Source organism: Pristiophorus japonicus, chromosome 12 (genome assembly GCF_044704955.1).
Source record: "Pristiophorus japonicus isolate sPriJap1 chromosome 12, sPriJap1.hap1, whole genome shotgun sequence".
NCBI lineage: Eukaryota > Metazoa > Chordata > Chondrichthyes > Pristiophoridae > Pristiophorus > Pristiophorus japonicus.
The window spans coordinates 18,288,976-18,431,224 of NC_091988.1; the positions used below are offsets into that span (position 1 = coordinate 18,288,976).

General features: G+C 46.0%; 1 pseudogene; it reads right to left on the reverse strand.

Moving 5' to 3' along the window:
* Positions 1-5,458: 5,458 nt before the first annotated feature.
* On the reverse strand, positions 5,459-110,854 carry LOC139276744 (monocarboxylate transporter 2-like; annotated as a pseudogene).
* Between the last annotated feature and the right edge of the window lie 31,395 nt (positions 110,855-142,249).

Genomic DNA, 142,249 nt, shown 5'->3' on the forward strand with positions numbered 1-142,249 from the left:
ATACTACATTATACATAAATAATAATAAATAATTAATAATTGTATATATAGATCAATTAATAAATATAAATATAAATCATTCATACAGTTCAATATGCAAAAAGAAGATATGGAGGTGGAGAGGGAGGTGGAGTGCCTTGCGTTTCTCTGAGGAGGCACAGGAATTGTTGGTGCACGAGGTGGAGGCTCGCTGGGAGCAATTGACCCGGGGTGGGCGAGGAAAACCTGCACCAAGCGTGTACCAAAGGCTATGGCGGGAGATCGCAGAGGTGGTGTGGTCTGTCGCGCCCGTGATGCGGGGGGCAAACCGGTGCCACAAACATTGGAATGACATTGTTGGGTCGGCAAGAGTAAGTAATAACTTTTATCATGCACTGATTAATTACTCCTAATGTAGTGCCACGTTTTATAATGTTGTAAAGCTTGGTGTCATTTTTTATTTTCCATCATCGATCGCATTGTGTCAGTCTTCTGTATTTTGATGTGTTCATCATGCAATACTTGCGTCCGAACGGTATTTAAATGGTGCATCATATCATCATCATAGCCAGTCTCTCGGAATCGAGGAAGACTTGCTTCCACTCTTAAAATGAGTCCTTAGGTGGCTGAACAGTCCAATATGAGAACCACAGTCCCTGTCACAGGTGGGACAGACAGTCGTTGAGGGTAAAGGTGGGTGGGACAGATTTGCCGCACTCTTTTCGCTGCCTGCGCTTGGTTTCTGCACGCTCTCAGCGATGAGACTCGAGGTGCTCAGCGCCCTCCCGGATGCACTTCCTCCACTTAGGGCGGTCTTTGGCCAGGGACTCCCAGGTGTCAGTGGGGATTCGCACTTTATCAGGGAGGCTTTGAGGGTGTCCTTGTAACGTTTCCTCTGCCCACCTTTGGCTCGTTTGCCGCGAAGGAGTTCCGAGTAGAGTGCTTGCTTTGGGAGTCTCGTGTCTGGCATGCGAACAATGTGGCCTGCCCAGCGGAGCTGATCAAGTGTGGTCAGTGCTTCAATGCATTAAATGGTGCACTCATTGACGAAAGGACCGGAGATGGTTAATTGGGGATTGTCTACCTATCTATCTATGTGTGTGTTCTGTAATAGTAGCTGTGAAATTAGTTTGCACATATTTTTTGTCACCTTTGCAGAAAAAAATTAGCCAGCAATCGGGCGAAGCTCCGTAAAATGGGCAGAGGTCCACCGAAGAGGGTAGAGCTGTCCGACCTGGAAAAGCGCTGCAGCCCTGACGAGCACCACGCGTGTTGGTGCTGGACCGGTTCTCGTGGAGGGTAAGTCTGCATAATCCCTGAGCTGTACTGTGGTCATGTTTTTCAATGGTATGTCAATATAATGTAGAATGCAATGTCATGCTGGGAGCACTAAATGTTGTTAGTTCTGACAAGAATTTTTGGTTGATCACACTCTGCCACTTGGAAAGCAACATACTGTTTTGGACTCAAGTTTTGTTATGTTATGCAGTTTCTGTCTACTCTGCTTATGATAGTTTCATGTAATGATTCTCGGTAATAAATGATGCAGCGGTTTGATCCTTGACATAAGCATGCGCAAAATTATTTGCACTCATGTCATCTCTGACCCCTCCCCTCCCCTGTCGCTAACTATTAATGTTTTTACAGTTGCACAGGAGGAGCCACTTGCCCCCCCTTCCCCCCCCCACTGAGGAGTTATTAGAGGAAGTGACGGTGGAAGAGACAGTGGTGGAAGAGACGGTGGAAGAGATGGTTGAGGAAGAGGAGAATGCTCCTTAAAACTTTGTGACAGTGGTGATGGGGGAGGAGGAGGGAGGGGTGGCGGGATTTGAAGGGTCCTTTCTACCTGCGGCAACCGGTTCCTCATCGGAATTCAACTTTCATGGATTCCGGTCCGAGGAGGCAGGACCAAGTAGAATGCAGTGGCACACACCGACCCCCATGCTGAATCCGCGCTAGCTGATCCGGCAAGGTGGGAGCGTTTCGCGACAGGCAGAGGCGAACCTGGACATGGTGGGACTGTCCAGGATGAGCATTGACGTGGGTCGAGAGCTCCTCCAGGCCGTTGGTGGGCTGTCTGACAACGTCGCCGCTTTAGCAGCCCGTCAATCGGAGGACATGGCGGAGCTGATTGCGGTGGTGAGGGAGAATACCCAGACCGTCAATGCCAATGCTATGCGGCAATCAATGGTCCTGGGATAGGGCACTGCATCCCAAGATGCCATACCGCCAATGGCGACAGCACCTGATCGTCGGAAGTACTTTCTTCCGACTTTGAAGACGGGTCATCAACACGCCTCTCTTCTCCAGACCCCACACATATCGCACTGCCCCCCTCCCCTCCCCTCCCAGCAGTCACGCTCGAGGTGCTCTGCTGCATAACATTCTGGTCCCGATGTGGGCAGGGCCAGGGGTATTGATAGCGGGAGGAGGAGGGCAGGGTCAAGGGTCAGGGGGGATAGGAAGGAAAGGCGCTGGGAAATACGGCCGCAGGTAGAATCCTAGGCGGATGGCGGTTAGTGTTTTTACTGTTGTTGTTGGTGGTTGTTGATAATGTTTTGTTTTGTAAAATTTTCATTGAAAACAATTAGTTATTATTTTATTTATTTTATTAAAACTTGTTAAAAGTTAATTTCAAATTACAACATTTATAAAAAGATTTTATTCAACTGAACCATTCTTGTGCAGAATCTCACTCATTTCTGGAAAATGAGGGGTAACAATCATTGTAAGGGTTACATACATGGCCGTACAAGAGTGAAACATAACTCTCAACGTTCAAGCAAAGCGTTCATTTATGAGCTGCTGACGTAACAGTTTTGCCGTTGCTAAAGCACCACAAGGCTTCCGCTGTGGTGTCACGGTGGGTGGTGGCATGGGTTCATCGCCAGGCTCCTCGCCCTCGTCCTCCTGTGTGACCCTGTCCTCCTCCTCGTCCTCTTCCTCTACCCCTCTCTCCTGAGGTGGTTCGGTAGTCCCATCTGGCAATTCCTGTCTCAATATTTTAAAAGAATTAGAGCCAGTATTCTCATATTTCTAGAATGATAACCAAAAGAGACTCACATGAGTAGCAGAACAAAATTAAATAAATGTTGATAACAATGAGAAGGAACAATATTTAAAACAATTAAAAGATGCATAAATCTCTCCACTCACCAACCCCCCGCCTCCACCCCATGGCTTGCCGTAGTCTGCACGGTATGGACATAGCAAGCATCAAACAATTCTTTATTTGTGCTGTCTGCAGCAACACAAGAGCATTTTATCACAGGGCACCTTGTAAACTTCCAGCAAGTCCCACACAACACACTCTTCAACAAATAGACATGCCAAGGACACTGTTTTAGCTTCAAAATAAATATCAATCCTACACGGAACTAAAAATAATCTAAAAATAATTAGAAAAAAAAAGTCATCTTTATTCATGGTAGCTTGCTCTCAAGCCTGCCTCCCCTTCCCTGATGTTGTTGTATTTTACCTTATGCATTCCCTCATCCCTTCTACACACCAATCGTGTTTCATTCTGACCTGATTCATGTTGTGCTCTTTGTTTCTTTGGATGACCATCTGTGATGCGTTCATAATAAAGGATTAAACTGAGTACTGTGTACGATGAGCAAGTGTGACCTTAGCTCCTTTAATAAGACTCCAGAGTGCAGGTACCTCGTGGGTAGCCTGCTTATATACCATGATCCCAAGGGATGCTTCGATCCCTTGGGACTCCAACAGGTAGGTCCTCTGGTGGTGGTCTGATACAGGTTACAAGGGGTTAAATACATAACAATCTGTATGTCAGATGGCGAGCCTATTGTGTCACATGGTCTTGGCAACAGACCCATTTACAAGTGGTGCTCATCGGAGACAAAAATACTTTCCTAAAACATTTTAAAATGCATTTCACAAAAAATGCATTTTTAAATAGAACACTAACAGATCTCCCATTGTGAAATGACATTTATACAACTCATGGACATAAGTAGTCATTTTTAAACTATAGATAAATACAAGAATACCAGTAGACCTCCAACACACCACACTGTTCAACAGATACCTTTCACATTCATGACTCAGTGTGTGTATGTTATGAGGTTAGTTCCACTTCTACCAAAGTTACATTACATTAGGACCCATGTGGTGAGCAAATCTAAACCCTACGGCTAATACAGAAACTTGTTAGCCAGCAATGGAATACATGTTCATGCAAGTTTTATTTATTATTCCTAAACTATAATCTTTCGCATTTATATTCTGTGAATGTAACTTAATCATTATCAACGGCAGTAAATTGTAACATCTCTGGAAAATATGGAAAATTACTTGACAAATCCTACAAATCTCCCCCCCCCCCACTGCCCCCCAGGATATTACACACTCACCAGTATCAAAGGGTAAGAGAATTATTCCGTTTTGATTTTTTGAAAATCAATTTTCACAGGTCGGGCCTGTAAACATCACATTTAGGACTTGGAAAGACTTTGAAATATTTTAACAACAGTATAGGGAGTAGTTTTAACCTAACTCTCTGGGCGGGAAAACCCCGAGATCGGGTGGCATCCCGCTTTTACAATACTATAAAATTGAACGGGGGTGGAAAACCAGCGTTCCACCCGAATCCTCGATTGGCAGATTAGAATGTTGCCCCCAAGGAGTGTAAATGTGGATCAATGGCAGAAGTATAAAGATAGAATTTACTATCAGATACAAATTCTTAAAACACTCATGCTACATCCTTACCACTGTAATTTATTTTGCCGCGCGTGGACCCTTTAAGTAGCTGCACAGGCCATTCAAAATATCGTGCATTCGCGGTTTTCACATTGAAAAACTGGCAAGTTGGCTGTGCGGGATCCCTGGAGCGCTGTGCGGCCATGCAGCTTAAAGGGAACATCGATCCTTATGCATCTATTTTGATGCAGACATTAACCCATTTATTTTAAAAGAGTTAATAACTATATAAAATCACATATTGTAGAATAACGCTTTAAGTATTCTGAAGCAAACTTCATCAGCTGGAATTTCTACACGATCGTGTCTATTTCAATCTGGGCCTGGAGGTACACTGTCGTATGTTAGAGCACATCGTATGGAGCAAAATAGCTAGATACTACCAACAGTGATCTTCAAAATATGTTCATTATGGGGCTCTAATATTCCTCCATACAAGATATAGTGAATGTTGATGAAATGGATAATAGTGGAATACATTGATTGGACAACAGCCTTGTATTGCTGCAAATTTAGTTAGGAAAAGGAAAGTGGTATTTAAAAACTCTGGCAAACTAGTTTCAAATTAATTTCCTTCTGGACTGCTAAAAGATAGTTTGTCACTATCCTCTGGTTGGCCTGTTGTTCTTCCTGCTCAGTCTCCGCTATCTCTGTTGCTTTTGCTGTCAACTGAAGAGGTTCAAGTTTCTCTTCATCTCTTTCTTCATCACTTGTTATTTTGTTGTTTTCACATTCTTCAAAGAAGTTGCATCCTTCATTTCAACTCCTTTCTCTTGCTGTTGCTTTGCCTCTCCTTGAGGAGCCAATAGTTAATATAGTTCAAGATGAAAAGGTAAATGCCAGAAAACATCATGAGGTCTCCACAGGCATAGTACATGTGCTTGTACTCTCCAAAGCTATCCACAATAGCTCCTGGCAACAAAGAGACAGGAAATGTGAATACTGAAGTTGCAGTGAATTGGTCGACAGCAACTAGCATAGATCTTAAACAGGAGTACTTTTATGGAAGGCAGTTAGCAGTATCAGCAAATTGCTCATTCAAGATATCAGATGCAAATTTATAGGAAAAAAAGCTTGCAATCTAAAATAATGTACTTTAGAGCGAGACAAGACATGGCTCATCAAAGCTAATGTTTCACTTACACATTCATTGGGAACCTTAGTCCTTAGGTCTTTGCCTACATCCTGATTTGTGAATTTAGAGCTCTGGGAGACTACAGGTTACACTGTACATTAAAGATTTATTTGAAGACCGTCTGATGATATATGAGGATTCATTTTTGGAGGGGGGGGGGAATGAGAAAACAGGAAAGAATTTGACATAAAGTTACATCATATTTGGGTAGTAAATATGGAATATTTAGCATTCATCTGAAGCATTTAATAACAGTAACTGAAGTCCGTAGCACCAACTAGGCAGCAAGAAGTGCAGCAGGAGGGAGTGGAGGGGCAGCATCGACTATCAGCCCTTGTTGCCTGAGCTCAGACAGAAGTTCATTGAAGAGCACGTAAACCATCCCTCGCATCTCCAATACATCAAGAGTCCTACAATCCTTATTACCACCCTCCTTACTACCACCATTTGATTGCCTTCCTTCAGTCCAGCCTCATGGGTCTTACCTTCACGTCGCTACAAATATAAACACCAAATCCAGAACAAACAAAAACAATTATCCAACATCTCAAATCCATCTGTGTGAATAGTTATCAGAAACAATGAAGAATCACCATTATGCAAGTCCTTGATGTTGTGTTCCTAACACAGATGAGGCTGCACACAGGGAGGTCAAAGTAACAGTGATCTCAGTCTTTATTAAGACACTGCAGGGTGAGGAACAGGCCTTAGGGGCCGGCTTATATACGGTGCTCCCAAAGGATGCTGGGATCCCTTGGGACTTCAGGGGATGCGCTCCCTGGTGGTGGAACATGGGAGTGCATGCTTTACAGATACACAACATCACGCCCCCCCAAAGTCAAAGTGAAAACTATTTACAAGGTGAGGCGGTTGGGCGCCTTTCTTTCCCTGGTGGACCGCCTCGGTACAAATGTTTGTTCTGGTGTGTTGGCTGTGCCCTCGCTGGGCTGGTGTGTTGTTGGCCCTGCAGGGCTGCTGGGTGAGCCTGGCCTTGCTGGGCTGTTGGGCATGATGGGTTCGATTTCCTGGTCCGGGGTGGTGTCGTTGATCCTTTGAGTGTGTGTTGTGGGCTCAAAAAAGGTGGTGTCTGCTGTGGGTTGTTCAGGGCAATCTGTGAACCGCAGCCTCGTTTGGTCCAGGTGCTTTCTGCAAATTTGTCCATTGTCTAGTTTGACTACAAACATCCTACTCCCTTCTTTAGCTATCACCGTGTCTGCAATCCACTTGGGACCATGTCCATAGTTTAGCACATTCACAGGGTCAGTCAGATCAATTACACAGTGGCCCGACCATCGTTTACATTTTGTTGCTGCCGCTTGCTCTCTACCTGATCATGCAGGGTTGGGTGAACCAGCGAGAGTCTGGTTTTAAGTGTCCTTTTCATGAGTAGCTCAGCCGGAGGCACCCCTGTGAGCGAGTGGGGTCTCGTGCGGTAGCTGAGCAGTACTCGGGACAGGCGGGTTTGGAGTGAGCCTTCTGTGACTCGTTTAAGGCTCTGTTTGATTGTTTGTACTGCCCGCTCTGCCTGCCCATTGGAGGCTGGTTTAAACAGGGCCGAGGTGACATGTTTGATCCCATTGTGGGTCATGAATTCTTTAAATTCGGCACTGGTGAAACATGGCCCGTTGTCACTGACCAATATGTCAGGTAGGCTGTGGGTGGCAAACATGGCCCTCAGGCTTTCAATGGTGGTGGTGGCGGTGTTTCCCGACATTATTTCACATTCAATCCATTTTGAAAAAGCATCCACCATTTTACCGAGAAACGGGCCCACATAGTCGACATGGATCCTCGACCATGGTCTGGAGGGCCAGGACCACAAACTTAGTGGTGCCTCTCTGGGTGCATTGCTCAACTGAGCACACACGCTGCATTGCTGTACCCAGGACTATAATTCAGAGTCGATACCGGGCCACCACACATGGGATCTGGCTATCGCTTTCATCATTACTATACCCGGGTGTGTGCTGTGGAGATCTGAGATGAACGTCTGCCTGCCCTTTTTGGGTAGCACTATGTGGTTACCCCACAACAGGCAGTCTTCCTGAATGGACAGCTCGTCCTTTCGCCGCTGGAATGGCTTGATTAGTTCTTGCATTTCAACGGGGATGCTGGCCCAGCTCCAATGCAGTACACAGTTTTTTACTAGGGACAGCAGAGGATCTTGGCTGGTCCAAGTTCTAATCTGGCGGGCTGTGACAGGTGATTTATCATTTTCAAATGCTTCCATGACCATCAACAAGTCCGCAGGCTGCGCCACCATCAACAAGTTTGCAGGCTGCACTATTTCCATCCCCGTGGTGGACATTGGTAGCCGACTGAGAGCATCCACACAGTTCTCGGTGCCTGGCCTGTGGCGGATGGTATAGTTATATGTTGATAGCACGAGTGCCCACCTTTGTATGCAGGCTGAGGCATTAGTATTTATCCCCTTGTTTTCAGTGAACAGGGATATGAGGGGCTTATGATTGGTTTCCAGCTCAAATTTGAGGTCAAACAGGTACTGATACATTTTCTTTACCCCGAACACACACGCCAATGCCTCTTTCTCAATCATGCTGTCGGCCGTCTCGGCCTTAGACAAGCTCCTGGAGGCATAGGCAACAGGTTGCAACCTCCCCCGCATCGTTAGCTTGCTGTAATACACACCCGACTCCGTACGACGACGCATCACATGCTAGCACGAGTCTTTTACATGGGTTATACAATACAAGCAGCTTGTTGGAGCATAAAATTTTTCTGGCTTCCTGAAAAGCAATTACTTGTTTTTTTTCCCCATACCCAGTTCTCACCTTTACGCAATAACACATGTAGGGGCTCTAAGAGAGTGCTTAACCCCAGTAAGAAATTACCAAAATATTTGAGGAGTCCCAGGAACGACCGCAGCTCCGTGACGTTCTGTGGCCTGGGCGCGTTCCTGATAGCCTCTGTCTTGGCGTCTGTGGGCTGAATGCATTCCGCCGCGATCTTTCTCCCCAAAACCTCCACTTCTGTTGCCATGAAGACACATTTCGACCTCTTCAGCTGCAGCCCTACGTGATCCAGTCGCTGGAGGACCTCCTCCAGGTTTTGTAGGTGCTCGACGGTGTCCCAACCTGTCACCAATATGTCGTCCTGAAAAACCACCGTACGTGGTAGCGACTTGAGTAGGCTCTCTATGTTTCTCTGGAAGATCGCTGCAGCCGACCGAATTCGAAACGGGCATCTGTTGTAGATGAATAGTCCCTTGTGCGTGTTGATGCAGGTAAGGCCCTTCGATGACTCCTCCAGCTCCTGCGTCATGTAGGCCGAAGTCAGTTCAAGCTTGGTGAACGTCTTGCCTCCTGCCGGCGTCGCAAATAGGTCATCTGCTTTAGGTAGTGGGTATTGGTCCTGTAGCGAGAAATGATTAACAGTTACTTTATAATCACCGCAAATCCTGACCGTGCCATCATTTTTGAGTATTGGAACAATCGGGCTGGCCCACTCGCTGAATTCCACTGGGGAGATGATGCCCTCGTGTTGCAGCCTGTCCAGCTCGATTTCCACTCTCTCCTTCATCATGTGAGGTACTGCTCGCGCCTTGTGATGAATGGGTCATGCCTCTGGGACCAAGTGGATCTGTACCTTCGCCCCGGAAAAGTTTCCAATGCCTGGCTCAAAAGGGAAGGAAATTTGTTAAGAACCTGGGTACATGAGGCCTCATCGACATGTGATAGCGCTTGGATGTCATCCCAGTTCCAGCAGATTTTGCCCAGCCAGCTCCTTCCAAACAGTGTGGGGCCATCGCCCGGGATAATCCAGAGTGGCAGTTCATGCACCGTGCCCTCGTAAGTGACCTTGACCATGGTGCTGCCCAGGACAGTGATAAGCTCTTTGGTGTATGTTCTCAGTTTCATGTGGATGGGGCTCAGGGCTGGTCTGAGTGCCTTGTTGCACCACAGTCTCTCAAACATCTTTTTACTCATGATGGATTGGCTAGCGCCAGTGTCCAGTTCCATGGCTACGGGTAAGCCATTCAATTTTACGTTTAGCATTATAGGTGGACATTTTGTTGAAAATGTGTGCACCCTGTGTACTTCAGCATCTGCCTCCTCTCTCTCAGGCTCGAAATTGCTTTGATTCACCATGGACCAATCTTCCTCTGCCACATGGTGGTTAGCAGGTTTTGCAGAGCTTTCAGCTCGTCTGCAAGCTCGTTGGAGGTGCCCCATTGTTCCACAGCTCTTGCAAACATACCTTTTGAAGTGGCATGAATAGGCTGAATGGAAGCCTCCACAATGTCAACAAGGTGTGAATTGCCTTGCATTCATCCTTTGTTGCAGACTCTGAGTCATCTGGGTCACCTGAGGCCTGCTGGCAGTTGCAGACTCGTGGTTTCTGCCCTGTACATTGCTGCTCACAAACACAGTTCCAGTTAATTTATGAACATTGCTAGCACTTGTGTGCTGAGAGATTTGTTTGGTTGTATCACTGGTGGACATAAACACCTGTGCTATCGCAATGGCCTTAATGAGGGTCGGTCTCTCTACAGTCAAAAGTTTTTGTAGGATGGTCTCGTGGCCAATGCCCAATACAACAGAATCTCTGAGCATTTGCTCCAGGTAGACATCAAACACACATTGTCCTTCAAGTCGCCTTAGCTCGCTGATGTAGCTCGCCACTTCCTGACCTTCAGATCGCTGGTACATATAGAACCGATACCTCGCCATCAGCACGCTCTCCCTCAGGTTAAGATACTCCCGAACCACTGTACACAGCTCCTCATACGACTTATCTGTGGGTTTCACCGGAGCCAGAAGATTCTTCATGAGGCTGTCGGTCGGTGCCCCGCAGACCGTGAGGAGGACCGCTCTCCTTTTTGCAGCGCTTCCTTCTCCGTCCAGCTCGTTGGCTACAAAGCACTAGTCTGGCCGTTCGACATAGGCTTCCCAGTCCTCACCCTCCGAGAACTTCTCCAAGATGCCCGCAGTTTGCTGCATCTTTGCGGTGGATTTGTGTACTCGTCGCCAGTTGTTGTGTTCCTAACACAGATGAGACTGCACACAGGGAGATTAGAGTAACAGTGACCTCAGTCTTTATTAAGACACTCCAGAGTGACTAACAGGCCTTTGGGGCCAGCTTATATACAGTGCTCCCAAGGGATGCTGGGGTCCCTTGGGACTGCAGGGGATGCGCCCTGGTGGCGGAACATGGGAGTGCATGCTTTACAGATACACAACACTTGGTACCTGTTGTCTGCATTTGGTTACCTATCCTAGTGCTCCTGTGAAGTGTTTTCAAAGTAGATGCATCCCCAGATTTGAAGCACTGACCACACTCGACCAGCTCTGTTGGGCGGGCCATATAGTCTGTATACCCAACACAAGACTCCAAAAGCAAGCGCTCTACTCGGAACTCCTACATGGCAAGCGAGCCCCAGGTGGGTAGAGGAAATGTTTCAAGGATAGCTTCAAAGCCTCCTTGATAAAATGCAACATCCCCACCGACACCAAGAACGCCCTAAGTGGAGGAAGTGAATCCAAGAGGGCGCTGAGCACCTCAAGTCTCATCGTCGAGAGCATGCAGACACCAAGCGCAGAGAGCGGAAAGAGCATGCGGCAAACCAGACTCCCCACCCACCCTTTCCTCCAACCACTGTCTGTCCTACCTGTGACAGAGACTGCAATTCCCGCATTGGACTGTTCAGTCACCTAAGAACTCACTTTTCGAGGGACTGCCTATGATGATGACGGTTTGGGAAGTGAAACGTTGCTGATCTTCGATTGAGGATACCAGACGGTCGTAGTGGGCAACCTCGAGCAGCTATGGGTCGTGAAACTGAAGACCCTTCTCGCCCCCATTTACCTGCCCGGTTTCCCCAGGTATGTGAGACCCTGCCGGAATGGGTTAAAGTTAAAAATCTTTTTAAAATGGAGGCACGCAGCATCCTTAAAAGATGTTACCGCCTCCTGAGAACGGACTGGTCACCCGCCCCCTCACCCTCCATTAAAACCGGACGTGGGTGGATTTGAAGCGGGATTAAAAATGTTTAAGTTTTAACTTCTCACTCGACCCAAACACACCTGTTCTTGAGGTTAAAATTATTACCAGGAAACTCAGATGTAGCAGCATGGAGCAAATAGATTTAAGGTCTGACAACGCGAGCATTTAGTTTGAATATTAGAATCATAGAATGGTTACAACACAGAAGGAGGCCATTCGGCTCATCGAACCCCTGTTGGCTCTCTGCAAGAGCACTTCAGCTAGTCCCACCCCCCCTCCCTTTCCCTGTAGCCCTGCAACATTTTTTCCTTCAGTTACTTATCCAATTCCCTTTTGAAAGCCACAATTGAATCTGCCTCCACCACCCTTTCATCCGATGTATTCCAGATCATAACTACTCGCTGCACCAAAAAGTCTTCCCTCGTGTCGCCTTTGGTTCTTCTGCCAATCACCTTCAGTCTGCGTCCTCTGGTTCTCAACCCTTCCGCCAACGGGAACAGTTTCTCTCTATCTACTCTGTCTAGACCCCTCATGATTTTGAACACCCCTATCAAATCTGCTCTCAACCTTCTCTGCTCCAAGGCGAACAACCCCAGCTTCTTCAGACTAGCCACGAAACTGAAGTCCCTCATCCCTGGAGCCATTCTTGTAAATCTTTTCTGCCTCCTCTCTAAGGCCTTCACATCCTTTCTAATGTGTGGTGCCCAGAACTGGACACAATACTCCAGTTGAAGCTGAACCAGTGGTTTATAAAGGTTCATCATAACTTCCTTGCTTTTGTACTCTATGTGGACTGGCTTTTCAGCTTTCGGTGTTTTTCGGCGAAAACGGTCGCGATATGTGAAAATTAACGTTTACGTTGTGCTACCGTTTTTAGGCTGAACTTTTGGCCTTTACATCTGCATCGGTAAAGGAGATGTTGCACGATTATTCGCGATGCAAAACGCGAGTTTCGGCAACTTTAGTCCGTGGTCGTTTGCGCTGTGATAGAGGCCTTGGGAGGGGAAGAAAAAAAATTGCAAAAAACTTTCCAAAAACATTCACAAAACCCTTATCTAACAACTCACTGAAAAAGAATTAAAAAATAATAACTTTAACTTACCTTTTTTGCAGGTTTTCATACTTACCGTTGCTGGCAGGGCTGCACTGACAGATTTGACCTGCCGATATTCTGGGCACGGCGATCAGGTCGGGAGAGTGCTGAAAGTCCCATGGTAACGCAATCCGCGGCATTACATGTTGGCGCACCGCCGCAAACAGCTACCGAGCATCCCGCCCGGGCTTTGCAACAGGGTTTTCGCCACGGAGGGTCAAATCACAGCGAAAGCTCGGTCACAAACCTGCCGAAAATCTGGAAATGTAGTCTCTATTTATTAAGTACCTGGATCCTGAATGCTTTTTTAACCGCTTTCTCAACCTGCCCTGCCACCTTCAACGATTTGTGCACAAAACCTCCCAGGTCTCTCTGTTCCTGCAATCCCTTTAGTTTATATGTCCTCTCCGCTTTCATCCTACCAAAATGTATCACTTTGCACTTTTCTGCGTTAAATTTCATCTGCCGGATGTCCAGATTCTACCAGCCTGCCTATGTCATCTTGAAGTCTATCATTATCATCTGCACTCTACAATATACTTACAAGTTTTGTGTCATCTGCAAATTTTGAAATTGTACTCTATACACCCAAGTCTAAATCATTAATATATATCAAGAAAAGCAGTGGTCCTAGTACCGACCCTGGGGAATACCACTGTATACCTTCCTCCAGTTCGAAAAACAACTGTTCAGCACTACTCTCCTTTAGCCAATTTTGTATCCATGCTGCCACTGGCCCTTGTATTCAACTTTGCTGGCAAGCCTATTATGTGGCTCTTTATCAAATGCCTTCTGGAAATCCATGCACACTACATCAATTGCATTGCCCTCATCAACCCTCTCTGTTACCTCATCAAAAAAAAACTCAATCAAATTAGTATTAGCACTATTCAAGTATTTCATTCCTGAGACTCTTTGAAAGTCTAGTGGAGATGGTAGCGGAGAACTTTAGCAAGTGATCTGTCTGATCAGAAAACGCAATACAGTGTAGTGAGGCTCTTCCTTGATTCAATAGAAACTCCTTTAAAAGGCCTTAAGAGTGTTTAAATCCATACTAACAGCAAGGCTGTGAACTGTCACCATTGTAACACCCAGTGTTGCTGTTACAATATTTAATTCAAATTTTGGAACTTTAAAACAGAACTCAAGCTCAAAGTCTGAAGAAACCCAAATTCAGTGGAGAACGGACTGGAATGAGCATTTGGATTAATTTAGACATTGGATTGCGGCCATTCAAAATTCAGATAGTTGTGAGTCTAAAGTTTAAGGGGGAAAATTTAACGCCAAGCACAAAAGATTCTAAAGTTCTTCTAATTTAGGCTTTACCGCCCCAGGAAGGAGGACGGGTGGAAAAACAAGCACTAATAACCTCGGTGGGGCACTATAAGGGTGCTACCACCAGAGCATTACCAGATTTCAGGTGACTTGAATTCAGCAATCATCCTTCAATCCTTCCCACTGGCTCATTCCAGCTCTTAAAGGGGAGGTTATATCAATCTGCAGCTGCTTATTTTCACCATTCCTGCAACTGGTCGACCTGAGACAACCTGAAAGACCTCATGGCTCTGGCTGCTCCCAATTCAAATCCAAGGGAGAGAGCTCGTTGGTTCAATGAAGCCACATTGGAGGCATTGGTGGCAGCATTGGAGCAAAGGAGGGAAGTGCTGTTCCCAGCAAGTGGAATGAGGCTATTACCCCAGGTCTTCAGCGCAATGTGGAGGGAAGTGGCCGAGGAGGTTTCGGCCAATTGTGTCGTGGAATGCAGCCTGACACAATGCCGTGAAAAGTTCAATGACCTCAGTCGGGTGGTCAAGGTGAGTACATGCTTCAAGAGGTCCTGCATACCAGCATCTAAACCTCTGTCTGTGCACACTGTGCAAAGCACCAGTCACACACCAAACATCTGCACCTAATCAAACTCACATCCTCATCTCACACCTTGCCTACATTCACAGCTATTCAACGACGATAGGTATATCACCCAGACACATAGCTGGACTCTGGCTCACACACATTCCTTTGTTTTGCAGGCCAAGATGGCCCACAATCGGAGGGAGCAGCAGAGGACAGGCAGGGCTCATGCTCAGCTCCAGCAGCTCTCAGACCTCGAGGAGCGAGTGCTGCGACTCACTGGGCAGCAGGTGGTGGGCGCCTTGGCCATCAGCGACGTCGAGCCCTTTGTGGGCAACAACGGTATCTTCATCCCCTCTCCTTTTCTCATCCCACTTCCCCCTCACATCGGAAAGCTTTATCACTTTCCAGCTCCTGATACTGTCTGCGTTCCTTGCTCCATTCCTGCCCCACTGCCCTCACTTTAGGGTGAGTCTTGTGCCTTTACGCTTTCAGATAATCAGCCAGCAGATTACCAGCCTGTCCCTGATCCACCCCCAATGAGAGTGACGAAGGAGAAGGAGGAGGAGAACCAAAACGTCACTGTATCTCTCATCCGCAGGCACCACCTCAGAGACTGGCACTATGTGTTTGTTCGAGGTTTAGCTTAGTAGAGGGTCTGCACTGGGTGATGCACCGGGGACGAGTGGGCTGCAGCAAGGTCAAGGAGAAAGGGTACCTTGGGGGCAAGCTCCCCGGAAGGAGGATTCACGCATGAGTTCTGCCACACAAGACTCAGATGAGGACCTCTATGGGGAAGCGTTCACAACAAGGGTGATGCACTCTGACATGATGGGTGCAATGGCAAGGGTCCCCAGAGCCTGTCGGCAGTGGTAAGGAAAATGGAGGAGTCCGCCTCCACCATGGAGCCCATCACTTCCAGTCTACAGATGGTGGAGGACTCCCAGAGAGATCGTGGGGACCTAGAGCGCATGACGCGTGTCATGGGTGATGTGGCAGCTTCCATTGCAGAGCAGGTGGAAGCCACACAATGTTTTAGTGCTGTAATGCAGAGAATGAGTGTTGGCATTGAAACTCAGACTGCTCTCATGCAGTCTCAGCTGGATACCTCACAAGCTCTGACTGCTGCCATCGCACTGGGTCCACCACAATCGATCGGGGATCTCATGGTGTCGCAGCAGACCACCAATCTGTGCTCCAGCAGATTGGTAGGGATGTTGAGGTGCTGCCCCGGGGGACTGGCAGTGGGTCAGTGGAGCAGGACCCTGCTGTCCTCTCTCAGGACGACAGCATTCCTGATCCCACCACTGACACTCCGCCATTGCACGAGTCGCTGCTGGTCACCCAGCCAGCCCACACTGCCGCCGCCCACCCTGAGGTGATGCAGTCTGCAGCCGGGCCTTCCAGGCCCAGAGTTGGTCAAGGCCATCTGTAGTCTCTGGCCCTGATACACAGCAGCCTTCCACCAGCTATGCCGCAACCACAGGGGACACAGTGCGGAGGAGCAGTAGAATAGGAAAAGGCAGTGTTGCGAGGGGAGGTAAGGGTTTGCACAAGGGTGATTAGTCAATATTGTTGTATATACAGGCAACTCTCGATTATTCGGGTCCCTCGAGGATTGGGCTATTCCAGGTAAACAATTTTGCCGCTAAGGCGAGTGCACGTCTCAGAGCTGAAACTTGACGTTGAAAGAACCAACTACGAAAACTTAGTTTGTGTTATCATGGCATGAACATAATAAAATACATGACAATGGATTCATATCGTCTCGAAATTATAAATTATTTTATTATGTTAAAAGAGTTAAAAGTGTTAAAACTGAGCTTGATTTTTAATATAGCGATCTTATATCTGCTTGTTTAAATGAATTCATTTTGTTCTTCATTAAAATGTTGTGGATGATATGAGTTTGCAGGACCTCGTGAGAAGTGAAATGAGAATTCTCCTCAAAGAAACCTACAACATATTTCATTGCCTCTTCAGCATGTGCCCAAGTTTTCCTTTCTTTTACTTCAATCTCTATGTTCTAACTTCTGCTGAATGCACAATACCTTTCGTTTCCTTTTAGTGCCTCCACAAGACATTTTAAATTGTGCACCCAACTGCTTGAACTGCTCTCAACGCGTGTGGCAGTTGCAAAGTTAGAATGAAGTCCTCGCCTGTTTTAATAATGTGTGCTTGCTGGTTGAAGTGATGGAGATTTTCACGTGTGCGACAATTATTTAATGCCTGTGCGAAGTGAGAAAGGAGTGCACGCCTGAGTCAATTTATGTGTAATTGACACTTGAGCTGATCGAGATATTCACGTGTACGACAATTTTTAAAAGTGCCGTTGCAGCGGGTTCTCCGTTAGATCCGTGTACGGATAATCGAGAGTTGCCTGTACATATGGTTCATTGTTTTCTGATAAAAATGTGCATATTTGCACACCTGGGAATCCCTGGCCAAAGACCACCCTAAATGGAGGAAGAGCATCCGGGAGGGCGTTGAGCAGCTCGAGTCTCGTCGCCGATAACATGCAGAAAACAAGCGCAGGCAGCGGAAGGAGCGTGCGGCAAACCAGGCTCCCCACCCACCCTTTCCTCCAACGACTGTCTGTCCCACCTGTGACAGAGGCAATGGCCCCAAGTTTCCACACGCGGCAAAACAGGCGCCCCTCCGAGCTGGGCGCCCGTTTTTCGCGCCGAAAACAGCGCCTGAAAAAAAACGCGCTGTTCTCGAGCGCTTTGCAGCTCGATTATCTGCTTGGCGCGGCGCCCAGGGGGCGGAACCTACCAATCGCGGCAATTTTGTAAGTAGGAGGGGGCGGGTACAATTTAAATGAGTTTTTTCGTGCCGGCAAGCCTGCGCGTGCGCGTTGGAGCGTTCGCGCACGCGCAGTCTGAAGGAAACATTGGTACTCGGCCATTTTAAAAAGTGCTGCAGAAAAAGTGAAAATTTGTTTATTGAACCCTTGCAAAGGCTTGTATTTTAATTTTCTTGATATTTCTGTGTGTGAGGGTGAGGGAGTGCATTCTGTAATTAAAGATAGACTGTGATAGACTGTGAGACTATTCAAATTCTTTGTAGCTGTTCAATTTTCAACATTTTTTAATAAAACCACATTGCCCTTCCATGATCAGCACTGAGGCTCCTTGCAGCTTTCTCCCCCTGCCGTCCGTCGGGCCCGACGGCAAACGGCTGCCTCAAGTACTGAGGCTTCCTGCAGCCTTCTCCCTCCCTCCCCCTGACGTCGGTCGGTCCCGACGGCAAACCACTGCCTGAAAGGCCTGCCTGAAGCACTTTCACACAGGTAGGAACATGGTTTATTTAATCTTTTCTTTGCTTATAAATTTTTATTCAGGTTGGATTTATTTGTATAATATTTGTATAAGTATAACTAAGGATTTATTGTAGAATGTAATGACTTCCCTTCCCCCCCCCTCCTCCCCCTCCCCACCTCGTTCCGGACGCCTAATTTGTAACCTGCGCCAGATTTTTTAATGTGTAGACAAGGTTTTTTCAAGCCTACAAAAATCTTCACTTACTCCATTCTAAGTTAGTTTGGAGTACGTTTTCACTGTGGAAACTTTCAAATCAGGCGTCAGTGGCCGGACACGCCCCCTTTTGAAAAAAAAAATATGTTCAAAAGTGAAACTGTTCTACCTGACTAGAACTGCAGAAAACTTAAATGTGGAGAATTCCGATTTCTAAGATACTCCGTTCTCCACCAGTTGCTCCTAAAAATCAGGAGCAAATCATGTGGAAACTTGGGGCCTATAATTCCAGAATTGGACTGTACAGTCACTTGAGAACTCACTTTTCGATTGGAAGCAAGTCTTCCTCGATTTCAAGGGACTGCCTACAATGATGGTGTATGTATAAACAGAAATGAAATGAATGGCACAGGATGGACTTGGTTTTCAAAGCTACATGTGATCTAATGTTGCTTATGTTTCTCCTGGACTTTTCATCTCCTGGTTTCATAAAAGGTGCTTTTGATATATGCTGCAATATCAAATTATTTTGAAAATATGCAAACACAGATCCATTCTGACTTTCATGTACAGTCTGCTTTTGGTTGAGATATAAATTTGTTTGTTTGCTTTTTGTGGCATTTTGTGTATAGAAAACTTTACCGACTTTTCTAGGTTGCAGGATTTTCCAGTGGGGGTAGTTACTAATACATTACTTAAAATATTCTCTTTCCATTTTTCATGGTCGTATGTTAATTACTTGCCGATCTTTTGAACTGTTTCTATTTCTTTGCTCTTATATACCATAGCTGTGAGAGTTTCATGAAGTGAGTTCATTTTGTTGCAGTTGCTCAGTCTAAGCTATTTAGAATGAGCACCATAGTAAATTGGTCTGACCGGGGATAATAGTACAATATTGGAATGATAGTCATATTCAGACCTCTTAGGTTCACTAGTGCCATTGTGTACTTTTCCTTCCCAAGTGTTTATGTTTTTGGGAAACAAGGAATTGCCCACAGTGCCCTCTGTATGCAGTGACCGTGTTGATTATGTTATTTTTATGGCGGTGCTAGTTACACGGTTGTTTTCAGTGTTGATCTAGAGGAGAACCTTCTGTCCAATTTCGTGACAGTCCACAGACTGATAATGCCTGATAATCTAATTCCCTGATTGTCCAGTTGAAATCTGCATTCACTTCTTTGTTGGTCTACTGGAAGCTCAGCATGGATTTATGAAAGGGAAATCATGCTTGACAAATCTTCTAGAATTTTTTGAAGATGTAACTGGTAGAGTGGACAAGGTAGAACCAGTGGATGTGGTGTATTTGGACTTTCAAAAGGCTTTTGACAAGGTCCCACATAAGAGATTGGTGTGCAAAATTAAAGCACATGGTATTGGGGTAATGTACTGATGTGGATAGAGAACTGGTTGGCAGACAGGAAGCAGAGAGTCAGGATAAACGGATCCTTTTCAGAATGGCAGGCAGTGACTAGTGGGGTGCCGCAGGGCTCAGTGCTGGGACCCCAGCTATTTACAATATACATTGACGATTTAGATGAAGGAATTGAATGTAATATCTCCAAGTTTGCAAATGACACTAAGCTGGGTGGCGGTGTGAGCTGTGAGGAGGCCGCTAAGAGGCTGCAGGGTGACTTGAACAGGTTAGGTGAGTGGACAAATGCATGGCAGATGCAGTATAATGTGGATAAATGTGAGGTTATCCACTTTGGTGGCAAAAACATGAAGGCAGAATATTATCTGAATGGCGGCAGATTAGGAAAAGGGAAGGTGCAATGGGACCTGGTGTCATGGTACATCAGTCATTGAAAGTTACCATGCAGGTACAGCAGGCGGTGAAGAAGGCAAATGGCATGTTGGCCTTCATAGCTAGGGGATTTGAGCATAGGAGCAGGGAGGTCTTAATACAGTTGTACAGGGCCTTGGTGAGGCCTCACCTGGAATATTGTGTTCAGTTTTGGTCTCCTAATCTGATGAAGGACGTTCTTGCTATTGAAGAAGTGCAGCGAAGGTTCACCAGGCTGATTCCTGGGATGGCAGGACTGACATTTGAGGAGAGACTGGATCGACTGGGCCTGTATTCACTGGAGTTTAGAAGGATGAGAGGGGATCTCATAGAAACATATTAAATTCTGACGGGACTGGACAGGTTAGATGCAGGAAAAATGTTTCTGATGTTGGGGAAGTTCAGAACCAGGGGATATAGTCTAAGGATAAGGGGTAAGCCTTTTAGGACTGAGATGAGGAGAAACTTCACTCAGAGAGTTGTTAACCTGTGGAATTCCCTACCGCAGAGAGTTATTGATGCCAGTTCATTGGATATATTCAAGAGGGAGTTAGATATGGCCCTTACGGCTAAAGGGATCAAGGGGTATGGAGAGAAAGCAGGAAAGGGGTACTGAGGTGAATGATCAGCCATGATCTTATTGAATGGTGGTGCAGACTCAAAGGGCCGAATGGCCTACTCCTGCACCTATTTTCTATGTTTCTGTTTCTATCCTACTTTCCTAGCGATTTTGTTTTGGAGGTGGTGAAAAAAAGTTATAGCTGATTGCCATGAGATTCTGTTGGATGTGCGTTCAATTATATAGTGATCTAGTATTGGTTATTTATTTATTTAGGGAGCGAAATTTGGCTCCGTTGTGCCTCCCATTAGCGCCCCGGGGCACAAGTGAGTTTACGACTGGGCGCTGCGGGAACAGCTCCTCCCGCTAAATTCGGCAGGGGGTTTTGCAGCGGCGGTAATACGTAGCGATCCGCGCTATTTCACAGGCGATGCTGAAGTCATCATCGTGCGCAGTGACCCGGTAGCGCCCTGGAACAAAAATTGGCCCTCGCTCCCTGGTTTAGCGCCTGGTGCTGGCAACAACAGCGTCAGCAGTCGGGTTTTAGTCGGATGTCAGCTGGAGGAACGCTATTCAAAGGCGCCAGCATCCGGTGAAGTGCTAATCGGTGAATAATGCTTCCTTCTTGATCTTAAATAGGCAGACAGGCGTTTCGACCGATTTTGAGCAATTTGCATTTGAAGGAGTGTTGTGGCTCTGAAAGATTCCTGACTTTCATTGAGGGCAGATTTGAAACTCCAACATTTATATAGTTTCATGGGGGCTGTGCTGGAAGTGGACCTCCCGCTCCAGTGTCACCGTGGGAGGCAACTGAGGCAAGAGAAAGACTGCAACATGTGACCAGAGGGAGGAGGCCCAACAGGGCTCTCAACAGAAGACCTTACCCTCCCAGGGTATTCCAGCAGCAATTCTCCTACATCAATTTCACTGAGGAACAGTGTGTTTGAAGGCTGTGATTCAGCAAGGACGTGCTCACAGAGCTCTGCCATCTGCTGCAACCAGACCTCGAGCCTCAGACCAGGGTGAGGACGGCTCTCAGAGGCAGTCAAGGTCAGCATCGCGCTCAACTTCTACGCCAGTGGATCCGTCCAGTGTGCAACAGGAGACATCTCCAACTTCTCCCAGTTTGCCGTGCATTGCTGCATCCGCGAGGTCACAGATGCTCTATACAGAAGGAGAAGAGAATACATTTCATTCCGTAACACCAGACAGAAGCAGCATGGGCATGTAAGGTTAGCGGGCTTCCCCTATGGTGCTTCATCATCATAGGCAGTCCCTCGGAATCGAGGAAGACTTGCTTCCACTCTTAAAATGAGTCCTTAGGTGGCTGAGCAGTCCAATACGGGAACCACAGTCCCCGTCACAGATGGGACAGATAGTGGTTGAGGGTAAGGGTGCAACAGGTTTGCCGCACGCTCTTTCCGCTGCCTGCACTTGATTTCTGCATGCTCTCGGCGATGAGACTCGAAGTGCGCGGTGCCCTCCCGGATGCACTTCCTCCACTTAGGGCGGTCTTTGGCCAGGGACTCCCAGGTGTCAGTGGGGATGTTGCACTATTTCAGGGAGGCTTTGAGGGTGTCCCAGTAATGTTTCCTCTGGCCACCTTTGGCTCGTTTGCCTTGAAGGAGTTCCGAGTAGAGCGCTTGCTTTGGGAGTCTCGTGTCTGGCATGTGAACTTTGTGGCCTGCCCAGCAGAGCTGATCAAGTGTGGTCAGTGCTTCAATGCTGGGGATGTTGACCTGGACGAGGACGCTAATGTTGGTGCGTCTGTCCTCCTAGGGGATTTGTAGGATCTTGCGGAGACATTGTTGGTGGTATTTCTCCAGCGACTTGAGGTGTCTACTGTACATGGTCCATGTCTCTGAGCCATACAGAAGGGCGGTTATTACTACAGCCCTGTAGACCATGAGTTTAGTGGCAGAAGCAGCACAAGCAAGGTTAGCGGGCTTCCCTATGGTGCAGGGTGCCATTGACTGCACCCACATCATTTTGCAGTACTGCATAACAATCCTGAGGTGTTCCGTAACAGCAAAGGCTACCACTCACTTAATGTGATCACACACGCGAATCCTCACTGTCAATGCCCGCTACCCTGGCAGCAGCCACGATGCATTCATCCTGTGCCAGCTCTCTTCCAGCCACCACGTCAAGCTCGCAGCTGACCACTCAGAGACAAGTGCTATCCACTCTCCACCTGGCTCATAATTAATTCCCCTTCGCAACACCAACACTCCTGCCCAGTACTCATATAATGAGAGCCATGCTGCCACCAGGAATTTCATTGAGCAGAACATTGGAGTGCTCAAGCAATGGTTCCGCTGCGTTGACTGCTCGGGAGGTATTCGGCACAGCGGGTGTCCCTTTTCATCGTTGGCTGGTACTATCGGCACAACTTGACAATCGTGAGGGTGTAGCCATTGCCACCAGGCATAGCTCCACCACCTCCGGAGGAAGAGGAGGAAGAGGCTGAGGAGGGGCAGGAGGAGGAGGAGGATGAGGAGGAGGACGAGGACGAGGATGAGGATGAGGAGGAGGATGGGGATGAGGAGGAGCAGTAGGAGGAGGAGGAGGAGGACGAGGAGGAGGAGGATGAGGAGGAGGAGGACGAGGAGGAGGAGGACGAGGACGAGGAGGAGGAGGATGAGGAGGAGGACGAGGACGAGGACGAGGATGAGGATGAGGAGGAGGAGGAGGATAAGGAGGAGGAGGACGAGGAGGAGGATGAGGAGGAGGAGGACGAGGAGGAGGATGAGGATGAGGATGAGGAGGAGGAGGATAAGGAGGAGGAGGACAAGGACGAGGAGGAGGAGGAGGATGAGGATGAGGATGAGGAGGAGGACGAGGATGGGGATGAGGATGAGGAGGAGCAGTAGGAGGAGGAGGAGGAGGAGGACGAGGAGGAGGATGAGGAGGAGGAGGACGAGGAGGAGGATGAGGAGGAGGATAAGGAGGAGGAGGAGGAGGATGAGGAGGAGGATAAGGAGGAGGAGGACGAGGAGGAGGAGGATGAGGAGGAGGATGAGGAGGTGGAGGACGAGGAGGAGGAGGATGAGGAGGAGGAGGAGGAGGACGAGGAGGAGGACGAGGAGGAGGATGATGAGGAGGAGGAGGACGAGGAGGAGGAGGACGACGAGGAGGACGAGGAGGTGGAGGAGGATAAGGAGGAGGAGGAGGAGGACGAGGAGGAGGACGAGGATGAGGATGAGGATGAGGAGGAGGAGGAGGAGGATAAGGAGGAGGAGGACGAGGACAAGGAGGAGGAGGATGAGGATGAGGATGAGGATGAGGAGGAGGATAAGGAGGAGGAGGACGAGGACGAGGACGAGGATGAGGATGAGGATGAGGATGAGGAGGAGGAGGAGGATGAGGATGAGGAGGAGGACGAGGAGGAGGATGAGGATGAGGAAGAGCAGTAGGAGAAGGAGGAGGAGGAGGACGAGGAGGAGGAGGAGGAGGAGGAGGACGAGGAGGAGGATGAGGAGGAGGACGAGGAGGAGGAGGATGAGGAGGAGGATGAGGAGGAGGAGGATGAGGAGGAGGAGGATGAGGAGAAGGAGGACGAGGAGGAGGATGAGGAGAAGGATAAGGAGGAGGAGGATGAGGAGGAGGAGGATGAGGAGGAGGATGAGGAGGTGGAGGACGAGGAGGAGGATGAGGAGGAGGAGGACGAGGAGGAGGAGGACGAGGAGGAGGAGGACGAGGAGGAGGATGAGGAGGAACAGGAGCAGCAGCAGTGACAGACGAGGCAGGCACTTAATCAGCATTCTGCAAGGGCGGTCCACAACCGCCTCATCAGAATTCGCTTCCATAAATTCCACGCCAATTCCTGGTTGGTCTGCACGTCCCCTTCATTACATCCGTGTACTGTAGCCCGACGACAGAGAATGGAACGGTCTTGGATCTAGCCTGGAGGCGCCGATGGTTGAACAGGTTCCCATTGGTTCTATAGTTTAGTTCCACTTCAGCGAGGAGCTTGTTGAGTGTGAGATGGAGCATTGCAGCGAGGAAGATCGAGAAGAGGGTTGGCGTGATGATGCAGCCCTGCTTGACCCCGGTCAGGACGTGGATTGGGTCTGTGGTGGATCCGTCGGTCAGGATCACGCCTTGCATGTCACCGTGGAGCAGGCGGAGGATGGTGACAAACTTTTGGGGGAAGCCGAAACGGAGGAGGACGCTCCATCGTCCCTCGCGGTTAACAGTGTCAAAGGCCTTTGTGAGGTCAAAGAAGGCCATGTACAAGGGTTGGTGCTGTTCCCTGCATTTCTCTTGCAGTTGTCGTGCCGTGAAGACCATGTCCGTTGTACCCCGTAGCGGACGGTATCCGCACTGTGAATCCGGGAGGAGCTCCTCAGCCACAGGGAGAAGACGGTTGAGGAGGATTTTAGCGATGACTTTCCCAGTGACCGACAACAGGGAGATTCCTCTGTGGTTACCGCGTTCAGACTTGTACCCTTTTTTAAAGATAGTCATGATTACAGCATCTCTGAGATCTCCAGGCATGCTCTCCACCTTCCAGATAAGAGAGCCAATAATGCTTCTCCGCCATACTTTAGTGCCTCAGAGGGAATTCCATCTGCTCCTGATGCCTTGTTGTTCTTGAGCTGACAGATGGCCTTTTCTACCTCGTGCAGGGCTGGGGTTTTGCTGAGATGGTGGCGGGTAGCATGCTGTGGGATGGAGTTGAGGACACTTGTGTCAAAGGCAGCGTCTCGATTAAGGAGATCTTTGAAATGCTCCTTCCAGCAAGCCCTGACTGCCTCGGTGTCCTTCATGAGTGTCTGCCCATTCTTGACCAGCAATGGGGTGGGACATTGGGTGCTTGAACTGTAAGTAGACTTGACTGCGGTGAAGAATCATCGCACATCATGGCTGTCGGCCAGCTGCTGAATCTCCTGTGCTTTCTCCACCCACCATCTATTCTTTAGGTCGCGGGTTTTTTGTTGCACCTCAGCCTTCAGCCGTCTGTAGAGCTGCTTTGCTGCTCCCGAGTTGGGTTGTTGCTTTAGGTTCAGAAGTGCCCTGCGCTTGCGGTTTATTAGCTCCTGGATCTCCTGGTCATTCTCATCAAACTAGTCCTGGTGTTTCCTGGTTGAGTGACCGAGCATCTCTTCGCAGGCACTGGTTATAGTGGCCTGGAGGGTAGACCAAGCACTGTGGGCACTCTGCATCTCAGGGTCATCGAGGGTCGCCAGGTTGGCAGTGAGGCGCTGGCTGTATCGGGCTCTCTTAGCTGGGTCTTTGAGTGCCCCGGTGTTGTTTTTTCTGTGGCATTGCTTCTGTTGCCGTTGTTGCTTTGGGGCTATATTAATGTTGATGATAGAAAGGATTAGGCGGTGGTCTGTCCAGCAGTCGTCGGCTCCTGTCATGGCATGGGTGATGCGCACGTCCTTGCAATCCCTGGCTCAAACAATGACTTAGTCGGGCAGGTGACAGTATTTGGAGCGATGGTGTTGCCACGATGCCTTGTACTTGTCCCTCTGGCGGAACAAGTGTTAGTGATGACAAGGTCATGTTCTAGGCATTTTGTCAGGAGCAGAGTACCGTTGGAGTTGGTTTTCCCTACACCCTCTCTGCCGATCACACCTCCCCAGAGGTCTGGTTCCTTACTGCCCCTGGCGTTGAAGTTGCCGAGGAGGATCAGTTTGTTGTCCGTAGGGACTCGGGACAGGGATTGTTTGAGGCTGGAGTAGAATGCCTCTTTGGCCTCATCTGTTGCGTCGAGTGTTGGTACGCACTGATAACTGTGGCGCACTGGTTCCGGGATAGGGTGAACCGGAGTGTCACGAGACATTCGCTAATCCCGCAGGGGGAGTCTCTGAGGCGGTCGACCACCTCGTTCGTGATGGTGAAACCAACTCCATGGAGGCGGCGTTCTTCTGGTTTGTCTTTCCAGAAGAAGGTTTAACCACCGCCTTGTTTTTTGAGCTGGCCTTCCCCTGCCCGCTGGGTCTACGCTTAGGGCGGTGATGTCGCCGGGTAATGATGGCGGTGCGGCGTTCCGGTCTGGCGCTGTTGGGGATGTCCGTGAGGGTCCTGAAGTTCCAGGTCCCGAACTTCATTTTGAGGGGGTGGCAGATGCTTGTGCGCGAGTTCTTTTAACGTGCACACCAGCTACCACACGGGCTTAGCAGAGCAAGGTCTTGGTCCAGTGGCTAGGGGCTCCAAGATGACTGGAGACCAGGCACTGCTGTATGGGCCTAGTGGCCTACAGCGAGATGTGAGCCGTAAGCTTGGCCTCGGCGGCGGCCCCGGAATCCCTTTGGCCGGCCGCCCAAGCTGTGGAGGCGAAAGCAGCTGGAGTAGCTGCGGCAGGGCCCCTGTCGGGCACGTGGTGCGGGTAATGGCGGCGGCCACTCTGACCTCTCTCACGACCCCTCGATAAGCTAAAAGGGCCCCACTGTCCCTCATTCCCACCCCTGATCACACCTCAAATCTCCCACCACCTCTCCCGACATACACAAATACACCTTGACTCTGACAATCAGCTTCCTTTCAAATTCATAAAATGTTAATGGGAACATACTTTTGCAAATGGGAATTGCATTTGAAAGTACTCAAAGCCATTTGCCTGAAGGAGAGCACGTATTATACTAATGAATAACTGGCATGCAAAGTCAGGACACCAGGTATGCTTTAGGCAGATTGAAGTGCAGAAATTGAACTCTTATTAAATTTAATCTTTAATGTAAACTCAGCAGAGGTTTAATAACTACTTTTTGTCATGACTGCACCACAGTTTCATTTGCAACCTCATCAATGTAGCAATAATTGACCAATTTAAATGCAGGCCTTACCGCTGCAGTAAAGGGAAAGAGCATGCACGCACAAGTGGAAATTATGAACAGATGCTTGTTCGATAAAGTTGTGTTTTTTAAAAAGCTGAAAGGCAAGTGTTGCTGTTACTGGCAACAAATGACAAGATGTCAACTGTAACGAGAAAGTTTTTGAATGTTTTTGTAGCGCTTTCCCAGGGACTAGTGTAGGTGAGAAATATCGACAACATAAAGTACACAAGTACTTGTTTACATTTCTACAAGTGATTCATTCTAGTTAAAAATACCGCAGTGTATTGTGGGAATCAGGGCTGGATTTTATGTTTTCGGGGCGAGGAGGGAAAGTTAGCGGCTGGGAATAGTTTGCATCTTAGTTGTTAAGTTTGGGCATCTGGGCCTTGCGTCAGGGGGTGCAACGCTAAGGCGTTGTACACCTCTCTTGGCACAAGGATAGGAAACTCTGGACCTAAAGAGCCGGGCTGGGAGCGCTCCGAGAGAGGCCTGAGGACGGGGGGGAGGGGGTGTGGGGGGAGGGGCGTGGTGGGGGGAGGGGGAGGTGGGAAGGGGGAATGGGGGAGGGGGAGGGGAGGAGGGGGGGAAAGGGGGAAGAAGGGGACGAGGGGGTGGGGGGGAGGGGCGCGGGGGGTGGGGGGGAGGGGCGCGGGGGGGTGGAGGGGGAGGGGGGAGGGGGGGAAAGGGGGAAGAAGGGGACGAGGGGGTGGGGGAGGGGGGAGGGGCACGGGGGGTGGGGGGGAGGGGCGCGGGGGGGTGGGGGGGAGGGGCGCGGGGGGGTGGAGGGGGAGGGGGGAGGGGGGGAGGAGAGGGGGACGGTGGGGTGGGGGAGGGGCGTGGGGAAACACTAAAACATTCCCAAAACATTGCCCATGCCGCCGCAATACAAATTGCACAAAAAATGTTAAGAAAAAACCATGGCACTTACTTTTGAAGTACATTCCCTTCCTTTCCGCCGCCGGCATCGATGGACCGCTCTGATTGCTCAGGGGGCCATTGTGGGTGCACTTCCGGCCGGACGGATTGGGCAAATCTCAAAACTCACACCGGTGTCGCAAGCAGGAGTGTTGCATACCCAGCGCAGCTCTTCCAGGCAAAGCACCGGAAAATCCAGCCCTAATCTTTTAGACCAGTCTATCTGTGTATGTATATAAAAAGATAACACATCAGACAAGGATAGATTATGGAAAATAAATATCGAATAGTACAGCAAATTATCTCAACTGAATCATTTTTGATAACCTACTGTTAACAGATGTATAACTTTGTTTATACCTCATGGTCTGGTTTCTATTCCATTCTACATGGCACACTTATATTTGTAAATGCTGTCAAATACACTCTGACCGCTGCACAATTCCTCTCTATAGTTTCCATACTTTAAAAATCTGAAGCAAAACTTCCCCTTTAAACAGAAAATAACAATGTGCATTTATTTAGATTATCATAATTTGAATATTACTTCAGAGAATCTAATCAATCAGCTACTTTCCAATAAACGAAGGATTCTGCAACCTGAACATTGAAGGGCGGAAATTCAGTCTGTTGCTGCCTCTGTTCGCGCCCCGGAGGGACAGTAATAGTGGCGCAAATCATTTCTGGGCGGATGGCCAGCTTCCAACACCCCGCTGGGACATTTGGTGCGGGTTTTGCGAGGGTGCGGAGCAGGACTGCCCGGGACGGGAGAGCCGGTGTGCAACGCCCCTGGTTACGACACCGTTTCAAAATCTGTTTTCTGGGGGACCCATCACGTCTCGTAGCGCACCCTAGTGGAAGCGCCTGGGAAAGCGGGTGGTCTGAGCTGTACTGGCGGCAGTGAGGGAAGGAATGTCGACCTGAGGTAAGTGTGATTGTTTTTTATTTTGACGATTTATGTTTATGTGGTGTCGGTAAGAAACTGGGAATGTTTTCGCTGTTTTTTTTGATGATTTTTTTTCCCCCAGGAAGCCTCTCTTAGGGCGCCCTGGGGCCGGCTCTTGAGCTCAGGATTTTCAGTTGCTCAGCCGGCCTAGCGCCCTGAGAGAGGTGTGGAACGCCTCCCTTAGCGCTCCGCTCCACACTCAGGGCCCAGCTGGTAAATTTTGCAGCTGCAGATGCAAACCATTTCCGGCGCAAAAATTTACCGCCCTGCCGCCATTAGCACCTCAAAATGGGTGGCACCGAATTTCCATCCCTAAAATTTGACAAACATATCTGTACTTAATTAAGAATTAATGACATTTGTGTTACCCTTAAACTGTCTCAAAGCCTTCAGTATTTCCATTCATTATCAGGAAAAGAAAGAAGTTGCACTGATATAGTTCCATTTGTATCATTGGGATGCCCCAAACTACTTCACAGTTATTGAATTACCTTTGAATTGTGTTCACTGTTGTTTTGTTGGCAAATGTCTGGCAACCAATTGTGCACAGTGAGGTCTCTCAAACAGCAAATGAGATAAAATGACCAGATAACCTGTTTTGGTGGAGTTAGTTGAAGGATGAATGTTAGCCAAAACATCAGGAGAACTCCTTTGCTCTTCCTCCAATACTGCCATAATATCTTTTACATCACCTGAGCTTTGTTTAACATTTCATTTGAAAGACAGCACCTCTAACAATGTAGTATTCGCTCAGTACCACATTAAAACACCAGCTGAAACTATGTGCTCAAGCACTGGTGTAGTGGTTCGAACCCATGGGCTTCCAACTCAGAGATGAGAGTGCTACCACTGAGTCAAGCAGACACATACAACAGAACATTCCTTATTGGATGAATCATTTGCTTAAAAGTATTCCTCTGGGATCAGCAAGTCAATGGTAAGGTTAAAGCAGTACACCATCAGTTTCTGATTTGTGCCAATGATTCACATTTGTAATAATTATAAATAATAAGCTTATTATTGATCAACTATCTCAAGTTCCAATATTACTGACTATGATTAAAAAAAACTCTTCTTCATATGATTTCATTTCACGCAAGGTTCAAATTTGTTCAAGTACCAGCTTGCCCAAAATCATGTAAATAAGTAACTGTATAGAGTTACAATAGCCATAGCTACTTCGACATGTTGGTACTATGGTGTATCAGTGGTCAATAGTACTGGGAGCTCAGATGGTGACAATTTTGAATGTTGTTAATCATATACTACAGATGCAAAATATTTTCCACGTTTGTTTTGTTAGCAGATTTCTGATGGTGTTGTTCTCAGATAGTCTGAGGTCTGGAGCATGATTGTGATGTTCATCTTTAAGGGCATTAGTTCAAATGTGCCGTATCCAAGTAACTGTGTCTACTTATGAACTGCCGATGTCGATGAAAGGGCAGTTTTACTGCTTGTAATTTTCAGGCTTTGTTTTTTTTAAAGATTGTTTGATATCTGCTCTTGAGACGATGATGGTGAGCCGCCTTCTTGAACTGTTGCAGTCCATGTGGATAGTTTCTCGTAGTGGTTTCAATGCAACTGAGTGGCTTGCAAGGCCATTTCAGAGGGCAATTAAGAGTCACCCACATGGCTGTGGATCTGGAGTCACATATAGGGCAGACTGAGTAAGGATGGCAGATTTCTTTCTGGATTGCTAGTTTTGTAACATAACCACTATGCTACTGTACACAGTCCCATACCTGGCCGGTTGTGAGTCTCGATTGAAAAACGAAGAAGTGCACAGGCCATGTTTACAGCAACCTCTCTTACTCACAGTGTGAATGAGGTTATTAAGAATAATATTGACAGGAAATGTTACATTCCTGTTTAATGTGAATGTTATAAAGAGTGCTAAAGGAGATGGTGCAATCAGTGTTAGTAAGGATGGTGTGAACAGCATCAGAAAAAGATGGTGCACACAGGGTTAATGAGGATATAAGAAGCAATTTCAGAGGGGATGTTACAATCCTCTGTGTGACGATGCTACAAACAGTATCCGAGAGGATGTAATAACCAATATCAAAGATATTGATTTCATGCAAAGCGTTAATGAGAATTTCATGTACTTGATGAGGGGGGATGTTATGAACAGTGACAGAGAGGATGTTATAAATATTATAAGTGTGGATATTATATTCAGGGTTAGTGGGGATGCAATAAAGATGTTATACATAGGATCAATGAGGATTTTATAAACAATATCGAGGATTGTTACACTCAAGGTTGGTGAAAATGCTTTCAACACTGTCAAAGAGAATGTACAACCTGTGTGAAAAAGCAATTTATACACAACAACAACAACTTGTATTTATATAACGCCTTTAACGTCCCGAGATAAAACAATTTGGCACCGAGCCGCATAAGTAGAAATTAGCGCAGGTGACCAAAAGCTTGGTTAAAGAGCTAGGTTTTAAGGAGCGTCTTGAAGGAGGACAGAGAGGTAGAGAGGTGGAGAGGTTTAGGCAGGGAGTTCCAGAGCTTGGGGCCTAGGCAACAGAAGGTACGGCCACCAATGTTTAAGCGATTATAATCAGGGATGCTCAAGAGGGCAGAATTAGAGGAGTGCAGACATCTCGGGGGGTTGTGAGGCTGGAGGAGAAAGATGTGACATCAAGGCTAGGGCAGGAGGGATCATTAGAGGAAGTTTGGCCCGGAGGGCTAGGCGAAGGAAGGGAAGAGGCAGAGAGGGCTGAACGGATGATCTCAATCATAGAGGCAAAGAAGTCCATGAGCTCCTCACACTTATTGACAGAGATGAGGGTGAAGACTGGGGTGAGGGGTTTAAAATCTCAGTTAGCAGTGGAAAAAAGAAGCCGGGGTTTATCTTTACATTCCAGAATGATTCTGGAATAATGAGCGATTTTGGTACATCCCTGTCTGGCGTAAAAATAAAAAAGGGAAGGTGGCTCAACCGTGGCGATCAAGGGAAATCAGGGATAGTATTAAAGCCATGAAGTGGCATACAAATTGGCCAGAAATAGCAGTGAACCCGGGGACTGGGAGAAATTTATAACTCAGCAGAGGAGGACAAAGGGTTTGATTAGAGCAGGGAAAATGGAGTACGAGAAGAAGCTTGCAGGGAACATTAAGGCGGATTGCAAAAGTTTCTATAGATATGTAAAGAGAAAAAGGTTAGTAAAGACAAACGTAGGTCCCCTGCAGTCAGAATCAGGGGAAGTCATAACGGGGAACAAAGAAATGGCGGACCAATTGAACAAGTACTTTGGTTCGGTATTCACTAAGGAGGACACAAACAACCTTCCAGATATAAAAGGAGTCAGAGGGTCTAGTAAGGAGGAGGAACTGAGGGAAATCCTTATTAGTCAGGAAATTGTGTTGGGGAAATTGATGGGATTGAAGACCAATAAATCCCCAAGGCCTGATGGACTGCATCCCAGAGTCCTTAAGGAGGTGGCCTTGGAAGTAGCGGATGCATTGACAGTCATTTTCCAACATTCCATTGACTCTGGATCAGTTCCTATGGAGTGGAGGGTAGCCAATGTAACCCCACTTTTTTAAAAAGGAGGGAGAGAGAAAACAGGGAATTATAGACCAGTCAGCCTGACCTCAGTAGTGGGTAAAATGATGGAATCAATTATTAAGGATGTCATAGCAGCGCATTTGGAAAGAGGTGACATGATAGGTCCAAGTCAGCATGGATTTGTGAAAGGGAAATCATGCTTGACAAATCTTCTGGAATTTTTTGAGGATGTTTCCAGTAGAGTGGACAAGGGAGAACCAGTTGATGTGGTATATTTGGACTTTCAGAAGGCTTTCGACAAGGTCCCACACAAGAGATTAATGTGCAAAGTTAAAGCACATGGGATTGGGGGTAGTGTGCTGACAGAGATTGAGAACTGGTTGTCAAACAGGAAGCAAAAAGTAGGAGTAAATGGGTACTTTTCAGAATGGCAGGCAGTGACTAGTGGGGTACCGCAAGGTTCTGTGCTGGGGCCCCAGCTGTTTACACTGTACGTTAATGATTTAGACCAGGGGATTAAATGTAGTATCTCCAAATTTGCGGATGACACTAAGTTGGGTGGCAGTGTGAGCTGAGAGAAGGATGCTATGAGGCTGCAGAGTGACTTGGATAGGTTAGGTGAGTGGGCGAATGCATGGCAGATGAAGTATAATGTGGATAAATGTGAGGTTATCCACTTTGGTGGTAAAAACAGAGAGACAGACTATTATCTGAATGGTGACAGATTAGGAAAAGGGGAGGTGCAACGAGACCTGGATGTCATGGTACATCAGTCATTGAAGGTTGGTATGCAGGGACAGCAGGCGGTTAAGAAAGCAAATGGCATGTTGGCCTTCATAGTGAGGGGATTTGAGTACAGGGGCAGGAAGGTGTTGCTACAGTTGTACAGGGCCTTGGTGAGGCCACACCTGGAGTATTGTGTACAGTTTTGGTCTCCTAACTTGAGGAAGGACATTCCTGCTATTGAGGGAGTGCAACCAGACTGATTCCCGGGATGGCGGGACTGACCTTTCAAGAAAGACTGGATCAACTGGGCTTGTATTCACTGGAGTTCAGAAGAATGAGAGGGGACCTCATAGAAACGTTTAAAATTCTGATGGGTTCAGACAGGTTAGATGCAGGAAGAATGTTCCCAATGTTGGGGAAGTCCAGAACCAGGGGTCACAGTCTAAGGATAAGGGGTAAGCCATTTAGGACCGAGATGAGGAGAAACTTCTTCAACCAGAGAGTGGTGAACCTGTGGAATTCTCTACCACAGAAAGTTGTTGAGGCCAATTCACTAAATATATTCAAAAAGGAGTTCGATGAAGTCCTTATTACTCGGGGGATCAAGGGGTATGGCGAGAAGGCAGGAATGGGGTACTGAAGTTGTATGTTCAGCCATGAACTCATTGAATGGCGGTGCAGGCTAGAAGGGCCGAATGGCCTACTCCTGCACCTATTTTCTATGTTTCTATGTTTCTATGAGGGAGGATGTTATGAACAGTGACAGAGAGGATGTTATAAATATTATAAGTGGGGATATTACATTCAGGGTTAGTGGGGATGCTATAAAGATGTTATACATAGGATCGATGAGGATTTTATCAACATTATCCATTATCGAGGTTTGTTACACTCGAGGTTAGTGAAAATGATTTGAACACTGTCAAAGAGAATGTACAACCTGTGTGAAAGAGCAATTTATGTCTCCGCAAGATCTTACAAATCCCCTGGGAAGACAGACGCACCAACATTAGCGTCCTCGACCAGGCCAACATCCCCAGCATTGAAGCACTGACCACACTCGATCAGCTCCACTAGGCAGGCCGCATAGTCCACCTGCCAGGCATGAGACTCCCAAAGCAAGTGCTTGACTCGGAACTCCTTCACGGCAAATGAGCCAAAGGTGGGCAGAGGAAACGTTACAAGGACACCCTCAAAGCCTCCCTGATAAAGTGCAACATCCCCACTGACAGTCCCTGGGAGTCCCTGGTCAAAGACCGCCCTAAGTGGAGGAAACGCATCCGAGAGGACGCTGAGCACCTCGAGTCTCATCGCCAAGAGCATGCAGAAACCAAGCGCAGGCAGCAGAAAGAGCGTGCGGCAAACCTGTTCCACCCACCCTTTCCCTCAACGACTATCTGTCCCAGCTGTAACAGGAACTGTGGTTCTCGTATTGGAATGCTTAGCCACCTAAGGACTCATTTTTAGAGTGGAAGCAAGTCTTCCTCGATTCCGTGGGACTGTCTATAATGATGATGACTAAGGTGTATCAGTGGTCAATAGTACTGGAAGCTCAGATGTTGACTGTGGAGTTCATAGTTCATATTGAGGAGCTTTGTATAATAAACTAGGAGTGGAGAGCAGCACTGATGAATGGCAGTCAAGAGAGATAAGGAGAGATCGTAAGAATAAGAGCAGGACAGAGCAGAAGGTGTATCGTTTCATCTTGACTGAACAGGGGGGTTGATAACCAATTCACGTGAACAAAAGGTTGTAAATTCATATTATAAATTACACATGTACTATAAGGGTATGTTATATTCGTATATATGTGTTTGGAACTGATATATTGGTGTAATTAATGAGAAAGTAATGAAGCCAGGTAATTTCAAACCATCAATTTCAAACAGAATCATTATCAGTCTACCTTTAGCAATGTCACAAAGTCGGCAGGTATTCTGCCCTTGTATTGTGGATCGCCTAGCCCACCAGAAGTGCAAAACAGATGCAACGTCCCGATTCTGGAACTCTCGGGACCGAGACCATTCCGGATTTTGTGTTTTGCCGGACTTTAGAACGTCTTTCTGATGTCACAAATCCGGAAACACCTGAGCCCAGGTTCGGGTATTTCCGGATTTCGGAACGTCAGAAAGCGGGGGGCAGGGCGGGGCGGGGGGGGTCCGTGCTCACTGAAGAGCTGTTCGGGTCGCCGGGCAATGAGGTCATCGGGCGGGGCCCCGCCAAAGGGGAGCTGGTCAGATGGCCCCGTCAGAGAGGAGATGTTCGGGCGGGCCGGCAAAGAGACCCCGAGGTTGGCAGGTTCCGGATTCACGAACATTCCTGATTCTGGAACTCCGGATTTTGGATGCTGCACCTGTATCATATTTTGGAACTTTTGACTATATAGTCTTGGAGAAATTTCAGGTAAATTTATATTAAGATGTGTACTATCAAATGAAATTCAGTTCACAAGGGAATACAGCCACATGACATATCAACTAATACAAAAGCAAAATACAGTGGATGCTGGAAATCTGAAATAACAACAGAAAATTCTGGAAATGCTCAGCAGGTGATCTTATTGAAATGTACATGATTGTGAGGGGGATTGACACGGTAGATGCTGTTTCCCCTAGCTGGAGAGTCTAGAACTCAGTGGCATAGCCCCAGGATAAGGGGTAGGCTATTTACGACTAAGATGAGGAGGAATTTCTTCACTCAGAGTAATATGTCCTTACTGTACAAGATAAATGCACATGAGGCCCATACTTGAGAAAAGATCACTCTGTGACCAGTTACCTTTATTACCAAGACCTCAAGAGACAGACGGTGGGTGGAGCTTCCCCTTTTATACCGGAAAGTCCAGGTTAGGAGTGTCTCCCACAAGTTCGCCCCCTGTGGTCAGTGTTCTCAAGGTATACAACTTACGTCGGCTTATACATGGGTTACAATGCTGGTTGAATACATGACATCACCACCCCCCCCAAAGTCTCATTGGGGTCACAGGTTAAGTCTCTCTGGTGGTTTACGCTCCCTTGTAGAGCGCCTGAGTTGGGGCTCCGGTTGTTGGGCGCTGGCCTGAGTATCTGCTGTTTGCGGTGCCTCAGGCCTGTCCGGACTGCCCACTGTGACTGGGCTCTCCTCCATTTGGTTCCGGTGTTCGGTCACCTGTGGTGGAGTAAACTCTACGTCTGTTCTTCCTCTGCTTCTTGTATGGGGTTGCTGAACCTCCTTTTAGTTTGATCCACGTGTTTGCGGCAGATTTGTCCATTGGTAAGTTTAACTACCAAAACCCTATTCCCCTCTTTGGCAATCGCAGTGCCTGCAAGCCATTTGGGCCCTGCAGCATAATTAAGGACAAAAACAGGGTCATTGACATCAATACATCGCGCCCTCGCATTCCTGTCATGGTAGTCACATTGTGACTGACGCATGCTCTCAACAATCTCTTTCATGGTGGGGTGTATAAGGGATAACCTGGTTTTGAGCATCCTTTTCATTAGCAACTCTGCGGGTGGAACCCCTGTGAGTGAGTGTGGTCGGGATCTATTGGCCAACAGGAGGCGTGATAAGTAGCTTTGTCGGGAACCCCCTTGGATTCTGAGCATCCCCTGTTTGATTATCTGCACTGCTCGTTCCGAATGGCCATTTGAGGCCGGCTTGAACGGTGCCGTTCTGACATGGTTGATTCCATTGCCTGCCATGAAGTCCTGGAATTCAGTGCTTGTGAAGCACGGGCCATTGTCGCTGACCAAGACATCCGGTAGACCATGGGCGGCGAACATTGCCCATAGACTTTCTACTGTGGCAGAGGATGTGCTTGAATTTAAAATGGAACACTCAATCCATTTGGAGTAGGCGTCTACGACAACCACAAACATTTTTCCCAAGAAAGGACCTGCGTAGTCCACATGGATGCGTGACCATGCCTTGGCGGGCCAGGACCAGGGGCTAAGGGGGGCTTCCCTGGGTGCATTGCCCAGCTGAGCACACGTGTTGCACCTGCGAACACAAAGTTCCAGGTCTGCATCTATCCCTGGCCACCAAATGTGTGACCTGGCAATTGTCTTCATCATGACAATGCCTGGGTGCTCATTGTGGAGTTCTCTGATAAACACCTCTCTGCCCTTCTGGGGCATGACTACTCGGTTTCCCCACAGTAGGCAATCAGCCTGAATCGAGAGTTCATCCTTGCGCCGATGAAATGGTTTAAACTCCTCAGGGCATGCCCCGTACGTGGCTGCCCAGTCCCCATTCAAGACACATTTCTTAACTAAAGACAGTAGCGGGTCTTTATTTGTCCAGACTTTAATCTGACGGGCTGTCACAGGTGAGCCTTCGCTTTCGAAAGCTTCAACAGCCATGACCATCTCAGCATCATGCTCAGCTGTCCCCTCAGTGGTGGCTAGTGGTAGCCTGCTGAGTGCATCGGCACAGTTTTCAGTGCCCTGTCTGTGCCGAATTGTGTAGTCATAGGCACTTCTGTATGCGGGCCGATGCATTTGCATTTATGGACTTGTTGTCAGCCAAAAGGGACGTTAGGGGTTTGTGATCTGTCTCCAGCTCAAATTTCCTGCCAAACAGGTACTGGTGCATTTTTTTTACTGCATATAAACATGCTAGCGCTTCCTTTTCTACCATCCTGTAGCCCCTTTCTGCCCGAGACAGACTTCTGGAGGTTTAAGCTACCGGCTGTAACTGACCATTGGCATTAACATGCTACAACACACACCCGACCCCATAGGACGACGTATCACACGTTAAAACTAGTTTCTTACACGGGTCATATAACGTTAACAGTTTGTTGGAGCATAACAAATATCAAAAGCGCTTTCCTGGCTGTCCCCTCAGACCCAATCATGACCTTTGCTTAGAAGCACGTGTAACGGCTCTAACAGCGTGCTCAATTTGGGAAGAAAGTTGCCAAAATAGTTCAGGAGCCCCAGGAACGATCGCAGCTCCGTCGTGTTACGGGGTCTGGGTGCTCTCTGGATCACTTTCGTTTTGGACGCAGTAGGTCTGATCCCGTCTGTTGCTACCCTCCTCTGCAGGAATTCTACCACTGGAGCTAAGAAGGCACACTTCGCCTTTTTCAATCGCAGCCCTACCCAGTCCAGTCTGCGTAGCACCTCCTCCAGGTTGTGGAGGTGTTCTTCAGTATCGCGATGAGGATGTCGTCTTGAAAAACCACCGTCCTTGGAATCGACTTGAGGAGGCTTTCCAAATTTCGCTGAAAGATTGTGGCAGCCGAACGAATCCCGAACGGACATCTGTTGTACTCAAACAACCCCTTGTGTGTCGTGATGGTGGTCAGCTTCTTCGACTCACTCGCCAGCTCCTGGGTCACGTAAGCTGAGGTCAGGTCCAATTTTGAAAAAAGTTTGCCACCGGATAGTGTCGCAAAGAGGTCCTCCGCTCTCGGTAGCGGGTACTGGTCTTGGAGTGACACCCGATTGATGGTCACCTTGTAATCACCACATATCCTGACCGACCCATCCGCCTTGAGCACCGGCACGATCGGGCTCGCCCAGTCACTGAATTCGACTGGCGAGATGATGCCTTCCCTCAGCAGGCGGTCCAATTTGCATTCTATCTTTTCCCGCATCACGTACGGCACCGCTCTGGCCTTGTGGTGTACTGGCCTGGAGTCTGGGTTTATGTGAATCATTACCTTGGCCCCCATGGAAGTACAGATGCCGGGTTGAAATAATGAGACAAATTTTTCCAGGACCTGTGAGCATGATACTCGCTCCACTGAAAAAATTGCATTGACATCGCCCCATTTCCAGTTCATGAAAGCAAGCCAACTCCTCCCCAGTAGTGTGGGACCGTCCCCCGGGACAATCCAGAATGGCAACCTGTTCTCCGAATCTTTGTGGGTCACGACTACCGTTGCGCTGCCTAGCACCGGAATGATCTCCTTTGTACATGTCCGCAGCAGTGTGTCAATCGGCAATAATTTTGTCCTCCTGGCCTTGGACATCCACAACCTTTCGAACTGTTTGATACTCATCAGGGACTGGCTGGTCCCCGTGTCCAGCTCCATTAATACTGGGATGCCATTGAGGAGCATTTTCATCATTATCGGTGGCATCCTGCTATATGAACTGTATATGTGCTCCACATGAACTCGCTGAACTTCCAGCTTCCAGTGATTTCCCCCAGTATTCATTTGGCCTCGTAGGGCTTACATCGGGCCCGTCCTCCTCATACATCAACCTGGCTGCAGGCTTCCTGCACATACGCGCCAAGTGACCGCTGACGTTGCAGTTTCTGCAGGTATATAGCGGATACCTGCAAGCTCTGGCTGGGTGTTTGCCTCCACACCTCCAGCATGAGCTGGAGGCCCCGTTGTTGGAAACAAAAGGTCCATTACCGGTCGATCGTCTCTGACTGTCTCTGTAACTGTCCTTAAGCACACCATTAACAGTGTTGATGGCCCCATTACTGGCCGCATTGTCCATTGCGATGGCATGAATCGCTGTTCAGCTAGCCTTTGTCTCTGTTGAATTCCCCCATTGGGTTCGGACTGCATGCTGGGGCATGTCCAATTGCCCTTGTCTGCCGAGAGAACTGTGTGCTGTGTTAACAATGTTGACTCCCTGGTCGTTTGCCGCATTTGAGCTAAGATTTTTGCCATAAATCATTCTGGTCTCTTCCTCCCCTGAGATAATTGTCTGGGCTATCAGAGCCGCCGCTTCCAAGGTCAGGTCTTTGGTCTCAATCAGTTTCCTGAAAACCCCAGCGTGCCCGATGCCCTCAATAAAAATGTCTCGCAGCATCTCCGCTGTGCATGCATCTGGGAACTTACATAGGCTCGCCAGTCGCCGGAGGTCTGCCACGAAGTCTGGAATGCTTTGCCCTTCTCGCCGCCGGTGCGTGTAAAACCGGTGTCTCGCCATGTGCATGCTGCTTGCCGGTTTAAGGTGTTCCCCGATCAACTTACTGAGCTCTTCGAACGTCTTGTCCGCCGGCTTCTCTGGCGCTAGAAGATCCTTCATCAGGGAGTACATCCTGGATCCACAAACCGTCAGGAGATGAGCTCTGCGTTTGTCGGCCGAATCCTGTCCCAACCATTCCTTAATGACAAAACTTTGCTGTAGTCTCTCAATAAAGTGGTCCCAATCATCACCAACACAGTACCTCTCTTCTGTGCTGCTAGTGGCCATGCTCGCGTTGTTTAAATCCCAGTTTCTCATCGCCAATAATATGTCCTTACTATACAGTATAAATGCACACAGGCCCGTACTCTGTGACCAGTTACCTTTATTACCAAGACCTCAAGAGTTAGACGGTGGGTGGAGCTTCCCCTTTTATACCGGAAAGTCCAGGTTAGGAGTGTCTCCCACAAGTTCGCCCCCTGTGGTCAGTGTTCTCAAGGTATACAACTTAGGTCAGCTTATACATGGGTTACAATGACAGTTGAATACATGACACAGAGGGTTGTGAATATTTGGAATTCTCTACCACAAGGAGCTGCGGATACTGAATCATTGATTATATTCAAAGCTGAGATCGATAGATATTTGGACACTAGGGGAATCAAGGAGATGGAGTTCGGGCGATAAAGTGGAGTTAAGTTTGAAGATCAACTGTGATCTTATTGAATGGTGGAGCAGACTCAAGGGGCTGTCTGAAAGATTTAGAAAGAAAGACTTAGGATTTATATAACGCCTTTCACGACCACCGGATGATTCAAAGCGCTTTACAACCAATGAAGTGCTTTTGGAGTGTAGTCACTTTTGTAATGTAGGAAACTCAGCAGCCAATTTATGCACAGCAAGCTCCCGCAAACAGCAATGTGATAATGACCAGATAATTAATTCTTTTGTTATGTTGATTAAGAGATAAATATTGGCCAGGACATCAGCATAACTTCCCTGCTCTTCTTCAAAATAGTGCCATGGGATCTTTTACATCCACCCGAGAGAGCAAACGTTGCCTCGGTTTAATCTCTCATCCGAAAGCTGGCACCTCCGACAGTGCAGTGCTCCCTCAGCTCTGCACTGGAGTGTCAGCCTAGATTTCTTTGTGCTCAAATCCCTGGAGTAGGACTTGAACACACAACCTTCTGACCCAGAGGCTGCTCACTGAGCCACAGCTGACACAGCTGAGTATGGCCTACTCCTGCTCCTAATTCTTATGTTCCTGTGCTCTTAGGTCAGGCAGCATCTGTGGAGAGAGAAATAGAATTAATGTTTCAGGTTGATGACCTTACGTCAAAACATTCTGATGAAAGGTCATCGACCTGAAATGTTAACTCTGTTTCTCTCTCCACAGATGCTGCCTGACCTGCTGAGTAGTTCTAGCATTTTCTGTTTTTATAACATACTAGCTGAATGGAAATCCATATTTGACCCAATCAGCAGATCCAGAGAAGGCGTCCGAACAGAATTAAGCTTTTGCATATCATATCATTTTGAGACAGTGAAGTTTATTAACACATTCCAGAGAGGAAATTGGTGTAATATTAGAATGACCTCTGCTCACAGAGCACAGAGTGCGATTTGATCTAAATAGGCCATACAGATGCCATCAGGGAGATTTTGGATTCCAAATAGCCGAACTAACCAATCCCGGCCACAGGGCTGAGGAGGTGCAGACGTCAAGCCTTTGGCTTCCTATCCAGCTACAAAAAAGATATTCTACTGAAACTTGGAAACAGTCACAGAGGAAGATATCTTTACTACTCAGTTTAGAGCCTGTTACGTTCAGAATAAATTCACAGGACTATTTCGCAAGCTCAAACTGTTGTGACCTTGGTCTCTTTATTCAGACTCCAGAGTGAAGAAGCAGCACGGTGAATCACCTTTGTATCTGCTTGCCCCAGAGTGCACAGGTGACCCTTAGGTCTCCCACAGGTGTGCCCCCTCGTGGCAAGTCTTACATTTGGGTAAGGTATACATACATACATAACATCACTCCCCCCCCCCAAAAAAATCTTATTGTGCAAGTTATTTGCAAGTTGAGGCAATCTGGCGCCCCACGCCCCCGTGTCGATCGCTGGGTTGAAGTCCTGACATGGTGGGTTCATCCTCGTGGTTAACAGCGAAGTTGATTGTGTTAGTGGGTTGCTGGCGGCCAGGTCCTTTCACAGTGGTTCCTGGTTATCTGTCGTTCGCAGTTTGGTCTGGTCCAACTGCTTTACTCGTTAGCCCGGTACATGGTTTCACAATCAAATGCTCTGTTTTCATCACATGCACTCCATTCCCCCCCTTGGCTAATGCAGTGCCAAACGGCCCAATTGGGGCCCTGAACATGGTCTACATCACTTATTCTGATGTCGCGTGGAGGAGCCGTGCGATTATGGTGCATTCTCTGCTGATGGCATGCGGAAGGCTCGGTTCTGAGTGGTTCTGTCTGGTGACTGCGTAGCACTCGGGATAGCTGGGTCTGTGGGGAGTCTACCGTGACACGTGTGGTGCTAGGTTTAGTAATTTGGACGCTGACCCTGAGGTCTGGCAAGTCCAGGATGGCCGCAATGGCCTTGAGACTTTCGGTAATGGCGAGAGGCCTAGTGGTTGCCGTGGACCACTTATAAGAACATAAGAACATAAGAATTAGGAACAGGAGTAGGCCATCTAGCCCCTCGAGCCTGCTCCGCCATTCAACAAGATCACGGCTGATCTGGTCGTGGACTCAGCTCCACTTACCCGCCCTCTCCCCGTAACCCTTAATTCCCTTATTGCTTAAAAACCTATCTATCTTTGACTTGAAAACATTCAATGAGCCAGCCTCAACTGCTTCCTTGGGCAGAGAATTCCACAGATTCACAACCCTCTGGGAGAAGAAATTCTTTCTCAACTCGGTTTTAAATTGGCTCCTCTGTATTTTGAGGCTGTGTCCCCTAGTTCTAGTCTCCCCCACCAATGGAAACAAGCTCTCTGCCTCTATCTTGTCTATCCCTTTCATGATTTTAAATGTTTCTATAAGATCACCCCTCATCCTTCTGAACTCCAAGGAGTAAAGACCCAGTCTACTCAATCTATCATCATAAGTTAACCCCCTCATTTCTCGAATCAGCCTAGTGAATCGTCTCTGTACCCCTTCCAAAGCTAGTATATCCTTCCTTAAGTAAGGTGACCAAAACTGCACGCAGTACTCCAGGTGCGGCCTTACCAATACCTTATACAGTTGCAGCAACACCTCCCTGCTTTTGTACTCCATCCCTTTCGCAATGAAGGCCAACATTCCATTTGCTTTCCTGATTACCTGCTGCACCTGCAAACTAACCTTTTGGGATTCATGCACAAGGACCCCCAGGTCCCTCTGCACCACAGCATGTTGTAATTTCTCCCCATTCAAATAATATTCCCTTTTACTGTTTTTTTTCCCAAGGTAGATGACCTCACACTTTCCGACATTGTATTCCATCTGCCAAACCTTAGCCCATTCGCTTAACCTATCCAAAGCTCCTTGTAGCCTCTCTGAGTCCTCTACACAACCCGCTTTCCCACTAATCTTAGTGTCATCTGCAAATTTTGTTGCACTACACTCTGTCCCCTCCTCTTGGTCATCTATGTATATTGTAAACAGTTGTGGTCCCAGCACTGATCCCTGTGGCACACCACTAACCACTGATTTCCAACCGGAAAAGGACCCATTTATCCCGACTCTCTGCTTTCTGTTCGCCAGCCAATTCTCTATCCATGCTAATACATTTCCTCTGACTCCGTGTACCTTTATCTTCTGCAGTAACCTTTTGTGTGGCACCTCATCGAATGCCTTTTGGAAATCTAAATACACCACATCCATCGGTACACCTCTATCCACCATGCTCGTTATATCCTCAAAGAATTCCAGTAAGTTAGTTAAACATGATTTCCCTTTCATGAATCCATGCTGCGTCTGCTTGATTGCACTATTCCTATCCAGATGTCCCGCTATTTCTTCCTTAATGATAGTTTCAAGCATTTTCCCCACTTCAGATGTTAAACTAACCAGCCTATAGTTACCTGCCTTTTGCCTGCCCCCTTTTTTAAACAGAGGCGTTACATTAGCTGCTCTCCAATCCGCTGGTACCTCCCCAGAGTCCAGAGAATTTTGGTAGATTAGAACAAATGCATCTGCGATAACTTCCGCCATCTCTTTTAATACCCTGGGATGCAATTCATCAGGACCAGGGGACTTGTCTACCTTCAATCCCATTAGTCTGTCCAGCACTACCTCCCTAGTGATAGTGATCATCTCAAGGTCCTCCCTTCCCACATTCCTATGACCAGCAATTTTTGGCATGGTTTTTGTGTCTTCCACTGTGAAGACGGAAGCAAAATAATTGTTTAAGGTCTCAGCCATTTCCACATTTCCCATTATTAAATCCCCCTTTTCATCTTCTAAGGGACCAACATTTACTTTAGTCACTCTTTTCCGTTTTATATATCTGTAAAAGCTTTTACTATCTGCTTTTATGTTTTGCGCAAGTTTACCTTCGTAATCTATCTTCCCTTTCTTTATTTCTTTTTTAGTCATTCTTTGCTGTTGCTTAAAATCTTCCCAATCCTCTAGTTTCCCACTGACCTTGCCCACCTTATACGCATTGGTCTTTGATTTGATACTTTCCTTTATTTCCTTGGTTATCCACGGCTGGTTATCCCTTCTCTTGCCGCCCTTCTTTTTCACTGGAATATATTTTTGTTGCTTGGGCCATAGTATGGGGGCCCTGGACCACTGACTGTGTGTAGCCGCTCTGCCTTGCTTTGCAATGTTAGGATGGGTCTATCGTCTCTGCGACGGATATGTTGCCACATCCCCTCTATCAGTTCACCTTTGGCCGGAGGTAACATGGGATCCTGGCTGGTCCAGGTCCTAAGCTGGGGGGCCGTTACGGTTGACCCCTCGCTTTCTAGCACTTCCACGACCGCGAGTGGGTCTGCAGGCTGCGCCGTTTCCACCCCGGCGGTGGGCAATGGTAGTCAACTGAGGGCAGTAGTGCCATTCTCAGTGCCAGGCCCGTGGCGGATCATATTACAGTGCACAGACAGTGTTGGACATTCTCAAAACAACGCATTGATAATGGTGCCTCTGCTCTCCCAAGTTTGTGGGATGAGCAGCTTGTCTGACTCGAGCACATATTGGGACACTCTTTGGTACGTCTCCTTAGTCCCATGAACACAGGCTGCTGCTTTGTTTAACTTATTGAATACATGTGCAACCGGTTGGGGCTTACCCGCTACTTTTGCTTGCTGCGCAACACTTCCGACCCCGTGCGGTAACATCTCACTTGCTACGAATACTTTGTTAGATACATATACAACCGGTTGGTATTCACCCGCTACTTTGGCTTGTTGTAAGGTATCCCCGACCCCATACAATGGTACATCATTGGCCGCGAAAGACCGCTCACAAGGGTTACATGGCGCACACAATATATTTGAGCGTAGTGGGTTCCTGGCCTTCACCGCGGCCGCCCCTTTACCTTTGCCCCTTTACCTTCACCTTGCTCGGCGACACATCCTTCCATTCCATTGTGGTGACCTTCCGTGGTCTGGACGCTCTCTCGTCCTGTGGCCTGGACACACTCTCGTCCCGTGGTCTTGACGCCTTCTCGTCCCGTGGTCTGGGCGCCCTCTCATCCGTGTCCGTGATGCCGACTGCCGTGATCTTCCTCCCCAGGTACTTTGCCTCTGGCATCGGAAAGGCGCATTTGGATCATTTCGGCCGGACTCCCAGTCTGCATGGACAACCTGAAGCCTCTTCCTTCGTTGCGAAAAGGTCGTCGGCTTCGGGTGGTGGTTACCGCTCCTGTACCACTGCTCGGTTGAGCTTTACCTCCTTGTGGTTATGATGAGCGGCCTGTGCCTCAGGGATCTGCAAATGGATCTGCACTTCGATACCTGGTTCAGCTGAAGGTGGGGGTTTGCTCGGCCTTTGAGAAAGGGAAACCTCGATCGCTGGAGAAGGTACACAGAGGTCTTCCCAGTTCCATCGAATCTTCTCCATCCACATCCTGCCAAGCAGCGTTGGCCCATCACCTGAAACAATCCACAGTGGTAAATGGTGCACTGCTCCCTCATGGAATACTCTTATGTCTGCACTACCAATAACTGGTAACAGTCCCTTGGTGTAGGTGCGCAGCTTTGCCTGAATCGGAATCAGCTCGGGTCGCTGTGTTTCGTCGCCCCACAGCCTCTCGAAAGCCTTCTGGCTCATAACTGATTGACTCGCCCCCGTGTCTTGTTGCATTGAGACTGGAGTGCCGTTAAGTTCAACTTTTAACATTATCGGAGGGCTTTTGGTGGTGAAGGTGTGTATCCCATATACTTCCTCTTCATCCTCAAGTTGAGTTGCCTCTCCTGCTCATTCAGCGTAATCCTCGCTGGATCGGTCGTCCTCTCCTGACTCTGCCACTGAGTCACAGGTCGTTTGCACATTCGCTGGAGGTGCCCCATTGTTCCACAGCCTTGCACACATAGGGCTTGAATCTATGGCTGCCCCTTGCAGCGCCAGCATGGTGCTAATGGACGCATTCACGCCCGACGGTGGACTCTGAGTCACTCTAGGCCTAGGTTTGGCCTCTGTAATCGGGTGGGCCTTGCCCTGTGCCATTCTGCCTGCTGCAAACATTATTTTGTGCACGGTGCTTGCTGGTGAGCTTCGATTCTGTGAAGATATCTGTTTTGTGTTATCGCTCGTGGATATGAAGGCCTGGGCTATCGTGATGGCCTTGCTCAGATCTAGGGATTTGGCAGACAGCAGTTTGCGAAGTATGACCTCGTGGCCAATTCCAAGCACAAAAAAGTCCTGCAACATTTCCCTGAAGGATCCTGCAAAGTCGCACTGCCCCGCAAGGCGTCTTTGGTTGGCGACAAAACTTGCTACGTTCTGGCCCTTGGAGCAACAGTGTGTGTAAAAGCGGTTGCTCTCCTTTGGCTTGAGATGTTCCTTAGCCAGCGTACACAGCTCTGCATAAGATTTGTTCGTTATTTTGACCGGTGCCAGCAAATTATTTTGGAGGCCATATACCGATGACCCAGATACTGTGAGGAGAATCGCCCTGCACTTGGTTGCCATCTCGGCCTTGTCCAATTCGTTGGCCACAAAGTACTGGTCGAGGTGTTCAACGAAGGTTTCCCAATCATCACCCTCAACAAATCTCTCAAGAATACGAATGGCAGCCATTACCATGTGAAAGTTCGTGATCTGTTACTCGTCGCCAATTTGTTACGTTCAGAATAAATTCACAGGACTATATCGCAAGCTCAAACTATTGTGACCTTGGTCTCTTTATTCAGACCCCAGAGTGACGAAGCAGCATGGTGAGTCACCTTTTATACCTGTTTGCCCCAGGGTGCACAGGTGACCCTTAGGTCTCCCACAGGTGTGCCCCCTAGTGGCAAGGCTTACATTTGGGTAAGGTCTACATACATACATAACAGAGCCAATAGTGTCTACTTTGACTTTTTGGCAGCTGGCCGGTGAAGCAAAGAGGTCCCCCCCCAATGTTAGCTCCCCGCCCCGTGAGTTTAAATCTCTGGACTCATTTAACTGCACCAGGTGAGCTGCCGGGCACCAAGCATGCGTCCCAACACAGCTCACTGGATTGAACACTGGAAATTGGGCCGTGATCGCGGTCATGTGCAGTCCTGCTCCCCTGGGCCTCAAAAAAATAATTCAAGACTTATCTTTCGAGGGCCTCTTCTCTTCCATCGCCCATGCGCTGTGCAGGCTCTAACCAGTTCCTACCTAAAATGGCAATCGGAATGCTATTTACATCATAGGACCCCAACTTCCACATTGAAAGGGGCCTATCGCCTGAAACATCATCATCATCAAACGAGGAAGACTTGCTTCCACTCTAAAAGCGAGTTCTCAGGTGACTGTACAGTCCAATACAGGAATTACAGTCTCTGTCACAGATGGGACAGACAGTGGTTGAAGGAAAGGGTGGGTGGGAGTCGTTCACCCCACGCTCCTTCCGCTGCTTGCGCTTGTTTTCTGCATGCTTTCGGCGACGAGACTCGAGCTGCTCAGCGCCCTCCTGGATGCTCTTCCTCCACTTAGGGTGGTCTTGGGCCAGGGACTCCCAGGTGCCAGTGGGGATGTTGCACTTTATCAAGGAGGCTTTGAGGGTGTCCTTGAAACTTTTCCTCGGCCCATCTGGGCATTGCTTGCTGCATAGGAGCTCCAAGTAGAGCGCTTGCTTTGGGAGTCTTGTGTCGGGCATTCAGACAATGTGACCCGCCCAACAGAGCTAGTCGAGCTGTCGACGACGAGGCCAGTGTGCCAAGCACAACCTTCAGTCACCTGAGGAAGAGAGTGTTTGAAGACAAGGACCTCAAATCTGGCACCAAGTTTATGATTTACAGGGTAGTAGTGATACCCGCCCTCCTGTATGGTTCAGAGATGTGGACCATATACAGTAGATACCTCATAGCACTGGAGAAGTACCACCAGCACTTCCTCCGCAAGATCCTGCAAATCCATTGGGAGGATAGACGCACCAACGTCAGTGTTCTCGATCAGGCCAACATCTCCGGCATTGAAGTATTGACCACGCTCGCCTGAAACAGGCAGGAGCTTTGTACACCCAGCAGGAGGCCTCTTTTAAAATGGAACCGATCGCGTTGTTGATGTCAACAAGGCGGTAAGGCCACCAACCCCAGTTTGAAGCCGTTACTGCCCCGTTAACATCAGACGAGGGCAGTTAAAATCGATTCCAATCAGTTCAACAAATACTGACTTGGAATAGCCTCATACCAACACCGAATTTGGGGTAGTTTGTTATTTTTGGTGTTATGGGGATCAGTAAGGATTAGCTTGAATCTCAAAGAAACTGTGTTCTGTTTCTTGATATGTTATGTGTAAAATAAACCAGTTTGTTAGTTTACAATTGGCCTCATCACACGATAGCATTTATCAGTCAGGCTTCCAGGAGGTTGGGGTACGTGTGAGATTACAGTATCCAGTGCGTACAATAAGAGAGTTTCATTGTTACGCTATTGGAATCCAAGATATTTTGCATGTAAGCTAACCTCTTGGTTATAGACAATATGAGGTCCGCTTACGGGAGAGACCCTGATGTAGAGTCTGAGAGTATATCGAGTGCGGACCCAAGATTTACATAGAAACATAGAAAATAGGTGCAGGAGTAGGCCATTCAGCCCTTCTAGCCTGCACCGCCATTCAATGAGTTCATGGCTGAACATGCACTTCAGTACCCCCTTCCTGCTTTCTCGCCATACCCCTTGATCCCCCGAGTAGTAAGGACTTCATCTAACTCCCTTTTGAATATATTTAGTGAATTGGCCTCAACTACTTTCTGTGGTAGAGAGTTCCACAGGTTCACCACTCTCTGGGTGAAGAAGTTTCTCCTCATCTCGGTCCTAAATGGCTTACCCCTTATCCTTAGACTGTGACCCCTGGTTCTGGACTTCCCCAACATTGGGAACATTCTTCCTGCATCTAACCTGTCTAAACCCGTCAGAATTTTAAACGTTTCTATGAGGTCCCCTCTCATTCTTCTGAACTCCAGTGAATACAAGCCCAGTTGATCCAGTCTTTCTTGATAGGTCAGTCCCGCCATCCCGGGAATCAGTCTGGTGAATCTTCGCTGCACTCCCTCAATAGCAAGAATGTCCTTCCTCAAGTGAGGAGACCAAAACTGTACACAATACTCCAGGTGTGGCCTCACCAAGGCCCTGTACAACTGTAGCAACACCTCCCTGCCCCTGTACTCAAATCCCCTCGCTATGAAGGCCAACATGCCATTTGCTTTCTTAACCGCCTGCTGTACCTGCATGCCAACCTTCAACGACTGATGTACCATGACACCCAGGTCTCGTTGCACCTCCCCTTTTCCTAATCTGTCACCATTCAGATAATAGTCTGTCTCTCTGTTTTTACCACCAAAGTGGATAACCTCACATTTATCCACATTATACTTCATCTGCCATGCATTTGCCCACTCACCTAACCTATTCAAGTCGCTCTGCAGCCTCATAGCATCCTCCTCACAGCTCACACTGCCACCCAACTCAGTGTCATCCACAAATTTGGAGATACTACATTTAATCCACTCGTCTAAATCATTAATGTACAATGTAAACAGCTGGGGCCCCAGCACAGAACCTTGCGGTACCCCACTAGTCACCGCCTGCAATTCTGAAAAGTACCCATTTACTCCTACTCTTTGCTTCCTGTCTGACAACCAGTTCTCAATCCACGTCAGCACACTACCCCCAATCCCATGTGCTTTAACTTTGCACATTAATCTCGTGTGTGGGACCTTGTCGAAAGCTTTCTGAAAGTCCAAATATACCACATCAACTGGTTCTCCTTTGTCCACTTTACTGGAAACATCCTCAAAAAATTCCAGAAGGTTTGTCAAGCATGATTTCCCTTTCACAAATCCATGCTGACTTGGACCTATCATGTCACCATTTTCCAAATGCACTGCTATGACATCCTTAATAATTGATTCCATCATTTTACCCACTACTGAGGTCAGGCTGACTGGTCTATAATTCCCTGTTTTCTCTCTCCCTCCTTTTTTAAAAAGTGGGGTTACATTGGCTACCCTCCACTTTGTAACACACATTGGCAAATTTTCATCAAAGTGCACGCCTGGTTTTCTGATTATGCATTGCCAGTGGGTAATATCTCCAGTTAGTAGCATGAAGTTGGAAAATTACCTATTTATTCCTGGAGAGTCCCTAGGAAAGAAAATGGCAAGAAAATGCTGCATTTGAGCTGTACTACATGCAATGCGTCCTTTGATTTATTGGAATAAGTTTTTCCAAAAGTGAAATTTGTTAGCGGGAAACAAACAGCCAATTGTACCATCGGATTGTCTACCTTCCAAATGTCAATCACTTACCAAGTAGTTCCATCATCTTGCAGCAATTTTTCTGACATCTGCAAGCCTATCATACTGTAAAAGCTATTAATGTACTTCAGTGGCATACATATGTACTCAGAATACTAAAATAGGCCAGAGCCTAATTAATATTGATGAAGAGGTTTCTGCCTCACAAGATAACAGATTAGTCTGTTTTCTCATTTGAACCTAGCAGTTGAATTAGTGCGCAGTTTCTCATGTAGTACACAATGCTTCTATTTTTATGCTATTGTGCATCCTTAAATTTTTAAATTATTAAAAAGAATCTAATTCACAATAAAAAAAAGTTTAATTGTAACACAAGTGGATGATTTTGAATGAGTATTGTTTGTTCAGGAGCACAGAAAGAGACACTGCAGCTTGAATCTTGCACTGATTCCCCATCCCAGCTAAATGTCAGCTTGGCCCAGCCAGCAGCACTCTTGCCTCTGAATCCGAAGGTTGTGGGTTTAAACACACTCCAGGACTGCACACCTCAGTGTGATACTGAGCAAATGCTGCATATTTCAATGAAATGTTAGACTGAGGCTCCATCCGTTTGTGTTGTTGTGGTTCAAGGGGATGCTAAAATTAACTAGCGCTGTTTGAAGAAAAGCAAGGAATTGTTGTGACCAGTATTGTTACCTCAACTAACATTACTGAAAAGAGATTAACTTATCATTCATCACAGGACCTTGCCTGTGTCATCTGGTGGCTACATTTGCATGCACAACAACAGTGACTGCACTTCAAAAGACAATCTATTGTATGTGAAATGCTTTGGGACATTTGGTAAAGATGTGATAAAGTGCTGTGTAAATGAAATGTCTTACTTTGTATCAAAATATGCTTCTTTTTCCTGGCATATTAGATATGATTTTCCAATAATTTATGTCGCCCATGGTGACGGGGGCACGGGAATCATGACGGCGATAGCACTCACCAGATCTCCACCCACGATGCAGTTTGATCAGGCATGACTTGGGACCAGAAGCTCTTGCCAGAAAGGAACAGAAATTTGTGCAAATGAATGCAGAAGCAACGTCCTGTGATTCCCACTTGGAATACATTGTGCATTTATCTGTGGCAAGTGTTGAAGATTTTGTACTTAAGGCAGAGCTGGCTAATTTGATTTGGATTTGTGGAGCCTGTCGGACAACAATACTGTACTGCCCCACTGGCGCCTGGGAGTCCCTGGCCAAAGACTGCCCTAAGTGGAGGAAGTGCATCCGGGAGTGCACTGAGCACCTCGAGTCTCGTCGCCGAGAGCGTGCAGAAATCAAGCGCAGGCAGCGAAAGGAGCGCGTGGCACTGTCCCACCCTCCCTTTCCGTCAACGACTATCTATCCCACCTGTATTGGACTGTTCAGCCACCTAACGACTCATTTTTAGAGTGGAAGCAAGTCTTCCTCGATTCTGAGGGACTGCCTATGATGAGGTACATGTTTTTTATTGTCTTATTTGCCCCCACTATATTTTCATATATTTGTGCCATTTTGCACTGACATTTTCAGCTGGTGCAAACGAAAGTTGTACCATGAGGATTCTTATGCAAATACCTTTCCAGGTATTTCTATTTATTTACAAAAAAGTAGGAACAAAGTGGGATACAGAGGTTGCAACCTATTACCCTAGAATCCAAATATGCAAGCATAGGCGCACCTATAGATTTGTCTGAGGAATTCTGTCTTCATTTGCGAGGAAGGCTTTAACAAGTTGGTGTATACAAAGCAATAACTTGCATTTATATAGTGCCTTTCACGACCTGTCCAAAAGCATTTTACAGCCAATGAAATGCTTTTGAAGAGTAGTTGCTTTTGCAATGTAGGGAAATGTAGCAGGCAATCTGTGCACAGCAAGATCCTACAAAAAACAATGAAATAAGTGACCAGATAATGGCCTAGAAATTGGAAGTGTTAGCGTTGCCGTTAAGGCCTGTTTCTCACTTCCACCCGCTGCTGAAGAGTCCCGCGGCAGCCACCATTTGCGGCCGGTTGGCAGTACTGCCATCACCAGCACTTGCGGAAGGCATTTAAATTAGTAGGCGCATGATGTGAATCGGCGTGCAACACCAAATTGACGCCTGCTCATCCATATCGGGGCTCGCTGCACTTTTTACTGCCCTCACCAAACATCATACACATGCTATACCCACTCTCGGGTACACATGGCTGTGGGTGTTTAATTTGATGCAAAGGATCTCGTTCTGAGGACGAAGTCTAGCAGAGGCACCTCTGGTTATAGTGGTGCATGGATGATTGCAGGTGGGGGAAGACGAGAGCAGACTTATCCGTAACAGTTTGGGAATGAAACTAAAACGGTCATTGTTATATGAAGCAAACTGCCAACACCGACAGGTCATTATAAATGATCATCTCCATCAAGTAATTCATCACCTCCGACAAAGGTCGATCAAAACTCAGACTTTCCTGGTGCAGTCGGCAGACTCCCCACAAAAGAATAAACAAGTTGCCGAACCCTTTTTCGATCTGTAGAAATTTTGTGAGCCCGAGACTGAGCTGTTTTAAAAGATACCAGACTTCCACAGGTAGGTTTCTGGAGCCTTGCTTCTGTCACTTTGATGTGCTTTAAACAACATTAGCTTTCTCCGCAAGAGCTGAAAGCAATACTGTAACATTGATGGATTGGTGAGCGGGTGGCAGGTAAATTGCTGTAATAAATATGGCAACTGTTCCGTAGATGGGCTACAAGTTGACTTGTTTGTTTCTCGTTCTCCTTTAGTCCAAGCGTTAACAGACGTGACCTTCGGCGTCCTGCTGAGCTTAGTGCCAGAAAGAATGCGTTGCACCACAGATTCTCCACTTTGCTGATGTAAGTTAGAAGGCAGCAGCAAAATACTGATGCTGCCTAAGTTCATTCTGTAGGCGGCCGCTAGCCTTGGCTGGTCCTGTTACCAGCAGGTTTTCGCCTACTCGAATTTCTAGGCCAATATGTTTGAGTGATGTTGTTTGAAGGATAAATATGGGCCAGGATACTGGGAGAACTCCCCTGCTCTTCTTCAAATAGTGCCATGGAAGCTTTTATGTCCACCTGAGAGAGCAGATGGGGCCTCAGATTAACATCTCGTCCGAAAGACAGCATCCCCAACTGTGTAGCACTTCCTATGTACTGCACTGATGTATCATCTTAGATTATGTGCTCATGTGCCTCGAGTGGAATTTGAACCCATAGTTTTCTGTCTCACAAGTGACAGTCCTACCACTGAGCCAAGGCTGACACCTAGGGCCCCAATTTTCCCCAATCAAAAATTATGGCGTCCACTTAACTGTACGCACGTCAGCGCCCGAAAAAAAAATTGCTAGTTTCTGATAAAGGAAATCTGACTGTCGTGCCAGCGCTACCCGTGTCCATCTCGGGGTGGGGGGGGCGGGGGTGGTGCTAACAGTGTGCGCCTAAAATGCACTGCGCATGCGTTAAAAAAAAAACTCATTGTGCATGTGTGTTGCGCATGCGCAGAAAAAAAAGGAGGACCTTCGGCAGGGGAGAGCAGCAGGTTGAGTCAGCTGTGTAGAAGAATTGGAAAAGGCTGCCCAGGGTGTTTTTTGAAGGATGCCTCCTGTTGATGTGCTGATTTTGTCTGCTGTTTGCAACAAGAAGGCTTCTTATTAGAGTATTACACTTTTGGATTATCTTTGGAAATTTTTAGCCACTTGGAACTTCGATGGAAAAGGCGAATGGTGAAGATTTCTGCTAAAGTTCTCTTAACGAAGGAGGAGCATTAAATGTAAGTTTTCTTTTAGCTGAATTATTTTCAAAGTGCATTAAGTTGATAGAAAATAGGTGGGGAGGCCCTTTGGCCAGGGATAGGAGCAGGCCAGTGCCGATTTCTATAAGTGTAGGTAAGGCTTTTTCTGATGGTGATGTATGTGTCTGTGCGTGGTTTCAATAAAAAACGTTATTGGGGAAAGTGTACTGAAGGCCAGAAAGAGCGCGTAAACTGCTTTTTAACGTACACCAGAGCCAGAATGCATGGCGCCAAACATTCTGGTGTTGGTAGTCGGTGCCGGCGCCCCAACACCGGAGAAACTTTTAACTGACCTTCAACACCAGAAAAATCACTGGGCAAAATAGGGGCCATGGAAACTTAAGCCACTCTCCACTAGCAACACTAGCAGCACTAGCAGTAGATGTGAAAGTCACTATAGTACTCAAATCATATGCCTCAGGCTCATTCCCATGTTGCCACAGAGAGCATCAGGCAATGTGTAATGAAGAGTTGGATCAAACAGGTGACTGATGCCTCGCTTCTCAGAGCAAGTAGCTACATCATATTACCCATGGACAATGGAATTCGAGCATACTACACTTTTTTCCAAATGACAGGATTTCTTTAAATGCTGGACATCATTAAAGTCACCTATGTACCGCTATGGGCTCTTGCATACAATAGCTGCACATTCATGAACTCATCACCATTATAGACAGTCCCTCGTATCGAGGATAACTTGCTTCCAAAAAGTTCACAGGTATTTCAATGATGGACCTAATATTCCAGGTCCGAACTAAATCCTGAAAGGTGGAAGATGCCTGTGCTTGGATTTTTTAAACGTGTGGTGACCGTTGCACACCAGCCACCACACGTGCTTGATAGAGCTAGGTCTTGGTCCAGTAGCAAGGATTAACCAAGATGACTGGAGACCTGCTACGCTGCATGGACCTAGTGCACACACATATCGCAGTGTGGGCTGGCCCCTGCTGCCCCTGGGCCCTCGGCTCTGCTGGGCCCCGATCACGTCCCTCTACAATCTCTCGCCGCTCCTTCACCCCGACTTCGCCGCTCCTGCTGTACCTGCCCATGCTCCGATCACCGACCTGGATCTTGATGATGTCCCTTTTCACTGCCGTTGCTCTCCTGCTCCAGCACGTGCTGCTCCCTGGAGTGACATGCTGCCACGCTGCTCCATCCGCTCCCCGGCCTGCTCCGATGGTGCTCGCAGGCCGGGGGCCGCACAGAACTGCAAGGACTACTGCTCTATCAACATTAACCTCATCTGTAATCATCAGCACAGGTCAATGCCTGCTTTCCAGACACCAGGCTTCATGCTTTAATTTTAAGGCAATCTACCATTCCCCATTATTTGACCCATAAATAACAATACAGGGTACTAGGTCAACTTCTAGAAGACCAAGAGGACCCTTTGAACTGGTTCATGACACCTCCATGATAGTTGGAAACAGCCGAACATAGATAGAACGATGTACATGAATCTACTAGAATGGCAGTCAAACACATCTTATGTATCTCGAAGCAGCATTTTAAATACCTCCTCTTTAATATGTTTATCTTACTTCATTTCTCTATCCCCTCATCCGTAAACTGTGATATTGGCAGCATCCTTTTCTTTTTTTCCAAGACAAATGCAAAGTATTGATTCACTACCTTGGCCATGCCCTCTGCCTCCACAAGAAGATTTTTGGCCCCTAATTGACGCCACCTTTCCTTTGACTATCCTTTTACTCGTTATAGGTTTAGAAAAGACTTTAGTGTTCTTCCTTATGCTACCCATTAATCTTTTCTCATACTCTCTCTGTCACTTTTATTTGCTTTTTCACTTCTCCTCTCTGCGTTCTGCTTGATTCTCTACTGTATTATGAAAGTAACATTTTTCATAAGCCTCATTTTTCTGTTCCATTTTAAACTCAGTTCTTTAATTTAAACACAAGGATAAGAATTTTAGATTTGAGGCATTGGGAACCAGGAGTCAATATGGGTCAGCATTGTTAGCGAGATTGGTTTGGGATAGGATACAGGGAGCAGAGTTTTCAATTATTCTGTTTTAATGCCAGTGATATCCTATTAAAATAAATGGGTTACTACTGGCATTAAATAACACCAGTGAGAAAATCTAAACTTACCCTTTCCACCGCTGCACTGTATAACACGTAGAATAATACTAACCACAGTGCACGCACCAACTGAGGAGCTACACTGTTTTTTTTCCTATTATTCATCATTCATACAGCAATAAATTGTCTCTTACTGCTGTGACTACAACATAGCATTAGATATACAGGTCCTCTTTATCCCAGTGGATGAACTGCATTAAAGAGCATCATTACACAACTGGGCCGGAATTTTGCCAGTGCTGAATGGGCGGGTCGGGGGTAGGTTCAGAGGAGGAAACAGAAAAGATTGACAGCGGATCGACAGCCCGCTGTCAGCCTGCCTCGACGCTAGTCTCCCAAGTGTGAGGGTCTGTCGGCACTTTACAGACCCGACTCCAGGCGGCGGGGGAGGCAATTGACATCATTAATAGCATGTGAAAAGGTACTTAAACAGCATTTTAGCATGTACTTACCATTTTTCCAGCTGTTTGGTGAGGTTCACGGTGCTCGGGAATCACATCATGTAAATAGGTTGGGGTTTCAATGTGTATACATTCTTCTGAATAGTTGACAGCTGCAAATGTGGTATAAAAGCTCCCATTTCAGAGATGTGCTCTGTCCAATCTTAGAAGCTGGAGCCTTCAGGATTTGGAATACACTTTTGAGCATTATGCAGGTTGGAAGTGTTTGGAGTAAACTCCCTATCCACTGTCACCTCCTTGGAGCAACCTTTCTCACCATTGACAGATCGCTTCTGTCATATCAACTTCAGCTGCAATTATTCCATCAGCATCGGTACCGTTGGAAGCGTCTCAACCTGGTCCTCAGAATCCCACCACGATCAGCCCCAACACTAACATTAGCAACATTATCAGCCACACCAGCAGCACCAACAACAACACCAACCTTCTCCGCAATCACCTGATGCTGCACAGGACACAGGGCATCAACACCGGACCACATTACTGCCCGGGTGGCCAGGGATGGCCTCACCATGGCCACATTTACTTCACTTGACACTGTACACCCTGGCTGCCACATGATGCACCAGGTTGGCACCACCCCACACCAGCATCATAAAGCATCCCTGCAATGCCCAAGCCATTCATTTCACACTCATCACCATTGCAGAGGGTACCGTTATGTCTCACCATTCACTACAACTCACTAAGCCACTTCCAATGGTGCACACAAATCTGTCCAAGAAGGTAAAGTGTTTAAAATAAGGATTTCAATGTTTGACACCACATTAATAGAAACTTTATATGAACATTGACTAAAAGACCCAAGTCCCTACCCTTGTGTGTTGTTAGTGATTTAGTTAAATCCGAAACTTGGATCTTAAATCTAAACAAAGCAAACTACGTAGGTATGAGGGACAAGTTGGCTAAGGTGGATTGGGAAACTACATTAAAAGGTATGATGTTAGACAAGCAATGGCTAGCATTTAAAGAATTAATACATAATTTATAACAAATATACATTCCTTTAAGGCACAAAAACGCCACAGGAAAAGTAGTCCAACCGTGGCTAACAAGGGAAGTTAAGTATAGTATTAGATCAAAGGAAGAGCCTTATAATGTTACCAAAATGAGCAGTAAGCCTGAGGATTTAGAGGATTTTAGAATTCAGCAAAAGAGGACCAAGAAATTGATAAAGAAAAGGAAAATAGAATATGAGAGTAAAGTAGCAAGGGACATAAAAACAGACTGTAAAAGCTTCTTTCGGTAAGTAAAAATGAAAAGATTAGTGAAAGTAAATTTGGGACCCTTACAGGATTAGACAGGAGAAATTATAATAGGGAATAAGGAAATGGCAAAAAAATTAACCAAATACATCATATCTGTCTTCATGGAAGAAGATGCAAAAAACGCGCAGAAATAGTGCAGAACCACCTAGCGAGAATGAGGAACTGAAAGAAGTTAGTATTAGTAAAAAAAATAGTACTGGCGAAATTAATGGGACTGAAAGCCAATAAGTCCCTTGGACCTGATGACCTACATCCTAGGGTTTTGAAAGAGGTGGCTATAGAGATAGTGGATGCTTTGGTTGTCATCAAATTCCATAGATTCTTGAAAAGTTCCCACGGATTGGAAGATAGCAAATGTAACCCCACTATTTAAGAAAGGAGGGAGAGAGAAAACGGGGAACTATAGACCAGTTAGCCTGACATCAGTAGTAGGGATATGCTAGAATCTATTTTTAAGGACGTTGGTAACAGGGCATTTAGAAAATAATAATTGGATTGGCAGAGTCAACATGGATTTATGAAAGGGAATACATGTTTGACAAATCTGTTAGAGTTTTTTGAGGTTGTAACTAGCAGAATAGATAAGGGGAAACAGTGGCTGTGGTGTATTTGGGTTTGAAGAAGGCATTCAATAATGTGCCACACAAGAGGTTATTAAACAAAATTAGGGCTCATGGGATTGGGGGTTAATCTACTAGGATTGAGGATTGGTTAATGGACAGAAAACAGAGAGTAGGAATAAATGGGTCATTTTCGGGTTGGCAGACTGTAACTAGTGGGATACCGCAAGGTTCAGTGCTTGGGCCTCAACTATTCACAATCTATATCAATGATTTGGATGAGGGGACCAAATGTAATATATCCAAGTTTGCTGATGATACAAAGCTAGGTGGGAATGTAAGTTGTGAGGAGGATGCAAAGAGACTTCATGGGGATATAGACAGGCTAAGTGAGTTGACAAGAACATGGCAAATGGAATATAATGTGGAGAAATGTGAAGTTATCCACTTTGGTGGGAAAAATAGAAAAACAGGGTAATTTTAAATGGTGAGAAATTGGGAAATGTTGGTGTTCAGAGGGACCTGGGTGTCCTTGTACACGAATCACTGAAAGTTAACATGCAGGTACAGCAAGCAATTAAGAAAGCAAATGGTATGTTGGTCGTTATTACAAGAGGATTTGAGTAGAAGAGTAAAGACGTCTTCCTGCAATTATATAAGGCCCTGGTGAGACTACACCTGGAGTATTGTGTACAGTTTTGTCTCCTTACCTAAGGAAGGGTATACTTGCAATAGAGGGTGTGCAACAAAGATTCACCAGACTGATTCCTGGGATGGGGGGATTGTCCTATGAGGAGAGATTGAGTAAACTAGGCCTATATTCTCTCGAGTTTAGAAGAATGAGAGGTGATCTCATTGAAACATACAAAATTCTTACAGGGCTTGACAGCGTAGATGCAGGGAGGATGTTTTCCGGCTGGGGAGTCTGGAACCTGGGGTCACAGTCTCAGAGTAAGGGGTCGGCCATGTAGGACTATGAGGAAATGAAATTTCTTCTCTCAGAGGATGGGGAATCTTTGGAACGCTCTACCCCAGAGGGCTGTGGATGCTCAGTTGTTGAGTATATTCAGGACAGAGATTGATAGATTTTTGCATATTAAAGGTAGTTCAGGAAAGTGGAGTTGAGGTAGAAGATCAGCCATGATCTTATTGAATGGCATAAGGGGCTCGAGGGGCCAAATGGCCTACTACTGCTCCTAATTCTTATGTTATGTTAGTTGGTATGATTGAACAAGGATGAGGGTGAGTGTGAAAGGTGGCTGGTGAGATGGGGATGTGATAATATAAATAGAGAGAGAGGGATGGGTGGAGGTGCAATATAAGATGGTGTGAGTAAGGATGTGCAGGAGTAGGGTAGAGAAGGCAAAGTGATGGGGATCTGATGAATGGCACAGCAGGATGAGGTTGAGTGTGGCTTTGCAGCCAGGTCCTCCTGATGCCATCCCTTCTTGTGCCCTCCTGTGCAATGTGAAACCAGGCTGCGTTGGTGCCCTGAGGAGGTCTCTTCTGCCCATTTCAAAGGGAAAAGGACCTCCCTAGCGTAGTGTGACTCCCTCCATAATATAAGCCAATGGAGGGAGTCATGGGAGAGCCTGGGTGCAGCTGTGCACCTCTGTGCCGTGTTTGTCAGTGTTTGCAGCATCTCAATGCTGTAGAACACTGACAGCACAACTGTCAAAATCAACGTGGACATGGTCTCTTTAAGGAAACCAGCTAATGACGCATCATCTATTACGTCATTAAGACCCGCTTCCTTTTAATTGGCCGGGAGCCTCGCTGAACAGGCTGAACAAGGCCCATTAACATAAAATCACTTCAACAAAGCGGGATGGAACCGGCAGCGGGCCGGGACTCCGCTGCGGACATCGCCCGTCTCGCTCCTGATCCGGTAGGCAAAATTGCAGCCCACGAATAGTTTATTTCTGGAGAAATCATTAACAACAATTTCTTGAAATAAAGTCATTAAAAATGATAATTTGAAGGGAAAATAATTAAAATGTTAAGATTGACAGCAATGATCAATAGGGCAAAACTGCAATCACATTTTATTATCTCAAAATCCTTTGTTGCCTGAACAAAAATGACTTTTGTAATGATGTTTTCAAGAGCTCACTAGTTCAGTGATTAACACAGATTAACCGGTTAAAACTGTGGGTCATGGAGCTTTGAAAGGCCACGGTCACCTTGTAAAGCATCTTACAGGACACCTTATATGGATTGTACAGGTTCCATAGACTTAATTGATGATATCATAAAATCACAAAGCCAATTGTATTTAAAAAGAAAAACATGGTAAAACTGAACTTAGAAGGTTTGTCCTGCAGTTAGTAAAGCTTTAGCATTTTGTGATGGTGTTATCGAACAGAGAAGGTTCACCCGGTTGATTCTGGAGATGAGTGGGTTGACTTATGAGGAAAGGTTGAGTAGTTTGGGCCTCTACTCATTGGAGTTCAGAAGAATGAGAGATGATCTTATCGAAACGTATAAGATTATGAGGGGGCTTGACAGGATGGATGCAGAGAGGATGTTTCCACTGATGGGGGAGACTAGAACTAGAAGGCATGGTCTTAGAATAAAGGGCCGCCCATTTAAAACTGAGATGAGGAGAAATTTCTTCTCTCAGAGGGTTGTAAATCTGGAATTCGCTGCCTCAGAGAGTTGTGGAAGCCGGGACATTGAATAAATTTAAGACAGAGATAAACAGCTTCTTAACTGATAAGGGATTAAGGGGTTATGGGAAGCGGGCAGGGAATCGGACCTGAGTCCATGATTGGATCAACCATGATCGTATTAAATGGCGGAGCAGGCTCGAGGGGCCATATGGCGTACTCTTGCTCCTATTTCTTATGTTCTTATGTTCTTAATTGGTGCTCACTGTTTTAAAACTATTTAAAGCTGAGCAGGTTAACTATATGGAGAAGACATAACTGGCTGTTATATTTACACAGTGAGTGAAATCAACGGAATAACACAAGAGTAACAAAGTCATGGATTTGAATTTTGTTTGTTCCGCAAATCACATAAATACATTTAATGGAGACACAGTTGCTGTTTATTCTCTGATATGCTGCATGTTACTTAAATACTGAGGACAGATGGTGTTGGTAACTTGGTGTGACACGATCAGTTCACATGGTTGGGCAAATTCTGCCTTAATTAAAGTCTGCGATGCTCTTTGTACAATGAAAGTTGTGCCATGGTAATGATAGAAGCAGTTCTGGGTATGTGAGCAAAGCTTTATTGTATGGACTGGCAAGATGTCTATGGGCAGAGCAAAAAGATCGATAATAAAATGCCAGATAAATTTAGTGGCCTACAGTGCAGGGCAGATGAAATTGTCTGAGAGCATGTGGCAATAAAGAAATGCATTGTGCAGAAAGTGTCTCAGATGTTTGTTTAGAATCATGTGACTGCTTTCTATTTTTTGGTTTGCTAGTAATCCCACAAAACAAATCCTTATGGGCACAGGGAGCAAAGCTATGGCAAAATGTGCTGCTTTCAACAGTAACATTGAAAAAGGTAACAGTATTTCCAACGATTCCCTCAGACCAATGTTTGATTTGCTCTTCAATCACCAATCTTAACTGAGTATTTTATTGCCACAAAAATGGCTGGTTGGGGCAGTAATTAGGGTAAACCAGTGGCAATAGTTACTTGTAAATCACTCTCGGGCATCGAGAGTCACATAGCAAATAACCTCAATGAATTTCATTTACAGATTTCACTTATTAAGACCCAAGTAATAATTACCACATGTTTTTGTCCTTGCACTAATTAGATAGACAGCATGCCTCATCAAAGGTCATCATGGGACTGATTTTCAGGTACAATTAATAGCAAAATATTTGGCCCCTTAAACACTAAGAATCTGGAAAGGTAAAGTTTTAGACATAAAAGATGCAATTCATTTTTGATGTATTAACAGAACCCCTTGAACAGGTTAGTAAATGGCAAAAATTCACTCACTTGCACCATTAGGCAAAGGTATGGATCTAATATTGAGGTTTCAGCATTGAAAGACAACTCAAGTAGCTCTGGAGAATATTTCAGGATTATTTAAAAGATACATAAATAAAAATAAAGGAATAGACCACTGCAAACACCATAGTCACCATGCCTACATGTACAAGAGCAGAGGGAAGGGGGTGGAGCCTAATGAAACAACAAAGGGAGTCACATGGGGCCAAATCTGAATACAGTAAAATATTTTTCAAAACAGCTACTATTAAAGATCAGACATTTTAAGAGAGGTACAATGACATCTAACGCTGGTTATCTGTTCATTATTGTTGGTATATTTGATAGGTTTACTTTCATTTAGGACCGAGATGCGGAGGAACTTCTTCACCCAGAGAGTGGTGAACCTGTGGAATTCTCTACCACAGAAAGTTGTTGAGGCCAATTCACTAAATATATTCAAAAAGGAGTTAGATGAGGTCCTTACTACTCGGGGGGTCAAGGGGTATGGCGAGAAAGCAGGAATGGGGTACTGAAGTTGCATGTTCAGCCATGAACTCATTGAATGGCGGTGCAGGCTCGAAGGGCCGAATGGCCTGCTCCTGCACCTATTTTCTATGTTTCTATGTTTAATATTGAGCTGATTCAACCAGACATTTCAAGCATCTTCAAATGCTTTGCATTGGCCGACTCAATTGAAAATACAAGACTCAATTTTCCCCAATGCTGTTTTTACAAGTGTTACGCCCATTTTTTGGCATATTGCAAGAGTTACGCCCATTTTTTTGGCCCCGACTACTCCAAAAAAATAATTTGCAAGTTTCCCCGTTCTATTTTTTGAAATTGGTGCCGCACAGCCTGTCCTTTAGCTTCGGCGGGGGGGGGGGGGGCGGGCGGGGGGGCGGGGGGGGGGGGATGGAGCCTGTAAGAAAAAAATTTGGCATTAGGGGTACCAGCGGGACAAGGGCTAAAGTGCTGGTTCCTGCACCGACCCATAAGGAGGTAAAAGACTTCTCGTCGGCCTTGCACATTCCAGTATTAAAGCTCCAGAAGTTATTAATTCAATATGTACCAGGACATTAGATAATATTCCGACAGGATACGATGTGAGGACCTAAACAGACATTGATAAGACCTTGCAAAGAGGCTCGATGCAGACTCATGGGCATCAAGGAGAATCAACAAATTCTGACCTAATGAAGTCACTCTAGTCACGGCCTAAGGTGGTCACGAGGGTCTTGGCCTGTCAATCCAAAGTAACACTAATAAGGTAGTCCAATTAGAGAAGTAGCACTGATAAGGTAGTTCAATTAGAGATCTAGGGAGGTCTTACCAGGGAACGGAGGGGTTTTTGAAATGTATAAAAGTTGTATGATTGTGCTGTTCGGGGAGCATTTCCACGCACAGGCGGCTGTGATGCGAGGTGTTCCCGGACGTTTGTAATTAAAGATCGTTGTACCTTGCCATCCGTCTCTGTCTGCTAACTTCGAGAACTGCTACGCGGGTTGGGGCGAGCGTCAACCTTCTATATCAGGGGGCCCGCTCGTGGGAGGAGAAGCTTTCCCATTTTCCCCTTACTGAGCCTAATGTGTGCGCCAAAAAAACGATGCCCACCCCCCCTCCCCCCCCAGCTTCTGCGCATGCGCGAAAATAAAAATGACATTTTTTTAGGCGACTGTTATGGGCGTGCATGCCCAGTACACCTCCCAGTCTGCAGTCGGCCATTTTTAAAGAGCCAGTTGTGTGTGAGAACTTTCAGTGCTGTGTGAGAACTTTAAATCTCATTGGAAAAATCAGAACTGCAATACAAGATGCAACGCGGCTCAAGGATCAAGAATTTCTCAAAGGATGAAGTAGAGGCACTGGTTACTGTAATTGAGGGCAGATGGCATGAGCTGGACACCAGCAGAGGTCACATAAAAGTTTCACCAAAAGAAATGAAGAAACGCTGGAACCAACTTGCAGAAGATTACTGTGCAATGGTGACCACCCCGAGGTCTGGAGGCCAGTGCAAAAAGAAGTGGCAGGACCTTGGTCAAGTAGTTAGTGTAAGTAATATTTTCATTTATTCACTGGAATTGCAATTGTAAATGTGACCACCTGTATGTCCTACCCAGCAGAAAGACATCCTCTCTAAAAAGTTATATTTTCATCTTTGCAGAGGAAGGCGGCACACAACAAAAGGGAAAGAACCCGAACAGGAGGAGGCCCGGCAAATCTGCACCCACTGACACACTTGGAAGAGAGAGTTGCTGCTTTGATGGGTCCTGCCTGGAGAAAAGCAACAACCACTGCACAAGCTGGGCCCACACTGCGTCGCTGAGGCGTGAGTCCGGGGTCGGCGAGAGGCCTATAAAGGCCGTGAGTTCAGCAGTCGGGAGGTGCGTCGCTGAGGCGTGAGTCCGGGGTCGGCGAGAGGCCTATAAAGGCCCAGCCTGTGCAGTTACAGGGAGAAGGCAAAAAAGAAGTAGAAAGAAACAGAAAGGTGGCATCAAAGCCAAGGAGGTAAGTGATTGGCTGGTGATTGGTGAGTAGTTTTTCTTTTTTCTCTTCTATAACAGTGAGTAACATTTAGCATTGTTGTTGCTGATTTAAGTGTGTCTAAGGGTTAAGTCATGGCAGGAGAGCTCGGTCACGTGATATGCTCCTCCTGTACCATGTGGGAACTCAGGGACACTTCCAACGACTACGTGTGCGGGAAGTGTTTCTGCCTCCAGCTCCTGACGGTCCGCGTTGCGGAATTGGAGCTGAGGGTGGATTTACTCTGGAGCACCCACGATGCTGAGAATGACGTGAGTAGCACGTGTAGCGAGTTGGTCTTACCGCAGGTGAAGGGTCCACAGCCAGATAGGGAATGGAAGACCAGCAGGAAGAGTAGTGCAAGGAAGGTAGTGCAGGGGTCCCCTGTGGTCATCCCCCTGCAAAACAGATACACCGCTTTGAGTACTGTTGAGGGGGATGACTCATTAGGGGAGGGCAGCAGCAGCCAAGTTCATGGCACCATGGCTGGCTCTGCTGCACAGGAGGGCATGAAAAAGAGTGGGAGAGCGATAGTGATATGGGATTCAATGGTAAGGGGAATAGATGGGCGTTTCTGAGACTCCAGGTTGGTATGTTGCCTCCCTGGTGCAAGGGTCAAGGATGTCTCGGAGCGGGTGCAGGACATTCTGAAAAGAGAGGGTGAACAGCCAGTTGTCGTGGTGCACATTGGTACCAACGATATAGGTAAAAAAATGGATGAGGTCCTACGAGACGAATTTAAGGAGCTAGGAGCTAAATGAAAACGTAGGACCTCAAAAGTAGTAATCTCGGAATTGCTACCAGTGCCACGAGCTAGTCAGAGTAGGAATCGCAGGATAGCTCAGATGAATATGTGGCTTAAGCACTGGTGCAGCAGGGAGGGATTCAAATTCCTGGGGCATTGGAACCGGTTGTGGGGGAGGTGGGACCAGTAAAACCGGACGGTCTGCACCTAGGCAGGACCGGAACTAATATCCTAGGGGGAGTGTTTGCTAGTGCTGTTAGGGAGGAGTTAAACTAATATGGCAGGGGGATGGGAACCAATGCAGGGAGACAGAGGGAAACAAAATGGAGACAAAAGCAAAAGACAGAAAAGAGATGAGTAAAAGTGGAGGGCAGAGAAACCCAAGGCAAAAAACAAAAAGGGCCACTGTCCGGCAAAATTCTAAAGGGTCAAAGTGTAATAAAAAGGCAAGCCTGAAAGCTCGGTGCCTCAATGCAAGGAATATTCGGAACCCAGGAGAGGGCTCTGAGCTCGTTAGAGTGGGTGAGAGCTCAGATGAACAGGACCCCAAGAAAGAATGCAAAAGGCAGGAGGCAACAGAGCAAAGTAGCACTGGGGTAAGTGTAAACCACAAGGTGATAGGAAGGGACAATATGTATGAATATAAAGGGGCTGCAGGAGGGGTCTAAACTAAAAATCATGGTTTAAAAACTAGTATAAAAACACTCTACCTAAACGCACGCAGCATTCGAAATAAAGTAAATGAGTTGACGGCACAAATCATTACAAATGGGTATGATTTGGTGGCCATTACAGAAACGTGGTTGCAGGGTGGCCAATACTGGGAATTAAACATACAGGGGTATCTGACAATTCGGAAGGATAGACAAGAAGTGAAAGGAGGTGGGGTAGCTCTGTTAATAAAGGATGATATCAGGGCAGTTGTGAGAGATGATATTGGCTCTAATGAACAAAATGTTGAATCATTGTGGGTGGAGATTAGAGATAGTAAGGGGAAAAAGTCACTGGTGGGCATAGTTTATAGGCCCCCAAATAATAACTTCACGGTGGAGCGGGCAATAATCAAGGGAATAATGGAGGCATGTGAAAAAGGAACGGCAGTAATCATGGGGGATTTTAACCGACATATCGATTGGTCAAATCAAATCGCACGGGATAGCCTTGAGGAGGAATTCATAGAATGCATACGGGATTGTTTCTTGGAACAGTATGTTACAGAACCTACAAGGGAGCAAGCTATGTTAGATCTGGTCCTGTGTAAGGAGACAGGAATGATAAACGATCTCCTAGTAAAAGATCCTCTCGGAATGAGTGATCACAGTATGGTTGAATTTGTAATACAGATTGACGGTGAGGAAGTAGTGTCTCAAACGAGCATACTATGCTTAAACAGAGGGGACTACAGTGGGATGAGGGCAGAGTTGGCTAGAGTGGACTGGAAACACAGACTAAACGGTGGCACAATTGAGGAACAGTGGAGGACTTTTAAGGAGCTCTTTCATAGTACTCAACAAAAATATATTCCAGTGAAAAAGAAGGGTGGTAAGAGAAGGGATAACCAGCTGTGGATAACCAAGGAAATAAAGGAGAGTATCAAATTAAAAACCAATGCGTATAAGGTGGCCAAGGTTATTGGGAAACTAGAAGATTGGGAAAATTTTAAACGACAGCAAAGAATGACTAAGAAAGCAATAAAGAAAGGAAAGATAGATTACGAAAGTAAACTTGCACAAAACATAAAAACAGATAGTAAAAGCTTTTACTGATATATAAAATGGAAAAGAGTGACTAAAGTAAATGTTGGTCCCTTAGAAGATGAGAAGGGGGATTTAATAATGGGAAATGTGGAAATGGCTGAGACCTTAAACAATTATTTTGCTTCGGTCTTCACAGTGGAAGACACAAAAACCATGCCAAAAATTGCTGGTCACGGGAATGTGGGAAGGGAGGACCTTGAGATAATCACTATCACTAGGGGTGTAGTGCTGGACAGGTTAATGGGACTCAAGGTAGACAAGTCCCCTGGTCCTGATGAATTGCATCCCAGGGTATTAAAAGAGATGGCGGAAGTTATAGCTGATGCATTCGTTATAATAAACCAAAATTCTCTGGACTCTGGGGAGGTACCAGCGGATTGGAAAGCAGCTAATGTAACGCCTGTGTTTAGAAAAGGGGGCAGACAAAAGGCAGGTAACTATAGCCGGTTAGTTTAACATCTGTAGTGGGGAAAATGCTTGAAGTTATCATTAAGGAAGAAATAGCGGGACATCTAGATAGGAATCATGCAATCAAGCAGACGCAACATGGATTCATGAAGGGGAAATCATGTTTAACTAATTTACTGGAATTCTTTGAGGGTATAATGAGCATGGTGGATAGAGGTGTACCAATGGATGTGGTGTATTTAGATTTCCAAAAGGCATTCGATAAGGTGCCACACAAAAGGTTACTGCAGAAGATAAAGGTACGCGGAGTCAGAGGAAATGTTTTAGCATGGATCGAGAATTGGCTGGCTAACAGAAAGCAGAGAGTCGGGATAAATGGGTCCTTTTCGGGTTGGAAATCGGTGGTTAGTGGTGGGCCACAGGGATCGGTGCTGGAACCACAACTGTTTACAATATACATAGATGACCTGGAAGAGGGGACAGAGTGTAGTGTAACAAAATTTGCAGATGACACAAAGATTAGTGGGAAAGCGGGTTGTGTAGAGGACACAGAGAGGCTGCAAAGAGATTTAGATAGGTTAAGCGAATGTGCTAAGGTTTGGCAGATGGAATACAATGTCTGAAAATGTGAAGTCATCCACCTTGGAAAAAAACCCAGTAAAAGTGAATATTATTTGAATGGGGAGAAATTACAACATGCTGTGGTGCAGAGGGACCTGGGGGTCCTTGTGCATGAATCCCAAAAAGTTAGTTTGCAGGTGCAGCAGGTAATCAGGAAGGCGAATGGAATGTTGGCCTTCATTGCGAGAGGGATGGAGTGCAAAAGCAGGGAGGTCCTGCTGCAACTGTATAGGGTATTGGTGAGGCCGCACCTGGAGTACTGCGTGCAGTTTTGGTCACCTTACTTAAGGAAGGATATACTAGCTTTGGAGGGGGTACAGAGACGATTCACTAGGCTGATTCCGGAGATGAGAGGGTTACCTTATGATGATACATTGAGTAGACTTGGTCTTTACTCATTGGAGTTCAGAAGGATGAGCGAAACATTTAAAATAATGAAAGGGATAGACAAGATAGAGGCAGAGAGGTTGTTTCCACTGGTCAGGGAGACTAGAACCAGCCTCAAAATACGGGGGAGCCAATTTAAAAGAAGGAATTTCTTCTCCCAGAGTGTTGTGAATCTGTGGAATTCTCTGCCCATGGAAGCAGTTGAGGCTAGCTCATTGAATGTATTCAAATCACAGATGGATAGATTTTTAACCAATAAGGGAATTAAGGGTTATGGGGAACGGGTGGGTAAGTGGAGCTGAGTCCACGGCCAGATCAGCCATGATCTTGTTGAATGGCGGAGCAGGCTCGAAGGGCTAGATGGCCTACTCCTGTTTCTAATTTTTATGTTCTTATGTTCTCCAGGGAGAGGATAAGTCCTGCAAATTCCACAATCTGGCTTTGCTAAATGTTAAGTACTGCGCGGGCTAGCCATGCTTCAGTTCATGGGGATGTTTCTGTCAGCTACGCTTCGGTTGATGCAATGTGCTACCATTCATCGTGGTCCTTCCAATGAGCCTGCTGCCTGCGCTGTGTGAGCCTACTCATGCCACCCACCCTGCCCCCTCCTCTGCTGCTAACCATTTGTCTGTTCTATTATATTTTGCAGAACTTGAGGCCAACCCTGACGAGGCTAAAGCTGATGCAGAAGAAGATTTAGACGCGGACAAGCCTGAAGAAGAGAATATCTTCCAATCCAAACTTACAGACCAAGAGCATGGGGGTGAGGGGGAGGGGGAGGGGGAGGATGTAGCCCTCACTGTTGTACTCACTCTGGAAGAGGTGCAGGTGCCGCCCATTGAGGTGCCAGCCCCTTTCCTGAGTGGAACGAGTGTTGGGACATTCCATCGTTTCTCAGTCCGAGGCTGGGGATTCTAGTGGGGTGCAGCGAGGCACACCCAGGGTCCCACCGTCCAAGGCTGCGGGTCCCAGTGGGATGCAGCGAGCCACACCCAGGGTAAGGAGGGGAAGGAGAGCTCGATAGCGCTCTCCTGAAGTGCAGGATGTAACAGATGTGGTTCAGATGATGGCAATGAGTACGGAGAGCATTGACCTTACGCGATCACTCCTGGACATCATCAGTGGGGTGTGTGATGAGGTATCGGGACTGTCGGGAGAAGTAACAACACTCTCATGAGAAATGGGAACACTGTCCGGGAACATAAGGGAGGGAATGTCTCAGGCAGCGAATACAATGTTGGTGAACATGAGGGAGGGAATGTTGCAGGTAGTTGAGACACTGCCAGGGCACATGAGGGAGGGAATGTCAGAGTTAGCTGCTGCAATAAGGGAGCACGCCCAGACCCCACGCCCATTGACCGGATCAGCTGCCACTTCCACTCCAATCCCCAGACCAGCCTCTGAAGAGGCCCAAGCCGGGCCCTCCACATTACCGACTGCCCACGCCCCCCCCCCCCATCAAGAAGTGCGCATTACACGAGATGCTCGAAAGAATAAGCTTGGTACCAGCCCGACAAACGCTGTGCCACTGCCTGTGGGCAGGGATGAAGTCACCAAGGCCAAGCGCAGCGGGCGGTCTGAGAATAAGGTGGAGGAGGGATGGGTGCAGCCTTTCGTTGCTGCTGCTGTTGCAGCCAGCACAATCGCTCCCTCGCCCGGACTCAGGGACTCGCCATCCACGCCCGCCCCCCACGGGCTTCTTTTGAAGCTGCTGTATAGTTTAAGGGTTCTCATCCCTTCAGTTCGGCTTCCACCTCACCCTACCCCACCTCTGGGCTTCTTTTGAAGCCGAACCCCGAGCCCCTGTGTCCGGGCGAGGGAGTGATTCTGCCAGCCGACGCTCCGACCCTCGAGCCCGGTGAGGAGACGTTCACTGGTGGGGTGGTACTTTGAAAAAAATCAAAAATTAAAGAATTGCATTAGACTTCCATTTTCTCCTTTTTGACTTTGAAAAAAATTAAGCTTCATGATTCATATTCTTTGCCTTCTTGACTCCCTCCAAAACTTTGCCTAAAAACAATGGCGTCTTTCTGCGACGATTTTTTATTGTGCGTTAGTTTTTCTTAAGTGCCTAGAAGGTTTTTTTGCAAGTGGTCACATACGCCGTCCTAGGAAAACATTAATTTGGTCAAACAATGTCCACAACTGTTTACAATATACATAGATGACCTGGAAGAGGGGACAGAGTGTAGTGTAACAAAATTTGCAGATGACACAAAGGTTAGTGGGAAAGCGGGTTCCCACTAATCAGGTTATGACGCAAAAAAATACTAACCTAAAAAAATTGTAAACTAACTGAGTTACGCTGGCTCACAAACTTTGGGGGAACTGGGAGATTTTAATTGACACCAAAAATAGCATCACGCACCAAAAAAACGGCGCAGTTAACTGGGGAAAATTGGGCCCTGTATCTCGATTCAATAAATAATAAATAATATATCTGATTATCTCCTTTTCAGTTGACAATATAATTTGGAAATTTTTACAATGTACATTTTGGAAAGTAATCATAGTGTGAAAAAACACAATTGCTAAATTATGCATGAAACAGTACTCAATCTGATAAAAAGGCTCTATAATCATTGTAAATGTGGACAGGCAGTAATTACACGCATGCAGTAATTATCTACTCCTAGAATTGCTTCCAGTTGCTGAAATTAAGTACAAGTTGATTAATATTAGATGAAATTTACACCAATTTACATGGAAAGTCTTCTAAATGAGTACATAAGAATGGCCAGAAAATCCCTTGTTAATTCAATTCAAATAAATAAGAAAATACATGTAAAACAAATTTACAAAGAATAAGGTGTTCACAGAATTCAAATGTAAAGTGGTCCAAAATGCAATGGTTCCTGATGTAGCAAACACATTTGTTCAATATTTTATTTACTTACTTATAATATTCTAAGTTATATGGGCTCAAAATATGTTTCTAATTGCACGTTAATTTTAATACTGACTTGTGCACCTCCTTTCAACATTAAACAAGCTTAAGCAGTTTATGCGGCACTTGTCAGCATGATTTTTCGAAGCGAGAGAGAGCTTGATTCCATGAGCTATGATCTGCAAACTCTGAAACGGCCAGACTGCCCCAGAAGTTGCAAGGATGCTGCAGTCTGCAGTGGGGCCCGCTCAGGCCTCAGCTCTTCGAGGTCACTGACCACAAGCATCTCAAGAGCCCTCATATAAGCCCCAGCAGCCTTCCACCTCCCATGCTGAAGCCACTTGAGCACTTTGTAAAAGTAGTAGAGTAGGTAAGCGATCACTTTGGAAATGGGCTCACACTTGAGTGAGAATTTAGTGTGCGGTCAACTTGAGAGAGGGCAATGTATTCCAATCCCCACACAAGATTGCCCCTACTATGGGGCTGCGAAACAGGACTCCCGCTGATCTACACGAGTGCTGGCTGTACGCATTTATAAGCCAGTGAAATTATAATCTGTTTTTGAAACTTTTGCATGCAGTGTTCCTACAGTAGCTGGTAATCCTGCAATGTTAGGCGACAAGTATATATTCAAGAGGGAGTTAGATATGGCCCTTACGGCTAAAGGGATCAAGGGGTATGGAGAGAAAGCAGGAACGGGGTCCTGAGGGAGTGATCAGCCATGATCTTATTGAATGGTGGTGCAGGCTCGAAGGGCTGGATGGCCTACTCCTGCACCTATTTTCTATGTTTCTATGTTTCTATATCAATAATTGGTCTTTGGATGGAAGTAATTTATTGGAGGGTGAAAGTACTGAGACAGATGTTGGGACATGACTGTTAACGCGGAGGGGGGAACAGACATTATTTAGCTGAAGCACTGTTCAAAAAGCTGCTGCCAAAGAGCTGAGCACTCGAGTAGTGTGTTTGATGAGATCCATAGTTGACCTAGTTGATTGGTTGTAGTGCCGTTTGACCACTAAGCCTGGGTTTCTGAGAGGAGTCATGAGTCAAGTATGCAAGGGATATCTCTTGCCCTCTTGTCCCGAAGTAGCCAGTCCCTTACTTGCTGTGCAGGGGCAAATAATTATTGAGGCAGAGGATTGTTGTAAGATTAAGGCCTTGTGGCAGTGCCACAGACCTGCATGATACGTGACTGGTGATCACACACCAGTTGTGCATTAATGGAATGGAAGCCCTTGCCATTAATGATTCTGATTTTAATACCTCTGGTTTTGACGGCAGATGAGGTGCCAGTGAGACTCAGGTGGGAGCCTCATACAAAAATGCAGATTGGGGTCCTATGAAGTGAATATGATGGCAGGGTGAGGCAGCCCAGCACCTGGTGGGGGGGATAAAGAGGGCCTCCAGTCCTTTCTGGGGCCAGGAGGAACAGGAGTGCTCGTTCCGTCCCTACAAGAAAGTCGCACCTACCCAATCCTGGACGCTACCCGTTCCCTCCCAGGAGGGACATTTTTGGTGTCAAATTAATTTTTTTGTCTTATAACACTCCTGTGAAGCTCCTTGGGATGTTTTACTATGTTAATGGCGCTATATAAATGCAAGTTGTTGTTGTTGTTGTTGAGATCTCCCCAAGCCCCCCACCCTACCACTTACCTGAAAGCCAGTGGGAGGTTAAAGGCCATCTGACCTCCCCCTGCACACAGCCGTTCTGTGCTCACGTCCTGACCATTCTGCTCGAAACCCGATCGGGATTAAAATCAACCTCTAATTCTAAGAAAATTAAATTTCAGCTTAGATTATAATGGACAGGTATTATAGTGCTTTTAGTAACATAAATGAAACACAATTCATGCAATTACCAATATTCTAGTTCTAGACAAGGATAGTATGAATTACAAGTATTGTTCAAATTCTAGTATGAAGATCACTGAGATCCTAACACTACTAAAACTAGAGTGAAGATAACCAAAAAATATTACAAAAAATATATATTTGTGCATTGTGCAGAAAAGCTGCAGCTTTTGACCAAAATTGAGATGAATCTGTTACTTTCAGCACTGAGCAGATTAATTATGCAAGAAATGGAAAAAAGATGAAGCCACATGGTAATTATTAATTGTAATCAGGATAATACAATCCTCCTCATGAACATGGCTATTTTTATCCTGGGTGCTGTTTTCTTGCCTCTTGCACTAATACAGCTTTCCGCCCACAGATTGCTTCCACAGCTGGGTCTGATACCTGCCTCCATTCTCCAAAATGCTGTACTCCTGCCAGTAATCAGTGTGTGTAGGTGGAGTGATGTGAAAAGCAGAAAGTCTTTCAGAACCATTTATGATGTTTACCATTTGCAAGTATTTCATTGGCAGCTGTTTAATGGAAATCATTAGTAGTGTGAAGCAAGTTTAAATTGGCAAATCAATGTATAGCCCCCCGCTATGCTGTGGTGCTCTCTCGCAATGACAGTGTTGCAAATTGTCATATTTTTCACTTTGCACTGAGAAGCAAACCAATAAATATGCACTTAATAACATGGACACGGTTAAGTCTCGATAAATGCGTAACTTGATCACCACAAATTTTGGGTTTAAAGCAGGATTTCTATGACCAGAAGATAAAAATTTCTTGTAATGTAAATTGGACACAGTTCAAAGTGCCATGACAATGTCCCTCAACCTTGAGAAATGTTTCCTAACTCTCTTTTTTAGCTATTCAAACAACTCTTGTTAAAGATGATCTGGTTTTTCTTTATAGTTCCTTGCTCACTGGGAACTTCATTGGGGTTATCTATGAAAATATGTTCTACATGAATTTTCTCATGTTTATCTATTCGGGATTGATTAAAGTGAGCTCTTTAACTTAGTCATCAAGGAAAGCAAACCCTCAACTTCTCTTTCTGGACTGACATGTTGTGATAGATCTTTAGACTAGGTATTAGTTGGGGCAGTGCATTATCAGCATGCACTCAACTGTCAGTGTGCTGACCACACCAGATTTTCGAGACAGATTCATTTACATACTGTTGGTAAGCCTTTGGTCCATAATGGGACTGGTGTTTGGTGCTGGACTTGAGTGGGAAACATTTAGCATACAAGAGGCGATGGGTACATTTTAAGTAGTGTGACCATTTAAAAGTAAGTGATGATTGCATATGGGGATAAAAAAGTGGATAGTAATTACAAAGCCTACCGATGTTTTTAGTGTATATTTCAGCCTTTGTAAGCGTTGTTTGCTGTAACAAAAATGTATGCTAAATCCAGTGGCTGGTATAATGAATGTGCATGGAAGATGCTGAATCTGTAGTCTGAGTGATACAGCAGCGGGACATCCTGATTCCCTCCCCATCTTTTGGTGACTGGTGGAGTAGGAATGGTACAGAATGAGGTGGTAGCAAGGTATGTGACAATGCTTTCTATTTTAGGGCATCTTCCCTATAGGACAATATTGCAGCTAAAAGGAGTTGGAGTAAGCAAAATTGAGGACACAACCTGCCATTACTGCTACTGGCAACGCCTGCCTTATTATGCATGTTAGCTGTAGGTGTACCTGCAGCAGATAGCACAGCTATATGTGCCTCTTGGAACCTGTGTAGCTAGTTCGCCAAAATAATTGCCCAAGTAGGCACACCGCTGCTTTTAAATGTGGTGGCAGGCACCGGATTTTCCGACTGCGTGGGGCAGGCAGGCACTGGAGATGTGCCCACAGTCTTTCCCCTGCAAATTAGATGCTCTCCCACTGATTCTGCAAACTATGGTAGGATCAAGTGCTCGTGGGCACAGTGGGTGCAATCTCAATGTTAAGTGACACAATCAACCTTACAGAAAGAGTAGCTAAGGGCATTGCAGATGATGTGGTAACATGGATTTTCAGAGGGCTTCCGTAAGATGACACGTAAGAGACTCATGTCAGAAGTCATGATGTGTGGAGCCAGTGGCCAGTTTAGCAGAAAGGATTGATAGATGGTTATGAATCAGAACGCAGAGGGTCGGAGTTGCGGGAAGTTTCTCAGACTGGCAGAAAGTGGGAAGTGGTGTTTGCAGGGATCTGTGCTGGGATCACTGTTGTTCGCCATATTAAAAAAAATAATTTGGACCCAGGAATTGGAGAAATGGTGTTGAAATTTGCAGATGGTGTCAAATTGGTTGGGTATAGCTAATGATGCGGAGGACTGCACCAAAATACAAGAAGACATAAACACACTTGCAGAGTGGGCAGAAAAAAGGCAAAGGAAATTCAATGTAGCAAAGTTTGAGGTGGTTCATTTTAGTAGGAGGAATAATGAGACCATTTATTCTTTGGAAGGTAAATAACTAAATAGGGTAGAGAAGCAAAGAGATCTGGGAATACAGATACATAAATCACTAAGGGAAACAATGCAAATAGATAAGGCTGTAAAGAGTGCAAACAAAGTATTGGCATTCATTTATAGAGGAATAGAATACAAAAGCAGCAGGGAGGTAATGTTCAATTTATAAAGAACCTTGGTTAGACCACCTTGGAGTATTGTGCACAATTCTGGTCCCCACACTACAAAAAGACTATTGAAGTACTGCGAAAATGCAGAAAGAATTTCCCCGGATGTTACCAGAATTAAGAGGATGCAACTATCAAGAAAAATTGAGTAAGCCGGGTCATTTTTATCTGGAAAAAAGAAGACGCAGAGGAGATCTGATAAAGGGGTTTGACAGGATGAATTTGTGAAGAAACCATTTCCACTTGTGGGTGAGTCCAGAATAAGGGGTCATAAATATAAAATAGCCACTAATGGATCAAATAAAGAATTTAGGAGGAAGTTCTTTGTACAATAAGTGGTGAGTGAAGTAGATAACATTGACACATTTAAGGGGAGGTTTGATGCATTCATGTGGGAAAAAGGAATAGAGGGATATGGGGGCAGAGTGGGAAAGGTTATTAAAGTGGAAGTGTGGAGTAAAATCATCGACATGGGCTGAATGGCCTGTTACTGTGCTGTAGAGTCTATAGAATCACAGCTGGTGCAATTTTGGGGCCAGTATCTATTCCAAATCATTGAATTAAAAAGAATGAATGGGTTAAAAGTTAAATGTGTCATACAACTCTGTATGGGTAAATTACAGTTTTCAGAGGATTAAAAGAAAGATTTACTTATATATTGCACTTTTCATGACCACGTCTCAATGGAGTGTAGTCATTGTTGTAATGTAGGGAATGCTTAAACTAAACATCAGCAAGACAAAGGTCCTCCACCAGCCTGTCCTCACCGCTCACCACTGTCCCCCTGTCATCAAGATCCATGGCGCAGCCCTGGACAATGTGGACCACTTCCCTTATCTCGGGAGCCTCCTATCAACAAGAGCAGGCACTGACGACAAGATCCAACACCGCCTCCAGTGTGCCAGTGCAGCCTTCGGCGGCTTGAGGAAAAGAGTGTTTGAAGACCAGGCCCTCAAAACTGTCACCAAGCTCATGGTCTACAGGGCTGTAGTAATACCCACCCTCCTGTATGGCTCAGAGACATGGACCATGTACAGTAGACACCTCAAGTTGCTGGAGAAATATCACCAACGATGCCTCCGCAAGATCCTACAAATCCCCTGGGAGGACAGACGCACCAACATTAGCGTCCTCATTCAGGCTAACATCCACGGCATCGAAGCACCGACCACACTCGATCAGCTCCGCTGGGCAGGCCACATAGTTTGCATGTCAGACACGAGACTCCCAAAGCAAGCGCTTTAATTGAAACTCCTTCACGGCAAACAAGCCAAAGGTAGGCAGCAGAAACATTACAAGGACACCCTCAAAGCCTCTCTGATCAAGTGCAACATCCCAACTAACAGCTGGGAGACCCTGGCCAAAGACCGCCCTAAGTGGAAGAAGCGCATCTGGGAGGGCGCTGAGCACCTCGAGTCTCGTCACTGAAAGCATGCAGAAATCAAGCGCACGCAATGGAAAGAGCGTGCGGCAAACCTGTCCCACCCACCCCTTCCCTCGATGACTATCTGCCCTACCTGTGACAGAGACGATGGTTCTCATATTGGACTGTTCATCCACCTAAGAACTCGTGTTAAGAGTGGAAGGAATTCTTCCTCGATTCCGAGGGACTGCCTATGATGATGGGTAGGAAACGCGGCAACCAATTTGCACACAGCAACTCCCACAAATGGCATTCATCATATTCATTTATAGGCAGTCCCTCGGAATCGAGGAAGACTTGCTTCCACTACTAAATTGAGTTCTTTGGTGGCTGAACAGTCCGACACGAGAGCCACAGACTCTGTCACAGGTGGGACAGACATTCGTCGGGGGACGGGGGGGTGGGACTGATTTGCCGCGCGCTCCTTCCGCTGCCTATACCTGACCTCTTCACGCTCGCAACGTTGAGATTCGAAGCGCTCAAGGGCCTCCCGGTTGCACTTTCGCCACCTAGGGCAGTCTTCGGCCAGGGTCTCCCAGGTGTCAGTGGTGATATCGCACTTCACCAGGGAGGCTTTGAGGGTGTCCTTGTAACGTTTCCACTGCCCACCTTTGTTTGCCATGAAGGAGCTCCACGTAGAGCAATTGCTTAGGGAGTCTCGTGTCTGGCATGCGAACTAAATGGCCTGCCCAGCGAAGCTGATCGAATGTGGTTAGTGCTTCAATGCTGGGGATGTTAGCTTGGGCGAGGACACTGATGTTGGTGCGTCTGTCCTCCCAAGGGATTTGCAGGATCTTGCGGCGACATCGTTGGTGATATATCTCCAGTGACTTGATGTGTCTTCTGTACATCGTCCATGCCTCCGATCCATACAGGAGGGCGGGTATTACTACAGACCTGTAAATGATGAGCTTGGTGGTAGGTTTGAGGGCCTGGTCTTCGAACACTCTTTTCCTCAGGCAGCTGAAGGCTGCATTGGCGCACTGGAGGAGGTGTTGAATCTCCGCATCAATGTCTGCCTTCGTTGACAAGAGGGTCCCGAGGTATGGGAAGTGGCCCACATTTTCGAGGGCTGCGCCGTGAATCTTGATGACAGGGGGGCAGTGCTGTGCGGTGAGGGCAGGCTGGTGGAGGACCTATGTCCTACGGATGTTAAGCGTAAGGCCGATGCTTTCATATGCCGCGGTGAATACATCGACTATGTGAGCTGCGAGGAGGATGCTATGAGGCTGCAGAGTGACTTGGATAGGTTAGGTGAGTGGGCAAATGCATGGCAGATGAAGTATAATGTGGATAAATGTGAGGTTATCCACTTTGGTGGTAAAAACAGAGAGACAGACTATTATCTGAATGGTGACAGATTAGGAAAAGGGGAGGTGCAATGAGACCTGGGTGTCATGGTACATCAGTCATTGAAGGTTGGCATGCAGGTACAGCAGGCGGTTAAGAAAGCAAATGGCATGTTGGCCTTCATAGCGAGGGGAATTGAGTACGGGGCAGGGAGGTGTTGCTACAGTTGTATAGGGCCTTGGTGAGGCCACACCTGGAGTATTGTGTACAGTTTTGGTCTCCTAACTTGAGGAAGGACATTCTTGCTATTGAGGGAGTGCAGCGAAGATTCACCAGACTGATTCCCGGGATGGTGGGACTGACCTATCAAGAAAGACTGGATCAACTGGGCTTGTATTCACTGGAGTTCAGAAGAATGAGAGGGGACCTCATAGAAACGTTTAAAATTCTGACGGGTTTAGACAGGTTAGATGCAGGAAGAATGTTCCCAATATTGGGGAAGTCCAGAACCAGGGGTCACAGTCTAAGGATAAGGGGTAAGCCATTTAGGACCGAGATGAGGAGAAACTTCTTCACCCAGAGAGTGGTGAACCTGTGGAATTCTCTACCACAGAAAGTAGTTGAGGCCAATTCACTAAATATATTCAAAAGGGAGTTAGATGAAGTCCTTACTACTAGGGGGATCAAGGGGTATGGCGAGAAAGCAGGAAGGGAGTACTGAAGTTGCATGTTCAGCCATGAACTCATTGAATGGCGGTGCAGGCTAGAAGGGCTGAATGGCCTACTCCTGCACCTATTTTCTATGTTTCTATGTTTCTATGACTATATCCTGGAGTTCAGCCTCAGAATGTGTGCAGATGCAGGCATCGTCCGCATACTGCAGTTCAACAACAGTGGTTTGAGTGATCTTGGACCTGGCCTGGAGGTGGCGTAGGTTAAACAGCTTCCCACTGGTTCTGTAGTTCAGTTCCACTGCAGCAGGGAGCTTGTCGACAGTGAGGTGGAGCATGGTAGCGAGCAAGATTGAAAAGAGGGTTGGAGCGATTACGCAGCCCTGTTTGACCCCGGTCCGGACGTGAAATGGATCTGTAATGGATCCGCTGGTAAGGATCACGGCCCGCATGTCGTCGTGGAGTAGACGAAGAATGTTGACAAACTTTCGGGGGCATCCAAAATGGAGGAGGACGCTCCATAAACCCTCACGGTCGACAGTGTCAAAGGCTTTTGTGAGATCGAAAAAGGTCATGCATAAGGGCTGGCGCTGCTCCCTGCATTTTTCCTGCAGTTGTCGTGCTGCAAAGATCATGTCCGTTGTCACTAGATCATAAAACAGCAATGTGATAATGTCCAGATAAACTGCTTTTGTTATGTTGATTGAGAGATAAATATTGGCCAGGACACTGGGGATAACTTCCCTGCTCTTCTTCGAAATAGTGCCATGTGATCTTTTATGTCCACCTTGGCTTAACAGCTCATCCAAAAGATAGCACCTCCCTCAGTACTGCACTCAAGTGTCAGCCTAGATTTATGTGCTCAAGTCCCTGGAGTGGGATTTGAACCCACAACTATTTTGTTGTAAACATTAATCAAATGCCCCATGATTAAAGAGAGGGGTCACACTCCAAAAAGCTTTTCAAGTGCCCCCTTGTTTTTTTGTTGAGGGCACCAAAAACACAAATTATACAAGTGCCCCCTGGCTAAAAGGCGAGGTGGGGGGCATTAAAACTAAACTTTAGACATGTGGTTCCAATTAAAATTCGGTTGCCAGGGGTGATGACGCACTCCAGTCCCTCCGGCGCCCATCTCTCGCGGAAGGCCGTGAGCGTACCGGTAGACACCGTGTGCTCCATCTCCAGGAACATCCTGGTTTGGATGTAACCACAGAAGAGAGGCAGGCAGTCAGGCTGAACGACCCCCTCCTGCCTGGACCAGGTGATGGTCCCCTTGACCAGGCCCAGGAGCAGTCCTATGAGGAGACCTTCCGACCTGCCCGCTCCCCTCCACACAGGTGCCAAAAGATCAGGAGTGTGGGACTGAAGTGCAACCAGAATTTGAGGAGCAGAGGGATTTGAACCCACAAGCTTCTGACTCAGAAGCAAGTGTGTTACCCATTGAGCCACAGCTGAGTAAATATACTTACATAAATTCCTCTGAAACTTTAGAAAGAGCAAAAATATTATAAAAAATACTCAAAATTGAATCAGAAAAGAGAGGAATAGAGAAAAACAGAGTCAAGAGGATTAGAATAAGGAGGGAAGACTATATTAATGCCACTGGGCTGTTCTATGCAGTGCATTTGGCAGACACTTTTAGCCATGCTTTTGACCTTGGTGCAAGTGGATGCCTCTAGCATACGGCTTGTAACTGAAAATAGATAGAATTGTCCAACATTGACTGTTTTGATTTTGTAGCAGTAGAAGCAGAATAATGTGGAAAGAGTGAATAAAAAAGTCCTGAGAGCTTTGGAATATATTTAGATTCACTTTGATCTAACGTTTATAATGTTCACTTGAGTTCGATTTCTCAGAATTAAATTGTCAAATAAAAGTTCATACTGATTCAAATGGAATCAAATGATTGTTCATGGGGTAAGATTTCTTCGACGTGTAGTGAATTGTATATATATTATTTACAAAACATGTTTACAATTTCACTACAGCCTATGCACAGAGGAAAGTTTCCCCATAATTTAGATTTTTCTGAGTAGATTTTAGATTAGCTCTTACACCTCTTAATTTCTTCACCCACTAAGTATGTAATATCTCAGTCTACTAAAGTATCTCATTGCAGTGTCTTACATTTTTTTAATTGCTTAGAATTTATATGTGTTTTTTTGTTGTATTCACAGAACAGAACTCCTGTACTGGCTGCAAAGAGCAGCTTACCTCCGATCATCTCCAATGGTTAAACCTTGCCACTGGACCAAGACCTAGCTCTGTCAAGCCCGTGTGGTGGCTGGTGTGCAACGGCCACCACACGTTAAAAAAATCCACGCACAGGCATCTTCCACCCTTCAGGATATAGTTCGGGATCCAGAATATCATTGAAACACTTGTGAGCCCATCCGTTTTCAGCGTGGAAGCAAGTCATCCTCATTTTGAGGGACGGCCTATGATGATGATGAGACCTCCAATGGGCAGTCCGAGTGCATTGGGCAAATTTTGACAATTGTCACAAATCCGATGGCAGTGGAGAAACAAGGAGCACCCAGGATGTCCATGAGAGTTTGAAACAACATTGCACAGATCATGCCAAAAAAGGTGGGAAACACAACTAGGCCTCTGTAATTTGGGCCAAAGGGCTCAACAGGTGACAAAAGCCAGCGAGAAAGATGGAAAAGCTAAAAAAGTACTGCATCCTGGATCTGATCCACTTGATACAGGTACTTGCATTAAGCCCAGTGCTAGGTCATGCAATCATATTGACAATGGTAAGGAGAGAAAGAAGGAATGTTGCTGAATATTCATCAATACCAATAGGTTTTGCATAGGCAGTCAGAAATACAACTGGAGCAAAGGTACCAAAGAACATGAGAACTTTTCCTGGGAGCTAGATGCGGAAACCTCTGTGTTTGAAAAATGATAGATCTCGAGTCTAGACGCTTGATATTTTTGACTGCAGCCTTTGTTTTGCTTTCCAGTCAATAGGGTTGGGCCTCTACTCATTGGAATTCAGAAGAATGAGAGGTAATCTTATCGAAATGTATAAGATTATGAGGGGGCTTGACAAGGTGGATGCAGAGAGGATGTTTCCACTGATAGAGGAGACTAGAACTAGGGGCCATAATCTTAGAATAAGGGGCCGCCCATTTAAAACTGAGATGAGGAGGAATTTCTTCTCTCAGAGGATTGTAAACTTGTGGAATTCGCTGTCTCAGAGAGCTGTGGAAACCAGGACATTGAATACATTTAAGACAGAGATAGACAGTTTCTTAACCAATAAGGGGTTATGGGGAGCGGGCAGGGAAGTAGACCTGAGTCCATGATCGGATCAGCCATGATCATATTAAATGGCGGAGCAGGCTCGAGGGGCCGTATGGCCTACTCCTGCTCCTATTTCTTATGTTCTTATGTTCTTATAGATCCACTGAGCCACTGTTAGTGGAGGATTTGCCTGAACCATTGACCTCCTTGGCTTGCTGTTTCATGATGCGGCCAAAATTGATGTATAGGACCTAGCAGAATGGGGCAAGAGTGCTGAGAAGAACTGGACCTTTGCCCCGGCAAGGCCATTTGCCATTGATCGATATTTTACAAAATACATTCCAACCATGGTGAGTGCAGACTGAAGATTCAGAGATAGGCCGAAACCTGTAATAAAATGATAAAGGCAAGGTTAAAAGCCATGCAAAGTACTTCATGTTATTTCTTCACACTCTAATGCAAATGATGTGATCACTCTCATTTATCTTACTAACTCATGGTAACAACTTTTCTATTTTACTGCTGTCAAACAGTGTAGCCTCTACTTGCAGATTTTCATTACTTGCATGCAATGTTTTTGAATGAGGTCCTTCAGATGACTTGAGACCTGCAGGCAGAGGGGAGAGAAATCCATCAGTCATGCTGACCCTTCCAAGCACCAGCATTGAGGTTAGCAGCCCCTGTGGTATAGTGAGCTAGACGGATCTGCATTGGGTGATTCACCTAGCACAAAATAACAGGAGCAAGTACATGTGGAAAGGGCAACCCAGGAAATAGCTCACTGGTGGGCACGCTTAGGTCCTAGCTCTATTGAAGAGGACAAAGATGCAGACTTTAGGGGCCCAGCCCTGAAAAGAAAAATGCTTTCTGTGCACCAGCAATTGCTGAATGCATTGGATTGCCATGGAGTTTCTGCAATGTATCAGAGAGTGTGGAGAAGTCCACTGCCACCTTCTGTGGCATCCTCCGCATAGTATTAACACTCTGCAGTCAACCATGGAGCATGTGATCCCCTCAATGCAGAGATAAATTGAGTAGGGTGTATATTGGGAACCAATCCGCTACCGACCATTTGTGTGTCTGCTCAACTTGAATTTTACTTCCAGTGAGAACTAAGTCAATGAACACTCCAAGTACTCTTCCATCTTTCCCTTTGGAAGTTTTATCCCACCCATGGAGTATATTCCAAAGATTTAGGTGTAGCCTGATTCAGGCTCTCAGCTTCAATGGGGCCTGCTCCTTATAAAGAAGCACAATAGATGTTTCAAAAGATCTTTTTTCTTATCAGAAATTAGTGACCAGAAATTCAAAACTAGTTTCAAAAACAGGTTCACTTCAGCATTAAAATTTATCATGACATTTTGGAATTGTAATGAAACGATAAATTTGAGTAAATTCTTACATTACTGATTTTAATTATTAAAGATGTTAGTTTTGGCAATGTGTTTACATGCGTGTCTTGAGGGCTGGATTTCCGGCTTTTAAGATTTTGGGGCATTAATGGTGGCAGGGAGCTCCTGATACCACCTGGAAAAAGTTTGCACCTCAGTCGGCAACATTGGCCAGCTGTGCCCTGAGTGTGGGGCAGAGCGCTAAGGGAGGTGTTGCATGTGAAAATCCCAAGCTAAAGAGCCGGCCTCAAAGCACTCTAAGATGTCTGGGGGGAAAAAAACCTGAAACAAAACACATTCGGCAAAAATTCCAGCAGGACACTTTACGCAGTGCTATGGGTCGTGTCGGCTGGGGGGCAAAAATCAAGCCGGTGTCGCAACTAGGGGCGTTGCACACTGGCTCATCTCTTCCAGGTGGTAATGCCACCGAAAGCGGCCCCGAAAACCCCGGCAGGCACTGGAAGCTGGCCGTCTGCCCAGAAGAGCTCACCGCCGACATTGCCACCCCTCTGGGGTGAAAACTGAGGTGGCCAGGAGTGAAAAATTCAGCTCTCAGACCTGAACTGCACAGTACACAGTTTAATCTGAAAGTATGTAACATTGCGTCAGGTACACTAAGGATTTTGAGAAAAGAACACTGACTGATATAATTACAGACAGTCCCTTACACCAAGGAGGCTGAACATCAAAGACATTTAGATGAATGACAAGGATCATAAGTTTAAACCTAATTCTCAGTAGGGAGGACACCTTCCCATGAACCACGCTGAGAGGATGATCCAATTCTCTGAGGTGCTGATTAAAATGCTAAACTCTGTCAAGGTCAATGCTGCTGAAGTGTGTTCAGATTTCTGCATCCCCTACTATGTCTGGCCGACTAATGATCAATGCTGGCACTGTTTAAGTTCTCGATTTAATCATCATCAGAAAGTTGGCTCCAGATTGTGATGTGAGTGACGAACAAACGGTGCCAGCCGTTTGTTAGATTTGCATTTGCCTATTGACTTTCTATGGGGTTTTACATGGCAACTTGCTGTGACCCATACACCCTCTACAGGGGATCTTGGACCTGGGTGAACAGGACAAGCAACTGTGTATATCCTTAACCAATCATATTGAAGAATCGTTAATGCCCAGTGCAGTCTAAACCAGGAAGTGCAATTTAGAATAGTGAAATCAATATCAAATCAGGTACAGAAAGCAAAAGAAAGAGAGACAGAGAAAAATTGGATAAAGATTGGCCAAAGACCGCCCTAAGTGGAGGAAGAGCATCTGGGAGGGCGCTGAGTATCTCGAGTCTCGTCGCCGAAAACAAGTGCAGGCAGCGGAAGGAGCGTCGGAAAACCAGACTGCCCACCCACCCTTTCCCTCAATGACTGTCTGTCCCACCTGCGACAGAGACTGTAATTCCAGAGTTGGACTGTTCAGTTACCTGAGAGCTCACTTTTGGAATGGAAGCAAGTCTTACTCGTTTTCGAGTGACTGTCTATGATGATGATGATGAAAGAGAGAGAGAGATAAAAAATTATTTACGTTTAAAAAAAATCTACAACTGCAATTAAAAGCTGAAGGAGCGAGAATCCAGACTTGTAAAAGATAATTTTCAGCACCAGAGAGGTTGTTTGGCAGTAAGCATACCATGCCATTAAATGAGTACTTGGATTGGAGTGGATAAGCCCTAACTTTTTATGGTGAGTTTAGTCCGTATCTACAACATCAGTACAGGAACTTCATGGCGTTCAATACATTTGAATGATGAGCTAGACAGTGAAATGCCACTTTCGAAAAGCTTACAGAGCAACATCGCATCTCAGACAACAACTTCCACATTTTTGTGTTTAACCGTGCATGTGCGGTCTCCGGAAGTTGCTGTCCTATTTGCACATAAATAACGGTGAGCTCTGTTAGTCTCATTGTTATTTTCACAGCAAAATCTGGCCCATTGTGTTTGGATATTCGTACTGAAACATATATAAAATACTGTTTTATCAATGTTTTCTTATATTTGACAGAAAAATAAATGGGAAAAAATACGATATACATTTGGACAGTGGGGATTAATGAATAATGTCAGTGCTTGATGTTGATGGACATTTTTGGCAAACCTAAAAGTCAACCAACTATTTAATATTAGTATGTAACTGACCCAACCTACACTTTTATCATTATTTATTCACAGTGAGCCAGGATAATATTCAGTGAATGCAGGTTGATGAATAAACAATTCAATATTTAGAGCTTATTCACCACCTTATGACTGAGTGGTATGTGTTTTTCACAAATTAACTCAGCAGTTCACTAAATAACCTCAGAGTTTCCTCTCATACAAGGCTAGTTTTCCACTCAAACAGTTAATAGAAAATTGATTGCATCACAAGCATCTATTATAGCTAAGCCAATCATGACATTTAAGAGGGAATTAGATAAATACTTGAAAAAGGTGCAGGAAACCCACAGGGGAATAGAATTAGAGTAGACTGTTCTGATGTAGAACTTAGAATTAGAAATATGGCTCAATGGCTTCTTTTATAATTCTATGAAAACCTTTCATTGGGTTTGTAAACTGAGGTATATACAGTGGCATGATTAGTGCTGCACCTTGATTGTGTCGGTTTCTGTAATTTCCATTTTAACTTCAAGCAAAATCTAAGACGACCATTTTTTTTGCAAAAATGTCCATGCACCTGAGATAAGGGGCCTGAATTTGCAGCCGCTAGGGATGCGGACGAGGTGCGCACCCGCCCGTAGGGTCTCCGCAAATTCCGGAGTTAGGTATACGAAGTGCATGCGCCTAAACCCAGAACTTGCAATCTGTCAAGAATCCGCTTGACAGATCCAACGCATCCGAATGTAAAGGGCCTCCACGGGCGGAGCGCAGGCAGAGAGTGGGCCGATTTGCCCAACTCCTGCCCAGCGAATGTCCTTCAAATTCTTATGACTGAAAAAAGCAGGCATTAGGCCTGCTCTTATCAGCGTAAGACTTTTAAAGTACAGAAAAATACGTTAAAAAAAAAATAATTTAAACATTTTAAATCCTGTTAAATAAGATAAGTTTATTTTTAAACCCTTTAAAATATGTGAATTTATTTTAAAAGATTTTATTTATTTTTGTTAATTAATTAAATTCAATTTTTATTCATTTGAAAGCTGTGATGGTTTTTAAAAGCTATTTTCAGTGTTTCTGTGCTTTGGAGGGCATTCCCATTCATACTTATGGTGGTTCCATATATAGGAAATCATTATAAGTATGAAGGGGGATCCCCCAATTCTGATAGGGGGATGACAGTGATGCGTACAAAACTCTTACACTCCTGGTATACGTGGGCCTCTATGAAGGCCTTCGCGCATAGGCCCAGGACCGCAAGTCTTCCAATCTCCGGGACCACCAGGCACATTCGTAGAAATTTTTGTGGTCAGAGGCAGTCGCCCGCGGGAAGCCTCCGACCACAATTTCTGGGCCAATATTAAACGATAAGGGGATAAGGGGTTATGGAGAATGGGCAGGGAAGTGGAGCTGAGTCCACGATCAAATCTGCCATGATCTTATTGAATGGCGGAGCAGGCTCGAAGGGCCTTATGGCCTACTCTTGTTCCTTATTTCTTATGTTCTTATGTTCTTATATACAACTAAGATTGTGCACATTGGCAGAAGCTTGCAGAACAAGGGATATGGGGATAGTGCAGGAAAGAAGAGTTGAGGTCGAAGATCAACCATGATCTTATGGAATGGCGGAGCAGGCTGGAGGGACAGTATGGCTACTCCGGCTCCTAATTCTTATGTAACATGCTAATTTTAACTGTTCAATGAGTTCAGTCTACCACTATGCAGAAGGTGCTAGAGATGCAAAAATCATAAAAATCAATAACTATTAATTAAGACTTTTTCTCACACAGATCAGTGAGCCTACTTTCTGTTAAAAGAGGGTGCAAACACTTTGTAAAGTTGACTCCTATTGGTTGTGTTGCAACATAGAGCTATTTGTTTTTCTGGACCATATAAAATATATGGATTCTTCCCTTTAACTTAAAAACAAGGTTACCAAAAATAAATAGGACAGATGACTTTGCACACACAATCCAGCTTTAACAGGACATCTAAGTGTAAGTAGGATACCTGCTTAGATTCAGTGCCAATTACTTCTCACACCTTCTGCTAACAGGGTAATTAGTCTCACAGTTGTTTCCAAGCAGTACACATGGAGAATAGTACCCCTATCAGAAACCTTCAGGTGCAGTGAGAATGAAAGTGGATCAGCTAATTAAACCCCTTCATCCAGAACAATAAATATTTCCCGAAAGTGTTTATTAAAATTTCAAGAGGACTGGATTCAAAAAACCACACCCAAGCATGCTTTGTAGACATTACTTATGTCTCAGCCTGCATGTGCTTTTGGGGCCAAAATTCACGGTCCCAAAGAGACTCGTTAGTGCCCATTTGTGGCGGCCATTCTGAAAAATCGAATGGCCACCACCGCTTTGCGGTCAACAGGCCAACCCGACCTAAATTCAGGTTGGTGATTTTTCAGCCTGAACCCCATACCACCCAAGTGGTATCACCGCCAGTAAAATAAAATAAACAACAATAAAAATATCTACCCAGCGATTTTCACCTCACCCCATGGATCCCCCGCCATGCGGTGCCTCTGACAGGTTTCTCTGTCGGTGTACCTCTGCAGTGACTGTGGGCCGGCAGCACAGCCGCCCTTAAAGGGAAGGGCCCACTGCCTCGGCCGCAGTTCAGGAATTTTTGATGGACAACTTGCAGATCGGCTGGCAAAATACTGGCCCCGGGTTCGGCCGGGTCGCCAACGGGCAGCCTGGCATCCCCTCTTGGGTGCCAGGCCGCTGGCCTGACCAAAACCCTCCCTGGTGGCCCAGTGGCCAAAGTTTAAAAAAATAGCCAGAATCTCTCCCCTTTAACGGAGGGTGGAGAGCGAGTTGACACACACGCACTGTGATGTCACCACGCTGATTGACAGTGGCAGGTGGGCCTTCCGACCCATTTTCAGCCTGGCTTTGATTCTAAGGCCCACCCCCATTATGATCCATTTCCTGTAGTACTTTGAAAAAAATTCAATTCAAAGTCCTGAAAATGGATCGAGTCACCGGACCAGGCCCCTTTTGTCTTTAGACGTTGCTTTCATGATTTGATAATTAATTTAGAATTTTTAGAGCCGTTTTTCTTTTTTTTTTAATTTAATTATTCTTGTTGCATAGTATATACGTATCTGTTTGGGAAGGTTAATTATGCTTCTAATTGTACTACGTCGGGGTATCAGTAATAGGGAAGAGCTTGAACCTGAGCCGGATGTCAGTGTTGTCCACACCTGGAAGTTCTGCCAAATTGTCACCATACCAGTTGTGATCTGAATTGTAGATTACTGCATAATCCCAACACCAGTGGCCAAAAATTGTTTTCAGCACCACATTTTTATTTTCATATTTTAAATCTTTATAGGGCCCAAATTTCCCCATGAGTTGCACCGTTTTTTTTGGTGTAACTTGATTTTTCTGGTGTATCTTTTTAGTTGCAGATATGGCCATTTAATTTGCCCCAGTGTAAGTGAGTTAGTTAGGGTTTTTTGTTAGGTCAGTTTTTTTTTCAAAAGGGGGCGTTCCCAGCCACTTACATATTTATGCCGATTTGGCCAGAAAAAAGTTGTACTAAACTAACTTAGGGCAGCATATGTGTCCACTTTTGTCCGCAGAGAAAGACCTTACTTACAGTTAAGGAATCGGCGCAAGTAACAACATTTAAAGCACCACCAAGCACCAAACAAAGCACAAAAAAAATAAGCACTTAATTCACAAATAAAATAGAAGGAACCCTGCACCTAAAGCACCAAGACCAGCGTAATAAGCAATCAATAAATAAAAAAATAAAAAATAGAAGGAACTCAGCACCTAAAGCACCAAAGTCAATCAGTAAATAACAAATAAAAAATTGAAGTCCTACCTTAGGGATCGCAGCGGGCCGCCGATGAGGGAACCCATTCGGCCCCTCCCACACAGCCCGCAGCGCACGTTTGCTGAAATGGCCTGCCAGGAGCTAGTGCACATGTGCGCAGACTCTAGCGCGCATGTGCAGAGGTCCCTGCACTGTTTTCAGCGCCGGGACTCAGCTCCGCCCCCCTCTCTTTCTTCTGCGCCACACCAGCTCCACAGAATGCCCAAGAATCGGCCATGATCACACGGATTTTTTTTGGCACTGCTTCTGAGGTAAAATGTCGGCGGGGGGGCTCGGAGGAGCGTTGAAAAAGCCGGAGGGCCAAACTTGGGCCCATAAACTTTAAAGGGATTATATAATCTTGCAAGCAGAGAACTCAACAGGATCAAATGACGGGTATCCAATATAGTGGTGATCATTGAGGCCTCTGTCACTTTAGTAATTATACTTCTGGACAGTTTTGAAGATGTTATCTAAAACATTGTTTGAGCCGACAGCAACTTTTATCTCATAAGACACTTTTTAAAACAAAGAATGATACAACAACCTCCAGTGTCGCAACATTGAAAATGTCCATAATTAAAATGCATGTATGGAAACCATAAGATCTGTTCATAATGTAGTCATATTGCTGTATGACAATCTCATACCTTGCAGTTACTGAACTATTACACCATCCTAATATAAAAAGCAACAAAAACCTGTATAACCTAACCTGGCAAGAAAAGTAGGTGCAAGGTTGGGCATTGTAACCTGAGTCTCCACTCCCCTATAAGGAGGAATTGTAAAAAAAAAGTATTTTTAAACTCAGATTTTATTTTGCTCTTGCTCCATTTTTTTTGCAAATAAAGGTATCTTACAGTAGAAATTAAATAAAAATGTGTACATGTACCACAAACTGCCATTGTGTTCAGGAAGAATACAAGAGGGCACACATTTTAGATTGAAAGTGAGAAAAAAAACGGTGTTCTGTTGATCACCATTAAATTTCTAAAACTTAAATCCGAAGGCTCCTGACATTTAGCAATCTCTTCATGTATAAACAGATAAGGAATGGAACCGAAACATTTAAAATATGGCACAGAAATATAATTATTTCATAATATTAGCAGTTGCTATGCAAAAGTTTGGTTGACATAAAGCATGAGAACATTAATGTACAGACTGGAGGAGACTCAGTTAGTAATTGTGCACTGTAGCACCTTAAAAATGCAAACCCAATCCATTGTGAGATCCCTATGAGTGGTCACCTTCCCTATCTGGGAGCTATGAATGTTTTCCAGGTTGATGCTTCAAGGTCTCTATCTTTTCATCAATTTTTGAAAGACAGATAATTCAAGATGTGAGGACTGGAATGCAGCGGTTTATTTCCTGTTGGGATTACTATGGTTCATATATCATTTGGCACAATTGTCAGACCCTTAATTGATTTCTGTAACAGTTGAAATGTTCCAGACCTGTGTGGCAGGGAAATATACACTGTAACCAGAATCAATTTCAGGCATTTTCAACAATTTCCGTCGCCAGGACATTTAATTTTTTTTTTTAATTACTCCTATCTTCGCTTTCTATTCATTAATTCTCTTTCTTATCTCATATCTTTGGTATCCTTCTTGCATCCATTCTGACTATGCTGTCTGTTGTCAATCTCTTTGCAGCCTATTTCTCAGTCTGATTCACTCGAACCCACCTGTGGAACAGTAAAATCTGGTGGAGAAAAAAGCTCATTTGATACTTCAGAATATCGCACTTTTCCACAGCACCTGAGGGGGAGCCCGACATGTGACCCTTAGGCCATGTGTTGCCTGTGAGCTCAGCTATCCAGCCCGCGAAGCACTGTGGCATATTTCATCTATGGTTGGCCTACCCTGCAGAAGCCAATTATACGATAGGGGCTGACATGCTTATTGTATGATCAGTCTACCTGTCAATTATCTGCTTTCTCTCCTCCAGTGTTTGCATTCTGCTGCCCAGGGAACCTGCTGCACAATGTGCTGCAATGATTTATAAAAGACGCAACTTCCCTCCGGGCTTTTATTCCTCAGTGGTACATTGTCATTTGTCTTTCACTGAACATCTTGTCTAAAACACACATCTGATCAGATGTATGTAAATTAATTTCCTTAAAGGTCTTATTCTGAGTAAGTGGATTTAAAGGAATTCTAAAATTGAAACACTTTTCTTAATGTTCAATATTTTTGTAACTATTATGGGGGTTATGCGGAAGTGTTACAGTAATTCTGAAAGGGTTCATTTAAAGTTACCGGCAATACACAAATCCTATGAAACAATGGTTGATTAATGATTTCTGCCTGCATTCAAACCAGAGAGATATGCAATTTACACAATTTGATCCACTTAGTCAGCGCGGAAATACTTCTCCTTCAAATTAATGTGAAATCTGAAGATAGATTTAATTGAGACAAAATATCCTGGAATCATTAAAAATTACAGTACTAACAAAGAATCAGATAACTGTTTGCCCGTTAAAATTAAATGTGAAAGAATTACCTGCGCTTTCTTTTACAGTGAGACTATATTGTTTCCTGAGTTCTAAGTGTTTAGAAGTTTCATGTAAAAGATATGCTTTGGAAAATAGTTTATGTGAATTTATTTTTCACTTGCTTAAGATGCCTTCACAGAACTGGGTCAGATGTGAACATTAAGCAGGAAGTGTGGTGGGGAAAGTCAATCGCCCAGCAACTGGAGATATTAAATTGGTACCATGACTGCTTAATGAACACACAAGTTCAGAAGATTTCCATTTTAAAGAAAGCTCCAATAATGTAACCCATAATTTACATACCACAGGAGGTGCTCAAAAACTTTATTTTTAGTCTGGTGGGAAAATCTGCTTGCTTCACGCAAAGCCACATTTGCTTGAACTAGAACAGTTGGGCTTGTGGAAAATCTTCTGGTGTTCCTTCACACCGAGCTATAAACCCTTGTCAGCTCACATTGTGATCCCACTGATTATGATGTGTATCCAATGCGTGGATCTGACTGAATAATGCATCAATGACAAAGCCACGATTGCATTATGCTTTTAGGTCTGCAAGTTGAAGAAATCTGTGTCAGATATGATTCTATTTATACAATACCTTTTTAAAATATTACTTTTTAATATCTTTTAAAGTAACATGGACTTTCTACATGGAATAATAATCAGGATATAATGGCAAGGGGGGGGGCTGAAGATCTGCAATCTCTCCAGTGTACCCCCACTGTAAATTCCAGCATGGGAGTGCAGTGCAAAGGCAGCAAATTAGGTTGGGGCCCAGATACACCAGGTACATACATTACCCTGGAGCTTCTGTCTTCTCTGGGTGGGGTAGAGCCTCCACTTACCTCAAACAGGGCCATTGATGTAGGAGGGGGTGGGGCTGGGCCTGGGTCTGATACAGGGACTCCTTGCATCAGGAGTCCCCATGTTACCCGCCTCTGAGGGGCCTGGAGGAGTAGGCTCTGCCCAGTGGCAGATGTGGGCCCCATCTTGGGGTTCCAGGATGTGGCCTGGACCACTGGCAAGCAGGGTCCATTTTCTCTGGCAACAAATTTTTAGGCAGGCCCCCTATACAAAGAGGTAGCTCTACAGACAACTCTAATCTTTTCCTGGGGGTTGCCCAGTCCAGTCGTTGGCTGGACTTTCTAATCTCCCCAGCACAATGATGCAATTGTCAGGGCGACAGCAGTGAGGGAACATGCTACTGACCTCAGCGGGTCTGCCAGATTCATGATGTAAATACTGGAATCGGGGCCTGCAGATTCTTGGTCCCTAGATGTTTTAGCACCCAGGTATCTGTTGGATGTCCGATGGTCACTGGTTATTTTTTATGTTTACTTAGAAGTAATGGGGAATGTGTTATCAAACTCTGGCCCAAAGTTAGTGGAAATGATGAGGAGGCCAGCGGGCAGGAGTGGGATGATGGACGGCAAGAGGTTCCCGCTAGGGACCCAAGAGAACAGTCCCCGAAATAAGTTTAGTGCATAAGCTGGAGTCCTGAGGTAATCAAGGTTGGGGAAGGGGCAGGATAGAACCAAGGTTTCCTTGTGGGTCTGGAAGAAACACTCCTGCTCCTCCTGGCACACATGGAAATCTTTAAAAACATGTGGGGTCTTAATTTGGTACTGCCAATGAAAGGATGCAAAATTCACAAGAAAGCCCCCAGTGTTTGGGCTCATTCGAAAGGAAATTTAATTTGGGACTATCTACCGAAAAGTTTGGAACTCTAAAGTGCTTATAAAAGAAACTACGAACTTTAATAGAATTTTGGATTTTAAAAAACAAAGTCAAGGCTGTGGGCGGACCTACAGAACTAGCAGAGACAGTCTAATTAAATTAAGCTACCTGGGTGTGAGGACTAAGTTAACCTGTCTGGGAGAATGAGAATTCAAAAATCCTTCTCCACAAGAGACGTTAGCATCACAAAATCACCCAGAGGTAGCTCCCCATCAACATGGGTCTGGATAACCATTTCAGCATATACATCACAAAGAGGCCCAATCCAGCCTGTATGCGAAAGACTAAGCACAAAAGGACATTGCAATTACCAAACTAATATTTCCATCAGGAAACAGTTTTCGAACATCAACTCACCCAAAACATATCAACTTTTAACGAGCCCGACAGAATATTACAAAGGATTTTGAACAGATTTGGCGGCAAGATTAGAACACTGAAATCATATAACTGGCCCCTGTTTTCAACAGAGGTTAGGTGGTTGCTAGGTAGCTACAAGGCTGCTACTATCTCAGATGCCATACTACACCAAGTGCTATACTGCGAGTATGTCATCAAGACAAGGAGAGAAACCAATGCGACAGTTGTAAACTAATTTCTCCAGCCTCGAAGTCCTGAAGTCCTGAAGGAAGAAGAACATCACCATTGCAGCAGCGACTGACCATAGTCAACGTGGTATCAAGGTAAAAACAACCGCGATCTACTGTTAACTATCAAAAGGATTGGTAAGCATAGTCCCTGCCTGCCCTGGAGTTTAACCTAGCTAGAATTAGGTATTGGGAGGTAGGAGGTATAATTCTGCTGCAACCCCCTTTGAATGTGTAGTGTATGGTACTTTATTAGTGTGATTATAAGTTTGACCTTGTACCTTTTCTTGTATTGTCTTTTATTAGAGTGATTGTAAGTTTGGCCTTGTATTTTCTTACTAGAGTAATACGCCTGTATTACCCTGACTGTAATAAAACGAAGTTCTTTTGCATCAAACCAGTGTCCTTTGCACTTTTGTCACCCCCCCAAAATAAATCCAGAGTACAGATCCCAAGTGAGTGGGGGCGATTCGAAACCGCTCAACTTGGTCAGAAGGGAACCTGACCCCCTCATAGAGACCAACCACCCCCTTACAAAATGGCGACCGCGGCAGGACTCTGGTACACGGGGTGTGATGTGGAGAGTGCTGGTTTGGGGCAAAGAACCAAAATGGAAGAGAGGATTTCCTCCGATGTGTATAAGAAGGTCAATGTAACAAAGAATGGGTGCTTATTCTATTGCGCGCTGAGCGTCCAGCTGACGCTGCAGCCCAGTGGACAGCAAGCAAAGATCACAAAGAAGCAGTGGAGAAAGCAATTTGGTTGGTCTGTCTACAGCGACAGGTCCAACTCCTAGATATAATGAATGAAACATTACAGGCAGAGTTATGGGAATGCGCAGAGAACTACCAGGGAAGGGTTATGTCAGAAGAAAGATTATCGGGAGAACTCCGTAAACCAAAACAGGAAAGGACCCAAATAATGGAAAAGTTTAAAAACAGTCAGGGCTATTTTCAATGTCAGGTTACCGAGGCCAAAAGTACTGAAAAGTCACTGAGGGAGGAAAGCACTCGCCTCACCCTACAAGTAAAAGAGCTCCAGGAAAGATTAAAAGATGTGCAGGCAGCGTATAAAGTAGCTAGCACTAATGGGTTTGAATCGGGAGACCACGGTCCCTGCCAGCAACAAATTAAAAGTTTAAATCTTGCTCTGTCCAAGGTAAAAGGCATGGTATGCCGAATAAGCCCGGGTACGCCCCAGGTAAACCTGGAAGAGAAGGAGGAAACTACCCGGTCACTACCTGTGGCACCGGTGACTACACCGGTTCACCAGCAGGAGGCAAATCAGTTGCGGGGCTGACAGGGATAGTGAACCACCACCACCTGTAGCAGTGAGTTTCAGTTCGGCTTGGCCACAGGAAGGAGAGGGAAACGAGCCAGGACAGGGAGAGCCAGAACCAGGGCCAATGTGCCCAGTCCTGCAACAGAAGTTTGACCCTCCCACCCTTGCCGGGGGTCAAGGGCCCCTGGAAAGTCAGTTTGTGGTCCCTCACACTCCCCACCAGCTTAGGGCTATGACAAGCCACCTGGGAAAGCTAACTCCAAAGGGAGACCCCTCGGTTCACTTTGTGGAAGTGGAACAGGCAGGGGATATTAATGGGTGCAGAAATGGCAAAGATGCTTCTTCTATCCCTGGACAGCAAACTGTACCAGTCCCTCTCTACCGAGAGCAAAAGAGGACAGAAAACACTTGCTGCCGTCCAAAAGGACATTTTAAAAGCTATGGGCTGCAATGACGGGTGTCCCTTCTCTAGAGTAGAGAATACGGTGCAGTTCACAGGAGAAACCCCACAGGCTTTCACAGACCGACTGTGGCCGGTGTACAAAAGCGCCTGTAGTAGGGACATAGACAGAGATAACTTAAGCCCGGATGAATTAGCACACTGGCTCCTAGTAGCTAACAGTTTACCCAGAATAAGAACCAAGGCTGAGGCCTGGTTCGACCCAAGAGATCCCCAAGCCACCGAACAGGGAGTGCTTAGGCAACTGACCCTAGCTTACAGAAATGGCAGAGGGACAGAAGAGCACCCACAAAAGGGAAGGGTTCACGAAATCCGACCTAGTCAAGATAAGAGGGAAAGGCGCCACGAGGAGGGCAACGCCTCCGATACAAAACATACCTGCTTCGGGTGCGGAAAGATTGGGCACTGGAGAAAGGATTGTAAAAATCCTTGGAAGAATAGCGCAGGAAAGAATTCTCCAGCCCCTGCCAAAAAGACCGAAACAGATAAGCCAGTCCCTCCCCACTCGTTTGAGACCTTTTTAACTGCGCTCCAAGCCATGTTAGATAGCCCTGGGAAGGTAGCCACTGCCACTGGTACCGAGATCCCAACCAAAACCGTGACTAGGACAGGCACAGCTTGTCCACCTGTGAGCCCTCGAGTATTCAGGTGAATTTATAATGGGGAACAAAGAAATGGCAGAGCAATTGAACAAATACTTTGGTTCTGTCTTCATGAAGGAAGACACAAATAACGTTCCGGAAGTACTTGGAGACCAAGGGTCTAGTGAGAAGGAGGAACTGAAGGATATCCTTATTAGGCGGGAAATTATGTTAGGGAAATTGATGGGATTTAAGACCGATAAATCCCGGGGCCTGATAGTCTGCATCCCAGAGTACTTAAGGAAATGGCCCGAGAAATAGTGGATGCATTGGTGATCATTTTCCAACATTCTATCGACTCTGGATCAGTTCCTATGGACTGGAGGGTAGTTAATGTAACACCACTTTTTAAAAAGGGAGGGAGAGAGAAAGCAGGTAATTATAGACCGGTTAGCCTGACATCAGTAGTGGGGAAATTGTTGGAATCAATTATTAAGGATGAAATAGCAGCACATTTGGAAAGCAGTGACAGGATCGGTCCAAGTCAGCATGGACTTATGAAAGGGAAATCATGCTTGACAAATCTTCTGGAATTTGTTGAGGATGTAACTAGTAGAGTGGACAAGGGAGAACCAGTGGATGTGGTGTATTTGGACTTTCAAAAGGCTTTTGACAAGGTCCCACACAAGAGATTGGTGTGCAAAATCAAAACACATGGTATTGGGGGTAATATACTGGCATGGATGGCAGACAGGAAACCAAGAGTCGGGATAAACGGGTCTTTTCAGAATGGCAGGCAGTGACTAGTGGAGTACCGCAGGGCTCAGTGCTGGGACCCCAGCTCTTTACAATATACATCAATGATTTGGACGAAGGAATTGAGTGTAATATCTCCAAGTTTGCAGATGACAGCTGTAATGTCTGTAAGCTTGTAATGTTTGTAGCGCCACACTGTGGATGTGGACGTATTTTGTACTGCAAGTGCATAGTTAATCATTAAACAGAACTAGGCAGTTTCCGGAGACTTCCGAGAGAGCTGCCTCCATGTTAGAAGCTGTGTCTGCTGTGCTCTGTGAATATATCACAGTTGGTGACTGAGATGGGATTTTTCAGATGGTTTAAAGCTAAAATTTTGTTGGTGAAGGATTCAGCCAGTTGACAGAGAGACTTTGGAAGTTTCTATCTTTGGAAAAAAGCTACAAAATCCGAGGTAAAATACAGCACATGGTGTGAACAGCTTGAGATTAAAATGGCAGGTTTATTGGGACATTTGGGTGAATATAGACACGAACGGGAATATTTTAAAGCGTATGTGGATCAGCTAGAAATGTATTTCACTGCAAATAACATAATCGAAGTTCCAGACAATGCAGTCCAGAACCAGGCTGTGTTGGAACGTAAGAAAGCGATTTTCTGATCAGAGGCAGGTCCGGCATTATACGAAACCATTACATTGTAAATCTGCTTGTGCCTGACGAGCCAAAGAACACTACGCTTAAAGAGGTTTTAACGAAGCTGGAGAAGCACTATAACCCCAAACCGTTAGAAATTGCTGAAAGCTATCGTTTCGGGATTCAGAATCAAAAGGCTGATGAAAGTATCGGTGATTACATGATAGCATTAAAAAACCTATCGATGCACTGTAATTTTGGAAACTTTCAAAACACGAGTATTACGGGATCATTTTGTTTGTGGGGTGAAAAGGTGATGTGATCAGAAGGAAGTTATTGACAATGGATGACTTAACTTTTGAGATTGTTTGTCAGATAGCGAGGTCGATGGGCATGGCCAAACAATATTCCCGAGAATTAAATAATGATTATGGTTGTCAGTCAACCGAGGTAAATCACCTGCAGGTTCAAAGTAAAAGACGTGCATGGCCGAAAGTCTCAGAAACTGGGAATTCTACCAGAGCGTAGAAGTCATGCTATAGGTGCCTGGGACAACACATTGCTCAAAGTTGTCCATACGTGAAGGCAGTGTTTCTTCTGCAGAAAGACTAGGCATCTGGCGAAGGCATGCCGACTGAAGGGTAAACCAGCTTTTAAAGCTTTGAGTCCAGGATTCAAAGCTATGAGTAGAAATCCCAAGAGACTACATAGCATGGAAGAACAACAACAGGACGAGGAGATGTTAGAGTTACACGTCATCAGGAGCACAAGATTAACAGACAGCAATTCGGAAAGCATCAAAATCCACATAAATGTTGCGAGATTCAAGATACCAATGGAAATTGACACGGGTGCATCCGTGAGTGTAGTACTGGAGTCACTGTACCGTAACAAATTGCGTGATTTCCAACTGGAGAAATCCAAGATAGAGCTGTGAGGCTACTCGGGAGAGAAAATTCCTGTGGTAGGTCGTATCACTGTACTGGTGAAATATAAAGATCAATTTCAGAATTTGCCTCTAATAGTAGTGAAAGGAGACAAGTCTGCCTTACTAGGAAGAAATTGGTTGAGCTCGCTGAAGCTGGATTGGAGTAAGATTTTCTGTGGGGAAGCGAGATTTTCATCAACGGATGAGGTTATCAAGCAGTATCCGAAGGTGTTCTGCGAAACGGGCAGTCCGATCCAAGGCTTCAAGGCAAGTGTCAGGGTACAGAAGGATGCTAGATCAGTTTACTACAAGCCACGTTCCATACCATATGCACTTAAGGAGAAAGTTGAGCAAGAACTCAAAAGACTGGAGGCTGAGAACATTATTTGTAAAATAGATCGATGTAATTGGGCTACACCTATTGTTGTTGTACCTAAGTTTGATGGTAAGGTAAGATTGTGTGGTGAATATAAAGTAACCCTAAACCAGGTTCTAGAGGGTAATGTCCCCAATACATTACCGAATATGGAAGATTTGTTCACAACACTGACAACTGGTCAGATCTTCTCAAAACTGAATCTTACGAATGCCTACTTACAGCTTGAACAAGATGAGAAATCCAAGTCATGTTTGACTATAAATACTCATCTAGGCCTATATCAATTTAATAGGCTACCGTTTGGAGTGTCTCCGTCCCTGCCATATTCCAAGGGGTGATGAACCAGATTTTGCAAGGTATTGAAGGGGTAGTATGTTATTTGGATGACATACTAATTTCAGCACCAAATAGGCAAATTCGTAATAACATTTTGAATGAAGTCCTCAAACAGCTAGAGAAGCACAGAGTACGAATGTCTGCTCGTAAGTGTGAGTTATTTAAAAACTCAGTGGAGTACTTAGGGTACAGAGTAGACAAAGATGGTTCAATCCAACTATGGAAAAATTGGATGCAATTAGAAATGCACCCAGTCACTGAACTTCGTTCATTCTCGGGTCTTTTGAACTATTATGGGAAGTTCCTACCAAATTTGGCTACAGTATTACATCCACTGAATGAACTTTTGAAAAAACAGGCCCATTGGAAGTGGTCAAAAGAATGCGATACAGCATTCAAGGAGTGTAAAAGCAAATTGGTAGAGAGCACCATGTTAGTTCACTATGACATATCTAAGGAGATTAAACTAGCATGTGATGCCTCTCCGTATGGAGTTGGGCCAGTAATCTCTCATGTATTAAGTAGTGGGGAGGAGAGACCAATTGCTTTTGCTTCACGCACTCTCAGTGCCAGTGAGAGTAACTGCGCAAATTGAAAGGGAAGCTTTGGCATTAATATTTGGGGTCAAGAAGTTTCACAAATACTTGTATGGTCATATGTTTACCATCGTTACGGACCATAAGCCCCTAACAGCAATCCTCCATCGAAAGTCCCCAGTTCCAACCTTAGCTGCAGCCCGAATGCAGAGATGGGCTTTGATTTTGTCAGCATATACATATGATATTGAATACAGACGATCAGCTGATCACAATAATGCTAATGCAATGTCTAGATTGCCTTCCCCATCACAAGTTATACCCGATAGGGAAGAAGTGTTTTATTTTTCATACATTGATGAACTGCCAGTCACAGCTGAAGAGATTGGTAGAGCAACCAAACGTGACCCAGTGATGTCAAAGCTGTATGAGTATATTGCAAATGGATGGCCAAACCAGGTAACAGACAAAGATACACATCCATTCTTCATTCATAGGAATGAATTATCAGTCGATAAAGATTGTATCATGTGGGGTGCAAGAGAGTTATACCAAATAAATTCAGGTCCAAATTATTGGAAACCTCCATGACCAGCACCTGGGAATGTGCTTGACCAAGAGTTTTGCACGCAGTTATTTATGGTGGCCAGGTCTTGATAAAGATACAGAGTACATCGTGAGGCGGTGTACGACATGTCAATCAGTAAGCAAGCAACCACCACCAGTACCATTACAGCCATGGAAATAGCCTCCCAGGGTGTGGCAAAGGCTACATATTGATTTTGCTGAGTTAGAAGGACAACAATTGTTCATTGTGATTGATAGCCATTCGAAGTGGGTTGAGGTGTTTCCAATGTGGAAAATAACAACAAGTAAAACATTGGACATTTTACGAAGATTATTTTCTTCATTTGGCCTCCCTGAAGAAATTGTTTTGGATAATGGACCACAATTTCGTTCAGAAGAATTTGCACAATTCACGAGCAAAAATGGTGTGGAACTTACCAAGGTTCCACCATACCATCCTGCTTCAAATGGTGCAGCAGAGCGCACTGTACAAATTATAAAACATGCCCTCATAAAACAAATGTTAGATCCTAATCCAAGGAAACGACAGTCATCATTGGATCATATATTGGCTAATTTTTTGATTACATATCGAAATACACCTCATACAACTACTGGTAGAACACCAGCAGAGTTGTTCCTCAAACGACAGCCACGAACCAGATTCTCATTGTTAAAGTCAAATTTGGCGCAGTCCGTAGAAGAGACACAATTAAGACAGAAAGAGAATCATGATAAAGGTAGAGTAAAAGAGAGAAGTGTGAAATTAAACCAGAAGGTGAGAGTGAAGAACCATCACCATAAATGGCTAAAGTGCTTACCAGGAAGAGTGGTGAAGATATGTGGTCCTCGCACATATTTGGTAAAGATGTTTGATAATGGACAGGTTAGGTTTGTTCATATTGATCATATTTTACCTACAGACATGGAAGGAGGTGGGAATGATTCAATTATTTCTGACTCATCAGATAGTTTTGATACACCAGTAGCAAATCCTAAATTCAATGTACTGGAAACAAATCCAGGAGAGAATCAGAATGAAAGTCTGAGTCCGAGTCAGGAAAACAAAGAGCCTGAAGTTAGAGTGAGTTCAAACGAATATCAAGGACATTCAGTGGAGGAAAACATTCCTCAGGATGAGCCTCGAATGAGTTTAGATTCGACACCATGTTTGAAAGGTTCTGTTCGAGAGCGAAGGTATCCTCTTCGAAAAAGAAAACAAGTGGTGAAGTTAAATTTGTAAATATGGAAAAAAAATACGTTTATATCCTGTGTTATGTATAAACATGAAAGTTATGTATGATGTTTGTTATGATGGCTTCTTCATTAAGGAGGGAGAAGTGTAATGTTTGTAGCGCCACACTGTGGATGTGGACATATTGTGTACTGCAAGTGTATAGTTAATCATTAAACAGAACTAGGCAGTTTCCGCAGACTTCCAAGAGAGAGCTGCCTCCATGTTAGAAGCTGTGTGTGCTGTGCTCTGTGAATATATCACAACAACAAACTGGGTGGTGGTGTGATCTGTGAGGGGGATGCTAGGAGGCTGCAGGGTGACTTGGACAGGTTAGCTGAGTGGGCAAATGCACTGCAGATGCAGTATAATGTGGATAAATGTGAGGTTATCCACTTTGGGGACAAAAACACAAAGACAGAATATTATCTGAATGGTGGCAGATTAGGAAAAGAGGCTGTGCAATGAGACCAGGCTGTCATGGTACATCAGTCATTGAAAGATTGGCATACAGGTACAGCAGGCAGTGAAGAAGGCAAATGGTATGTTGGCCTTCATAGTTAGGGGATTTGAGTATAGGAGCAGGGAGGTCTTACTGCAGTAGTACAGGCCCTTGGTGAGGCCTCACCTGGAATATTGTGTTCAGTTTTGGTCTCCTAATCTGAGGAAGGATGTTCTTGCTATTGAGGGAGTGCAGCGAAAGTTCACCAAACTGATTCCCAGGATGGCAGGACTGATATATGAGGAGAGACTGGATCAACTGGGCCTTTATGCATTGGAGTTTAGAAGGATGAGAGGGGATCTCATAGAAACATACAGGATTCTGACGGGACTGGACAGGTTAAATGCGGGAAGAATGTTCCCAATTTTAGGGAAGTCAAGAACCAGGGGATATAGTCTTCGGATAAGGGGTAGGCCATTTTGGAGATGAGATGAGGAGAAACTTCTTCATTCAGAGAGTTGTTAACCTGTGGAATTCCCTGCCGCAGAGAGTTGTTGATGCCAGTTCACTGGATATATTCAAGAGGGAGTTAGATATGGCTCTTACAGTTAAGGGATCAAGGGGTATGGAGAGAAAGCAGGAAAGGGGTACTGAAGGAATGATCAACCATGATCTTATTGAATGGCGGTGCAGGCTCAAAGGGCCGAATGGCCTACTCCTGCATCTATTTTTGTATGTTTCTATGTTTCTAATCCATTTGTTTGTTATAGAGAGCGTCGGACCTGGTGAATGCAGCAATGTACTGCAAACTGCGAGATGTTGCATATATTGCCTACAGGAGGCTAGAAGGAGCAGGTAGCATAGAAGTTGAGTGCTGCTGTCACTTTCACTGCCACTGACAGCGAGGTCCTGGTGCCGATGTCAGCTGCCAGGTATGTCTGCAGAAGGTTGCAAAGCTCCGTCACCACCTCCTTGCAGAACCTTAGCCTTCTTAAGCACTGCTCCTCGGACATCTCAAGATAAGAGTAATGTGCACGGTAAACCCCGCGTGTGTACGGCCTTCTGCCCCGCCATCTGGGGCCTCTCCTCTGGGGAGGATCCACATTAGCTGTAAGCCGTCTCTTAGCCGGCGCCTTTCAAGTCGTTGCCACAGGACGACATGGTGTGCGATCACTGCCCCCATAACTTTGAAAAGGTCACAGAGAAATGCAACTTTCAATTTTTTCCGATATGTCTCCGAGATGCCAGTACTGAATCTGACGAGTTAACAGCAGTATGACGCCAACTCCCTACGCTCTGTGCGAGCATCAAACGCAGCACTGACCGAGGCCTCTGAGCCCTGGCTGCAACTCCCTGATTCGTTTCTCCGCCTTGACCACTCCAACTTTTTCAGGCATCATCAACGACAGCCGTTAAATGAGGTGGCAAAAGTGAATGTGGCGAGAAGGGCGCCAAGGAGGCATTGTACGCGTTCTGACATCATGATTTCCATGGCGTTAACTGGCGGGACGTTACATTTTAACGCCCTTAAAATATGACCACCGAATTTCGCGGCAGACATCAACAGCATCCAGCGCCAGTCCGAATCGCCTTACGCCCACTTAACACCTAACACTGGCGTTATCAGCAGGCGTTAGCAACCGACTTTAGACCCCATAATACTTACCCGTGCCTCTTCTGCCATGATCTTACCTGCCGCCAGATTTCACTGGTGGCTCAGGCTCTGTCAGTCGCTGTCACAATCGGCAGTTAAGATCACATTGATGCCATCGGACCCTGACATTTAAATATTAACGGTGTTCTCTGTGGTGGGTGATCTCTCGCTGCCGAAAACCTGCAAGTTAAAATGGCAGAGGTCGCAAACGTGTATGGAATGCACCGATTGCATCCAACTGCCATTTTAACCCCCACCCGCCTCATTCCCACTGGGAGAGCAGGTTTAAAATCGGGAATAATACTCACCACTTCGCTGCAGTTCCCTATTGGGGACTTTCAGTTTTACCTAGTAGACAGCCATTAGTTACTGACGTAAGACCGTACTTCTGAAAGGATCTATTGCTATATGCCACATTTAAGCCAAATACCGATCCGTCATCAAACATTTGTGGTATCTACACCCAATAGACATTCAGATTCATATTTAATTACAGTTTCAGAATGCAGATTTACGAGTAACCATTCTCGGCTTTGGACAGAGGTGGAATGTTGGCCTTTATTGCAAGGGGGGTGGAGTATCAAAGCAGAGAAGTCCTGCTACAACTGTACAGGTTATTGATGAGGCCACACCGAGAGTACTGTGTAGGGTTTTGGTCACCTTATTTAGGGAGAGATAGACCTGCATTGGAGGCAGTTCAGAGAACGTGCACGTGGTTGATTCCTGAGATGAAGAGGTTGACTTATAAAGAAAGGTTGAGCAGGTTGGGCCTATACTCATTGGAGTTTAGAAGAATGAGAGGTGATCTTATTGAAACAGATAACATAGCAATATAGAAACATAGAAAATAGGTGCAGGAGTAGGCCATTCGGCCCTTTGAGCCTGCACCACCATTCAATGAGTTCATGGCTGAACATGCAACTTCAGTACCCCATTCCTGCTTTCTTGCCATACCCCTTGATCCCCCTAGTAGTAAGGACTACATCTAACTCCTTTTTGAATATATTTAGTGAATTGGCCTCAACAACTTTCTGTGGTAGAGAATTCCACAGGTTCACCACTCTCTGGGTGAAGAAGTTTCTCCTCATCTCGGTCCTAAATGGCTTATCCCTTATCATTAGACTGTGACCCCTGGTTCTGGACTTCCCCAACATTGGGAACATTCTTCCTGCATCTAACCTGTCTAAACCCGTAAGAATTTTAAATGTTTCTATGAGATCCCCTCTCATTCTTCTGAACTCCAGTGAATACAAGCCCAGTTAATCCAGTCTTTCTTGATATGTCAGTCCCACCATCCCGGGAATCAATCTGGCGAACCTTCGTTGCACTCCCTCAAGTTAGGAGACCAAAACTGTACACAATACTCTAGGTGTGGCCTCACCAAGGCTCTGTATAACTGTAGTAACACCTCCCTGCCCCTGTACTCAAATCCCCTCGCTATTAAGGCCAACGTGCCATTTGCTTTCTTAACCGCCTGCTGTACCTGCATGCCAACCTTCAGTGACTGATGTATCATGACACCCAGGTCTCGTTGCACCTCCCCTTTTCCTAATCTGTCACCATTCAGATAATAGTCTGTCTCTCTGTTTTTACCACCAAAGTGGATAACCTCACATTTATCCACATTATACTTCATCTGCCATGCATTTGCCCACTCACCTAACCTATCCAAGTCACTCTGCAGCCTCATAGCATCCTTCTCTCAGCTCACACTGCCACCCAGCTTAGTGTGGAGATACTACATTTAATCCCCTTGTCTAAATCATTAATGTACAATGTAAACAGCTGGGGCCCCAGCACAGAATCTTGCGGTACCCCACTAGTCACTGCCTGCCATTCTGAAAAGTACCCATTTACTCCTACTCTTTGCTTCCTGTCTGCCAACCAGTTCTCAATCCACGTCAGCACACTACCTCCAATCCCATGTGCTTTAACTTTGCACATTAATCTCTTGTATAGGACCTTGTCGAAAGCCTTCTGAATGTCCAAATAGACCACATCAACTGGTTCTCCCTTGTCCACTCTACTGGAAACATCCTCAAAAAATTCCAGAAGGTTTGTCAAGCATGATTTCCCTTTCACAAATCCATGCTGACTTGGACCTATCAAGTCACCTCTTTCCAAATGCGCTGCTATGACATCCTTAATAATTGATTCCATCATTTTACCCACTACCGATGTCAGGCTGACCGGTCTATAATTCCCTGTCTTCTCTCCCTCCTTTTTTAAAAAGTGGGGTTACATTGGCTACCCTCCACTCCATAGGAACTGATCCAGAATCTATGGAATGTTGGAAAATGACTGTCAATGCATCCGCTATTACCAAGGCCACCCACCTCCTTAAGTACTCTGGGATGCAGTCCATCAGGCCCTGGGGATTTATCAGCCTTCAATCCCATCAATTTCCGCAACACAATTTCCCGACTAATAAGGATTTCCCTCAGTTCCTCTTTCTTACTAGACCCTCTGACTCCTTTTATATCCGGAAGGTTGTTTGTGCCCTCCTTAGTGAATACTGAACCAAAGTACTTGTTCAATTGGTCTGCCATTTCTTTGTTCCTTGTTATGACTTCCCCTGATTCTGACTGCAGGGGACCTACGTTTGTCTTTACTAACCTTTTTCTCTTTACATATCTATAGAAGCTTTTGCAGTCCATCTGAATGTTCCCTGCAAGCTTCCTCTTGTACACTATTTTCCCTGCCCTAATCAAACCCTTTGTCCTCCTCTGCTGAGTTCTAAATTTCTCCCAGTTCCTGGGTTCACTGCTATTTCTGACCAATTTGTATGCCACTTCCTTGGCTTTAATTTCCCTTGATAGCCACGGTTGAGCCACCTTCCCTTTTTTATTTTTACGCCAGACAGGGATGTACGATTGTTGTAGTTCATCCATGTGGTCTCTAAATGTCTACCATTGCCCATTCACTGTTAACCCCTTAAGTATCATTCGCCAATCTATCCTAGCCAATTTACGCCTCATACCTTCAAAGTTACCCTTCTTTAAGTTCTGGACCATGGTCTCTGAATTAACTGTTTCATTCTCCATCCTAATGTAGAATTCCACCATGTTATGGTCACTCTTCCCCAAGGGGCCTCGCACAATGAGATTGCTAATTAATTCTCTCTCATTACACAACACCCAGTCTAAGATGACCTCCCCCCTAAGATAAGGAGTGGGCTCGACAAGGTAGATGCAGAGAGGATGTTTCCACTCATGGGGAATCTAGAACTAGGGGGCATAGTTTAAGAATAAGAGTTCGCCCATTTAGAACTGAGATAAGGAGAAATTTCTTCTCTCAGAGGGTGGTAAATCTGTGGAATTCTCTGCCCCAGAGAGCTGTGCAGGCTGGGTCATTAAATATATTTAAGTGCCTTGCGATGTTTTACTATGTTAAAAGTGCTGTATAAATAAAAGCTATTATTATTATATTTAAGGTGGAGATAGAGAGATTTTTTTAATAATAAGGGAGTCAAGGGTTATAGGGAGCGGGCAGGGAAGTGGAGCTGAGCCCAAGATCAGATCAGCCATGATCTTTTTAAATGGCAGAGCAGGCTTGAGGGGCCAAATGGCCGACTCCTGCTCTTATTTCTTATGAATGAATGCTCAGATCGTTTCTTTTAAGGGGAGGGAAGTTCTTGAGGAAAACAAGAACGACCATGTTGTTTATATCAGAAATTAATTTTCAAAGGATAAATCTCATATGCACACAGATACTGCAAATGTCAGTAACCAGTGTTTATTTCAGTACATCATGAGGAAAACTTACATTTAACAGGAATTTAAACTCCAGAGACAAACTGGTGGGGGACGGGAATCGATGCATGGATCAGATTGGCTATTAAGTGGAGTAGCCTGCATTGTACTCTACACAAATATCTATTAAAACAATTTTTTTTACTTGTGTGTGTCTACTCCTTTTGATTTGCACGCCATATATTTAAGTCAGTCTGTAGAAAATACTTATGCAAAACTATACTAGCTTAATAAATAGGGTATATTTTGGGACTAATAATCCTTTAATGATTAATCTTGAAATGGATAGTCAAAGCATTGACAAGCATGTTATCCATCCTTTGTATCTTACAGAACAAGTATTAATATAATGGGGGAGAAATGAGCTCCGTAGTGCTGTTTTCTGGCTTGATAATAGTTTGTGCGCATGCACCTAACGACCACTGGCAGCATGCAGAGCAGACAGATTATGACGTTAATCAGCGTGGAATGCTAATTTGATGCCAGCGCTGCCATTTTTGACGCTATGCTGCAGTTTACGCCCTGTCTTAACCTCGCACAGCTGAACACAACATTAAACAGCATGAAGGAACCCCCCCCCCCACCCCCAGCACCAACGCTACTTAAAGGGATCATAAACTACTTACAGGTTAGTTGCTAGATAATTTCCTCTGGCTGTGGTGCAATTGTACGCATTTTTGGAGATTTTTTCTGTACTTGCCTAAGTGTCCGGGAGTGGTCTGGCTGGTGCTGAAGTATTCTTTTATTGATTTAAAAGCTTCTGCTGAAACAAGTGGAATTGAGCATGTCTGGGAGCACGAAGAGATGCCACGCAGAGCAGGACAAATGACTGGAAGGGTGTTGTGGGAGAAATCACCACTTGGTATTCAGAGCTCAAGACTTTAATTCAAGCATATGCAGGGAAGACAGGTACGGCTGTGCCACCATCATTCTTGGAGTGTCATAGTTGTGGCAACACATTTATGTACAATAAAGTAGAACTAAAACCATTATGCAGAACAAAGGCATGTCCTGACAAGGATGCTCAAGCAATTGATTAACGGCTACCGATGTCAGGCAGTTGATTAACGGCTTCCAGTTTCAAGATCCTACTGTTTGAATCTTAACTTTTTCTTTGCCTTAATCGGGTCAAGCAAGACAGAGACAAGTTTACTTTTGAAACTGCTGAAGTCTGCGGTTCTTATTTTTAAAACCCTTGCTCCATGTTATGACCAACCTTCCCATCAGCCTCTGTGATAACAACTGCTAATGCTTGCTGGCGTGCCTACAGCGTGTGAAAAATCAGCGTTTAACATTAGTTCTTTACCTTCCCACTTCAAAGAGGGCTCGCAGCAGGAGGCCATATCCGCAGAGGATCTTTGGGGAACAATTCTCTTATCTCAACTTCAAAGATGACCAATGCTTGAGACATCTTTGTTTCACTAAAGATGTCATGACTGAAATCTGCCAACTGCTGCAACCTCAAAGCAGAGCAAGGACTGCACCGCCCAAGGCTGTCACGGTGTCTGCGGCTCCTAGCTTTTATATGTCTGGCTCCTTCCAGGCTGCTGCTCGAGATGTAAGCAACATCTCTCAGTCTGCGGTGGTCTGCTGTATAAGAGATGTCACTGATGCTCTCTATGCACAGAGGGAAAACTCCATCTCGTTCCCTCCGACCGGAGACATGCAGGCGGAGCGAGCACGAGGGTGTGCACTGATTACAGGCTTCAACACCGTGCAGTGTGACATTGACTGCATGCACATTGCTCCTCAGCTGAACTCGTCCATTTTCATGAACAGCAAGGGATTCTGTTATGTTCAGAATAACTCCACAAGACTGTATATTGTAAGCTCAAACTGTTGTGACCTTGGTCTCTTTAATGTAACTCCAGAGTGGGGAAGCAGCATGGTAGATTGCCTTTTATACCTGCTTGCCCAGGGTGTGCAGGTGACCCTTGGGTATCCCACAGGTGTGCCCCCTGCTGGCAAGTCTTACACATTGGTAATGTTTACATACATAACAGATTCCACTCCCTCAGTGTGCAGCTCGTGATTGACCACAGGCAGCGCATCATGCAGGTGAATGCCTGTTATCCTGGCAATAGTCTCAACGCCTTCATTCTGCGGCAGTCCTTTCTGTCACCTGTACTTGACCCACCACAGAAAGTCAAAGGCTGGCTACTGGGCGACAACGGTTATCTCATGACATGACATGACTCATGACTCAAGTCCGAACCCACGCACTCACGTGCAGAGCAGGCATACAATGAGAGTCGTGCTACCACAAGGAACATTATAGTGCAAACCATCAACATCCTCAAGCAATGTTTCCGCTGCCTGGACTGCTCTGGAGGAGCCCTGCTATACTTAGCTGAGCGGGGATCAAGATTTGTAGTAATATGCTGCATGCTGCACAACCTGGCCATTATGAGGGAACAGCCCTTGCCACCACCTATCAGGCAAGATGCTGTGGATTAGGAGCACAGGAAGGAAGAGGAGGAGGAGGAGGAGGATGTGCAACAGGAAGTGGAAGATCAGAAAGAGGAAGTGGGGCTGCAACGTAGACACCCCCTTTCTGCCCGGGCTGTAAATGATCAAATAATTTACGAACGATATCAGTAAACTCAACCACACTTCCCCATTCACCAATACTCCTTACCTTTCCGCTATCACTGACCATCGCAATGTTTTCTTTCCTACAACACAAAAATAATATCTACCAGAAAATGCACATTCCAATCCAAATTTATAAATTCAATCATGACATAATGCAAACCAAAATAAATGAATCACCCTTGTGCATTGCCTTAGTATCTATCGTCACCAAAACCCAGGTTGCCGATTGGAGTGTGGGCAGGAACTTTGGCGGGGCCCAGGTACAGCAGAGGTGCGGCGAGTGACCAGGGCAGAGGAATGGAGAGAGATCGGGGCCCAGGAGAGGCGAGGGCCCAGGGGCAGCACGGGCCAGACCACACTGCGATATGTGTGCACATCAGGTCCTTGCAGCAGAGCAGGTCTCCAGTCCTCCGGGTTAATCCTGGACCAAGACCTAGCTCTGTCAAGCCCGTGTGGTGGCTGGTGTGCAACGGCCACCACACGTTAATAAAATCCACGCACAGGCATCTTCCACCCTTCAGGATGCAGTTCGGGATCGGGAATATTAGGTCCGTCATTGAAACACCTGTGAACTCATCCCTTTTTGGTGTGGAAGCAAGTCATCCTCGATATGATCTTCCGTGTGCCTTTGCCTATCCTACGAGGTGCTTCTCCAGTGGGTGCACCATGGCTTGTGGAAGGCTGCTGACCTTCAATTGAGGAGACTGCAGATGGCCTTGGAGGATAACTTCAAGCAGCTCTGGGCCGAGAGGGCCCGGCTTCAGATTGCAGCATCTCTGCATGGGCTGCAGCAGTCTGAGCTGACAGGCAAGGACACTGGTGGAGTGGCAGGGGTGAAACAGAAACACTATTACCCTGAGAGAGAACAGCAGGTTCATGCTCCATGGAGCCACTATTACTCTCACGGGGCGGTGCCTCAGCTATCCTACTGATCTGTTGGAGCACAGATTGATGGACTGCTGTGAGGCCATAGTAGCCCCATTTAAACTCTGGTATCCAGACCCATGAGGGCAGCAGTCAGAGCTTCCAAGGCAGCAGTCAGACCTTTGATGGAGCTATTTGTGGTGATAGAGATGACCACCCGTTCCATGTTGGAAAGGATGGGCCCCAAGCTCTGCGTGAAACTCTGAGCCAGGTTAGTGCTGGACTCCTCCATGTTCCTTGACATTGTGCATAGGCTTTCTGGCAGGCTTTCCAGTGCACCAAGCATTTGGTTATGTATACCCATCAGCCTTCTTCTGTAGCCTGGCCCACTGAAATTCTCATCTGAGTAGTCTGCTATTGCATGCCTTCACCCTCTGGTGAGCTGGCACCTTCGCTATCCTTCCGCCCGCCCCGGTTCCTGCTTGTGTCCCATGTCTCATCCTATGCAGATCCCTTCGCTATCCTAGCCTCGAAAAGACTCGCAGTGTCAGTATCTGAGCTAGTGGCTGTGACTGTAAGATCCAGGGATCATCTTTACTGCCTGCTTTCTTGTCGTCCATTGACTGAGGAGGCTCCTTTCTTGGGTATCAGAAATGAAAAAGGGACAAGGGTTGGGCTGTAGTGAGGGGAGAGGAGAAAGTAAGAAGTGCATGCTTACCCCCTCTGCAGCCTCTCGCTCAGAAGAGATTGAGGGATGAGGGAGAAGTGAGATGAGAGAAGGAGGATTATGTATGTAGATACCCTCATCATCAATCACCTCCGCTCTGCCAGTGGCCACGACCTCAGCGATGCCCCTTCCCATGATGGCACGCATCATCTCCACCATGGAGATTAAAACATGCAAGTGCGCTTGTCCTTCCCTAGTTCTTTGTTGCTGCCTGATATTCTGCACCACATTCCCCTGCAAGAAACATAGAACCATTGACATTTACAGCGCAGAAGGAGGCCATTTCGGCTCATCGTGTCCACGCCGGCCGACAAAGAGCCACACGGCCCTCAGTCAGCAGCCCTGACGGTTACATATAAACCTATGAACAATGAACAATGGCGGACAGGTAAAGAGCATCTGGCCCAATCAGTCCGCCCCACACAGCTGCGATACCCCATGTATCGCAACATTTTTCACTCCATCCCACCCGGAGCCATGCGATCTCCTGGGAGAGGCAAAAAAAACAGCTAAAAATCCAGGCCTATTGGGGAAAAAAAAAATCTGGGAAAATTCCTCTCTGACCCATCCAGGCAATTTAAACTAGTCCAGGAGATCACCCTGGCCATATTAGGTTCCCTATAGTACTTACCATCGTGTCTGCGCCAGCCAACAAGAGGTTATCCAGTCTAATCCCAATTACCAGCTCTAGGTCCGTAACCCTGCAGGTTACGGCACTTCAAGTGCCCATCCAAGCACCTTTTAAATGTGGTGAGGGTTTCTGCCTCTACAGACCCCCACAACCCTATGTGTGAAGAAGCTTCCCCTCAAATCCCCTCTAAACCTACCACCAACCCCACCATAACCTATTGACCCCTCCACCAAGGGAAATAAGCTCTTGCTATCCACTATATCCATGCCCTTCAACATGTTATACACCTCAATGAGGTCTCCCCTCAGCCTTTTCTGTTCCAAGGAGAACAAACGCAAGCTATCCAATCTGTCCTCATAGCTAAGATTCTCCATTCCAGGCAGCATCCTAGTTAATCTCCTCTGCACCCTCTCCACTGCAATCACGTCCTTCCTATAATACGTTGACCAGAACTGCACGCAGTATTCCAACTGTGGCCTAACCAGTGTATTGTACAATTTAAGCATAACCTCCCTGCTCTTGTATTCTATGCCTCGGCCAATAAAGGCAAGCATTCCGTATGCCTTCTTAACCACCTTACCCACCTGGCCTGCTACTTTCAGGGATTTGTGAACAAGCACTCCAAGGTCTCTTTGTTCACCTACACTCCTAAGTGGCCTACCATTTAATGTGTATACCCTTTCCTTACTTGCCTTCCTAAAGTGCATTACCACTTCTCTGAATTAAATTCCATTTGCCATTGTTCTGCCCACCTGACCAGCAGATTGATATCCTCCTGCAGTCCATGACTTTCCTCTTCATTATTAACCACACAGACAATTTTAGTGTCATCTGCAAACTTCTTAATCATACCCCATATTTCAAATCTAGATCATTGATGAATACTACAAAAAGCAAGGGACCCAGTACTGAGGCCTGCGGAACCCCACTGGAAACATCCTTCCAGTCACAAAAACATCCATCAACCATTACCCTTTCCTTCCCACCTCTAAGCCAGTTTTGGATCCAACTTGACACTTTGTCCTGGATCCCATGGGCTTTAACCTTCGTGACCAGTCTGCCATGTGGGACCTTATCAAAAGCTTTTCTAAAGGAAACTATAGACCAGTTAGCCTAACATCTATGGTTGGGAAAATGTTGGAGTCCATTATTAAAGAAGCAGTAACAGGACATTTGGAAAAGCAAAATTTGGTCAGGCAAAGTCAGCATGGATTTATGAAGAGGAAGTCATGTTTGACAAATTTGCTGGAATTCTTTGATGATGTAACGAACAGGGTGGATAAAGGGGAACCAATGGATGTGGTGTATTTGGATTTCCAGAAGACATTTGACAATGTGCCACACAAAAGGTTACTGCACAAGATAAAAGATCACGGGGTTGGGGGTAGTATATTAGCATGGATAGAAGATTGGCTGACAAACAGAGAGTCAGAATAAATGGTTCATTCTCTGGTTGGCAATCAGTAACGAGTAGGGTGCCACAGGGATCAGTGCTGGGACCCCAACTATTTACTATCTATATTAACGACTTGGAAGAGGGGACTGAGTGTAATGTAGCCAAGTTTGCTGACGATACAAAGATGGGAGGAAGGGCAATGTGTGAGGAGGACATAAAGAGGCTGCAGGAGGACATAGACAGCCTAAGTGAGTGGGCAAGAATTTGGCAGATGGAGTATAATGTTGGAAAGTGTGAGGTCATGCAATTTGGCAGAAAAAATCAAAGAGCAAGTTATTTTTTAAATGGAGAAAGATTGCAAAGTCCTGCAGTACATCGGGACCTGGGGGTACTTGTGCATGAAACACAGAAGGATAGTATTGTGTTCCTAACACAGATGAGGCTGCACACAGGGAGGTTAAAGTAACAGTGACTTCAGTCTTTAATAAGACACTCCAGAGTGAGGAACAGGCCTTAGGGGCCGGCTTATATACAGTGCTCCCAAGGGATGCTGGAATCGCTTGGACTTCAGGGGATGAGCTCCCTGGTGGCAGAACATGGGAGCGCATGCTTTACAGATACACAACATCACTCCCCCCCCCAATGTCAAAGTGAAAACTATTTACAAGGTGAGGCGGTCGGGAGCCTTTCTTTCCCTGGTGGACCACCTCGGTACAAATGGCTGTTCTGGTGTGTTGGCTGTGCCCTCGCTGGGCTGGCGTGTTGTTGGCCCTGCAGGGTTGCTAGGTGAGACTGCCCTTGTTGGGCATGATGGGTTCGATGTTCTGGTCCGGCGTGGTGTCATTGATCCTTTGGGTGTGTGTTGTGGGCTCGAAAAAGGTGGTGTCTGCTGTGGGTTGTTCAGGGCAGTCTGTGAACCGCAGCCTCGTTTGGTCCAGGTGCTTTCTGCAAATTTGTCCATTGTCTAGTTTGACTACAAACAACCTATTCCCTTCTTCAGCTATCACCGTGCCCGCGATCCACTTGGGACCATGTCCATAGTTTAGTACATACACAGGGTCATTCAGATCAATTTCCCGTGACACAGTGGCGCGACCATCGTTTACATTTTGTTGCTGCCGCCTGCTCTCTACCTGATCATGCAGGTTGGGGTGAACCAGCGAGAGTCTGGTTTTAAGTGTCCTTTTCATGAGTAGCTCAGCCGGGGGCACCCCTGTGAGCGAGTGGGGTCTCGTGCGGTAGCTGAGCAGTACTCGGGACAGGCGGGTTTGGAGTGAGCCTTCTGTGACTCGTTTAAGGCACTGTTTGACGGTTTGTACTGCCCACTCTGCCTGCCCATTGGAGGCTGGTTTAAACAGGGCCGAGGTGACATGTTTGATCCCATTGCGGGTCATGAATTCTTTAAATTCAGCACTGGTGAAACATGGCCCGTTGTCACTGACCAGTATGTCAGGCAGGCCGTGGGTGGCAAACATGGCCCTCAGGCTTTCAATGGTGACGGTGGCAGTGCTTCCTGACATTATTTCACATTCAATCCATTTTGAAAAAGCATCCACCACCACCAGGAACATTTTACCAAGAAACGGGCCCGCATAGTCGACATGGAACCTCGACCATGGTCTGGAGGGCCAGGACCACAAACTTAATGGTGCCTCTCTGGGCGCTTTGCTCAACAGAGCACATACGCTGCATTGCTGTACACAGGAAACATAGAAACATAAAAGCATAGAAAATAGGTGCAGGAGTAGGCCATTTTGCCCTTCGAGCCTGCACCACCATTCAATATGAACATGGCTGATCATGCACTTCAGTACCCCATTCCTGATTTCTCTATATATCCCTTGATCGCTTTAGCTGTAAGGGCCACATCTAACTCTCTTTTGAATATATCTAACTAACTGTCCTCAACAACTTTCTGTGGTAGAGAATTCCACAATGCTCACAACTCTCTGAGTGAAGAAGTTTCTCCTCATCTCGGTCCTAAATGGCTTACCCCTTATCCTTAGACTGTGACCCCTGGTTCTGGACTTCCCCAACATTGGGAACATTCTTCCTGCATCTAAACTGTCTAAACCCGTCAGAATTTTAAACGTTTCTGTAAAGTCCTGACCCTGCAGTACAGACTTACATGAGGCACATGCTGAAGTCAAGGTCACTCTGGACCTGCACCTTTATTTCACAGCTCTCGAATGCTGCACTTGCCTGAGACCTGCCTTTATATACCTGTGTGGAACAGGTATGCAGTGTCTCTTGCAAGTGCACCCCTGGTGGTAAGGTACGCTTGTGGTTACAGGTCATATCTAGTTACAGTCATGTATAGCATGGTAAGATACAGTTATGTACAGTAGTGTGAGATACATGACATCACCCTCCCCCAAGTTCTTATTGTCTTTATAGATTCAATCTCTCAGGTGGTCTACGCTCTCGTGTGGAGCGTCTTAGTTGTGGTTCAGTTGTTTGCCTTGGTGCCTGTTTTTCTTTCGATGTGATTGCTGGTATCTCGCCTGGGCTGTCTGTTGAGACTGCCCTTTCCTCAGGTTGTTTCCTCTGTCTGTCCACCCGGTGTGGTGTGAGTTCCACATTGTAGTCTGCCTCTGGTTCTGCAGTGTTGTTGGTGAATCTACTTTTTACTTGGTCTACATGCCTCCGGCAGGTTTGGCCATTGTCCATTTGTACAACCAGTAGCCTGTTTCCTTCTTTGCCTGTTACTGTCCTTGCAAGCCATTTGGGACCCCTCCCATAGTTTAGCACAAACATTTTGTCCCCTATCTCATCCCACCTCCCCCTCGAATTTTGGTCATGGTACTCAGTTAGCTTCCGGCGCTTTGCCTCAACAATTTCATGCATGTCTGGGAGGATTAACGAGAGCCTTGTCTTTAAGGTCCGTTTCATCAATAGTTGCGCGGGGGGAACCCCAGTCAACGAATGCGGACGAGATCTGTATGCCAGCAGCAGTCGCGACAGGCGGCTCTGCAGCGTGGAACCTTGGATTTTGAGCATGCCTTGTTTAATGATCTGCACTGCTCGCTCCGCCTGGCCATTGGAGGCCGGCTTGAACGATGCCATCTTAACGTGATTTATGCCGTGGTCAACTATAAAATCTTGAAATTCTGCGCTGGTGAAGCACGGACCATTATCACTGACCAATATGTCAGGAATTCCATGCATTGTAAACATGGTTCTAAGGCTCTCCACAGTGGTGGAGATGGTGCTCGAGTTTAAAATGGTGCACTCGATCCACTTTGAAAATGCATCGACGACTACGAGGAACATTTTGCCCATGAATGGGCCCACATAGTCTACGTGCACCCGCGACCACGGTTTGGTGGGCCAGGGCCAGGGGCTCAGGGGGGCCTCCCTGGGGGCATTGCTGAGTTGGGCACAAATGGTGCACCGCCGGACGCAGAGCTCCAAGTCCGCGTCAATGCCAGGCCACCAGACGTGGGATCTGGCTATGGCCTTCATGAGAACGATCCCCGGGTGCTCGTGGTGGAGCTCCCGGTTGAACGCCTCTCTGCCTCGCAAAGGCATAACTACTCGGCTGCCCCACATCAGGCAGTCTGCCTGTAGTGATAGTTCATGCATGCGCCGATGGAAAGGTTTGATCTCCTCGGGACAGGCATCGTGAGTCTCTGCCCGGTCACCAGTTAAAACACATCGTTTGACTAAGGATAACGTGGGGTCGCTGGTCGTCCAGGCTCTGATTTGGCGAGCCGTCATGGGCGAACCTGTGGACTCAAAGGCATTGATTGCCATGACCATCTCACAGTCCTGTTCGTCGGACCCTTCCGTGGTCGCCAAGGGTAGCCTGCTAAGCGCGTCGGCACAATTGTCTGTGCCTGGTCTGTGCCTTATGTGTAGTCGTAAGACGCCAGCATGAGTGCCCACCGTTGAATGCGCACCGAGGCGTTGGTGTTTATTGCCTTGCTCTCAGATAGCAGGGACGTGAGGGGTTTGTGGTCGGTTTCTAACGCGAATTTGGCCCCGAAAAGGTATTGGTGCATCTTTTTGACACCGTACACGCAGGCGAGCACCTCCTTCTCTACCATACCATACCCGCGCTCCGCCCGCGAAAGTGATCTGGAGGCATAAGCAATGGGTTGTAATTTACCTGTATTGACAGGCTGTAAAACGCACCCAACCCCATACGTTGACGCATCACATGTAAGAACTAGCTTTTTACCTGGGTCAAAAAAAGCCAAAAAACTGTTGGAACATAGAAGGTTGCGTGCCTTATTGAAGGCGAGTTCTTGGGCGTCCCCACAAAACCGATTGCACCCCTTTCTGAGTTGCATGTGGAGAGGCTCCAGCAGCATGCTCAAGTTCTGCATAAAGTTCCCAAAGTAATTGAGTAGCCCGAGAAAAGCGCGAGTTCCGAGACATTCCGGGGCCTGGGTGACAGACGAATTGCTTCAGTTTTGGATTCTGTTGGGCGGATTCCATCAGCGGCAATCCTTCTGCCTAAAAATTCAACCTCGGGTGCGAGAAACAGACACTTGGATTTCTGAACTCTTAGGACTACCCAATCCAATCGCTTTAGTACTTCCTTCAAATTGCGGAGATGGGAGTCGGTGTCCCTGCCCGTGATGAGTATGTCGTCTTGAAACACAACCGTCCCTGGGATGGACTTGAGCAGACTCTTCATGTTGCGCTGGATTATAACAGCTGCCAACCTGATGCCGAATGGGCATCGATTGTACATGAAAAGGCCTCGATGTGTGTTGATGGTGGTGAGTAGCTTAGACTCTTCGGTCAGTTCTTGCGTCATGTACGCAGATGTGAGATCTAGTTTCGAGAAAAGTTTTCCTCCAGCCAATGTGGCAAATAGGTCCTCTGCTCTGGGCAGCGGGTATTGGTCTTGTAGGGAGACTCTGTTTATGGTAGACTTGTAATCTCCACAGATTCGTACGGATCCATCAGGCTTCATGACGGGGACGATGGGACTTGCCCAGTCGCTAAATTCCACAGGTGAGATAATGCCTTCCCACAGAAGCCGGTCCAGTTCATGTTCAATCTTTTCCTTCATCACATAAGGCACAGCTCTAGCCTTGTGATGGACCGGTCGAGCATCCTGTGTGATGTAGATTTTAACTTTAGCCCCTTTGAAGGTGCCCACACCTGGCTAAAATAGATGTTCAAATTGACTTAGAACTGTTGAGCAGGAGGTCCATTCCTCTGACGACATGGCGTGAACATCATCCCATTTCCAATTTAGTTTTGCCAGCCAGCTTCTCCCCAACAGTGCTGGGAGATCTCCGGGGACAATCCACAGGGGAAGTCGGTTCACCATCCCTTTGTGTGTGACTGAGAGCATGGCGCTGCCAAGGACTGGGACGATTTCTTTGGTATAGGTCCTTAGTTTGGTGTCGACCCTTGTGAGTTTTGGTCTGTTGCTTTTGTGCGGCCACAGCTGTTCAAATTGTTGGATGCTCATGAGGGATTGACTCGCTCCCATGTCCAGTTCCATGTTGACAGGTGTCCCGTTGAGTAGGACCCTCATCATTATTGGAGGCGTCTTGTTGTGAGAACTGTGGACATTGATCGTGTTGAGCCGCTGTACCTCGGTGTCCCGGGCACTGTCCCCACCATCTTCTGGTCCGCTTTCCGACCCTTCCGATTCGTATACCAGCTGAGCTGCTGTTTTTCTGCACATGCGGGCCAGATGCCCTGTATAGTTGCAGTTTCTGCAAATGGCCTGCTGAAATCGATGCCCCCTTGATGAGTGCCTTCCCCCACATCTCCAGCACAGACCACTTCCATTGTTTCCGAAGGATGAGCTACGTCTGGCTGAGCTCTCTTGAGCTTCTCTCAGTTTGTAGTTGATTGCTCGCATTGTGGGTTGATGAGGTGTGAACGGCCGTTCATGTGGCCCTTGATGGCTTCTGGCGCCACTGCCTGCTGTTGAAGGCCTGCTCTCTTGCCTTTGTCTGTGTGTGGGGTTAGCGGCTTGTTTCACGCTGTGAACCCCTTGTTCCGATGTTTCGTTAGTTGTCGTACCCGCAGTATACATCAACCTCGTTTCTTCTTCTCCTGCCAAGAATGTCTGTGCGACCAGTGCTGCTGCCTCTAGGGTCAAGTTCTTGGTCTCTATGAGCTTTTGGAATATGCCTGCGTGGCCTATTCCTTCAATAAAAAAGTCTCTCAGTACTTCTCTCCTCAATTCATCGGAGAACTCACATAAACTAGCCAGCCTCTGAAGTTCCGCCACAAAGTCGGGTATGCTCTGGCCCACACAGCGTCTGTGGTTATAGAACCTGTGTCTGGCCATGTGTAGGTTGCTCGCTGGCTTCAGGTGGTCTCTTACCAGTGTGCTCAACTCTTCAAACGACTTGCTTGCTGGTTTCTCGGGTGCCAGTAGGTCCTTCATTAAGGCGTATGTTTTCGATCCACAACTGGTCAAGAGATGGGCTCTTCTCTTGTCTGCCTTATCGTCGCCCAACCAGTCTTTGGTTACAAAGCTTTGCTGGAACCTTTCTATAAAGTCCTCCCAATTATCTCCAGCATTGTATTTCTCATCTGAGCCGTTGGTAGTCATTCTGTGGATTCTGTGATCCCGTAACTCGTCGCCACTGTAAAGTCCTGACCCTGCAGTACAGACTTACATGAGGCACATGCTGAAGTCAAGGTCACTCAGGACCTGCACCTTTATTTCTCAGCTCTCGAATGCCACACTTTCCTGAGACCTGCCTTTATATACCTGTGTGGAACAGGCATGCAGTGTCTCCTGCAAATGCACCCCTGGTGGTAAGGTATGCTTGTGGTTACAGGTCATATCTAGTTACAGTCATGTATAGCATGGTAAGATACAGTTATGTACAGTAATGTGAGATACATGACAGTTTCTATGAGATCCCCTCTCATTCTTCTGAACTCCAGTGAATACAAGCCCAGTTGATCCAGTCTTTCTTGATATGTCAGTCCCGCCATCCCGGGAATCAGTCTGGTGAACCTTCGCTGCACTCCCTCAATAGCAAGAATGTCCTTCCTCAAGTTAGGAGACCAGAATTGCACAATACTCCAGGTGTGGCCTCACCAAGGCCCTGTACAACTGTAGTAACACCTCCCTGCCCCTGTACTCAAATCCCCTCGCTATGAAGGCCAACATGCCATTTGCTTTCTTAACCGCCTGCTGTACCTGCATGCCAACCTTCAATGATTGATGTACCATGACACCCAGGTCTCATTGCACCTCCCCTTTTCCTAATCTGTCACCATTCAGATAATAGTCTGTCTCTCTGTTTTTACCACCAAAGTGGATAACCTCACATTTATCCACATTATACTTCATCTGCCATGCATTTGCCCACTCACCTAACCTATCCAAGTCGCTCTGCAGCCTCATAGCATCCTCCTCGCAGCTCACACTGCCACCCAGCTTAGCGTCATCCGCAAATTTGGAGATACTACATTTAATCCCCTCATCTAAATCATTAATGTACAGTGTAAACAGCTGGGGCCCCAGCACAGAACCCTGCGGTACCCCACTAGTCACTGCCTGCCATTCTGAAAAGTACCCATTTACTCCTAGTCTTTGCTTCCTGTCTGACAACCAGTTCTCAATCCATATCAACACACTACCCCCAATCCCATGTGCTTGAACTTTGCACATTAATCTCTTGTGTGGGACCTTGTCGAAAGCCTTCTTAAAGTCCAAGTGCACCACATCAACTGATTCTCCCTTGTCCACTCTACTGGAAACATCCTCAAAAAATTCCAGAAGATTTGTCAAGCATGATTTCCCTTTCACAAATCCATGCTGACTTGGACCTATCATGTCACCTCTTTCCAAATGCGCTGCTATGACATCTTTAATAATTGATTCCATCATTTTACCCACTACCAATGTCAGGCTGACCGGTCTATAATTCCCTGTTTTCTCTCTCCCTCCTTTTTTTAAAAGTGGGGTTACATTGGCTACCCTCCACTCCATAGGAACTGATCCAGAGTCTATGGAATGTTGGAAAATAACAATGCATCCGCTATTTCCAAGGCCACCTCCTTAAGTACTCTGGGATGCAGTCCATCAGGCTCTGGGGATTTATCGGCCTTCAATCCCATCAACTTCCGCAACACAATTTCCTGACTAATAAGGATTTCCCTCAGTTCCTCTTTCTTACTAGACCCATTTTATATCCGGAAGGTTGTTTGTGTCCTCCTTAGTGAATACCGAACCAAAGTACTTGTTCAATTGGTATGCCATTTCTTTGTTCCCCGTTATGACTTCCCCTGATTCTGACTGCAGGGAACCTACGTTTGTCTTTACTAACCTTTTTCTCCTTCCATATCTATAGAAGCTTTTGCAGTCCGTCTTAATGTTCCCTGCAAGCTTCCTCTCGTACTTTATTATCCCTGCCCTAATCAAACCCTTTGTCCTCCTCAGCTGAGTTCTAAATTTCTCCTAGTCCCCGGGTTCGCTGCTATTTCTGGCCAATTTGTATGCCACTTCCTTGGCTTTAATACTATCCCTGATTTCCCTTGATAGCCACGGTTGAGCCACCTTCCCTTTTTTATTTTTACGCCAGACAGGGATGTATAATTGTTGTAGTTCATCCATGCGGTCTCTAAATGTTTGCCATTGCCCATCCACTGTCAACCCCTTAAGTATCATTCACCAATCGATCCTAGCCAATTCACGCCTCATACCTTCAAAGTTACCCTTCTTTAAGTTCTGGATCATGGTCTCTGAATTAACTGTTTCATTCTCCATCCTAATGTAGAATTCCACCATATTATGGTCACCCTTCCCCAAGGGGCCTCGCACAACGAGATTGCTAATTAATCCTCTCTCATTACACAACACAGGACTCTAACTCAGAGTTGATATCGGGCCACCACATGTGGGATCTGGCTATCGCTTTCATCATTACTATACCCGGGTGTGTGCTGTGGAGATCCGAGATGAACGTCTCCCTGCCCTTTTTTGGTAGCACTACGCGGTTACCCCACAACAGGCAGTCTGCCTGAATGGACAGTTCGTCCTTTCGCCGCTGGAACAGCTTGATTGGCTCTTGCATTTCAACGGGGATGCTGGCCAAGCTCCCATGCAGCACACAATTTTTTACTAGGGACAGCAGAGGATCTTGGCTGGTCCATGTCCTAATCTGGCGGGCCGTGACAGGTGATTTATCATTTTCAAATGCTTCCATGACCATCAACAAGTCTGCGGACTGCGCCACGATCAACAAGTTTGCAGGCTGCACCATTTCCACCCCCGTGGTGAGCAATGGTAGCCGACTGAGAGCATCCGCACAGTTTCGGTGCCTGTCCTGTGGCGGATGGTATAGTTATACGCTGATAGCGCAAGTGCCCACCTTTGTATGCAGGCTGAGGCATTAGTATTTATCCCCTTGTTTTCAGTGAACAGGGATATGAGGGGCTTGTGATCGGTTTCCAGCTCAAATTTGAGGCCAAACAGGTACTGATGCATTTTCTTTACCCCGAACACACACGCTAATGCCTCTTTCTCAATCATGCTGTAGGCCCTCTCGGTCTTAAACAAGCTCCTGGAAGCATAGGCAACAGGTTGCAACTTCCCCGCTACATTAGCTTGTTGTAATGCACACCCGATTCCGTACGACGATGCGTCACATGCTGGCACAAGTCTTTTACACGGGTTATACAATACAAGCAGCTTGTTGGAGCATAAAATGTTTCTGGCTTTCTCAAAAGCAATTACTTGTTTTAATCCCCATACTCAGTTCTCACCTTTGCGCAATAACACATGTAGGGGCTCAAAAAGGGTGCTTAACCCCGGTAGGAATTTACCAAAATAGTTGAGGAGTCCCAGGAACGACCGCAGCTCCGTGAAGTTCTGTGGCCTGGGCGCGTTCCTGATAGCTTCTGTCTTGGTGTCTGTGGGCCGAATGCCGTCTGCCGTGATCTTTCTCCCCAAAAACTCCACTTCTGTTGCCATGAAGACACATTTCGACCTCTTCAGCCGCAGCCCTACGCGATCCAGTCGCTGGAGGACCTACTTCAGGTTTTGTAGGTGCTCGGCGGTGTCCCGCCCCGTGACCAATATGTCGTCCTGAAAGATCACCATGTGTGGTACCGACTTGAGTAGCCTCTCCATGTTTCTCTGGAAGATCACTGCAGCCAACCGAATTCCAAACGGGCATCCATTGTAGATGAACAGTTCCTTGTGCATGTTGATGCAGGTGGGGCCCTTCGAAAATTCCTCCAGCTTTTGCGTCATGTAGGCCGATGTCAGGTCGAGCTTGGTGAACGTCTTGCCTCCTGCCAGCGTGGCAAATAGGTCGTCTGTCTTAGGTAGCGGGTATTGATACTGTAGCGAGAAACGATTAATAGTTACTTTATAATCGCCGCAAATCCTGACCGTGCCATCACTTTTGAATACTGGAACAATTGGGCTGGCCCACTCACTGAATTCCACTGGGGAGATGATGCCCTCGCGTTGCAGCCTGTCCAGCTCGATTTCCACTCTCTCCCTCATCATGTGAGGTACCGCTCGCGCCTTGTGGTGAATGGGTCGTGCCTCTCAGACCAAGTGGATCTGCACCTTCGCCCCGGAAAAGTTTCCAATGCCTGGCTCAAAAAGGAAAGGAAATTTGTTCAGAACCTGGGTACATGAGGCCTCATCGACATGTGATAGCGCTCGGATGTCATCCCAGTTCCAGCGGATTTTGCCCAGCCAGCTCCTTCCAAGCAGTACGGGGCCATCGCCCGGGACAATCCAGAGTGGCAGTTCGTGGACCGTGCCCTCATAGGTGACCTTGACCATGGTGCTGCCCAGGACAGTGATAAGCTCTTTGGTGTACGTTCTCAGTTTCGTGTGGATGGGGCTCAGGACTGGTCTGAGTGCTTTGTTGCACCACAGTCTCTCAAACATCTTTTTACTCATGATGGATTGACTAGCGCCAGTGTACAGTTCCATGGCTACGGGTAAGACATTTAATTTTACATTTAGCATTATAGGTGGACATTTCGTCTCAAATGTGTGCACCCCGTGTACTTCAGCATCTGCCTCCTCTTTCTGAGTCTCGAAATTGCTTTGATCCACCATGGACCAATCTTCCTCTGCCACGTGGTGGTTAGCAGGTTTTGCAGAGCTTGCAGCTCGTTTGCAAACTTGTTGGAGGTGCCCCATTGTTCCACAGCTCTTGCAAACATACCCTTTGAAGCGGCATGAATAGGCTGAATGGAAGCCTCCACAACGCCAACAAGGTGTGAATTGCCTTGCATTCATCCTTTGTTGCGGACTCTGAGTCATCTGGGTCACCTGAGGCCTGCTGGCAGTTGCAGGCTCGTGGGTTCTGCCCTGTACATTTCTGCTCGCAAACACAGTTCCAGTTAATTTATGAACATGGCGAGCATTTGTGTGCTGAGCGATTTGTTTGGTGCTTTCACTGGTGGACATAAACGCCTGTGCTATCACAATGGCCTTACTGAGAGTCGGTGTCTCTACAGTCAAAAGTTTTTGTAGGATGGTCTCGTGATCAATGCCCAGTACAAAAAAGTCTCTGAGCATTTGCTCCAGGTAGCCATCAAACTCACATTGTCCTGCAAGTCGCCTTAACTCGGCGACGTAGCTCGCCACTTCCTGACCTTCAGATCGCTGGCACATGTAGAACCGATACCTCGCCATTAGCACGTTCTCCCTCAGGTTAAGATGCTCCCGAACCAGTGTACACAGCTCCTCATACGACTTCTGTGTGGGTTTCACTGGAGCCAGAAGGTTCTTCATGAGGCTGCAGGTCGGTGCCCCGCAGACTGTGAGTAGAACCGCTCTCCTTTTTGCAGCGCTTCCTTCTCTGTCCATCTCGTTGGCTACAAAGTACTGGTCTAGCCGTTCGACATAGGCTTCACCCTCCAAGAACTTCTCCAGGATGCCCACAGTTTGCTGCATCATTGCATTGGATTCGTATTCCCGTCACCAGTTATTGTGTTCCTAACACAGATGAGGCTGCACACAGGGAGGTTAAAGTAACAGTGACCTCAGTCCTTAATAAGACACTCCAGAGTGAGGAACAGGCCTTAGGGGCCGGCTTATATACAGTGCTCCCAAGGGATGCTGGGATCCCCTGTGACTTCAGGGGATGAGCTCCCTGGTGGCGGAACATGGGAGTGCATGCTTTACAGATACACAACAGATAGTATGCAGGTACAGCAAGTGATCAGGAAGGCCAATGGAATCGTGGCCTTTATTGCAAAGGGGATGGAGTATAAAAGCAGGGAAGTCTTGCTACAGCTGTTCAGGGTACTGGTGAGGCCACACCTGGAATACTGCATGCAGTTTTGGTTTCCATATTTACGAAAGGATATACTTGCTGTGGAGGCAGTTCAGAGAAGTTTCACTAGGTGGATTCCGGGGATGAGGGGGTTGACTTATTAGGAAAGGTTGATTCGGTTGGGCCTCTACTCATTTGAATTCAGAAGAATGAGAGATGATCCTATATAAACGTATAAGATTATGAGGGTGCTTGACAAGGTGAATGCAGAGAGGGTGTTTCCACTGATGGGGTAGACTAGAACTAGAGGGCATGATCTTAGAATAAGGGGCCGCCCATTTAGAACTGAGATGAGGAGAAATTTCTTCTCTCAGAGGGTTGTGAATCTGTGGAATTCACTGTCTCAGAAAGATGTGGAAGCTGGGACATTGAATAAATTTAAGACAGAAATAGACATTTTCTTAAACGATAAGGGGATAAGGGGTTATGGGGAGCGGGCAGGGAAGTGGAGCTGAGTCCATGATCAGATCAGCCATTATCTTATTGAATGGCAGAGCAGGCTCGAGGGGCCTTATGGCCTACTCCTGCTCCTATTTCTTATGTTCTTATGTTACGTTCTTACATACACTACATCGTATGCACTACCTTCATCAACCCTCCTGGTTACCTCCTCGAAAAATTCAATCAGGTTCGTCAAATCTGTGTTGACTGTCCCTGATTAATCCTTGATTTTCTAAATGTAGATTTATCCTGTCCTTCAGGATTTTATCCAATAATTTTCCCACCACTGAGGTTAGGCTGACAGGCCTGTAATTACTCAGCCTACCCTTTTCTCCCTTCTTAAACAAGGGTACCACATTAACAGTCCTCCAATCCTCCAGCAACATGCCTGAAAATGATGGTCAAAACTTCTGCTATTTCCTCTTTTACTTCGCTCAACAGCCTGGGATGCATTTCATCCGGGCCTGGGGATTTATCTACTTTCAAAGCTGATAAACCCCTTAATACTTCCTCTCTCACTATATTTATTCCATCCAGAATATCACACTTCTCCTCAATAGCAGTATCTGAATTGCCCCTTTCCTTTGTGAAAACAGATGCAAAGTATTCGTTAAGATCCCTACCAACATCTTCTGCCTCCACACAAAGATTACCCTCATGTTCTCTAATAAGCCCTACCCTTTCTTTAGTTATCCTCTTGCTCTTAATATATTTATAGAACATCTTTGGATTTTCCTTGATTTTACTTGCCAATCACTTTTCATGCTCTCTCTTAGCATTCCTGATATCCTTTTTAATTTCACCTCTGAACTTCCTATATTCCTCGAGAGATTCTATTGTATTTAGCTGTTGGTATATGACATACGCTTCCCTTTTTTTCTTTATCCTCCCCTGTAGGTCCCTCGACATCCAGTGGGCTCTAGAATTGTAATTACCATTTTTTTTCTTTAAGGGCACATGTTTTGCCTGAGCCCTCCAGATCTCCTCCTTGAATGTCTCCCACTGTTCCGACATTGATTTACCTTCAAGTAGCTGTTTCCAGTCCACTGTGGCCAAATCACTTTTCAACTTAGCAAAGTTAGCTTTTCCCCAATTTGGGTCTTTTATTTCTGGTCTATCCTTGTCCTTATCCATAATTCTGACTGAATTATGGTCACTGGCACCCAAGTGCTCTCCCACTGATACCCCTTCCATCTGCCCAGCTTCATTCCCCAAAACTAAATCCAGAACCACCTTCTCCATGTTGGGCTTGTTACATACTGACTAAAAAGTTCTCTTCAATGCATTTTAGGCATTCTGCACCCTCTATACTCTTCACACTATATTTGTCCCAATCAATATTAGGATAGTTGAAATCCCCTACTATTACTGCCCTATGGTTTTTGGACTTCGCAGCAATTTGCCTACATATTTGCTCCTCTATCTCCCTCCCACTGTTTGGGGTTCTATAATACACGCCCAGCAGTGTGATTACCCCTTTTCTATTTTTCAGTTCAACCGATATAGCCTCATTTGATGATCCCTCGAACATATCATTCCTCCTCACAGTTGTAATAGTTTATTTAATCAATATTGCGATCCCCACCCCTTTTTTTACCCCCTCTCTGTTAGGTCTAAAAATTCTGGAACCAGGAATTTTGAGCTGCCAAACCTGCCCCTCTTTCAGCCATGTCTCTGTAATGGCTATAATGTCATACTCTCATGTGTCTATCTGTGCTCTCAGCTCATCTCCCATTTCGCTATATTCCTTGCATTGAAATATATACCATTTAGCACAGGAAGATCTCCTTGATTACTACTTACTAACCCTTGTTTCCTCTGCCTTACAAATTTACTTTCTACATTCTTGCTTTCCAATTTCAGCTTTACTTCCTTCCCAACTGAATTTGTTCTCAGGTTCCCATCCCCCTGCCAAGCTAGGTAAACTCTCTCCAACAGCACTAGCAAAACTCCCCACAAGGATATTGGTCTCGGCACTGTTGAGGTGCAACCGTGAGGTTTGTACAGGTCCCATCTCCCCCAGAAGCGGTCCCAATGCCTCAGGAATTTAAAGCCCTCCCTCCAACACCAACTCTCCAGCCACGTGTTCATCCTCTCTATCCTTCTATTCTTGTACTCATTAGCATGTGGCACCAGTAGTAACCCGGAGATTACTACCCTTGTGGTCCTACCTTGTAAAATTTCTCCTAGCTCCCTAAATTCTGCCCGCAGGACTTCATCCCTCTTTCTACCGATGTCATTGGCCCCGATATGGTCCATGATCTCCAGCTGTTCACCTTCTCCCCCCAGAATGCTCTGTGACATCCTTGACCCTGGCACCAGGGAAGCACCATACCATCCTGGAGTCACGTCTACGGCCGCAGGATCGCCTATCTATTCCCCTAACTATTGAATCCCCTATCACTATAGCTCTTTTATTCTTTGTCCCTCCCCACTGTACAACTGAGCCACCCGTGGTGCCTTGGCTTTGGCTCTGGCTGCACTCCCCAGAGGCACCTCACTGGTGCTCAAAAGAGAATATCGGTTGGCAAGCGAGTTGGACTCAGGGGGAACTCATGTACTGCCTGCCTAGCGATCTTCCTCCATCTGGTGGTCACCCACTTCCCCTCTGCCTGCACGCTTTTAAGCTGCGGATGCACCATCGTGACTCCAGCCGCCGCTCAAGCTCCGAAACTCGGAACTCGATTAGTTGAAGCTGGAGACAACTCCTGCACACAGGATTGTCTAGGCCGCACAAAGCATCCAGGACTTCCCACATGCCACAGAACATGCATTCCACAGAACTGAGCTGCCCTGTCATCCCTCGAATTAGACTTATCTGTTACAACATAAGAACATAAGAAATAGGAACAGGAGTAGGCCACAGTCCTTATATATATCAGTAATTAACTTTTAGCATTGTTGTTGCCAATTTAAATGGTATCTAAGGGTTAAGTCATGGCAGGAGAGCTCGGACACGTGTTATGATCCTGCTGTACTATGTGGGAAGTCAGGAACACTTCCGGTGTCCCTGACGACTACGTGTGCGGGAAGTGTGTCCGCCTCCAGCTCCTGACGGACCGTGTTGCGGCACTGGAGCTGCGGGTGGATTTACTCTGGAGCATGCATGATGCTGAGAATGACGTGAATAGCACGTTTAGTGAGTTGGTCTTACCACAGGTAAAGAGTCCACAGCCAGATAGGGAATGGAAGACCAACAGGAAGAGCAGTGCAGGGAAGGTAGTGCAGGGGTCCCCTGCAGTCATCTCCCTACAAAACAGATACACCGCTTTGAGTACTGTTGAGGGGGATGACTCATCAGGGGAGAGCAGCAGCAGCAAAGTTCATGGCACCATGGCTGGCTCTGCTGCTCAGGAGGGCAGGAAAAAGAGTGGGAAAGCGATAGTGATAGGGGATTCAATTGTAAGGGGAATAGATAGGCGTTTCTGTGGCCGCAACCGAGACCCAGGATGGTATGTTGCCTCCCTGGTGCAAGGGTCAAGGATGTCTCGGAGTGGGTGCAGGACATTCTGAAAAGGGAGGGTGACCAGCCAGTTGCCATGATGCATATAGGTACCAACGATATAGGTAAAAAACGGGATGAGGTCTTATGAGACGAATTTAGGGAGCTAGGAGTTAAATTTAAAGAAGTAGGACCTCAAAAGTAGTAATCTCAGGATTGCTACTAGTGCCACATGCTAGTCAGAATAGGAATCGCAGGATAGCTCAGATGAATACGTGGCTTGAGAAATGGTGCAGAAGGGAGGGATTCAAATTCCTGGGACATTGGAACCGGTTCTGGGAGAGGTGGGACCAGTACAAACCGGACGGTCTGCACGTGGGCAGGATCGGAACCAATGTCCGAGGGGGAGTGTTTGCTAGTGCTGTTGGGGAGGAGTTAAACTAATATGGCAGGAGGATGGGAACCTATGCAGGGAGACAGAGGGAAATAGAAGGGGGGCGGGGGGCAGAAGCAAAAGATAGAAAGGAGAATAGTAAAAGTGGAGGGCAGAGAAACCCAAGGCAAAAAGCAAAAAGGGCCACATTACAGCAAGATTGAAGAGGGGCAAAGTATGTTAAAAAGACAAGCCTGAAGGCTCTGTGCCTCAATGCGAGGAGTATTCAGAATAATGTGGATGAATTAACTGCGCAGATAGCAGTTAACGGATATGATGTGATTGACATCACGGAGACGTGGCTCCAGGGTGACCAAGGCTGGGAACTCAACATCCAAGGGTATTCAGCATTTAGGAAGGATAGACAGAAAGGAAAAGGAGGCGGGGTGGCATTGCTGGTTAAAGAGGAAATCAATGCAATTGTAAGGAAGGACATTAGCCTGGATGATGTGGAATCGGTATGGGTGGAGCTGCGGAATACCAAAGGGCAGAAAACACTAGTGGGAGTTGTGTATAGACCACCAAATAGTAGTCGTGAGGTTGGGGACAGCATCAAACAAGAAATAAGGGATATATGCAATAAAGGTACAGCAGTAATCATGGGAGACTTTAATATACATATTGATTGGGCTAACCCAACTGGTAGCAATGCGGTGGAGGAGGATTTCCTGGAGTGTATTAGGGATGGTTTTCTAGACCAATATGTCGAGGAACCAACCAGGGAGATGGCCATCCTAGACTGGGTGATGTGTAATGAGAAGGGACTAATTAGCAATCTTGTTGTGCGAGGCCCTTTGGGGAAAAGTGACCATAATATGGTAGAATTCCTTATTAAGATGGAAAGTGACAAAGTTAATTCAGAAACTAGAATCCTGAACGTAAGGAAAGGTAACTTCGACTGTATGAGGTGTGAATTGGCTAGAATAGACTAGCAGAGGATACTTAAAGGGTTGACGGTGGATAAGCAATGGCAAACATTTAAAGATCACATGGATGAACTTCAGCAATTGTACATCCCTGTCTGGAGTAAAAATAAAACTGGGAAGGTGGCTCAACCGTGGCAAACAAGGGAAATTAAGGATAGTGTTAAAACCAAGGAAGAGGCATATAAATTGGCTCGAAAAAGCAACAAACCTGAGGACTGGGAGAAATTTAGAATTCAATAGAGGAGGACTAAGGGTTTAATTAAGAAGGGGAAAATAGAGTACGAGAGGAAGCTTGCAAGGAACATAAAAACTGACTGCAAAAGCTTTTATAAATATGTGAAGAGAACACGATTAGTAAAGACAAACGTAGGTCCCCTGCAGTTGGATTCAGGTGAATTTATAATAGGGAACAAAGAAATAGCAGACCAATTGAACCAATACTTCAGTTCTGTCTTCACAAAGGAAGATACAAATAACCTTCCGAATGTACTTGGGGAGAGTGGGTCTAGTGAGAATGACGAACTGAAAGACATCCTAATTAGGCGGGAAATTGTGTTAGGGAAATTGATGGGATTGAAGGCCGATAAATCCCCGTGTCTGCATCCCAGAGTACTTAAGGAAGTGGCCCTAGAAATAGTGGACGCATTGGTGATTATTTTCCAACAATCTATCAACTCTGGATCAGTTCCTATGGACTGGAGGGTAGCTAATGTCACGCCACTTTTTAAAAAAGGAGGGAGAGAGAAAGCGGGTAATTATAGACCGGTTAGCCTGACATCAGTAGTGGGGAAAATGTTGGAATCAATCATTAAGGATGAAATAGCAGCCCATTTGGAAAGCAGTGACAGGATCGGACCGAGTCAGCATGGATTTAGGAAAGGGAAATCATGCTTGACAAATCTTCTGGAATTTTTTGAGGATGCAACTAGTAGATTGGACAAGGGAAAACCAGTGGATGTGGTGTATTTGGACTTTCAAAGTGCATGGTATTGGGGGCACTGTACTGACGTGGATAGAGAACTGGTTGGCAGACAGGAAGCAGAGAGTCGGGATAAACGGGTCCTTTTCAGAATGGCAGGCAGTGACTAGTGGAGTGCCGCAGGGCTCAGTGCTGGGACCCCAGATCTTTACAATATATATTAACGATTTGGATGAAGGAATAGAGTGTAATACCTCCAAGTTTGCGGATGACACTAAACTGGGTGGCGATGTGAGCTGTGAGGAGGACGCTAAGAGGCTGCAGGGTGACTTGGACAGATTAGGTGAGTGGGCAAATACATGGCAGATGCAGTATAATGTGGATAAATGTGAGGTTATCAATTTTGGGGGCAAATACAGAATATTATCTGAATGGCGGCAGAAAAAGGGGCGGTGCAACGAGACCTGGGTGTCATGGTTCATCAGTCACTGAAAGCGGGCACGCAGGTACAGCAGGCGGTAAAGAAGGCAAATGGTATATTGGCCTTCATAGCTAGGGGATTTGAATATAGGAGCAGGGAGGTCTTACTGCAGCTGTACAGGGCCTTAGTGAGGCCTCACCTGGAATATTGTGTTCAGTTTTGGTCTCCTAGTCTGAGGAAGGACGTTCTTGCTATTGAGGGAATGCAGCAAAGATTCACCAGACTGATTCCAGGGGTGTCTGGGCTGTCATATGAGGAGAGACTGGATCAACTGGGCCTTTATTCACTGGCGTTTAGAAGGATGAGAGGGGATCTCATAGAAACATATAAGATTCTGACAGGACGGGACAGGTTAGATGCAGGTAGAATATAGCTACAGCAAGACTTCCCTGCTTTTATACTCCATCCCCTTCACAATAAAGGTCTTCATGATCACTTGCTGTACCTGCATACTATCCTTTTGTGTTTCATGCACAAGTACCCCCAGGTCCTGCTGTACTGCAGCACTTTACAATCTTTCTCCATTAAAATAATAACTTGCTCTTTGATTTTTTTCTGCCAAAGTGCATGACCTTACACTTTCCAACATTATTCTCCATCTGCCAAATTTTTGCCCACTCACTTAGCCTGTCTATGTCCTTTTGCAGATTTTTTGTGTCCTCCTCACACATTGCTTTTCCTCTCATCTTTGTATTGTCAGCAAACTTGGCTACATTACACTCAGTCCCTTCTTCCAAGTAGTTAATATAGATTGTAAATAGTTGGGGTCTCAGCACTGATCCCTGCAGAACCCCACTAGTTACTGATTGCCAACCACAGAATGAACCATTTATCCCAATTCTCTGCTCCGTGTTAGTTAGCCAATCGTCTATCCATGCTAATATATTACTCTCAACCCCGTGAACTTTTATCTTGTTCAGTAACCTTTTATGTGGCATCTTGTCAAATGCCTTCTCGAAGTCCAAATACACCACATCCATTTGTTCCCATTTATCCACCCTATTCGTTACATCCTCAAAGAATTCCAGCAAATTTGTCAAACATGATTTCCCCTCATAAATCCATGTTGACTCTGCCTGACCGAATTTTGCTTTTCCAAATGTCCTGCTACTGCTTCTTTATAACGGACTCCAACATTTTCCCAACCACAGCTGTTAGGCTAACTGGTCCATATTTTCCTGCTTTTTGTCTGCCTCCTTTTGTAAATAGGTGCATTATATTTGCAGTTTTCCAATCTGTTGGTACCTCCCCAGAATCCAGGGAATTTTGGTAAATTACATCCAATGCATCCACAATCCCTGCCTTACACTCTTAAGACTCTAAGATGCAAGCCATCAGGTCCAAGGGATTTAGCTACCTTTAGTCCCATTATCTTACTGAGTACAACTTCCTTAGTGATTGTAATTGTGTTAAGTTCCTCCCCCCTAAAGCCCCTTGATTATCCACTGTTGGAATATTGTTATGTTGAGGAACCAACTAGAGAGCTGGCCATCCTCGGCTGTGTGTTGTGTAATGAGAGAGGACTAATTAGCAATCTTGTTGTGCGAGGCCCCTTGGGGAAGAGTGACCATAATATGGTAGAATTCTTTATTAAGATGGAGAGTGACACAGTTAATTCAGAGACTAGGGTGCTGAACTTAAGGAAAGATAACTTCGATGGTATGAGATGTGAATAGAAACATAGAAACATAGAAAATAGGTGCAGGAGTAGGCCATTCGGCCCTTCTAGCCTGCACCACCATTCAATGAGTTCATGGCTGAACATGCAACTTCAGTACCCCATTCCTGCTTTCTCACCATACCCCTTGATTCCCCTAGTAGTAAGGACTTCATCTAACTCCTTTTTGAATATATTTAGTGAATTGGCCTCAACAACTTTCTGTGGTAGAGAATTCCACAGGTTCACCACTCTCTGGGTGAAGAAATTCCTCCTCATCTCGGTCCTAAATGGCTTACCCCTTATCCTTAGACTGTGACCCCTGGTTCTGGACTTCCCCAACATTGGGAACATTCTTCCTGCATCTAACCTGTCTAACCCCGTCAGAATTTTAAACGTTTCTATGAGGTCCCCTCTCATTCTTCTGAATTCCAGTGAATACAAGCCCAGTTGATCCAGTCTTTCTTGCTAGGTCAGTCCCGCCATCCCGGGAATCAGTCTGGTGAACCTTCGCTGCACTCCCTCAATAGCAAGAATGTCCTTCCTCAGGTTAGGAGACCAAAACTGTACACAATACTCCAGGTGTGGCCTCACCAAGGCCCTGTACAACTGTAGCAACACCTCCCTGCCCCTGTACTCAAATCCCCTCGCTATGAAGGCCAACATGCCATTTGCTTTCTTAACCGCCTGCTGTACCTGCATGCCAACCTTCAATGACTGATGTACCATGACACCCAGGTCTCGTTGCACCTCCCCTTTTCCTAATCTGTCACCAATCAGATAATAGTCTGTCTCTCTGTTTTTACCACCAAAGTGGATAACCTCACATTTATCCACATTATACTTCATCTGCCATGCATTTGCCCACTCACCTAACCTATCCAAGTCGCTCTGCAGCCTCATAGCATCCTCCTCGCAGCTTACACTGCCACCCAACTTGGTGTCATCCGCAAATTTGGAGATACTACATTTAATCCCCTCGTCTAAATCATTAATATACAGTGTAAACAGCTGGGGCCCCAGCACAGAACCTTGCGGCACCCCACTAGTCGCTGCCTGCCATTCTGAAAAGTCCCCATTTACTCCTACTCTTTGCTTCCTGTCTGACAACCAGTTCTCAATCCATGTCAGCACACTACCCCCAATCCCATGTGCTTTAACTTTGCACATTAATCTCTTGTGTGGGACCTTGTCGAAAGCCTTCTGAAAGTCCAAATATACCACATCAACTGGTTCTCCCTTGTCCACTCTACTGGAAACATCCTCAAAAAATTCCAGAAGATTTGTCAAGCATGATTTCCCTTTCACAAATCCATGCTGACTTGGACCTATCATATCACCTCTTTCCAAATGCACTGCTATGACATCCTTAATAATTGATTCCATCATTTTACCCACTACCGATGTCAGGCTGACCAGTCTATAATTCCCTGTTATCTCTCTCCCTCCTTTTTTAAAAAGTGGGGTTACATTGGCTACCCTCCACTCCATAGGATAGATTGGCAAATGATACTTAAAGGATTGACAGTGGATAGGCAATGGCAGACATTTATAGATCACATGGATGAACTTCAAAAATTGTACACCCATGTCTGGAGTAAAATTAAAACGTGGAAAGTGGCTCAACCATGGTTAACAAGGAAAATTAGGGATAGTGTTAAATCCAAGGAAGAGGCACATAAATTGGCCTAAAAAAACAGCAAACCTGAGGACTTGGAGAAATTTAGAATTTAGCAGAGGAGGACAAAGGGTTTAATTGGGAGGGGAAAAATAGAGTATGAGAGGAAGCTTGCAGGGAACATAAAAACTGACTGCAAAAGCTTCTATAGATATGTGAAGAGAAAAAGGTTAGTGAAGACAAACGTAGGTCACTTGCAGTCAGAATCAGGTGAATTTATAATGGGGAACAAAGAAATGGCAGACCAATTGAACAAATACTTTGGTTCCGTCTTCACTATGGAGGACACAAATGACCTTCCAGAAATACTAGGGGTCCGAGGGTCTAGCGAGAAGGAGGAACTGATTGGAATCCTTATTAGTCAGGAAATTGTGTTCGGGAAATTGATGGGATTGAAGGCTGATAAATCCCCAGAGCCTGATAGGCTGCATCCCAAAGTACTTAAGGAAGTGGCCCTAGAAATAGTGGATGCATTGGTGATCATTTTCCAACATTCTATTGACTCTGGATCAGTCCCTATGGACTGGAGGGTAGCTAATGTAAACACCACTTCTTAAAAAAAGGAGGGAGAGAGAAAACAGGGAATTATAGACCTGTTAGCCTGACATCCGTTGTGGGGAAAATGTTGGAATCAATTATTAAAGATGAAATAGCAGAGCATTTGGAACGCAGTGACAGGATCAGTACAAGTCAGCATGGATTTATGAAAGAGAAATCTTCTCAAATTTTTTGAGGATGTAACGAGTAGAGTGGACAAGGGAGAACCAGTGGATGTGGTGTATTTGGACTTTCAAAAGGCTTTTGACAATCTCCCACACAAGAAATTAGTGTGCAAAATTAAAGCATATGGTATTGGGTGTAATGTATTGACGTGGATAGAGAACTGGTTGGCAGACAGGAAGCAGAGAGTCAGAATAAATGGATCCTTTTCAGAATGGCAGGCAGTGACTAGTGGGGTGTCACAGGTTCAATGCTGGGACCCCAGCTATTTACAATATACATTAATGATTGAAATGAAGGAATTGAATGTAATATCTCCAAGTTTGCAGATGACTCTAAGTTGGATGGCGGTGTGAGCTGTGAGGAGGATGCTAAGAGGCTGCAGGGTGACTTGGACAGGTTAGATGAGTGGGAAAATGCATGGCAGATGCAGTATAATGTGGATAAATGTGAGGTTATCCACTTTGGGGGCAAAAACAGAAAGGCAGAATATTATCTGAATGGTGACAGATTAGGAAAAGGGGAGGTGCAACGAGACCAGGCTGTCATGGTACATCAGTCATTGAAAGTTGTCAAGTGGGTACAGCAGGTGGTGAAGAAGGCAAATGGCATGTTGTTGGCCTTCATAGCTAGAGGATTTGAGTATAGGAGCAGGGAGGTCTTACTGCAGTTGTACAGAGCCTTGGTGAGACCACACCTGGAATATTGTGTTCTGTTTTTGTCTCCTAATCTGAGGAAGGGCGTTCTTGCTATTGAGGGAATGCAGTGAAGGTTCACCAGACTGATTCCTGGGATGGCAGGACTGACATATGAGGAGGGACTGGATCGACTGGGCTTGTATTCATTGGAGTTTAGAAGAATGAGAGGGGATCTCATAGGAACATACAAAATTTTGACGGGATTGTACAGGTTCGAGGCATGAAGAATGTTCCCGATGTTGGGGAAGTCCAGAACCAGGGGTCACGGTCTAAGGATAAGGGGTAAGCCATTTAGGACCAAGATGAGGAGAAACGTCTTAACTCAGAGTGTTGTTAACCTGTGGAATTCTCTCCCACAGAAAGTTGGTGAGGCCAGTTCGTTAGATATATTCAAAAGGGAGTTAGATATGGGATCAAGGGGTATGGAGAGAAATCAGGAAAGTGGAAGTACTGAGGTTGAACGATCAGCCATGATCTTATTGAATAGTGGTGCAGGTTCGAAGGGCCAAATGGCCTACTCCTGCACCTATTTTCTATGCTTCTATGTTAGTGTCCTCTACCATAAAGAGTGATGCAAAATATTTGTTCAGAGTTTCTGCCATCTCCATGTTCCCCGGTCTCGTCCTGTAAGGGACCGACATTTACTCTAGCCACTCTTTTCCTTTTTATATACCTATAAAAGAGAAAGAGGGAGACTTATCAATCGACTGCTCGCCGACCTCCGGGCCTCCCACTCTCTAACTGCGTGTCCCACTGTCTGGCTGTGGGAAAGACGGAAGTATTTCAGTGAGTGTCCTGCAATATGTTTGGGTGATGTGACTGTCATGGTTGAATAGCTGCCCGTGTGTGTAAGCTGAGAGTTCTGATTGTGAGACTTACAACCATGCTAAGTATGTGAGGATAGGGTAAACCATAGGAATTGAAGGGTTGAGTGCTGATTAATAGAGATTGTTGGTAGATGGGTGATGGGGATGTGGTGAATTGAGCAGTGGATGAGGCTCGTGGTGCAGTTGGTGGGATATGTCATTTGAAAATGAACTCACTGACCTTGACAACTTGTATGAGATTACTAAACCTTTTCCTGCACTGCATCCATGTTCTTGAAGCAACGCTCCTGGCATTGACCTCCGCCGCTACTTCTTCCCACTGCCTCCTGAGCATATATCGAGAGGGCCTCCTGCCCCCTTACATAACATAAGAACATAAGAATTAGGAACAGGAGTAGGCCATCTAGCCCCTCGAGCCTGCTCCGCCATTCAACAAGATCATGGCTGATCTGGCCGTGGACTCAGCTCCACTTACCCGCCCGTTACCCATAACCCTTAATTCCCTTATTGGTTAAAAATCTATCTATCTGTGATTTGAATACATTCAATGAGCTAGCCTCAACTGCTTCCTTGGGCAGAGAATGCCACAGATTCACAACACTCTGAGAGAAGAAATTCCTTCTCAACTCGGTTTTAAATTGGCTCCCCCGTATTTTGAGGCTCTGCCCCTTAGTTCTAGTCTTCCCAACTAGTGGAAACAACCTCTCTGCCTCTATCTTGTCTATCCCTTCATTATTTTAAATGTTTCTATAAGATCACCTCTCATCCTTCTGAACTCCAACGAGTAAAGACCCAGTCTACTCAATCTATCATCATAAGGTAACCCCCTCATCTCCGGAATCAGCCTAGTGAATCGTCTCTGTACCCCCTCCAAAGCTAGTATATCCTTCCTTAAGTAAGGTGACTAAAACTGCACGCAGTACTCCAGGTGCGGCCTTACCAATACCCTATACATTTGCAGAAGGACCTCCCTGCTTTTGTACTCCATCCCTCTCGCAATGAAGGCCAACATTTCATTCGCCTTCCTGATTACCTGTTGCACCTGCAAACTAACTTTTTGGGATTCATGCACAAGGACCCCCAGGTCCCTCTGCACCGCAGCATGTTGTAATTTCTCCCCATTGAAATAATATTCCCTTTTACTGTTTTTTTTCCCAATGTGGATGACCTCACACTTTCCGACATTGTAGTCCATCTGCCAAACCTTAGCCCATTCGCTTAACCTATCTAAATCTCTTTGCAGCCTCTCTGTATCCTCTACACAACCCACTTTCCCACTAATCTTTGTGTCATCTGCAAATTTTGTTACACTGCACTCTGTCCCCTCTTCCAGGTCATCTATGTATATTGTAAACAGTTGTGGTCCCAGCACCGATCCCTGTGGCACACCACTAACCACCGATTTCCAACCCGAAAAGGACCCATTTATCCCGACTCTCTGCTTTCTGTTAGCAAGCCAATTCTCTATCCATGCTAATACATTTCTACTGACTCCGTGTACCTTTATCTTCTGCAGTAACCTTTTGTGTGGCACCTTATCGAATGCCTTTTGGAAATCTAAATACACCACATCCATCGGTACACCTCTATCCACCATGCTCGTTATACCCTCAAAGAATTCCAGTAAATTAGTTAAACATGATTTCCCCTTCATGAATCCATGCTGCGTCTGCTTGATTGCACTATTCCTATCTAGATGTCCCGCTGTTTCTTCCTTAATGATAGTTTCAAGCATTTTCCCCACTACAGATGTTAAACTAACCGGCCTATAGTTACCTGCCTTTTGTCTGCCCCCTTTTTAAAACAGAGGCATTACATTAGCTGCTTTTCAATCCGCTGGTACCTCCTCAGAGTCCAGAGAATTTTGGTAGATTATAACGAATGCATCTGCTATAACTTCCGCCATCTCTTTTAATACCCTGGGATGCATTTCATCAGGACCAGGGGACTTGTCTACCTTGAGTCCCATTATCCTGTCCAGCACTACTCCCCCTAGTGATAGGGATTGTCTCAAGGTCATTTCCACATTCCCCTGACCAGCAATTTTTAGCATAG